The sequence below is a fragment of the Carassius auratus genome, unplaced genomic scaffold (genome assembly GCF_003368295.1).
Source record: "Carassius auratus strain Wakin unplaced genomic scaffold, ASM336829v1 scaf_tig00215414, whole genome shotgun sequence".
NCBI lineage: Eukaryota > Metazoa > Chordata > Actinopteri > Cypriniformes > Cyprinidae > Carassius > Carassius auratus.
In genome coordinates, this window is record NW_020528078.1 from 172,833 (window position 1) to 316,411 (window position 143,579).

The 143,579-nt window shown below is 36.8% G+C and overlaps 5 protein-coding genes and 22 non-coding genes across 34 annotated transcripts in view; 25 read left to right on the top strand and 2 right to left on the bottom strand.

Annotated features, from left to right (window-relative positions):
- LOC113094631 (solute carrier organic anion transporter family member 4A1-like) overlaps positions 1–2,416 on the top strand; it is a 26,306-nt gene extending 23,890 nt beyond the window's left edge. For all 3 annotated transcript variants that reach the window (XM_026260227.1, XM_026260226.1, XM_026260228.1), the window contains one exon: positions 339–2,416. In XM_026260227.1, coding sequence (XP_026116012.1) covers positions 339–482 — 144 coding nt within the window. In that variant the 3' untranslated portion in view covers positions 483–2,416. The remainder of the gene's footprint in view (positions 1–338) is intronic.
- Positions 2,417–25,064: 22,648 nt separating this feature from the next.
- On the top strand, positions 25,065–55,787 carry LOC113094632 (neurotensin receptor type 1-like). The gene is made up of 4 exons (XM_026260229.1): positions 25,065–25,830; positions 39,796–39,997; positions 50,564–50,648; positions 55,289–55,787. The coding sequence occupies exons 1-4, from the start codon at positions 25,159–25,161 to the stop codon at positions 55,536–55,538; spliced, it is 1,209 nt and encodes a 402-aa protein (XP_026116014.1). The 5' UTR covers positions 25,065–25,158; the 3' UTR covers positions 55,539–55,787.
- An 11,973-nt stretch (positions 55,788–67,760) lies between these two features.
- trnai-uau (transfer RNA isoleucine (anticodon UAU)) lies at positions 67,761–67,854 on the top strand. Its single transcript has 2 exons — positions 67,761–67,798; positions 67,819–67,854. It is a non-coding gene; the product is annotated as a tRNA-Ile (tRNA).
- An 820-nt stretch (positions 67,855–68,674) lies between these two features.
- trnai-uau (transfer RNA isoleucine (anticodon UAU)) lies at positions 68,675–68,768 on the top strand. The gene is made up of 2 exons: positions 68,675–68,712; positions 68,733–68,768. It is a non-coding gene; the product is annotated as a tRNA-Ile (tRNA).
- Positions 68,769–70,290: 1,522 nt separating this feature from the next.
- Positions 70,291–70,384, top strand: trnai-uau (transfer RNA isoleucine (anticodon UAU)). Its single transcript has 2 exons — positions 70,291–70,328; positions 70,349–70,384. It is a non-coding gene; the product is annotated as a tRNA-Ile (tRNA).
- An 830-nt stretch (positions 70,385–71,214) lies between these two features.
- On the top strand, positions 71,215–71,308 carry trnai-uau (transfer RNA isoleucine (anticodon UAU)). Its single transcript has 2 exons — positions 71,215–71,252; positions 71,273–71,308. It is a non-coding gene; the product is annotated as a tRNA-Ile (tRNA).
- A 608-nt stretch (positions 71,309–71,916) lies between these two features.
- On the top strand, positions 71,917–72,010 carry trnai-uau (transfer RNA isoleucine (anticodon UAU)). The gene is made up of 2 exons: positions 71,917–71,954; positions 71,975–72,010. It is a non-coding gene; the product is annotated as a tRNA-Ile (tRNA).
- Positions 72,011–72,840: 830 nt separating this feature from the next.
- Positions 72,841–72,935, top strand: trnai-uau (transfer RNA isoleucine (anticodon UAU)). The gene is made up of 2 exons: positions 72,841–72,879; positions 72,900–72,935. It is a non-coding gene; the product is annotated as a tRNA-Ile (tRNA).
- A 609-nt stretch (positions 72,936–73,544) lies between these two features.
- On the top strand, positions 73,545–73,638 carry trnai-uau (transfer RNA isoleucine (anticodon UAU)). The gene is made up of 2 exons: positions 73,545–73,582; positions 73,603–73,638. It is a non-coding gene; the product is annotated as a tRNA-Ile (tRNA).
- Positions 73,639–74,467: 829 nt separating this feature from the next.
- Positions 74,468–74,561, top strand: trnai-uau (transfer RNA isoleucine (anticodon UAU)). The gene is made up of 2 exons: positions 74,468–74,505; positions 74,526–74,561. It is a non-coding gene; the product is annotated as a tRNA-Ile (tRNA).
- A 2,223-nt stretch (positions 74,562–76,784) lies between these two features.
- trnai-uau (transfer RNA isoleucine (anticodon UAU)) lies at positions 76,785–76,878 on the top strand. Its single transcript has 2 exons — positions 76,785–76,822; positions 76,843–76,878. It is a non-coding gene; the product is annotated as a tRNA-Ile (tRNA).
- Positions 76,879–77,707: 829 nt separating this feature from the next.
- On the top strand, positions 77,708–77,801 carry trnai-uau (transfer RNA isoleucine (anticodon UAU)). The gene is made up of 2 exons: positions 77,708–77,745; positions 77,766–77,801. It is a non-coding gene; the product is annotated as a tRNA-Ile (tRNA).
- Positions 77,802–78,630: 829 nt separating this feature from the next.
- trnai-uau (transfer RNA isoleucine (anticodon UAU)) lies at positions 78,631–78,724 on the top strand. Its single transcript has 2 exons — positions 78,631–78,668; positions 78,689–78,724. It is a non-coding gene; the product is annotated as a tRNA-Ile (tRNA).
- Positions 78,725–80,265: 1,541 nt separating this feature from the next.
- Positions 80,266–80,359, top strand: trnai-uau (transfer RNA isoleucine (anticodon UAU)). Its single transcript has 2 exons — positions 80,266–80,303; positions 80,324–80,359. It is a non-coding gene; the product is annotated as a tRNA-Ile (tRNA).
- An 829-nt stretch (positions 80,360–81,188) lies between these two features.
- On the top strand, positions 81,189–81,282 carry trnai-uau (transfer RNA isoleucine (anticodon UAU)). The gene is made up of 2 exons: positions 81,189–81,226; positions 81,247–81,282. It is a non-coding gene; the product is annotated as a tRNA-Ile (tRNA).
- An 838-nt stretch (positions 81,283–82,120) lies between these two features.
- trnai-uau (transfer RNA isoleucine (anticodon UAU)) lies at positions 82,121–82,215 on the top strand. The gene is made up of 2 exons: positions 82,121–82,159; positions 82,180–82,215. It is a non-coding gene; the product is annotated as a tRNA-Ile (tRNA).
- Positions 82,216–83,053: 838 nt separating this feature from the next.
- trnai-uau (transfer RNA isoleucine (anticodon UAU)) lies at positions 83,054–83,147 on the top strand. The gene is made up of 2 exons: positions 83,054–83,091; positions 83,112–83,147. It is a non-coding gene; the product is annotated as a tRNA-Ile (tRNA).
- Positions 83,148–83,755: 608 nt separating this feature from the next.
- trnai-uau (transfer RNA isoleucine (anticodon UAU)) lies at positions 83,756–83,849 on the top strand. The gene is made up of 2 exons: positions 83,756–83,793; positions 83,814–83,849. It is a non-coding gene; the product is annotated as a tRNA-Ile (tRNA).
- An 838-nt stretch (positions 83,850–84,687) lies between these two features.
- Positions 84,688–84,781, top strand: trnai-uau (transfer RNA isoleucine (anticodon UAU)). Its single transcript has 2 exons — positions 84,688–84,725; positions 84,746–84,781. It is a non-coding gene; the product is annotated as a tRNA-Ile (tRNA).
- Positions 84,782–85,619: 838 nt separating this feature from the next.
- trnai-uau (transfer RNA isoleucine (anticodon UAU)) lies at positions 85,620–85,713 on the top strand. The gene is made up of 2 exons: positions 85,620–85,657; positions 85,678–85,713. It is a non-coding gene; the product is annotated as a tRNA-Ile (tRNA).
- Positions 85,714–87,004: 1,291 nt separating this feature from the next.
- trnai-uau (transfer RNA isoleucine (anticodon UAU)) lies at positions 87,005–87,098 on the top strand. Its single transcript has 2 exons — positions 87,005–87,042; positions 87,063–87,098. It is a non-coding gene; the product is annotated as a tRNA-Ile (tRNA).
- Positions 87,099–87,927: 829 nt separating this feature from the next.
- trnar-ucu (transfer RNA arginine (anticodon UCU)) lies at positions 87,928–88,021 on the top strand. The gene is made up of 2 exons: positions 87,928–87,965; positions 87,986–88,021. It is a non-coding gene; the product is annotated as a tRNA-Arg (tRNA).
- Positions 88,022–88,629: 608 nt separating this feature from the next.
- Positions 88,630–88,723, top strand: trnai-uau (transfer RNA isoleucine (anticodon UAU)). Its single transcript has 2 exons — positions 88,630–88,667; positions 88,688–88,723. It is a non-coding gene; the product is annotated as a tRNA-Ile (tRNA).
- Positions 88,724–89,552: 829 nt separating this feature from the next.
- trnai-uau (transfer RNA isoleucine (anticodon UAU)) lies at positions 89,553–89,646 on the top strand. Its single transcript has 2 exons — positions 89,553–89,590; positions 89,611–89,646. It is a non-coding gene; the product is annotated as a tRNA-Ile (tRNA).
- Positions 89,647–96,211: 6,565 nt separating this feature from the next.
- Positions 96,212–110,636, top strand: LOC113094629 (syntaphilin-like). Of its 5 annotated transcripts, none has more exons than XM_026260221.1 (7): positions 96,212–96,511; positions 100,868–101,005; positions 104,007–104,081; positions 106,051–106,167; positions 106,772–106,879; positions 106,992–107,141; positions 108,030–110,636. In XM_026260221.1, exons 2-7 carry the CDS (start codon positions 100,962–100,964, stop codon positions 109,666–109,668), a joined length of 2,133 nt encoding a protein of 710 aa, XP_026116006.1. In that variant the 5' UTR covers positions 96,212–96,511; positions 100,868–100,961; the 3' UTR covers positions 109,669–110,636. The 5 variants fall into 5 exon arrangements, with proteins under 5 accessions (XP_026116006.1, XP_026116007.1, XP_026116008.1 ...); XM_026260222.1 differs by having other exon boundaries at positions 100,905–101,005; XM_026260223.1 differs by having other exon boundaries at positions 96,212–96,443.
- A 2,650-nt stretch (positions 110,637–113,286) lies between these two features.
- On the bottom strand, positions 113,287–136,544 carry LOC113094634 (syntenin-1-like). The gene is made up of 9 exons (XM_026260231.1): positions 136,401–136,544; positions 121,309–121,360; positions 120,451–120,547; positions 119,457–119,557; positions 116,960–117,118; positions 116,568–116,743; positions 115,469–115,640; positions 115,259–115,350; positions 113,287–114,095 (listed from the first exon to the last, which is right to left on the bottom strand). The coding sequence occupies exons 2-9, from the start codon at positions 121,357–121,359 to the stop codon at positions 114,041–114,043; spliced, it is 903 nt and encodes a 300-aa protein (XP_026116016.1). The 5' UTR covers position 121,360; positions 136,401–136,544; the 3' UTR covers positions 113,287–114,040.
- Positions 136,545–137,115: 571 nt separating this feature from the next.
- On the bottom strand, positions 137,116–140,821 carry LOC113094628 (peptidyl-prolyl cis-trans isomerase FKBP1A-like). 2 transcript variants are annotated; one of them, XM_026260220.1, is made up of 4 exons: positions 140,635–140,821; positions 140,462–140,509; positions 139,133–139,233; positions 137,116–138,959 (listed from the first exon to the last, which is right to left on the bottom strand). In XM_026260220.1, the coding sequence occupies exons 1-4, from the start codon at positions 140,669–140,671 to the stop codon at positions 138,831–138,833; spliced, it is 315 nt and encodes a 104-aa protein (XP_026116005.1). In that variant the 5' UTR covers positions 140,672–140,821; the 3' UTR covers positions 137,116–138,830. The 2 variants fall into 2 exon arrangements, with proteins under 2 accessions (XP_026116005.1, XP_026116004.1); XM_026260219.1 differs by having other exon boundaries at positions 139,133–139,245; positions 140,635–140,814.
- Positions 140,822–143,579: the final 2,758 nt, after the last annotated feature.

The window sequence follows — 143,579 nt, forward strand, 5'->3', positions numbered from 1 at the left end:
ATTATCATGTATGCTGAAAATAGTTGTACTGCTATTTTTTTTTTTTTCTTTTTTAGAAATCATGATGCATATTTTTTCAGTATTCACTGTTGAATAGTAAGTTCAAAATAACAGTATTTCATTCAAAATAGAAACATTTTGTACAATTATAAATGATACTACTGACACGTAAATATTTAAATTCTTGATTCAAATGAGATTTTAATCCCAGATTTTTTGTATGGCCTCATTTATAGATAATTCACTTTAAGATCATGTTCACATCAACCATATGTTTTTTTTTTTTTCTTTCGACTTCAGTTTTGTTTTGACTTATTTAATTTCTCTGTTTTTCTCAGGTTCTAGGCACTATTTTCTTTTTGCTGGCTGCCATGCTCTACAAGCCGCCTCCCGAGTCTCCTCAGAGCAGCTGTGAGAGCAGAGACCTGCCAATCAAAGACCTCCCCGCTGAGATCATCTCCAACCCACACACCAAATTATGACTCTATCTACAAAAACACCTTAAAGTTTGCATGTACGCGCGTGTGTGTGTGTACCATATAAGGTCAACAACTTCACTGCTCACTGTGCCTCATCCCGCCAACTGTACTTTGTTCCCATTTGTGATATGTTCTCATTGGCCCACCAATTTGAAATGACACAGATATAAAGACTGAAAGAATTTGTCACAATAAATGACCAAAGGTCAAAATTGAAATGATAGCATATATATTACATAAACAGAAATGACCCAAAGCCAGCATAATCTTAATTTGACAATAGATAATTTTTTGGGCATAAACTGATATTTTTGTAGTTTAAATGTCAAATTTGAGCATTTTTGTAAGGAAAAAGCCATAGATGATACAGAAATAGAGCACATAATATAAATGAAATGGAAAGAGTAATATATAGTAAACTGTGCAGATGTACAGAACAAAGTGTTAAACTGTTATAAAATATAAAAATATAACTGCTGCTCAGTTATACATAAAAAATTTGACAATTAATTGCAAATTGTGCCTTAAGAGTTTTGCATAAGCCAGCACAGTTAGAAAGAATTATTACAGAAAAAGACAATGTCCATTGAAATGTTCAAGCCATGTGGTCATGTTCAAAATGCACTTTAAACTCACTTCACTGATTAAAATATACATCTGAACCATATACTGTAGTGAACTACTATATGTGCCATTTAAACCAAGTTTTATACTGCAATGCAATTTAACACCGTTCTAATCCACGATAACACTTTAGAATAATGGTCCATTAGTTAATATTAATTAACAAACAATGAACAATACATTTATTAATGTATTTATTAATCTTTGTTAATGTTAATGAAAATGCAGTTATTCATTGTTAGTTCTTGCTAATTCACAGTACATTACTGTTAACAATCACAACTTTTGATTTGAGTAATGCATTAGAAAATGTTGAAATTAACATCAACTAAATTTAATAAATGCTGTAGTAGGACTGTTCTTGCTTAGATCGTGTAAACTAATGTACCATTATTCTAAAGTGTTACCTAATCCACTTTTTGATGCCATGTAAAGCAAGTATGACTTGTGATTCTTGTATTTGATTTTCATCAGTTCTGAATATTTGTAACATTTATAAATGTGCTAAAACACTCAGGACTGAGCAGGACAGCGAGGCTTCAAGGTGTGATGAAAAGGAAGCAGGTTTTCAAAATGAATTTTTTGCAGCTGTATACCAGGTTGAAAAATAATACCCATGATGGGATATTCCTGAAAAGCACTTCACTTTGAGATTACATTGAAATTTATTCTTGCACTCATTTTCAGCTACAGGAAATTCAGAATGGCGTATTGTAAAACATAAAAGGACACTTTCTCGGTCGCTCATAAAATAAGCATACAGCATTTTTTCTTTTTTCTTTTTTTTTAAGCATACAGTAAAATATGCCAAGCTGCTTAAATCCAAATATAAGAAGAATAATAAATATCTGCCACATAAACCTACTTTACTTATATTGAGTGCAACTAAAAGCATTTGGCCAATGATACTTTATGTAAAGGTTTTTATTTATTATTAAATGCATTTGTTTCAGAAATCTTATTATTATTATTATTATTATTATTATTATTATTATGTTTTTCTTTCTCTGACGTGATGGACTTTGATGGATTACATCAACTTTCTGATGGCAAACCCTAAATGACGATGCACTCGGAAATTGAAGATTTGCAAATGAAACTGAACATGCAACATCAAAGAGTAACATGATGTTTGTATTTGACTGTGTTTGTTCATGTGTATTTTTTACTCCAATGACTAAGATAAATGTGTCTTGTGCCACAAAAAGAGTTTGTGAGTTGGCCTGTTATTGTCTTTATTGATATTTGTTTGTGTTTCTAATCACTTGTAATATAATCAATTTTGGAACTTTCTATGTCAAGTAGTTTTTTTAAGCAGATGTTTCAATAAAAATTAAATAACAACCCAAATACAAACAAACAAAATCAAGCTATCATATTTTATTCCTAACTATGTCTGTATATATATATATATATATATATATATATATATATATATATATACACACACACACAAACACACTGTCTATACAAAGACACATGAAGTTATATTAGTGACTTAAATCTAAATGCACAATTTATTTATTTTTCATTTCATGTTCTTTTCATACATTGTTTTTAAAATCCTAAAATGTATTCATTTTGAGTTTTAAATTATATTTGAATCCTACATTTTTAATACAGCATCAGACATTTGGGCCCTATGTTTTAAAGCACCAATGTTGTTTAGTCATTACACAACTTAATTAGAAATGTGGAATATATTATTTACACTTAATGTCTTATTTTCCATTTAGAATTAATTTATTTGAGCCGACATAATTTAGTTAGATTAGGTCAATTTAAATAATTAACTAAAGCCATTTATTCAGAATTTACATTTAGGTTTATTTTTCCTATTCAATTTCTTAAACAATACACAATTAATTACCACAGCTTCTATTCACTGAGTGAAGCAAGCAATATAGCCTACACTGTAATCTTTATGTAGCAGTTCAGAAAACAGCACAGTTCAGCACAACAGTAAACACAGAAATTCAAAAGACATAAAAGAACACATAACACTCCATAATAAAATAGCACTAACGAGTATAATCATTTACTCAGAAACATTTTACTCTGCCTATCCAGTCCATTGGAAAGCATGTGTTTGTAGCTTGTGCGGGCTAATGCCATCAAAAATGATTCGGTCCAAACACAGATATATCAACTTGTAAAACGAAAGGTTACATACAGTGTTTCTGCTTCAGCTCATCAAGTAAATAGAACAAACATAAAAATCAGTATTTAAGGCACTCTTCTTCGCGTTTTATTGACAGTTGGCCACCGGTTAATTGTACTGATTGATGATGCCACTAGATGTCGCTAGCGATACAGTGTTGTACATTTGTCCCGCCAACTGAAATAACAAGATGTCACTCTTAAAAAGATATTGTAAAAATAATAAGAGATTTATTTATATATATATATATATACATACATACATACATACATAAAGGTTAAATATCTTTAGAGGACAGCAACTGTTTCAGGTGATGTCGAAAGGAATGAAAAGACTTCTGTGGCAGTGGAGAAAAGACAGAAACAAATGAAAACCCTCAGAAGGGAATAACGATGCATGAATTGAGATTTACACTAATGAACGCATGGCATTATGTCAGGTCACGATGAAGCAGTGGGAGAAAATTAGAAGACAGGGAATCAGGACACAGCTGTCTGTCATGGATCATCATAGTGTAAAATAAGATTAGTTTACCTTGAGAATATATATATATATATATATATATATATATATATATATATATATATATATATATATATATATATATATATATATAAAACTGATTCTTAATGCAGCTAAATAATAATTAATGGTTGTCATTACAGCTCGGCACAAGATTAAATCCAAGTGGATTTCAATTTCCCTTAAAGTGACTCCACAGCCACAATATCCTCACAATTTCAGGAAACATTGTTGTAATCAGCTCTAAATAAGAGGTTTAACTGAAAGGCACGGGCACTGGCCAGCTCTATTACATTTCATCTATATGCTTAGCATTGCTGCTTAAGACAGGCATTTAATCAAGACCAATCCACACACAGTCAGTGAAACACCCATTATTAATGATGCATGTATACTCTGTATTTGCTAATTAATCTTCCCTTGGGGATTTACAATGCAGTGTTACTCTGAAAAAAAAAAAATGTCTGTTTTGATGACTTGCACTGAACGAGTACAGTCTGTTCTATTTAATCACTGACAATCAAGTTGCCAAATATTTTATATCTGAATGGGTCAAACTATTTTCTGTGCTTAACACCAGGATGCATGATGAGAATGAACCTGTCAAAGTAGTGAGCACAAGCTAGAGATCATGAGAGGTCAAACAGAAGGCCAAGATGTCAAACACAAACAGACTAAAGAGGTTACAGCTTGTCGCTATTTTTACTATTTCTATGGCAAAGAAGAAGGCTAAGACTATACATACCATGAATTATTTTCAATTATTCAATTCAATTGAACTGGTTCACAAAACCTGTCTGAATGATACATTCATGAATCATACAGATTCAGTTCTCAAGGTCTGCGTACTGACTCAGTGATCTCTTACGCTCACCAAGGCTGCATTTATTTGAAAATATATATATATATATATATATATATATATATATATATATATATATATATATATATATATATATATATATATACTGTAAACAGTAATAAACATTGTGAAATATTATTATATTTAAAATAACAGTTTTCTATTTTAATATATTTTAAAATCTAATTTATTTGTGTGATGTCAAAGATGAATTTCCAGTCTTTAGTGTCACATGACCGTTCAGAAATCATTATAAAATGCTGATTTGCTTATTTGCTGCTCATGAAAACACGATGAAAACAGTCGTGCTATATACAGTGTGTGATGTTGTGGAAACCATAATGCATTTATTTTTTCAGGATTCTTTGATGAATAGAAATTTTGAAAGAACAGCACATAATACCACAATGCAAAATTCTTGATTGTCACTTTTGATCTATTTAATGAGTCCTTAGTCTTAAAATTCCATATTCTTAAAGTTTAATTTCTTAAAAACTGTAGTATACGAAGTGTACTGTATTCATGACACAGGGAGATGCAAGAGTTCCTAAAAGTAGATGCAGAAGAAATGAGAATGTAAATGAACAGCAGTTTAAGGAAGGAACTGAAACATTTATCACTGGTGCCATGATGGAACTGAAACATTAACCTGGAGGGTCACATAAACAAACACACATTCACAAACAATCAGATAATATCCTTCTGTGTATGTTAGGGGATTTAGACAGTATGGTTTGACTGACATCTAAATTTCCTAACCTCTTGACCACCTCACAAAATGGAGTCTTTTTTTAATTTTTTATAACCATGTTTTTCCCACTGTGTAAACTGTCCCTGCTGTTGCTGGAGGAGAGCAGAGAGCAGGGGTGATTGAACAGAGATCAGCCCCTCTCCCTCAACATCATGAGGCTTTTTAGCCGGCACTTATAGAATGGAATATAGAGTAAACATCAAGCAGAGAAGCAGCAGACTATTTCCTGTACAGGCCAAAGGATTTTCCGTTTTCCTCGTAGAATTGTTTAAATCTGTCAACTGTTGTCAAGTTGTCACAGGTCAAATCAAGGCTTCCTTGAAAACCAAAACAAGGGGTACGAAATGACCCAAGTGCAAAATTTTAGAACAATCAGTGATTATGGCAAAACGTTCAGTTTCGCACAAACTTTACTTACACTTGTCTCTGCAGCTTGTGTTTCTGCAGTCCATTTCAAGTATACAGATAGATAGATATATGTCTCTCCCCACACAGAGAAAGATGTTCAGATGATGAAATTCAATACAGCTGAAGACACACATATACACAAATAAGCACCTATTTCATATGGTCACCGTCATGCAGCTTTTGTTAATGGCATTAAACATCTCTGGTGGTTGTGAAGCTGGCTTTGAAGGTCAGGTCTTTCATGTCAATCTCACACAGAAGAGTGATTCTCTCCATATGTCAATGAATGATCAAGATTAGAGGGCATCAAGAAGACAGTAAGTTCCCCTCTGACACCAGCTTTCAATACACACACACACACATGCACATGCACGTACGCACACAAGCACGCACACACCTACATCTTTCACACCTATATAAGCATAGGCAAACAAGGATAAACTAGGATAAACTAAATAAATCAAGGGTCTAGGTTTGGTTTTAACATAGGGACATTTAAAAATGAGCTGGATATAATCATACATGCAGACATCCATAATACTGAAATCAAAAAGCAAAACTTATTCATGTACCTTCTACTCCTGAATTATAGTCATAATGGAGTTTCTTAGAAATAATGATGGGTACCGTGCAAGATGTGATTTCAGCATGAGGGAGAGAGCTGAGGAGAGATGAGGTCTCATCTATTCTGTGTGACTAAAATCACCCTTTCATTTCATGGAAGAGTGTGTGAACTCACTTCCATCTCAGCAAGGCTGGCAATCACAGGAAGCAAAACAACTTAACAACAGGAAAAAGTGGGATCAGAAGAGGATGACGATTACTCTCAAAGCACTAAATGTCAAAGGACTAAGCTGAAAAATGTTTGAAGAGTAAAACCGGTGAAGGATGGATCATTTTTTGTGAATATTACAGTAAAGCCGAAAACTCTCTCTTTTGTGAAGTCAGTGACACTGTAGTATTGATTTCTCGCATAGCTTGATGTTTTCCAATGAAATCATAAAATCAAGTCATAATATATGTAAAAAAAAAAAAAAAAGTTTCACCGTTGTTGTTGTTGTTGTTTTTCAATCCAAAACCATGTAGCTGTCTGTATTTTGTAATGTTATTGTTATAATAATGTTATTGTTAATAATGTTATAATTATTTATTTATAAAGATGTAAAGCCCTAGGGTTACCTAAGTGTTATTTACGTTTGTAGATAAGTTTATATATATATAGTACTGTGCAAAAGTCTTAGGCCACTAGTATTTTCAAATCAGTTATGTTTTGCTGTAGTGTGTCAGTAGGAAATATCAGTTTACATTTCCAAACATTCCTTATGTAAAAGGTCCTTATGTGAGAAATAAAGAAACAGAACAAACTGAGACAGACTTAATTCAGAAAAACTGTGGCAATGTCTCCAAGTTTTAGGCACTTGTGTAAATGCTGTAAAGTGAGGATGGTGCTGTCAAAAATAATGCCATAAATATATTTCATTAATTAACTTCTATTAAATTAACTAAAATAAATCAACATTTAGTGTGACCACACTATGCGTTAAGAAAAGCTTTTTGTCCTAGGTGCACTTGCGCCTTGTACTTGTACTTGTACTTGTTTTTCAGGTAGCTTTGCAGGTAAGTTTCTTGAAGCATTTTGGAGACATTGCCACAGTTCTTCTGGATTGAGTCTGTCTCAGTTTTAAACAAAAATATTTAGCAACACCTAACTGTTTTGAACATTTTTAATCACAAATGTGTCTTGAGCATCCAATCAGCATATTACAATGATTTCAGAAGGATGTGAAAATTCAGGTTTGGCATCACAGCAATAACATTTGAAAATAGAAAACTGTTATTTTAAAGTGTGAGCCATGGTTGCCTTTCAAAAACATCTTACCGGCAGCAAACTTCTGAACAATTTACATTCTGTAATGAGAGATAGATGACACGAACAGCATTTACTGTGTGTGAAACTGACCTCGCAAGTTTAGGATACATCAAGTTTGAAACCATTCAAAACATTCTATATTATAATAATGCTTACTGCTACACAAACTCAGTTCAGCTTGTCTGTACCTTACCTTATAAAGCTGCTTTCTCTTTAAAACTCTCTTGTTCACAAAACATCTAAAGCTTAACAGAATAAATGCTCAACAGAATATATTTTCTTTCATTCTGACCGACAGGACACAGATAGTCTGTCATAAAGAGGGGATAAAAGGGAGTGATAGAGGGGAAGTAGAGGAATCTAATTACAACAAGCTGCAGATGGATGTCTGTGTTAACCCCTTTTGTTCATTTTGCTTTGAAACAAAGGCAAGCAAAGCAGTTTGAAAGGCACAAAGTGAGGTAGAAACACATGACATAACACTATTCATTCTGTTCAAAGCAGATGTGCTGTTGCTTCAAAAAGTAACCAGAATAATTATGCACTATGTTTTCTAAATATTAATATTATTGTGACAAATTCTTTTTTCAAGAATTTAATAAAACTGTCATTACTGGATCTTCCTATGTCATGACAGGCTTCTCTCTGGTGAGATTGCCCAGACTTGTCCAATCACCGGCACTTTCTCACAATCAACTTCATCCAATCAACAATCCACGCAACATGGAACCTCATAACAGAAGTTTAATAAAATATTTTCTATATCCTACTATGAGGTTCCATGTTGGGTAGGATGCTGCCTTAAAGAGCTATTGTTCAAAAGTAAATCTCAAGTTCAAAGACAATCTCTTATTGACTTAGATGGCTTGTAAAATTGGCTGAATTGTGAAGTTTTAGTTATTCATCACTTAGTTCATGTGTTTGGATTTTTTACCTAAACAATCCTTCTTTTGCATCCTGCGAAAGACAGGGTTTACCATTTATGGTCATGGCAGGAGTTACACAGACAATGTAAGTGGACCTTTCTATCTCACTGATCTCATGTTAATATGGATAATGTTTAATTCTTTAGGGCTATGCTTTTAAAACGATGTGTATTGGCTGGGCTAGATGTCACTGTTTATTTTGTTCTAATTTTTTCTATAGTTTATATATATCTATTTGTATAAATAAATCCAGGCTCAATGGATGCCTTTAGTGATGTTTCTGCAAATTATATTATATTGCATGTTCTGTGACACTTTCAAAATAAAATGTCCAGTGAGTGGTGCTAAAAGTATTTTCATTTTTATCCTAAACAGAAAAATTTTGCAATGTCATATTACGTTCACGTAATAGAAAGTTTGTTGAAACCAGATGGACATTTTGTGTCAGGATGTCCCAGTAGCCTGGGAATGTTGCATCATTTATGGGGTAAGTTGTCACAATGAAACCTGTCATAACAACCTTAAATAGGCTTTTCTGCCTGTAATATATAATAATTGACAGTGAATTGAAGAGCTGTCAATAGAGATTAATTTGTATCAAACTCTTAAAAGTAATCAGACAGTGAAAAGAAGAGGGAAAAAACTGTCAATAGGTTTTCTTTGAAGAACTCTTTATTTGCAATCTGATTTATTTGCAATCTGAGCTGAACTCCAAACAGACAAAAGCAGCAGGGGCTGTTTATGAGTTAAATAACTTCAGCAAATTTTTTCACCTCCAATAACAATAGAGATGCAAACTGCGACAGGCATGTAGATGAAGCTCAGCAAGGTCCAAAACAATTATAACTAGATGACTGGAAGATGGAGAGAGAGAGAGAGAGAGAGAGAGAGAGAGAAAGGAATGTGATGAGATGAATGTTTGTTTGTGCAGTAATGATTTTTTCAGTGCGTTCATATGTGAGATGTTTTAAAGACCTCAGGTAATGAATTGCTGGTAAAGAGATTGAATTCAGGGCAGAACTGGGCTCTGGTTACTAATGTTGTGAAGAGAACAGCCACAGAGAATTACCTTTAAGACCACTCACATCCTCAAATTTAAAGAAGCAGAGGTGACAACAAGTTTTGAATAGTAGAAGACAGCGGAAATTGATGTCCATTTCAAGACTCCACAGGTCAGATTTCCTTCTAAATTTTACCTCATGAAATCATCATGTGAATGACAGGGCTGCAGTGGGTATTTTGGGATATTTTAAGTAAACCAAATGTTTTGGAACATATTATATATTGAAAAAAATGTCATATCACTGGCATTATGTTTGTCTGTTAATGTTTTGTATTTGCATTTTTATTTATGAATTAAATTAACAGAATCACAGAGTCGCATGTCCTTGTGGGATGAAAGGGTTAATGAGTTTGGCCATACAAGAGGAAAAGATGAGAATAATTAATTAATAAAAAATTAAACAAACCATGAAAGATGGTGAGTTTAAATTTAATAAAGAGGGACTTAATGAATTACTGCAGTGTAACAAATCATTATTCCCATAAATGTAGATTTCTTTTTTTTTTCTGATTAGACAAATTTCTGTAAGTTCAAGACTGTCAAAACTACATACAATATATTTTAATTTAGCAAAATAAAACCACTAAATCTTCACTTAGATTGTTTTAAGATACCTTTATTAACATAAATATTTATACTGAATCTACTGATCTATTTAGTAAGTTAAATTACCTTATATTAATTTATTAATTTATTTTTGCTTCAGTCATTTGATTTCATAACAGAAATCTACTGGGATGTGTACTTGTAGTGCTGAATTTATTTATTTGAATTAAATTCCATTTTAACACTTCTTCCTTAAAATTTTAATTACATTTATTTGGTTTGCTACCTCCAAATTCAAGAATTTTCATTCTCATTCTGGACATTACATTTGATTTTCGGGTCTTTAGCTTGATGAAAAATGCCAAAGGCTCCATAAATGTAGTCTAGTGTAACAAGAGGAGCAGGGAGGCAAGGAAAAACAACTTGTGTGCAAGAGATGAGGAGAGTATGTCAAACAATTAAATATGCCCACTAAACCAGTGTATAATCACCTCTGCTTCATCTCCTCCCTCTGTAGCTGACATCTGAGGGTTCATGTCACGGCCCACTAAGTTCCTCTGATTTCATACGCCACAATTCATTTCGTTATCTTCCTGCTAGCAGATGTTACTGGAAAAAAAAATTATTTACATTTGCATAAACAATGTATATTTTTATTGTTGGTGTTTCATATTTTTTTTTTATTTCTGTCTTCCTCACACCTTTCTTCTCTCATTCATGTGGTTGTAATGACTTGAACGACCCAAGATGTTTGACTGCAGTCCATTTATTTCTTCACAGTTGCAAAGCAGGACAATAACGTGTAATTCCCAAATAGTTTTTTTTTTTTTTTTCAGACTCATTTGGGTTTGTGCCTGTGAGTCACAGATGCTATCATGTACAGTTGCATCTTTAAAAAATTGAATATCATGGAAAAGGTCTATATTTATTTATTTTTTATTAAAAAAAAACATGCTTTCTTATATTCTAGATTTATCGCACACTAACTGAAATATTTCAAGAGTTTTATTGTTTTAATTCTGATGGTTATGACTTACAGAAAATGTAAAGTTCAGTATCCTAAAAAAAATTGAATATTTAATTTGAGCTTGATTAGTTTGATTAATTTTGAGTATAATTACTGTGTACCTCTTGGGCTAGTTTAGAGCATGCAACCACAGTTATGGGGAAGACTACTGACTTGACAATTGTCCAGAAGACAATCATCAACACCCTCCACAAGGATGGTAAGCCACAGAAGGTCATTGCTGAAAGGGCTGGCTGTTCACAGAGTGCTGTATCAAAATATATTCATAGAAAGTTGACTGGAAGGAAAAAGTGTGGTAGGAAAAGGTGCACAAGAAACAAGGATGACCACCGCCTTGGGAAGATTTTCAGGAAAAGCCGATTCAAGAACTTGGGAGAGCTTCACAAGGAGTGGACTGAAAACTAGAGTCAGTGCATCAAGAGTTGCCACACTCAGACGTCTTCAGGAAAAGGGCTACAGCTGTCACATTCCTAGAACCAAGCCACTCCTGAACCAGAAAAAAATGTCAGGAGCATTTCACCTGGGTAAGGAAAAAAAGAACTGGACTGTTGCTCAGTGGTCCACAGTCCTCTTTTCAGATGAAAGTAAATTTAGCATTTCATTTGGAAATCAAGGTCTGTAGTCTGGAGGAAGATTGGAGATGCACAGAATCCAAGCTGCTTGAAGTCCAGTGTGAAGTGTCTGAAGTCAGAGATGATTTGTGGTGACGTCTGCTGGTGTTGCTCCATTGTGTTTTATCAGGTCCAAAGTCAATGTAGCCATCTACCAGGAGATTTTGGAGAACTTCATGCTTCCATGTGCTGACAAGCTTTATGGAGATGCAGATTTCATTTTCCAGCAGGACTTTTAGCACCTGACCACAACACCAAAACCACTTCCAAGTGGTTTTTTGACCATGATATTACTGTGCTTGATTGGCCAGCCAATTCACCTGACCTGAACCTCACAGAGAATCTATGAATCCTATCTATGAATACTCAGCAGTGCCACAGGCTGATCGCCTCCATGCCATGCAGCACTGAAGCAGTAATTCCTGCAAAACTAGCCCAACCAAGTATTGAGGGCATACTAAAACCTACTTTGGAGATCTTGAACATTTCTGTTTTGTATATCTTTTTTTGACTCATCTTTGATAAAATATTCAAATTTGTAATTTTCCTAAGCTGTAAGTCATAATCATCTGAATTGAAACAAAAAAACTGCGCAATGAATCCAGAATAAAAGAAAGTTTGCTTTTTTAAATTAAATTACAAAAAATAAAGAACTTTTCCATGATAGTATACCTGTAGTTTCTGCCAAATGCGGTGGAGTGTCTGACCAACACCAGTATGGAATTAAGATCTTTCTCATGCAAAACCTTATTTATGCCCCGGACCAACAAGCAAGCCAAAGCAAACAGCATATCTGATTCTGGCCTTTGCGAACCATGTGGCCCATTGATGAATAACCTGTCATTTGAAGGGACAGAAAAGCATCATGAGTCATGCTGCTGGAGGTACGTCATAATTTCACTGACAGCTCTGAGCATCACAGATTGATACTTCTGGAGCATTGTCTCTTTGTCACACTGTTTCTCTATGGCTGAAGAGCTGAGAGTCATGTAACCAGATCAAGTGGACAGATCAATTACTTTTATGTCAGTGCTACTAACAGAAACACTCACTATCAAAAGCATCATATTAAGTACCTCAAGCTGTCACTCCACTAGATTCCTATGGGAATTTTAGAGATGTGGTTCTGCTTGACAGTCCCATGGTGGTATATGTCTCTATGAATGAAATTCTTCATTATCACTGACTCTGTGCCATAAGAAGACGGCTTCTTAGATCACTGGATCTCTGCTAAGGGCAAGCCATGTGGAAAATCCAATAATAGTCCTTTGACTCTTAGAGAATGGATTCATACTCAGTCACACCATGCTTAAATCAGTCAAACTGACTCCAAATGAAAGAGAAAGAGAATAAACTATCAGAAAGAATGAAGAGAAATAGAAAGAGAAATTGGTTAAGGGCTCTGCAAGGTGACAGCTCTGTTCTGAAGTAAAAATAATATTTGACATTCAATTCTTAAAAAGAATACAAATAATTATATTCTAAATATTATGGTTCTCAAGTAAATTTTATTTTAGGATGTTTATATATTTTAATAGAAAACAAATGAAAAGAAAATGAACAACTCAACATTTTAATAATTTGAAGAAACTTTTTCCTATAGGGAACTTTTTGTGCATCCAAAGGTGGATGATAAAGCTTGTTCTTTGTCCATTCATGCCAATAAAGAACCTTTATTTTCAAGAGTCTTCCTCTTTTAAAAGCTCTACAAATACTGATCAAGCAGTCTCCCAGTTCTGATCAACCAATGAAGGCTCATTTTACAGCCATTATCATATTCAATTTCTAATGTTTTAATTAAATTGTAATGACATCCATTGCAAATTCAGTCCCTAAACATACTTTATTAGCATACATGACATGTCTGGTTCTCGCATAAAAAGACTGGTTTATGATGTTTGTAGTTAATAGATTTGGCTGCTTTTAGCCTTACCCTGGAGTTAGTTGACCCTCTGCCTATGGCCATTATATCACATGTTTGAAGCTCTCCAAGAAAACAGCACAATGATTTTCATTAGTTTTGTTGACTGTAATGAATTCTGTCATTAACTAATCAAACTCATGTCATTCCATGAGAGAAATAGAACATGCTGCTGGCTGCTGGACTGTTAGTATAATTTGCTGCACAAATCACATTTTCACTCATTAATCCTTTGGTCAGAGCTGTGGTGCAGCAGTAGAATACATACTTGTTGTGCACAATAGTGTGTTAAATCTGACAGATTTTTACAATCATCAAGCAACTAAGTGTCATTCATTTTCAAAGAGAATTGAGATTTGCAGCAAAAAAAAAAAAAAAAAAAAAAAACCTCTGACATGCATATAGATATTGCTAGCCATCCCTCATCTGATGAAACCCCTTCTATTGTTGACATTTTATTCAACATGAAATTGGTCTTTTACCTTTTCATAATTTATGCATTAAAAAAAACAGTACATGGGAAAAGGGAGTTAAGGCTTGAAAGGAAGAAGATATATTAGGATGAAAGTGAAAAACAGCTGAGAGTGTGGGGATGATAAAGAAACTCATAATGAGCTTTTCTTTATTTTCTCTTATTTCTTTCAGTGTCTCTCCCTTTTTCTCTCAGTGATTGCTCTCTTCTTATCAGCACTCGTTTACAAGGGCCATTCTCTTTTGACAATACCAATATCTTCTGTTCTGTGCTTCCAAAAAGAGACTCAAAATCAGAACAGGATTTATTATTCAAAAGCTTTTTTAAACTACCTCTTTCACCCAGGGTTAAGGATCTCTCTGTAAAACCTCAAAGTCACACAATTGCCACTTGAACACAGGACCCACTCATTCAACCCCCCTTTCATTATTCATAGTTCTTATGAGGGTGGGGAGTGAAGGAGATTTATTCAGACAGATTAATTCAACTTAAAGGTGAAGTGTTTCTGAGCCAAATGCAACACTAAACAAGTCATAGACAATGTTTTTATTAATATTTTATTAACATTTATATAATAATTACGAATTTTAAGAGATGTAAATATCGTTCTTCAAACCTTTTCTATTTCTTCAGCTGTCGTTTAAATGGACCACCACTATTGGGTGCTACTTGAAGGTGCAGTGCCTAATGCTTTGACTTTGTTTGGAACTATTTTTACTGATGGAAAAAAAAAAAAAAAACAGATATTGGCAATATTTTGTAATTTAGTTAGCTAAATGAATGAGTCATGAGTTGTTTCCCAAATAAAATACCATAGACTATGCACGTGCGGATCCATAAGCAAAGCTTTATCCTATACAGGTACATCACAATAAATTAGAATGTTGTGAAAAAAGTTCATTTATTTCAGTAATTCAACTCAAATTGTGAAACTTGTGTATTAAATAAATTCAATGCACAATGACTGAAGTAGTTTAAGTCTTTGGTTCTTTTAATTGTGATGATTTTTGCTCACATTTATCAATAACCCACCAATTCACTATTTCAACAAATTAGAACACTTCATAAGACCAATATAAAAAACACATTTTAGTGAACTGTTGGCCTTCTGGAAAGTATGTTCATCTACTGTACATGTACTCCATACTTGGTAGGAGCTCATTTTACTTTAATTACTGCCTTAATTCGGCGTGGCATCGAGGTGATGAGTTTGTGGCACTGCTGAGGTGGTATGGTGGTTTCTTTGACAGTGGCCTTCAGCTCATCTACATTGTTTGGTTTCTTGTTTCTCATTTTCCTCTTGACAATACTCCATAGATTCTCTCTGGGGTTTAGGTCTGGTGAGTTTGCTGGCCAGTCAAGCACACCAACACCATGGTCATTTAACCAACTTTTGGTGCTTTTGGCAGTGTGGGTAGGTGCAAAATACAGCTGAAAAATGAAATCAGCATCTTTAAAAAGCTGGTCAGCAGAAGGAAGTATGAAGTGCTCCAAAAACGGTTGCAGAGACAACGGTTCAAGCAACTTGGGCTATGAGCTTCTCCATAGAGCTGAAGATCTTTGCCCGAACCCGACGGGACCCGTCGGGACCCGACGGGTTCGGTCGGGTTCGGGCTTAATTTCTATCATTTTACGCGGGCTCGGGCCGGGCTCGGGCTTGCGCTCCGGTTTGCGAGGTAAACGAGCGGTCATGTGATGTGTTTCGATTAGCGCGAGAAAGATGCGAAAATAAATGCTGAGCAGGTGTAATGGAGGCTTGCCTCTGGTGATTACGTTTTGGTTGCACCAGCAACTAAAGCAAACTCTGAGGTGTGGAAAAGTTGTGACCATGCTTATAATGAGAATAATGAGTCAATAATGACGCACCATCAGTGAGCGCAGGAGCGCGCTGAAGACATCTACAGTGGATTCAATCATTTTCCTCCACATAAACATGTAGACCTAGCCTAATCTCTGTGAGTAAAGGTTTTTCAAATGATAACTAAATATTCATTGAGTCTTAAATGCATAATGTTGACAGAGTGTTTACGCTAATGTTGCCATTATTCTTTTATTAAATAAAGCAAATCCGGCGGAGCCTTTATCTTAATTTCGTTATTGCCAAATACCCAACTTAATTAAAAATTTATCTTAATTTTTTTTTTTTTTAAATTACTCGTTTTTATTGGTGCGTTGGTCTATTTATAGGTTAAATGAGCCTATGTCTAGAATGCTGAGATGTTACGATGTGACACAGGACTTATTATGTTATGAGTAAATTATGTTAAAACATGAATAAATTGCTCATTGTTGGCAAAAGGCAAAAGAGCTGTGTGCGTGCGCACATTTGAATAATGTCGTGCTGTAAACGGGTTCGGGCTTTAAAAAAGCTGTCAATCAAAATGTACTTGTCGGGCTCGGGCCGAAACCTGTCGGGCTCGGGTCCTGTCGGGCCTAACTTTTAAGGCCCGATTACAGCTCTACTTCTCCACCCTTCCTCCAGACTCTAGGACCTTGGTTTCCAAATAAAATATAAAACTTGCTCTCATCTGAAAAGAAGACTTTGGACCACTGGGCAACAGTCCATTTCTTCTTCTCCTTATCCCAGCTAAGACGCCTCTGATGTTGTCTGTGGTTCAGCAAATTCCTTGACATGTCTGTGTGTGGTGGCTCTTGATGCTTTGAGCCCAGCCTAAGTCCATTCCTTTTGAAGTTCACTCAAATTGTTGAATCGTTTTTGTTTGACAATCCTCATAAGTCTGAGGTTCTCTCGGTTGGTTGTGGATCTTTTCCTTCCACACTTTTTCCTTCCGCTCAATTTTCTGTTAACATGCTTGGATACAGCACTCTTTGAACAGCCAGCTCTTTGGCAACGAATGTTTGTGGCTGACCCTCCTTGTGAAGGGTGTCAATGATTGTCTTGTGGACAACTGTCAGATCAGTAGTCTTCCTCATGATTGTGTAGTAAACCAAACTGAGAGACCATTTTGAAGCCCCAGGAAACCTTTGCAGGTGTTTTGAGTTGATTAGCTGATTGGCATGACACCATATTCTAATTTGTTGAGATTTGTTAATTGGTGGGTTTTTGTTAAACGTGAGCCAAAATCATCACAATTAAAAGAACCAAAGACTTAAACTACTTTATTCTGTGTGCAGTGAATTTATTTAATACACAAGTTTCACATTTGGGTTGAATTACTGAAATAAATTAACTTTTTTATGACGTTCTAATTAATTGCGAAGCACCTGTATATGGATTTTTGAACGCATAAAAAGACTGACAGGAAAATAAAATATTCTGACATGCTAAACAGTTTTACAGTGGCCACTGTCACTTTTCATTTTTATGTTTACAGATATCACCAGGATCTCTCAGTACAGTTATTTGTGTGGTTTCCTTCTCAGAGTATGACCCCCCCTTAAATCGCTTTTAACTGGGTGAATGATGCTGCCACAAAATACTTCCTACACTAAAACAGATTAGCACTTCCTTCTAACAACAGCAGTAGGGCTACACATTTTGTGATCCATTTGTGCAAATGGGTTTTCTAATTCAATCAAATGATTTATGGCCACAATTTGCTTGCGTTTTATCAATATGGTTGTTTGGATTTTATCAGACCACACAAAAGCCAGTTCCAGATCTGATATTAGCATAATGTCATGCTCTGTAGCTGAACAGAAAGAGGCTGTTTGTTTCTGATTTATGAACAGGTGTGTAATGCCACACTATAGCAGAAGATGGAGGTTCTGTAGATGCAATTAGCTAAAGATGCTCTCATCCAGATCATCTAATGTTATATGTTTAGCACATTGGAGCAGCGGCCAGTTGCTTAAAATAAGCCTATATATTAAGACTATGTCTTAAGAACTAGTATGACTAACTAGCAGTTAACAAGGGGTAATAAGTCAAATTTATTATTTATACATTTTACTTTTATTATCAGTCTTAAAAAAAGAGTGTGTGTGTGTGTGTGTGAGAGAGAGAGAGAGAGAGAGAGAGAGAGAGAGAGACAGAAAACAGATATCTAACTTGTAAGACTAGTCTTAGCATTTTATGCAAGCACCAGCATCAGGTTTTATTCTGAGTAAAGTAATCACAAACCAAACCTGGACCAATCAGCTGTGAGCAATTGACATATAACTAGACATTTTAGAGACAAAACAGCCTAGTTTGTGCAGCTACATAATAATTATGTTTATTTTATATGAATTATAAACTGTATCCTTAATGCATTACACATTGTAACACCGTGACAAAGGGAACATATAACACACACAAGCAATATCTTCACAATTAATTTTCAACATTTACTTTAAAATAAACGCATAAAAATAAATACAAGATTGAAAACACATAAAGGTTAAAAATGTTGATGTTTTCTTTTAGGCTCTTTGTAAATTTACATAAATTATTAATTAAATAAATTCAGATGATTTTGTTCCATTAATATAGATAATTATTGAATCTGCCTTCTCACTTTCGTGACAGCCCCAGTGTTTTTTCTCTGCTTTGTAAATGTTTAAATTCATTATATTTTTCATATCATATCTCTTCAACAGATAAGTTTATTGTGTTAACTCTCTCAAGAGTGTACTGCACTCTCCATGTTTCCTGTGATTGGATATTTGCTGCAGATGTCATATTTTCAAGTCACATGCTCCAGTTAATCATAATCTCTGAGTTAATTATAATCTCTGGATCGAACCCTGAGTTAATAGACAATTCTTATAGTGAGGATGGTTAACTCATCGAACCCAATGTCAACCAGCTTGGATTTGCTTGGTTTTGTCAACTCCAAACCTACTCTTAAACTTATTGTTTAACTAGATTTATGTAATCCACCTGCACAGCCTCATCATTTTCATAAAAAAACACACACAAAATTAACTGAGGTTGGTGGTTTTATATGTTGCATCAGGGAAACACAGATGACCTTATCAGAAACTTTTATCTTTTTCTTTTTTTTTTTTTTCAAGTTTCCCTTTCAGGACAATCACAGCTGCCTTATTTTTATCCATCAAACAATGATGAAAACAAAGGAATGTTGGAGACAGACGTCAACACCAGCACCTGCGAACCTGGAGCATTTTTTCCTTTTGCTTCTCACCTGCAGAGTAATTGAAGGGAAGACCTACTGTTTCCAAAAGCGATGTGCCCTTTAAATGTCAAAAAAGATTAATAAGATGCTGCATGCAATCTAACGATCTATGTAATCAGCTATAGAAATGCTTAATAGAGGTGAGACATTTCACCAGATGAATGCATGTCAATAATACACAAAGTACTCATAGAGCAAGTATTCAGAATAAAGTGCTATCTATACCAGAAGGGTGGACTGTTTGCTTTTAACATCTGTCTTTCTAAACCCCCACATCTCTACCCTTATAATGGTCTTCTGTGGACACATTGACCTTAGGATACCTTTTATGACACAGAAAAGATACCTAATGTAATTTAACAGATAATAAAGTAGTGAATCTCACGGCTTAATGGTTAAGTTGTGTGGACAAATGAAGAAAAAAAAAATACACAATCCACCAAATGTAACCAAAATGAATTATTCATGCCGCCAGTAAACCATTCAGGGGGAGGAAATACGAAACGCCATTGTCCAGGTATTCAGACAAAGGGAGTCAAAGAGCAAAGACAAACCTCAGCTAATGTCTCTCTAAGGGAGATTTATTCATTCATTCAGAGGAAGGGACAGTGAACATCCAGGAAAGACAGACAAAAGTGTTTATATTTATAGTCCTTCATGTTATGGCATTTAGCACATGTGACCATGAAAACAGATGCTGCATCCAGTGTAATTAAAGGTGACAGTTTCTCATATTATGTATACAGTCATATAACTCATTGCAGTCACAGACACTGCTTGCTTGCTTATTTACTTACTTAGTTGTTTAAGATGACGATGATAAAAACAAATTCCTCACATCTGTATTACATTCCTATTGTTGTCTAAGCTTATTTTGAAGGATTCTTCAAAGTATAAATCTTATTAATATTAATTACCTTAGATAATAGATTAATTGAATATACATGAACACATTTGCAAGGTAGTTTAGAAAGCATTGCAATTGCATTTGCTAATTGCTATTAATGTGCTTTCTGTACCTTTTGCTTTGTGAGTGGTTGTGAGCAATAAATTGTTTTGTGAGGGGTTGCACTGGTTAAAAAGAAATGTAAATTAATTAATGTAAATGAGTGTGGGCATAACAGACTCAGTGATGAAACAATGGGAATTTTGTGGCAATGATTATTCTATAATCGAGAAAAATTGATAGTTCACAAATGGCAGATCATTCGACCCTCCCTGATAATGAATTTCTTGTTAATTTCCTGTTTAAAGAACGTGCTTACAAGAGTGCAAGGTATTTATAGCACATAATCATTGCCTTAAATATTTCTTATTTTATGGCAAGTACTTTTATAGCTATGGATGAATAGCTATAAAAGGAATAGGCTTGATTTTTATCTCAATGATCCTTGCTTTGTTGTATTTTTAAATTAGATTTTTTTTTTTTTCGCTGTACCAGAAGGTCAAGGCTGAATGCCCCAGTGAGTCCCTGCTGGCAAATGATCTAACTAGACCACTCTGGCATATTTTTTAAGCAACATATAAATCTCATATAAAACTTATTTGCTAATGTCTTATTAGTGCATTGCCCATTTCTGAATGGTTTCTGAAAGCATAAAATGTACTTTTATATTAAGACAAAGCCTCAAAGATGTCCTTCAAAAGTATCAGGTAAACAACGAAGAGATGCAGTGCATAAGAACAGTCATACACTGCATAAAACTCTTATTCAGAGATCAATAATAAGATCCAACATGCCTGCCACATCAGTCTCAAAAGAAAATTGCAATGGTGCATGCCACTTATTGAGGTGGCATGCAATAATATAACACACTGGCAACACATGTTCAAGCAATCAAATGTATTCAATACCTGAGTTATTTTGATGGGATTTGAATATTAATGATGGGAAACATTGTAAGAACACTTGACTTCAGCACTTAAACACACTAGCACATGCAAAGCGGCGAGTGAGGAAAGCAGCATTAACTTCAGCAGATTCACATTGTGCATTCACAACAATGGAGTTTCTGCTGTGTAAAAGATCTAGGGGCAATTTATAGAAAATAAAATGAGTGCTGGGTCATGCCACTTTTAATAATTGCCATAAATTATAAAATGGTCAAGAGTGGGGCACTGAGAATTATCTCAAACTTGATCACTGTGAAATCTAATTAACATGATAATTACCAGATGGTAATTAATCTTCATGGAACAGAGTCAAACCACAAAGTGTAGATATAGACTGCATAAAGCATCTAGATTCAGATTTAGTGAACTGCTATAGACATGATGAATTAAATGAATGGGACTTTAACTGACACATTGAAATGAATGTGGTATCTGTGTTGTTGTTTTTTTATTTAAGTTTTTTAATGATTTTTGGTTTGATTTGGTTTGTTTTTGTCTTCCTCCGTTCCTTTTCTGTTTGTGCATGATTTAGGATTGTGGGAAACAAAAGTTATTACCAAAACGGAGAGGGAATGGGAGGAGATAACTAACCTCAGAAGTCATGATTTTATGGAAAGCCATAACAAGGGCATGTAAGCGCAAGGAATAACACATTTAAGGATCTATAATGTGCCTATTAAGGATGTTTCTAACTCTGAATCTGGTTTTAACATTTTTAGTTGTATTTGCAGCCATACTCATTAACCATTCTATCAGTTAGTTAAGTTCTGTAGTTAATAATTAAAAATCTTTTTATTATTGTATTATTACATTTAATTACATCATGTAATATTTAGTCATATTCCACTTTATGCATGCATTCTTTTTACTGCATATATTTTGTTTTTGTTGACATTAGTATTAACTAAAAAATATTTGAACCATTTAATACAAAATATATATATAAATATATCTAAACTGTGAAGCTTGTTACACAGCAGTTACATCTGTAATGGAAACAGGTCAATTTAGCTCAAAGGGAATCATTTAAGATTTTAAAGGGAATTTAAACAGAATCACTGTTTCACGGCTGATCACTGAGACGCCCTGCGGTTCAGTGAACGAGCCGTTTAACATCAAATCTGCGCTGGATATTAATATCCAAAGTATAGTGAAAACACTATCAATTAGCACAGTAACAAGATCGGCAGTTTAAGACATTAACTTGTAAGCACAAAACACAAGATACTTCTCTTTTCCATATGAATAAGACTTTATTAGATAAATCTAAGACATATAAACTAATCTAACACATAAACGTACTCACTCACACATTCACACAAGTTGCAGGAAGATCGAAAGTTAGGAAAAGATGAGTTTAAGAGAATGGAAATATGGAATTCCGAGTTTACAGCAATACGTTAAATTGCATAGACATGAACCACCATCAATCACGTAATTAGCGCTCGCATTGAGTTCCTCAATGAGGTTAAAATTATATTAGATACATCAGTAAAGGTCACAGTCTGGAGGTTACTTGCGTCTGTGAAAAAGGGAATCCCGGTGAAAGGGGTATCCCGATGTCGCTGATTGGCTGGAAGTTCAGTAGTCGCTGAAGTGACGTCTTGGGAAGCCCGTGGTGGGGCGTTGGCTGAAAATGGAGTTGTGTGGCTGGTTGAAGTTGAACGGGCAGACGAGGTTGACGTTACAAAACTTAACTCAGAACACGAAACTCTCAAATGGAAAAAAAATAAATAAAGTTTGACGAGACTAGGTGGTGTTCCTTCTCATCGTGGCTAAGTAGCAGCAGGCAGGCATGCTGCAACCGCGCTCAAAGAATAGTGATGACAAACAGCATGGCTAAAAGCTAAAGCTAAGAAGCAAAGCTAAAAGCTAAAACTAAGAGCAGACATGACTAGTAGCAGAAGCAAAGCTAACAACTAAAAGCACAGACATGACTAATAGCAGAAGCACAGCTAGAGACTAAAAGCAAAGATTTTATGGTGTCCAAAGTATTTAAACTGGCCTGTTGGCCACACCTCAAATGTTGTCTTGACCAATCTGATATTGTCTTGGCTCGGGGGTATCATAAATCATAGGTTTATCTTACCAAGCATGTGGTCCGAATTTTCCCACTCTTGCAGGGTCTAATTTTGGACATGATTCCTATAACCAGGTTATGATATATTAGAAATACCGTAGTTATTAAAAAAAACATACACAATAAGTGATTATAACATGATAGTCAAATGTGTGGGTTACATATAAATGAATATGGAGTGAAGCGATTGACTGATTCATAAGTCTTTTTGAGTTCATTCTGGTCTGGTAGTTTTATTATATTCATAAGAGAAAGAAAGTCTGTACCGATTTTTCCCGGAAAAACACGACAGGCTGGAGGCGTGACGTCTGGTTCGAGTCATTTCAGTTACACATCAAACTACTATGGCATGATATAGCACTTTGTTAAATTGACATGTAAAAGCATGATTTGCATAATGTCATTACTAATGAAGATTACCACATAAGGAAGGGGCTCATCTTCATCCTCTTTATGACATCCAGAATTAGCGGCAGGTGGTTAAGAGATTTATTAGTCAAAGGACATTCAGAGACCATTATTCTTTAGACAAGAAATACTGTAGAGCTGATGAAAGACATCACAACAGTGAGGGCCAGTCTGATGCCTGCTCATTTCCATCCATCACCATCTATCCCACTCATTCCTGAGTCCTGACAGGCCTGACCCATAATAACATTAGATTTTCATTACACTGAGGGATTCACAGTTATTGTGTAGAATTAAATGTTACTTACCTTTGAACATTTTCACTGTTGTTTGGGTTATTAATTGCTGTAGCACAGTTGCTGAAATATGTCAACAAAAAAAGGCTTCATTATTTAAATCCCAAAACATTCAGATTATATCTAGACATAGCAAACACACCACTCATGGTGTCTGAGGAAAGGCCATAAAATAATAAAAGCAGCCATCCATAACACATTCTGTATGTACTACTACACTCTGACAGAGGCTTCTTGAAGATCCAGTCATGTAAACACCATAAAATTGACTAGGACAGTGGATACTGACTTGAAAAACTGCAGAAAATATAATTTTGCCTATTTGCAGTCTACTCAAGATGATACCTCAAGTTTGCTGCCTTTAAATCTAAGTGAAATCTAAGTGGTGCAAAAGTGGCAAACAACAGCGATGACTAGGTCTATTCCTAACGAACAGGGAACGTTCTCAGAATGTTGTGCCAAGGTTCTCTCAAAGTTATAAACAAAAATTCTTCCAGTAATGTTAATAAACTGTATGTTCAAAGTTATCTGCTCTTTAATAACATTATCAAAACGTTAGCACAAAACATTATTTAGGCAATGCATTGCTCATGGAACATTTCTTTCTGAAATAGTTTCCCTTCCTAGAAATTACTGTTACAAGTCAGAACGTGTGGAAACAAAGGTGATAGAAAATAATGAAGAGAACATTTTATATTGATAAATATCCTGTTAAGGTTAAGCAATATGTTGGACGTTGAATTTATATATATATATATATATATATATATATATATATATATATATATATATATATATATATATAAATTCAACGTCCAACATATTGCTTAACCTTAACAGGATATTTCAATAAAGTACTCAGAACTGAGACATTTTTTCATATATATTCAAGGTTATAGAGCAGTCTAACAGAAAATAAATGAATGGATGAATGAATGAATAAATACGCCAATCGTTGAATGGCACTGCGTCATTGCTCAAGGTCTGCGCTCAGACGCCTCCTCTGCGTATAGCCTCTGAGCATCTCGTTTTCACAGACCTGTATGAGTGAGTCTAGAGCAGGGGTCACTTGTTCACCACAGCTCTGCAAATGAACAAGTGTGAAAAAAACGCTGTTTAATTTTACTTGAGTCATGTGTTGGTGCTGAAAAACTAAAATGGAGGTTAATACTACGCTATCAGGACGCAACTTCATAGACCTGCGCATCCTAACGCAGAAACTTCTCTCCTCGGCGAACCAGTCGCAGCAGTTTCTAGACAATGAAACGGAGAGCGTCTCCGAGGAGGATTTGGACGTGAATACAGACATCTATTCTAAAGTTTTAGTTACTGTGATTTATCTCGTGTTGTTTGCAATCGGATGTTTGGGGAACTCGATCACCCTGTACACACTTCTCACGAAAAAATCTCTACAAAACCTTCAGAGTACGGTGCACTATCACCTGGCGAGTCTGGCCATATCCGATCTGCTCATCTTGATCCTCTGCATGCCCATTGAGTTGTACAACTTCATCTGGGTGCATCACCCGTGGGCTTTTGGGGAGGCTGTTTGTAAAGGGTACTACTTTCTGCGGGACGGCTGCTCGTATGCGACGGCGTTCAACATCGCCAGCCTGAGCGTGGAGCGCTTCATGGCCATCTGCCACCCGTTCAAGGCGAAGAGCATCATGTCGCGGAGCCGCACCAAGAAACTCATCAGCGCCATGTGGGTCGCGTCTTTTCTCCTGGCCACTCCGATGCTCTTCACCATGGGACAGCGACTGATGATCAAAGACGAATTTATATGCACCACTATTGTGTCCTCGATAGCTGCTAAAACCGTACTGCAGGTGAGCGAGCATTACACTTTACATTTTTGGGACGAGTGGAGAATTTGCCTGTATTTCTGTATCCTATAAAGCTTTGATTATATTTGAGTTGGGTTTTATCTTATACATGAATAGTAGAATTGTTTGTATCTAAAAGAAGTAACAACCTGTTGCGTAGCATTTCTAATTAATACCTGATCATTTTAAATATATATAGCCTATAATTGAGCACCATTGTGCAGCAGCAAGCATCACAACAACAAAAATGAACCTCAAGGTTGATCTAGATAAATGTGTGCAAATATATAGGGCCACATTCCGCCCTTGACTAAGCTACTACTGCTTCTACTAATAATGTTGATTTTACATTCTGACAGTTATCAATTAATTTTACTCCACAAAGCAGAAAAAAATACATCTACGCAAAACAGGCTATTAAACAATATGACAAAAATATACACTATACATAAAGACGCAACATAAAACCCAAGCCTGGGTAAACAGCATTGTTTAAAATGAGGGTAAGAATCATGTTTGCCACCCTCCAGATGGTTCAAATCAGTGTGAGATTACAACATTACACTAAAAACCAATGCTGACAAGTCCACTCACCAGTCCAAATAGAATAGGTATGAGTGGAAAATAAATTGTCCAAACAAGCAGTCTCTGCTGGAGTGATGAAACAAACTATGTTGACCCACAGCTCCAGTACGTAGAGTGGTTCAGTGCAACACCAGCCAGCCATGAACCATAGGTATCAGGGTAAAGACCAAAACCACTAGTACCTTTGGATCAAATAAAACAGTCAAACATAAACAAAACTTACCAAGTCCACCCTTAAAATATGTAATTTAACCCTAAGTAGCTATTTCTACATAAACAAGGATCTTGTCTTTGAAAAAATACTTTTGTTGATTTAACGTAATGCAGTTGGGTTGATTCAGTCACATTAATAATAATAATAAAGTTTGATTTGAAACCATAAAAGCGGTGGTTAAATGATTTAATATATTATGCCCCTATGATTATTTTGGACTTTCAAATGAATTGTTGATGTCTTAATTATTCAAACACATTAAAACGAAGACAAGCAGGGTCCTTATTGCTTCCATTGTGAGCCCTGATGGTCATGGAAGGCAAAATAAATCAGTCATTCTAATGAATTTAACTACTTTGTCTATTGAACTGTAAGTCTACTACAACTCATATCTGTTAGTTTAAGTAACAAGTGACAGAATTTGCTCAAAAATAATGATTTGCTATCTTACAAAAATGGAAAGCACTTACAGTGCCCTAAAGTAAATACTGATTGCTTGGAAATTGAGACATTATGCTTTGATTCTTGGAAAATTGTCCTTGCAGTCCTAAACCTTGCGCTTCTTTTATTGTTTTCTGTTACACCAGTTAATTTAATTTTGTTTGGAAAAAAATCAGTTTACAAGGACAGGAGGTCTCCTTCTTGTAAGACTCAGCTCTCTAACTTTCTATATTTAGAAAAAAAAAGAAAGAAAGAAAAGGTTGAAACTGAAAACAAGAACCTTTGGGGTTCTAGGCAAAAATACACGAAAATCATACTTAATTCTATATGAAATAACATTACAGCATTCCAAATAGATACTTGGAACTCATAGCACATTGGATACAGTTGGTGAGTCATGATCTGAAACAGGTTTATTCGCCAAGTGTGCGCACACACGCAATTATTTTGCTGTGTTTTTTTTAAGAGAATAGAGAATATGAATGCACACAAAAAAAGGCAAATATGCAGAAAAACGGAGAGATGCAAAAAGAGAGGTTCAAGAGTGACTGAATAAGGGATGAATTGATCAACAAAGTGATAGTTGGAAAGTCAGCTGTTTGCTACAGGACAAACAGCAAATCATGTTTCAATCTTGGCAAATTGGTCACCACAGAAAACCCCAAGATGTCCTCTTTTATATACAGAAGGTTTCACAATATGAAAAATGATCCAGTATTATATATTGCTATCAATACCTGAAATTCAAGTGCCCTGTGAGGCACAAAAATTTTGCACATGAATGGTCTTTTATTGCTTTTTGAGATGTGGTATAACCTCAGCACATAAAGTGTAATATGACATAAATATGTATGTTACTGAAGCTTTTTGTTCAGTAATAGTTTTTTTTTTTTTTTTTTTTTTTGAATATGAGCATATGTAGAGGTTTTCTGTACCTTTCACCCCCATCTGTTTGTTTTTGTAATCTTTCTTATGGCACAGTTTGCACCTGAAACTAATCTAGTACTGCACTTGAAAGTACATGGACACAAACATACAAATAAAATGAGACTGACATATATATAGCAGCAGGCAGTGCTGTATAGGTGGCTGATAGCTGATAGGCTACTGGCCTGGCACTGTGTTCTGGCAAATATTTAGAGTTCGTCTCACCATAAAAAGGGGGGAGAAGAAGGGATGAGTCAAAGTTAAAATCTTGCACAATCAATAACATTGGAAATGTGTGTGTACATTAAAACATAATAAGAAAAAAAGGGCCAGTACATTTAATACAGAAGGGACGTTCAATCTGGGGTTCTAGGGAGTGGAATGTATATAAAAGACTTATTTTCAAACCATGCTACATTACCATAAAAAAGTATGACTTTACTTACTTTTAAAAAGAAATAATACTTTTACATTTACATTTCAAATTAATGTTATTCCTTAAAAAACAATAATAATAATAATCAAATTTTCTACAAAAATATTAAGCAGAAAAAAAAAGATCACTATTGATAATAATAAGAAATGTTTCTTGAGAATCAAATCATATAATAATCATTTCTGAAAGATGTGACACTGCAGACTGGAGTAATGGCTGTTAAAAAGTTTTGCATCACAGAAATAAATTCTATATTTTTAATTCTATATTTCTATATAAGTTCCAAACTTTTTACAATAATGTATTTCTTTTAGGGCCTTCATAGTTGAAATGTTAACTTGAAATAAGAATTAAATATGTTTAATGTAATACTTTTAAAAACATTTACTGCATTTAAATATTACTATTTTATGTATTTTTAATAGCTTTTTTATTCATAGTTCTTGTTTTTAACAGTAAAAATTGTGTTATGCAATAGTACTATGATTTATATATGATTTGATTTATATATATTTTTTTCTTTCTTGCAGTGTACATGTATCTTTTGACAGGATTCCTTGCCACTGTTCCTTATATGTCTATTATTATCCATCAATTATGTATTAATAGTATGTATCTCTGTGTGTATCCATTCATTCATATTTTTATGTATTCATATATCTAATATTATTTATTCAAGACATATTCTAATGCAATTGTCTGAACAAAAATCATATCAAATCCAGGATAAACAGCCCACCTAAGAAATATGATATTTGCTCCTAAGCACACCTGGAAATAAATGTAAGACAACACATGTTAGTGAGTCCAGGAATCAGCAAATATAGAGCTGACGTGATGTGTCTATCCACAGTGAGCTAAGAGTGCACAGTGTACTGGCTGGTGTATCTGCTGCTGAGAGAGAGCAGCAGGAGGATGAACCCTAGTGCAAATGAAAGTGACTCAATACAGACTTTCTGTGAATCTGTGATATGTCAGTCAGTTACATTTTAAGTTAATTCTTAGTGGCCTTTAGTGGCAAGATATGTTATTACTTTTGTCCAAGATCCTGTCCATTGTATAAATTATTTAGTCAAAGTGCTTCAAAGCATTCACAGGTGCTCTCTTTACTCCAGACACCTTCAACCATCAGTGCACTGGCAGACAGAGAGATGTCTCACAGATAAAAGAAACCTCAGCCAAGAGTTCATCAAAGGAGAGAGACGAGAGGCCAAAGAAAGAGGGGAAAGGATACCTTTCAAAGTGATACCTTTCAGTCAGTAAACAAGATAGAATGAGACAGAGTGTCAACAAGGTGAATCTTTTTCCATCATGGGTTGATGCTAACCCTGAATGTTTTCAGTAAAAGCTCTGACTGATTTATCAGTCTTTTTCATGCTTCATCAATTTTGTCACACATCACCCAAAGCCCTACAACTGAACTGTAAATCAGATAAAGTGTTTATAATTAAATAAACTATTTTTGATAAAAGTAATAAAAATCTGGTAAATATTGTTAACTCTGCCCCAAAGTGATGCTTGTTTTAATTGCAGCACAGTGTTTTATTTAGATCAATGTACATGGAGTCATATTAAAAACAGTATTAACATAAACACATATACATATAGAATCATATCAACATTAATGGATTAGTTTATGGTGCCTTAATGACCTTTTTGGATCTTAATGTTTGTTTAGTTTTCATTTTTGAGTGAACTTTTACTTTAAGAGTAAAATAGAAAAATTCTCCAGACCCTGATCTGGATGGACCAAAGCTGCTTCATAATTGCTTTAGTGATGAGCAAAGACAAATAATAATCCTTACCTTCTGGGAATGCCTTCTTTTTGCAGTAAAACTTAGAAGCATGTCATGTTATCATGTTTTCAGTCATCTTAATTTTCATCACTACATTTTCTATTAGAAAGTGCACTGACAGACAGAGAGATGTCTCACAGATAAAAGAAACCTCAGCCAAGAGTTCATCAAAGAGAGGAGACGAGAGGCCAAAGAAAGAGGGGAAAGGATACCTTTCAAAGTGATACCTTTCAGTCAGTAAACAAGATAGAATGAAACAGAGTGTCAACAAGGTGAATCTTTTTCCATCATGGTTGATGCTAACCCTGAATGTTTTTAGTAAAGCTCTGACTGATTTATCAGTTGTCTTTTTCATGCTTCATCAATTTTGTCACACATCACCCAAAGCCTTCAACTGAACTGTAAATCAGATAAAGTGTTTATAATTAAATAAACTATTTTTGATAAAAGTAATACAAATCTGGTAAATATTGTTAACTCTTCCCCAAAGTGATGCTTGTTTTAATTGCGGCATAGTGTTTTATTTAGATCAAACATGGAGTCATATTAAAAACAGTATTAACATAAACACATATACATATAGGAATCATATCACACATTAATGGATTAGTTTTATGGTGCCTTAATGACCTTTTTGGATCATAATGTTTGTTTAGTTTTCATTTTTGAGTGAACTTTTACTTTAAGATTAAAATAGAAAAATTATCCAGACCCTGCATCTGGATGGACCAAAGCTTCTTCATAATTGCTTTAGTGATGAGCAAAGACAAATAATAATCCTTTTGTACCTTCTGAGAATGCAGTAAAACTAGAAGCATGTCATGTTTATCATGTTTTCAGTCATCTTAATTTTCATCACTACATTTTCTATTAGAAACAGAAATACCAGCTGTAAGATTTTGAAAAAAAAATATATAAAAAAAAACGCTTAGGAGACAATAAACAATACAAATAAACAAACACGTACTGTCAGTAACCATAGAAACCGCACTAATCCACCCTCTGCTTTAACACATGAGCTGTTATTTAAAGTGCACAAATATGAATTATAATGCTCATAACCCTTAAGGGCCTCACTTGCACACCACAGACCGGGATTTGGCTAATTACCTCATTAGTGCCTCTAAGGGTCATTACTTGGTTAAATCAAACTGTGCAATGCGCCTTGAACAAATGTGTATAAGGCACAAAAAATCTCAATTGAATAACTCCAACCCATTGCAGTGGTACAACTCTGTTTTATTAGCACACATGGCAATGCCTGTTGCTCCATTAGTCTGTTTATCCTTTGTTTCATAAGAACCTCTCCTCACTCTCTGTTGTATTCCCATTAGCTGTCAGTTTTTCATTTTGACGTAGTTGCCTGGTGGGATCAGTGGCTTTACTGAGTGAGGCAGTTTAGAAATCTACTGATGATTAGTCTAAAAGAAGAAGAAGAAAAAGGCAGCTAATCTGTTTAACACCTCAAATTGCATTTGCCCACATTTAAAGGTGCTGTGCTAAGTAAAGTGAACATTTTATCATGAGTTCTGCTCAGGTGGTCTCACATTGGACACAAATCTTACAATTATAATTGTGAAATTAGCATTAAACAAACAGGGAGAGATAAATGTTCCAGAAAAAGAGACAGTGCAGTACATAGTTGTTTTTAATTAATTAAAAATAATATAAACATAGCATAATTTAAATATAACATAAAACATCCCAGTGTTCATATCTGATAAGAAAGTAAGAAACAACATTATTATGTACATAAAATGTAATCAAATTAGATTTTTTTGATGTAATTCAATTTTCCATCTCTGGAAATGACTTTTACTGTTATAATGATGCAGGCACGGAAAGAGAAGAGAGGCAAGGATCTAATCAAAGCTTTTTAATAACAGAGATAAATAATAAGGACACAAGGAAACCAGAGAAACAGAGCACACATATAACAACTGACCAAGAACATAGGAAACACTAGTGCTTTATACAGTCATGTGAAACAGAAAGACACTCAGTTGAATTCCATGGTTTTCTGTATCAGGACATAATCTGGTTCTTGGCAGTCTTATAATTTGGAAAAATAAAAACTAAGTAACAATATTCTGTAGTGACTTTATCAGTCTTTCACATCATTATGGAGGACTTCTGGCACACTCTTTTTCACAACGTTACTCCAGATTATTGAGTTTTGTGGAATTAGTGTATACAAAGCTCTCGTCTCACTCAGGGGTGTACTCAACTTCAGTCAGGATGAGCTCTAGACTTTGACTGCTGCAACACTTTCGGTTATTTTTCAGTTGTTCTGTTGTAGATTTGCTGCTGTGCTTGAGTTTAAAATCTGATGTACTATTATTATATGAAGTTTAATTTACTCCCTCAGTATTACACTTGTGGCCCGAACATTAAAAAAAAAAAAATACATATATCTAAAAATAAATAAATAAAGAGAGAAGAAATGTATTCCATGTTAAACTGTTTTTTTTTTTCTTTTTTAAAAAAAAGTTGGTGTTTGAAATTAAGCTTTTTTTATTGATTGTAGTGCTAATAATTTTGATTATAGAGATATAATTCATTGTATGATAAACCTGTTTTTAAAGGCCCTTTAAAAACATATTCAATGATGAGCATGCTAATCTTTATTATCCTCGCACTTTATTATTGCTCAACTGAATTCACTGACTGAGCTCGAATGAAAATGACAGAAGTGTTTTCCGGCTTCACAGAATGAACCGGTTCCGTGCGTGGAACTGAAAGTCTTACAGTTACTTATGGACTGATGGATGGGCTTTTTTTTTTTTTTACACAGAATTATGCATTGCTGTTGGTTTTGTAACATTTTCTAACACACAGCTGCAAAATTACAGTCCAACTGAATGGGTGAACACCAAGGACTGTCTGGTGAACATGCACAAATTTAAACGGGCGACATGCTCGAAACAGACTGGTAAAAAAATTGGCTAACACTGGGGGTGCCTGTCATCAGTGTGGGCGGGCCTGTGCCTGTCGGGCCTGTCCGCTGCCTACACCCTTGATCTTATCCAAGTGCAAACACAGTTAAAAAACTTAATGACTGGCTTAATTGCTTCTTTATGTACAGCAGTGGTGCTATATAGCACCTTAATCACTCCAAAGAACCGCTGAAAAACCACTGAAGAACCATGCAGGGGCTTAACAGGTTTTTTATACAGTGCCATATAGCACCCCAACATCCCCAAGGAACCACTGAAGAACCATTTTTTTAGAGTGTGCTGCAGCACCTTCATTCTTTTCAGCCATTCTGTTGTAGATCTGCTGCTGTGCTTGGGATCACTAATGGCCAAGCTTTAGCTGTAGGACGGATGGCCTCTTATTTGACTCTAGAATATTCTGGTATACAGAGGAGTTCATGGTCGACTGTGGATACAGGTCCTGTGGCTACAAGACAAGCCCAAAATCATCAACCCTCCATCAGTATGTGTGACCTTTGGTATGAGGTGTTTGTGCTGATATATTCTTTTGGCTTTAACCAAATGTGGCACTGTGTATTATGGCCAAACATCTCCACTTTGGTCTTGTCTGTTCAAAGGACATTGCTCTAGAAATCTTATGGTTTGTTCAGATATAACTTTGCAAACCTATGCTATCCTGCAGTGTTAATTTTAGAGAGAAGAAGCTTCATCTAGTAACCCTTCCTAACATGCCTTATTTGTCTGGGCTTTTTCTAATTGACTTCATTGTTGTTCTTTTCTCATGTACAGTATATTAATAATGCAAGAACTTACTGTTCATTTAGTTAATTTGTCTGTTTTTTATTAAATTAATTAGATTCTTTCCTTCTACTATTTTCTAAATATTATCATGAAACCGTGTTATGTCATGAAAAATAGAGCCCTGGTGCTGCTTTTACTGTTTCTTCAGTGTACAGACTAAATAAAAACAGTGAAAATATTCAGTCAAAGTGTAGCTAATCCATGCAAGACTGCAGGAACCTGGGTCCTCGGAAAGCAGACACTTAAGTGGAATTTGATTTGCCACATGATTTGTTTGCTTATTCAAGTGTACATGTGCACTGTTGCCTAAGTGAGCATACCTGCTGGACAGCTTTGATGGAGAAATGATATGGGAATGCCATTTTTTCTGAAAATTCTTAGACAGACTGAATACATCGACAGTCACAGTGCAGACTGACCTCCGTCACTATTGAGGAAACATTTTTACTAGAAATTAAACATTAATCACAAACATCATATACTTTCTGTGAGAATCTTTTGCTCAGTACATAAAAAAGTCATTTACAAATATGTGGTCAAGGTCCCCCATTATACCAACACTATCATTCAGATCAATCTGAATTGTCTCAAAACACAATTGTCCATTTAATAAGGTAGCTGAACTCTTTTTTTTCCCATGGAGATGGGTTCTTTCCAGGTTAAAATCCCTATTGAATGGTCTCTCCTGTTCAACTGAACTCAAATGGGGAAACTCCTGTTTACTGTGACACAGCGTGAAGATATATCAAGAAGCAAGAAGCTCAAAGCCTGCTACTCCCTGTGGAAATGTAGTGCCATTTTTGTGACTCATTCAGGGCTCCCCTGCAAGCTTCAGATGGTCACAGGCGCTTGGGCCATGCCGACACTGAGGCTGCACTCACTGAGACAGACTGCTCTCACTGCAAGAGCAAAAGTTTCAACCCACTTCACTCATGGATCACCCTTCTTTAATGAAAACATATCAATGCCCTTCCCACTCTCTGGTTTCTTCCCTCCCAGCTGCACTTGGAAGAAGAAATTTGCCTTCCTCAACTCCCCTGTCTTCCCCAATGGGGTTATTCGCCCACTGTGGACGTATTTGCAAACTGCTTCACTGCAGAAGTCTTTACAGGTTATGCACCACTTCCTGTCTAAGTGCTCCTGGTGGGCAGCTGGTTCAGGTAGCCCAAAAGCTTTGGTGTTGGACCCTGAGCCACAGAAGCTGTCTCAATCTCTATGCAGAGAGGAAAAAGAGGAGGGCTAGGTCCCACCAAGGCTGGACCACCCAAAAATAAGTATCATGCTTTCTTTCTAGTTCCCCATTTAGTTCTGGGTGACCAAAGTGTTGATCATCGCTTGCTTACCCCCTCGCTTCAGAGATGCTTTTTGAATTTAGGTACAAGACAACAATTTGCATAATCTCCAATCCGAAGTGGAAAGTCTGCTTGCAGAAGGAGCCATCTCTACTTAAAAGCCTTGTGTTTCCCAGCCAGCCCCCTGGAAAATCCCTTGCCTGTTTCAGACATGCGTCTCACTGACTGATGTCCAGATAGAAGGTAGTCATGACAGACACCTCGAACTCGGTTTAGGGAGTACTGTACAAGGGCAGTTCGGCTTGTGGTCTAACCTGGAGCAACACCTGCACATCAACTGCCTAGAAATTATAGTGGTTTTTCTAGCCCTTAAAACCTTCCTAATAGCTTTAAGAGGGAACCACATTCTGGTCCACTAGGAAAACGTGACAGAATTAGCCTTTATACAATTGTTGTAAATATTTGACATACAGTTTGCAGTATGTATAAAATTTTATGGTAACACTTTACTTCGATAGTGTCACGATCATTAGCTGGAGTGCTCATGAACTTCAGTAGAGGGCACTCCACTCAGGACCATTCCACCCATCAACCACCAGATGTCACCATATCATCACTTGGACACTAGCACCTCTCATACTGTTGCACCACACCCAAACTACATCTCCTATGAGTCACTGCATCAAAATCACCTTGCCACACCTGCACCTCATTCATCAGCCAATTTCCTTGCCACACCTGCACCTCATTTACACACACATATAAGCACCACAATCACTTTCACTCACTGCGAAGTCTTGTTTAGCCTGTCTAGCATTTCAGAGCATTTTCCCTTGTGTTTGATAATCACGTGTCCAGTGGTGGACGAAGTACACAAATCAAGTACTTGAGTAAAAGTACAGATACATATGGTAAAATATTACTCCAGTAAAAGTAAAAGTACTCCTTTTTCAATTTTACTCAAGTGAAAGTACAAAAGTACTCAATTTTTTATGTACTTAAGTAAAAAAGTACTGCAAGATAGATGTTTGCAATTTTATATAGGCTACTTAATTTAATTTTATATTAGCACATTTTTTTTATAATCCTACTGCTCAAAATACCTTGGATTTTTTCCAAAATAACCACTATATGGAGGCAAGATATTTTTGTTGTTGATATAGACTACGCTGATTAGAGTAATGTTCACTGTGAAGCTTACACTGTGATGAACCTGAGAGAAAACAGAGATGACCATCTGATCTTCACCAGTAACAACAAAGTATTTTAAAGTTAGTTGTTTTACAGAACATCAAAGTTACAGTACAGACCAAAAGTTTGGACACACCTTCTCATTCAAAGAGTTTCCTTTATTTTCATGACTATGAAAATTGTAGAGTCACACTGAAGGCATCAAGGGCTATTTGTGCAAGAAGGAGAGTGATGGGGTGCTGCGCCAGATGACCTGGCCTCCACAGTCACCGGACCTGAACCCAATCGAGATGGTTTAGGGGTGAGCTGGACCGCAGACAGAAGGCAAAAGGGCCAACAAGTGCTAAGCATCTCTCGGGGAACTCCTTCAAGACTGTTGGAAGACCATTTCAGGTGACTACCTCTTGAAGCTCATCAAGAGAATGCCAAGAGTGTGCAAAGCAGTAATCAAAGCAAAAGGTGGCTACTTTGAAGAACCTACAATATGACATATTTTCAGCTTCACACTTTTTTGTTATGTATATAATTCCATATATAATTCCACATGTGTTAATTCATAGTTTTGATGCCTTCAGCGTGAATCTACTATTTTCATAGTCATGAAAATAAAGAAAACTCTTTGAATGAGAAGGTGTGTCCAAACTTTTGGTCTGTACTGTATATATGACATGATAATAAGGCCTGAAAATAGAAAGAACATTTTAAGTAAAAAAATAATAAAACAAATTTCATAATGATTTTTTCCTTCTCAAATCTTGTCTGTGGTTTAAAAACACCCCTGGCCAAACGGGGTGCATCTCTTCCCACTGATAATTACTGTAGTTACCATGTTCTGAACATCACATCCTTTCTTTTCTAACCAGATGTAATATATATATATATATATATATATATATATATATATATATATATATATATATATGTGTGTGTGTGTATGTGTGTGTGTGTGTGTGTGTGTGTGTGTGTGTGTGTGTGTGTGTGTGTGTGGCTGAATAAAACTATTTGGACATTATAAAAATTACATCAACTTAGCACTAACAAGCTTGTTAGCTAGACAGTTAGCATCAGCTAGCAATACTTACTTATTATGGGGTTTTTTTGATGTTGTTTTTTTTACCTAAAATTGATGTGCCTGCATCGTTTGCACTCGAGCATTTCAGTGGGCTTAAATAGATCACTCTTTACAACGGATTTAGTTCCCAAACAACTGACAGTTTTGACCTAAATATGATTTTCAGTTACAATAATTAATCCAAAATTTCGACATAACTTACTTTTAGCAACATCAGACGCACGCGCGCTCACAAGATCTCCCGGTTCTTACTTCTGGAGACTCGCACTAAACGGTTCATTTGAATCAGTGAGTGGTCGACTCCAGAACAGCTGCAATCGGATCATTCTAATTCGTAAACGAATCGTTTATTTTGAAAAGACTCAGTTCGTTCATGATGAATCAGACACCGCTTCTGCGTGTCGGAGCACGTGATATATTATAGGGAGTAACGATATGTTTTATGAAATGTAGTGAAGTAAAAAGTACGATTTTATGCTTTGGAATGTAGTGAAGTAAAAGTAAAAGTTGCTCAAAATAAAACTACTCCAGTAAAGTACAGATACTTGAAAAATGTACTTGAGTACAGTAACGAAGTAAAGCTACTCCGTTACTGTCCACCACTGCACGTGTCTGATCTTGGATTGTGTATTTCGACTCTGATTATCTGCTGCCTGCCCCGATCTCTGCTTGGTTCTGTTTTCGATTCTGGTTACACCTAACATACCTGACGCCATACCCGATTTCTGCCTGTCTGACCATTCTCTGAATAAAGTTCTGCACATGGATCCGGACACCTCTGACTCCTCGTTACAGACAGTCACTTTAGACATTCTTACCGTAAGTTACTTTTCAACTACATGCCAACTAGCAGTCATTAGTAAACTGTTTGTTTAATATCTTCTAACACTTTATTTTGATGGGTCCACAACATACAACATACTAACTATGAGAAACTTTGCAACATGCTGACATGTAGTTACAAAGTTACTTATAGTTAGTAGAATGTCTAAATTGGAATATCAAAATAAAATGTAACCAATGTTAATTATTTGACCAAAATAAGAGGGATCATACAAAATGTGTGTTATTTTTATTTGACAATTTTTTTATCTGACCTGAATGAGATATACATATACCTTTAGTCCACAAGAGAAAGTATTTGAATTTATAAAAATGACCCCCATTTGGTTTTCCAGCATCTTTTGTGTATTTCAGCCCTTTCCAACAATCTTTTCACACTGAGGACAACTGATGAACTCATAAACAACTATTACAAAAGGTCAAATGGTCACTGATGCTCCAGAAGGAAACACAATGCATTAAGAGCCTGGATATGAAAGTTTTTTGAATGTGAAGATCAGAGTCAATTAAACTTATTTTATCTTATGGGAAACATGTAGCATCTTCTGTAGCTATATATATATATAAAGAGCACTTTCTTCTAGAACATGTTTAGTTCTAACTTCTCCTCACCTTCCTGATTTAAAGACCTTTACTATTACTATTCCCATCCTCTTTCTCTTCAATGTTTTTTTTTTTTTTCTCAGTCTGGAAGGAACAGTGCTGGGCTCTTAAACTCCAGTCATCTGCTGAACAGCGATTTAACATGACTGCCTAAACCAACACAATGTTCTTCTAAATTAGTACTAAGGAGTATTTCAATAGTCTTGGCAAAGTCTCTGTTTTTACATGCAGTGCAGATGTCAGAACGCATGAGATTAATTTGCTTTGGCAACAGCACAAAAAAGAAAGGAACAAAAGACTGGAATGACAGACCCAGGAATGTGACCAGTTCAAGAAAACCTAGGAGACCCCCATGCCTTGCAGTTATAATTACTGTGTGTCCGTGTGTGTGCATAGATTTTGTGGTAGGTGAGGTTATCAAGGGGTGTCATATGTACCTTCTTTTTCAGGTGGAAGAATTATAAAAATGATAATTGCTGCATGTACACAACAGTTTACAAAAAAAGGAAGGTCCCAGGAAATACATGAAACTATAAAATGTAGTGCGTTTCTTTAGTTAAAAGTGTTTTCCAAATGCATGCATGTAATTATTTTTCACACACACAATTTTTCAATTTAATTAAAATTCAGTCCAACTGACTTCCTGGGGTTTTTTTTATCATACACACCCTTGCAAGTCCAACCAAATGGAGATATTATTAAACAGTTCTTTAGGGTCTGCACAGGTCTCAAAATAAACCTTAAACTGTTTTTCATAGAAAAATAAATAAATAAAAATGACAGTCAAAAAGTCCTAAATTCTTTCCTTTTCCTTGTTTCCTTTTGCTCAAGGTGAATGCCTTCCTGTCCTTTGTGGTTCCCATGGCATTGATCTCAGCATTAAATGGAGTCATAGCCAGTCAGCTCCTACGCATGTTTCGGGAGTCTGCTCAGGATAATCGCATCTGCATCATCGGAGGCAACGCTACAATGCTTAGTGTTGCCGTTGAACCCAACCGTGCCCAATCAATACGCCATGGAGTCATGGTGCTGCGTGAGTACCTTTATGTTTTTAAGTATATACAGTACAGACCAAAAGTTTGGACACACCTTCTCATTCAAAGAGTTTTCTTTATTTTCATGACTATGAAAATTGTAGATTCACACTGAAGGCATCAAAACTATGAATTAACACATGTGGAATTATATATGGAATTATATACATAACAAAAAAGTGTGAAACAACTGAAAATATGTCAAATTCTAGGTTCTTCAAAGTAGCCATCTTTTGCTTTGATTACCAGAGATGTATAAAGTACTAGAGACCCATACTTGAGTAAAAGTACAAGTGCTCTATCAAAAAAAGTGACTTGAGCAGAAGTTGAAGTGCTCTTTAAGCACCACACTTAAGTAGAAGTACTAAAGTATTCAACATTTTTTGTACTTAAGTATTGCAAGTAGTCTATTTTAAAATTTACTACTCAAGTACTGAAAGTAAAAGTAGAAGTATTGTGTTATGTAGCTATTAAAGAAAGTAGTCAAAAGTTTGAACATATTGTTTTTAATATTTTAAATGATTAACCTAAAGGACAATCACAATTCCTTTGACTGTAACTTCTTGTAAACAAAAAACGGTTACTAGGGTTAGTTAGCCCAATTTGCAAAATTATGTCATTAATAACTTACCCTCATGTTGTTTCAAACCCGTAAGACATCAGAGGGTCATTTAGAATTTTTTGAAGCATCGAAAATACATTTTGGTCCAAATATAGCAAAAACTACGTCTTTATTCAGCATTGTCTTCTCTTCCGTGTCTGTTGTAAGACAGTTAAAAACAAAGCAGTTTGTGATATCCAGTTCGCGAACGAATCATTCGATGTAACCGGATCTTTTTGAAACAGTTCACCAAATTGAACTGAATCGTTTTAAACGGTTCGCGTCTCCAATACGCTTTAATCCACAGATGAATTAAGCTGTTAACTTGTTTAATGTGTCTGACACTCCCTCTGAGTTAAAACAAACCAATATCCCGGGGTAATTCATTGACTCAAACAATACACTGACTGAACTGCTGTGAAGAGAGAACTGAAGATGAACACCGAGCCGAGCCAGATAATGACTCGTTCATGAGTCAAGAACCGTTTCTGTCAGACGCGTCCGATTCGTGAACCGAGGAGCTGATGATACTGCGCATGTGTGATTTAGCGTGAAGCAAACCGACACACAGAGCGTCTGAACCGAACTGATTCTTTTGGTGATTGATTCTGAACTGATTCTGTGTTAATGTTATGAGCCCAGGTGCAGTCAACGCCAATGACGCCATTGCGTCGAGCGCAAAAGAATCGGTGAACTGTTTTCTTCAACTGGTTTATTGAATCGAACTGTCAGAAAGAACTAACGTTACTGGTCATCCGAGAACTGATGCAACCGGTTCTTGACTCGTGAACGAGTCATTATCTGGCTCGGCTCGGTGTTCATTTCTCTCTTCACAGCAGTTCAGTCAGCATGTGCAGTCTTCTTAATCGCTTGATTCGCTCAATGATGTGCCAGCTTCATCAAACCTGCCATCTACAGTTCTGGCAGTGGTTTGTAATGGAATGATTCGTAACATTTTTATAATTGTAACAAGTAACGATGCAGCACATAAAAAAATATCGGAGTAAAAGTATTAAACTCAGCGAAAATATGTACTGAAGTAAAAGTGGAAGTAGGAGAAAAAAATAATACTCTAGTAAAGTACAGATACCGCCTTTTAGTACTTAAGTACAGCAGTGAAGTAGTTCTACTTCGTTACTATACATCTCTGTTGATTACTGCTTTGCACACTCTTGGCATTCTCTTGATGAGCTTCAAGAGGTAGTCACCTGAAATGACAGACAGATTTTCCTGTCATCGAATTAGTGGATTCAAATACGCCTGCGCCATGCTCTTAAGACCATGCACTTAGATCATTAAAACCCAAGGAGTAGCTAAAGGCTCAGACGACCAGGACGGAGGTGGGCCTCCGGAAGACCACGATGTAGCCAGAGCAACTGAGGATAGAGCCGGAAAAAAAGGAGGAGCCTGACAGAGCCAGAGGAACAGAGTGACGAGGCTAGGAGGAGCAAGGAGGAGCCAATGGGTTGGAGGGTCAAGGTGGGGTCCGGGTCTCAAAGGCTGGAGGCGGAGACAGGGGATCTTCTAACCCTGAGGTAGCTGGTGACAGGAAGTCCCGAAGCACAACCAACCCACCAGATATGGCGTGCTGAAGGTAAGCTGAAGGTCTTTCCTGAGGCAGCAGAGACTGGGCTGATGGACTGGCTGGCTGATACAGAGGAGGGAGTGGGAGCCTTGGTGGGAACACAGGAGGACATGAACTGGGCATAACCAGCAGAGACGCAGGAGTTTCAGGGCTGGGCAGAACCAGCGGAGACCCAGGAAATTTAGGGCTGGGTGGAACAAGAGGAGACACAGGAGATTTAGGGCTGGGAGGAGACGCTGGAGATCCAGGGGCACATGGTAATACTTCTCCATACCAGTCTATTGAGTCCATCTTAAAGATATCAATAAGTTCCTTAGAATACATCCCAGAAACCGGCTGCAGCTCACCCTTAGTGGTGGGAGTGAATTGACTCATTCACTAATCCCTATATAGTGTATGGCAGTTGAGTTCCCTATATTGGGAAGGAGTGAACAAATAATTGAACGGATTCGGACGGCGACGTATACACTGCACGTGAGACTTGGAGCTGTTGCAAAAACATTGCCATATGTACTTTTATATTACAAATACCTTATTTTAGAAAATAATATTAATAGCAATAATAATCCAAATGACTTTATATTGCAATTATACATACCTCTGTGTCAGCTTTGTGGTTTCATTGACGGTATATAATATTTTTTTTGTAATGTTTTTATGTTCATAATCATTAAATGCTATTAAAATACTGAGAACAAAAATAAACACATAAACATATGTTCATAATTATGTATTTATTATTTTTGGTATCTTGACACTCGCTCAAGCAACGTTTTGAGCTCAGATAAGATGGTTGTAGAGCTTCCTCTGGCGACCGTTAATTTTACATCAGAATGAATATTCACTAAATTATCATCATTTTTGTAAGGTATGCCAACGATGCCACCTCAGTAAATTAGTAAAATATAAAACTGAGTTATTGCCAACATAACATGTTTTAATATAATGTATGTAATAAACGTTCAAGCAGAAATAATAAAGATGTAAACATCATCTCTCATTTAAACTCGCTCGCTCCCACTCTTGCTTCCAGCTCGACGCTACTCCGTGTTGGATTGTGGGAAATAGTGCTTCAACGAGTGTACATCGGTTGTACAGTCGAAATCAGAATGAATTGTGGGTAAAAAGTAGTGGACAAACGTAGGGAATGAAGTCGTTCATTCAGAATTCGGACAGCACTACAAAATGTCTGACAGCCGATATAGTGCACTATATAGTGGATAGGGAGCGGTTTCAGACACAGCATATGCTGCCAAAAATCGTCCAGATGAAGGCATCTCAGTAGACACGAACTGAAGCTAAGATTGAATTTGGACGTGCCTTGATGCCTTCCTAACTTGCAATGCATCCTCCGAAGGCAGCATTTTACGGTTTCCGGATGCAGCCCTGGTCTGGACATTCTTGAGGCTCTGGCTCTATAAGAGCTATAGCTTCAAATCAAGGAGATTTTTTGTGTGTGTGTTTGTGTGTGCCTGTGTCTGTGACCTTATTATCGTGATAAGTGTTGTACAGTGTCCCACTGATTGTGTTGATCAATGAACAGAACGTTAATAACAGCATGGTGTTTTTTTTTTTTCATTTAACCCAATGCAATCTCTCTATCGACCAAGTTTGGTCCTAGAGAGCCACAGTAGTCAAGCAGTTCAGCTTCAGTCCTAATCAGACACACCTGAACAAGCTCATCAATCTCTTCAGGATTACTGAGGCTAAAGGCAGGTCAGGGTTTTCTTTTTCAAGGTTGGAGCTGAACTCTAGGATCGAACTTGCCTACCCCTGCTAGACAAAAACATAGCAATAAACTCTTGACAGTGAAACAGGATTATAAAATACAGGAGAAGGCTGAGTCACATGCATGTTTATCCCAAAAGATGTCTATTATGTACTGCCTTTAACGAATATCCCTATATTATAACAACCACAGATTATTTAATTTTACAGGCAAATAAAAACTGAATATTGCATGTGTGTATTGCAAATTATGTTTACTCTCCACATTCTAAATCATAATGTTTTGTAATGCTTCAATGAATTTGACTAACATACTAAAGAACATGTAAAGTACTTGATTACAATTTCAACTGTATTTTGTTATTTAATATTACATTTATATTTAAGAAATGGAACTTCAGCCCATTGTTACAAATATATTTATAAACATGACATTAAAGTTCCAATAAAAATTACATTTATATACATTTTAGTTTATCAAAATGATTGTCATTGCATTCAGTCAGTACATATTTCAAAGACAATAGAATAAATTATTAAATGATAAAGATGTAGTTCAGTTAAAATGTTAACTGTAATATGTTTTCATTTATTGCTATTAACAATTAAAATGCAATTAAACATCCAAAAATGTATATTCTTTTGTCTATAAGTACTCTTTTTAAAAGTATTTTGCCCACAAAATTCTATTCAAAATATTATATAATCCATGCAATCCACAACATTAAGTCACACATATCAGCTTACAGTGCCATGTCTATTCAAACCTATTTGTGTCTCCTCATATTTTTTGACAAAGTGGATTTCAAGTGAAACAGTGGACTGTCATTAATGCCCACTTAAATCAAAACAAAACAAAACAAAAAGGTGTTTGTGTCAGTACATTTCAGGATTGCCATTAGTACCAGTCCAAAAAAAAAGAAAAAAAAAGAAATGCTTGTCATTTCTGCACACGTTATTATATCAGTTTTAAAATGCAGTCTGTGGCTATAAGTATTAATGTATATAAAAGCTGGAATACACTACAAGACTTTGGATGAGTATATGCTAGTTGCTGAAAGTCAGAGCTAGTCTGCGGATTTGAGCTGACAGATTTTTTAGAAAATCTCAAAGTGTATGATTAGTCACAGACTCTGATTTTTTTTTTTTTTTAGCTCCAGACTTATTCCATCCAGTCAGGGGATATCAAACATGTTTGAGTTTTTCAGCTAATTTTAAAAAACACATTGTTTTCATTTGTCAAGCTTCTAGCAACAACTCAACATTTCTGCATGAGGTTGTTGTTGTAATCAGAATTAATTTAAAGTTGTGTACACTGGTAGTGTAGTGTATCCTTACTTGTTTAGTGTATGATGGCCACTTTTCCTCTGTGACTATTTACAAAGTCGGTAATTGTAGAATGCTTAGTGTATTAAAATCTGTTCAGATTTTAAAATAGTGTAGTGTATTCCAGCCTTAAGCATTTGTTTTTCCAAGTGAAATGTTTGTTCTCTCGCATTTGACCTTACTACAGTCAATTATTTCCACATCCCATTATAGGTTGTTCACCTTTTCTTCTCACCGTTTCCAATCATGCATTGTCTGAATAGATCCCGCAGAGCTTGCTTCGAATCAAGCAGTTTGCCCCTAAAACACTTCATCTGTCAGAGTCACAGCGTGAGTGGGTGAGGTGATCCATAGCTGATGTAAGAGCCACTTGCTGACTGAAAGACTCTGCTGAGGACACTTTTTTTTTTGCACGGCAGGTTCATACAGGGTCAGAGAGTGTTGGGAGTGCTCTTATCTATTTTTCTTAATTTATATAATGTTCACTTCTACATCTGCTGAATTTGAATTTACATGGAGTGCTGTTAAAGATCAGAATCAGAATTACTCACTTTCATTCTTTAACTGGATCCAAAGGCACTAAGCGATACATCTAGAGAAGTTCATAACAGTAAATCTGCAGTTCTGATGATATTCTGTATGCAAAGTTCTTAAATGAAAAATAATAAGAGAAAGACATCAGTTAATTTTTTTAATTTTAATTTTACTAAACTTTCACCCTTGATGGAATATCTCTTACCATTCCATCTTAGTGACTGTATATATATTTTTTAAATGTCTTAAGGATGTTATGTGACTACATGACAGCATTTAGGAGAGACAAAGTCAAAAAGCAAGTAGAAAGACATCATTACTTATGGACTCACATTTGAGAGAGAGTGAAATAGAGGAAGATCTATTCTCATTGGCTTGGAATGTAATTAGGTGCCCACGTTGACCCTGTGCAAGAACTGTGACAGGAAGTGTCTCTCTGACTGAGAAGAGGAATAACCATCTCTGCTCCTTTTCAGATGATAGTAATTGCTGCTCACAAGACAATACACACCATTTTGTATATCATTTGCACAAAAATGCCTGACACAAGCTCTTTAAGCATGAATAATTAAAGTCTTAATGTGCTATATGAGACTGACAATTAATGCAAGTGGGTTGGATGCAAAATTGAATGGACAGAATACTCAATAGCACAGACTAATTACCATATTCGCAACCTAAAATAATATAACTAATTGGGTTTTATCAAAGCACATCACCAGGCAAGATTTTTGTCATTTATGAATTTGTTAATGCATCTACTGATTTCAAAGGAAATCAGCACAGACTGGTACAAAAACACGAGATGGGCAAACTAGTTTTTTGTTTCACACAGCTCCTGATACACATTGAAATTACAGCATTTCGGTATTTTGTAGGCAGAGTGTGTTTGCATGCTGTACACATCATTTATTGTGTCCACAGCACTGTCTGAGGCAGTGTGTTTGTTGCTGTGCAAAGAGCATAATCCTCCCCTGTGTGATGCCACTGATCTATGTTTCTTTATAAATCCAAAGCAATTGGGAGGAGTGGAATCAGCCAGGCTTTGAGAATAAATATGTCTGACTGCCTTCTGAAACACACACACACATATATACATATATCACATGCATGTACCCAAATGCTTTCACTGAGCCTTTCATTTCAAAGTTAATCAGACAAAATTGTATTCATGATTGAATTTCTAGAATTTCATCCATTGCTGTTAGTCAACAGCATCATGAGGCATTAACATTCAGAGACAGAGCGACTTACTCGTTAACTGCTCCATTAGTGATAAGATAAGGAGATAGACTGGTGGAATGAAGAGAAAATGAAATTCATCAAAGAAAACAAGATCATTTAAAGTGTTAAAGATTTGAATTAACCGCAGTGAGTTGCAGCCAAATTGCCTGAAGCAGTCAGCCATTTTGCTGAAGTGTGCTGAAATGAGCAGAGCAACATTTACAAAAATGTTACATAACCATATGAACTTTTTTACTTTGATAATGTGAGTACTGGGGGCAGAGACTTCTGATAAGCAAATTTGGCTTTCGTAATTATTTTACTGCTCAATATTTGTATGCATCTTAATAAATTATCAAAAGAAATCCAGCTAACCTCAAAGCCTCAAAGCCTGTGCTTGCTGTGTCCATATGTCATCCATCTTCACACTGATCTTCAACAGATCCATGGAGCTCTGTGAAGTCACCCTCCTGCTTCAAATGTTCCACCATCATCCCTGTACCCAAGAAACCAAAAAATCTCATGACTTAATGACTACAGACCTGTTGCCTTAACATCTGTGGTCATGAAGTCATTTGAGATACTGGTGGACAACCTTCAGGATAACTTGACCCTGTCTCTGTACCCATCTCCACCTGTCAGTGGATCACCAGCTTCCTGACAGACAGGCAGCAGCTAGTGAGGCTGGGAAAAATCACATCTAACACCCGCACCAGCATCAGCACTGAAGTTCCTCAGGGCTGCGTTCTCTCCCCACTGCTGTTCTCCCTCTACAACAACAACTGTACCTCTAAAGACCCCTCTATCAAGCTCCTGAAGTTTGCAGATGACACCACAGTCATCGGTCTGCTTATAGACAGGAGGCTGTGCAGCTGGCTGTCTGGTGCAGTCAAAACAACCTGGAGCTGAACAAGTTCAAGTCCTGGTTTGGGCCAGCCAGCAAATTAGATTTAAGAAGCGGACTATTAGGACAGCTGACAGGATCAATGGTGTGCACCTGACCAGTCTTAAGGACTTGTACAACTCCAGAGTGAAAAAATGGGCAGGTAACATCATCAAAGACCCCTCTCACCCCGGACACAAACTGTTTGCACTTTTCCCCTCAGGCAGACGCTACAGATCTCTCTGCACTAGAACATCTAGGCATAAAAACATGCCATGCCATCTCCAGCTTAAACAGCTAGCACAGGAATTATTACCTATGTTCTGTAATTCATTTCTGAAATTCATTCAACATTTTGAATTATTCCTTCTCAGAGATTATGTAATAGTATCTCTTTATCTATACAGTTCTATATAGAGTAAAAAAAATGCATAAATCTGTAAATAAATCAATCTGCTGTTCCAGATTCATACACATTATTTATTGTTCTTACTATTTAAAGTTGTTTTTCTGTTCTCATGTCAGATGTGTATGTATGTCTGTATGTATGCATGCATGTATGTACTAGGAGCACCTTAAAAAATAAATACCTGTGCACACCTGGCAAATAAAGCTAATTCTGATTCTGATTCTTATAATGTGATTGCTGGTGGTGGAAACCCCTGATAACTGAGACAGATTGCCATTTCAAAAGAAACAAACTGAGGCCAATATTTATCTGTCTCCCGCTTCCTTCTCTTGGGCTTTATCTTTTAATTGCTTCTAGTCTCATATAAAGAAAAACAAATTCAATTTGGGTAACCAGAAGAATCCTGGACAAGATTTAATAGTTCAAGAAAAGCCGAACAAAACACAAGGACTGTTGTTCATATAATTCACAAAAGTTGATATTATATAAATCGGCATTTCTGCTGACATTTCGAAGGGAAGAGGAATCCCTCCATGAATCTTTTTCTTTCATAGACAAACGCACACAATTATACACACACAAACATTTAAAACACCATCTGTGTAACAAATGAGTGACTAGTTTGATCCAGAAATAATTTTTGTTATACTGGTTGAAAGTCTCTTCATATCCCAATAGCAATCATTAAGTTAAGTGGTTTAAATTTATTTATCTGTATTTATATATTCTGTGGAAGGCGAAGGACCAAGAAATGTACATTCAATCAAATCGCTCGGTATGAGCAGTTTAAATACCTTTCCTACCTGCCTGTCAACATATATCTGCATACCTCTGCACACCCTGTTCATGCAGACAGAATATGTCATTAGCGCATTCACGCACGCTGTGCAGACAGAGCTAGAATGGCAGACAAATATCAACAACCTGGTCTTCCTTCCTGGTATTGTAGTGCTTTTAAAGTTTTATCACTGGTTAATGACACAATGTAGCCCAGCGGTTCCCTCTTATAATGCTCACACACATATTTTGCATGTCTAACACGCGATTCAGATGACCAGCTCGAGCTACGTGAATGAATTGTGTTCTGATTGATATGATCCCTTCATGGACTAGAATTGGGAAGCGCTGATGTAGGCTATTGTAGTAATGTTATCTCTTCTGGTCTGTGAGCATAAATGCGTTCAGGGGGTGTGGCTTTGGACGGCGATTGCAGGGAGCGTGGACCATTCACTTCCAGTGCTATCAGGCTAATGTTAGCATTTTCCAAGATCTCCTCTTGCACCTTTAAACACCTATGTTTTTAGCAGTTCTCTGTTTTATATATCACTATATAAAAAATTATATATATTTTAAAATATTATATTATATAAAAAAGTTGACTATTAAATGATTATTAAATGTTTCTGAACATATTTGAACAAACAAAATACTGAATATGTCTTAGTGTGTACTAGAACAGAGACAGTATTCTGATATTTAATAGTCCATTTTTTGTAATGAAATTCCAATAAAATATAATTACTGCTAATTGTTTTTAACATGACCAAGGAGGTCAATAATACCTGGAATAAGTTAACATTCACATTCATCTCAATGGATGCCGCAAATTCGATCCAGCTGTACATGATTTATAATCTGCCATATTTGCATTAGGGTTTATTCATGAAACACAAGCAAAATAAATTGCTTTGTAAAGCCATCTGTGTTTAAATTATCATTTTCAACTAGTTTGACAATTTGCATACGAATGGCTGTTCACAGTGCTTACACAGAAATTAATTCTGCTTGTGGTTCTTGAATAAGGCATACTGTATAATGTTGAAGCTAACCAAAAAAAAAAAAAAAAAAAAAAAAATGATATGTGCATAAATTGTGAGGAAACAGATTTAGGAAGCAAATGTGTTGTGTGGCACCACTGCCTAACACTAAATGGGAGATCAATAGCCTTTCTCCTCTAGTCAAAAACCTCATACAAAGACACAACAGAGTTTAGTGAGTCAATCCCTGCTTGACTTGGATCTGACCTGGAGGGGCAGATAAATTGAAATGGGATCAGTAAAGGATCAGAGAAAAATAAATGGCTCATGTAAAATTTGCAGACACTAATCCATTTCTGTCAGGATAAAAAAAAATATGAGTAAAATGTGACTATTACATGCTGAAACCCCAGCAGAGCTCTTGAAATCTGTTCATTTACACATATTATTGCACAAAGGTGGAAACACTTCTTATTATCCCTATGTTTTACCTATTCTTTTTATTTTATTCTCCACAGGTGCTGTGGTTATTGCCTTTGTGGTGTGCTGGCTGCCATATCATGCCCGAAGACTAATGTACTGCTATGTCACTGATTGGACACCGTAAGTTTCAATTCAAAGACAACTGAAAAATCACAACATAAAATAAAACTGTAAAACTTTCTCTCAAATTTTCGATTTGCATTCTCTTACTGGACAAATGCACAAATGCTGAGCTTATAGATGAACAAGTGCAACTGCAATTCCTGACCAATATCAAATTCCTCTGTTTTTAAGAGAAAAGGTTGCTGAAGTCCAAGAGCTTCTCATAGATAACATACAAAGAAGCTTATAAAATAAAAGAATAGCTGTAGCTAGCTCTCCATGAACTATAGGTCTATATATCAATGCTTTGTTCTGGGCAGCACCACCAAAAGCAGTGCACATTAATCATGATGCATCTGGCTGTGGTAGTGATTTCTAGGAGTTTTCTTCAATAATTTAGGGCCAGATCTATATATCTCTGCCATGTTTTTATCATCGGTTGACTGCACACAGATTTATGCTGTGATGAGCTTCCTCAAGCATATGCTGATAAATTATGGTACATTTTTATGTTTCATTGCACATATCATCTCATTGGAAGACCAGTGTCCAGAAAAACATGGCATTTGAACCCCTGCTGAAAAGTGCATAAGTTTTGATAATTATTACAACCAGATTTAGAGTGGTGCTTGCCCATTCAAAACTAGTTTAGATTAGACAGCTCAGACCCCTTTCTTATATATATATATATATATATATATATATATATATATATATATATATATATATATTTTTTTTTTTTTTTTTTTTTTTTTTTTTTTTTTGTCATTCACAAGATAAAGAAACTTTTTGTTTCAGAAAGTAATACCCCTTTGCTTAGCAGGCCACACAATCAAAGATGTACGGCAGCTTATATGCCAAAAAGCAAATGGAACACATACAAATTGCTCAAATCCTTAACCCTAAATATAAACAGTAACAATAGTAATGCTTGTCCACAAAATGAAATACATGATTAAAGATAGGTATGAGATCTGTACATTTTGGGTGATGTATTGATTGCAAAGGCTATAAATGTTTTTATATATAGTGAAAGTCCATTAATATGTACCAGTGAGATGAGGTACTGCTTGATGTTTTAGTAAAGCAGAGAAAAAAACAAAAACAGTGAGGAGTGAGGAGTGAAAATATTAGAGGAATCGAAGATGTTATGGGAGGCAGCATTAAAAGGGTCATATGAGATGAGATTTCAGGTTTTCCTTTCTCTTTTGAGTTTTACAAGCTCTTGGTGCATAAAAAAAGATCCGTAAATTTCAAAAAATCCAAAGAGATATTCTTTATCAAAGTTAAGAGCCAACCAAGCCCTCCTAAAACGTCTTTTTCTAACATGCCCCCACATGTCTACGTCACGATGTGGGAAGATTTGCATAACACCACCCAAATGTTCACACAAAGAAAGAAGGTGTAACTTTTATGTTTCTATAAAGTTGGCCAGTTCCAACTTTGCAAGGACAGTCTGGTGCTTCTGACTAACAGCCAATATCCCGAGTTATTCAGTTACTTCTAACAGTACATTGACCTGAACTGCCAAAAGAGAAGCGATGATGGGATGTGCACAAGCAGAGTAGCTGGACTGAGTCTCATCATGCTAGGAGACGGCATCACAGTATGTTAAGGGGCATAAGAGGAAAAGCAATAATGTACATTATATGGGGGGAAAAAAATTTTTGTTTTGTTTTGTTTTTGTTTTTATTACCTTAATCCATATAAACACATTGCATTACACCAAATACACAAAATAATGTTATTTTTAGCAACATCATATGACCCCTTTAAGGTTTTCATAAAGAATATATATGATTACAAATGTGTCAAAATACAAATGTGGATGAATATGGATGAATATGAGCCTCCTATTGTCAGTCTACTAGTTTATTTGTATGTATTTAAGGTCTTTTAATTTATTAGAAAAGTATGAGAAGAGACTCATGAACATGTGAGTCTTACATGCATTTCAATATTACAAACTAAACTATGGTTGCTGTATAATATTCTCAACTTCTTATACAGCCACTGAATTAATTCATCATTCAATAAAATAATATAAAATAGAGAGATCTGTCCGTCAGATTTATAATTCTTCCCAGTCTAAGTGCTGTTTAGTTTTCATTCATTATCATTGTTGCCTTAGGAAAAACAATAATTATATAATTATCTTTAAAGATACATCACATATTATTATTCTCATTATTCATACTTTTAAGGACTTCATGTTGAACAAATAGTTTTCATATCTTAAATGCATGTTCAGTATGAAGTGTCTTGTGAAGACTGAATTTATGATAAAAGCATTATGTTTTAAATAAATACAAATAAGTGTAAAATGCATATACTGTATATAGAGAGCTAAAGGGCATCAGTCTCATGAGTCATCTGAGTGTTTTCTTTTCTTTTTTTCTTTTGTTTTTGTCCTCTGCAGGGTTTCAGAAATATAGCTATGCTTTTTATTAGCAGATGAATGGGCAGATATTACGTTTTTTTTTTTTTACTGGCTTAGATGGCATGACCACAGACTGTTTATAAAATGTCTGATGGACTCTGTTGCACACACAAATCGCAAGAGCTTTAAAAAAACATCAAGACCTAATTTGATTTGCTGGGGTACAGATTTTTATCAATCCCAAGGGAAAGTTGAAAGTTTTGTTTACAAGGTCCCAGACTGCTGCAATGAGGACTATCGAGGAAAAACTAGTTGTACAAGTTTTTAAGGATTTGTGACATTGAATCTTAATACTGTTGCTGAGCTGATAGAGATTCATAGTGTTTCTGTCTTCTGTGGATATGCTGCATATCATAATCCTAATATGATCAAATATCACAAGGATAATAGATTATGAATATGACATCTACAAAGTGTAGTCAAAACACAGTTTCATTGTTGGGCAGGTCAGACACAAGCTTCATTTGAAGCATTTCACATTAATATTACTCACATAAACTCAAATCATTATTCAACATCTTCTTTTTTTCCCTCTCAGTTATTCCTGGAAAAATATCTCTCTATTTTAGCACAGCAGTCAAAATAATCACATAGAGCACATTAAAGTCATCACAAACAAGCAGATTTACATGGGACATAGCATATAAAGAAACATTTTATATACAAAAATTTGGGGGTTAAAATTAGTCAGATATTTTGTTTCAGTGTATTTGAAAGAATGTCACATACAGTATACTCACAAAGAATGCATTTATGTGAAATATGTTTTTTTCTCACAATGTAAATGTCTTTATACTGTAACTTTTTAGCAATGTTATGCATCCTTGCTGAATAAAAGTATTAATAAAAAAATATTATATGGCATGACAAATAAGGATTTCTGAATGTTGTAGGGAAATTAAGACAGAGAGAAAAAGCATGTTTTAGGGGAAAGATAAAATACATATAAACTAACCAAGAGTCATACAGACATAAGCAAAAATTGCTCACGGCTGAATAAAAGTTTTTTATCTGCAACATGTAGTGCAATAATGGAGAGAGAAGTACAACAGAACACTGAGATTTGAAGATCATTGTCATCATGTTTGTTTATACAAGGACTGTCAGTAGATTAAAATTTGAAAATTCAATAAATTCAAAAGATTAATCGCACATGAAATCATGAAATTAAGCATAGATCATTTATCTTGTTTCAAATGTTCCTTTTGTCATTATTTGCTGTTTCCAGCAAAGTAAATTAAAAAATAAAAAATTCTCCAAGCTTTTTTCAAGATAAATTTGGATGTCTTTCCAAATAAGGACACTTAGAAACTCCAAAAGGACAGCAAAGAACCAAATGATGAGGAGCCCATAAGCACATATGAAAGAAAGAAAAAAGAATTAAAAAAAAATAATAATAATCCACATCGTATATAGTTTGTATAGTATAGGTACAGTGCAACAGCAAAGGGCTTTTTTACATTTAAGAGAAGTCAAGTTGCTATACCGAACAGGACCACTTGGAGATGCCAATAACTCCAAAAATCAACCGTCTGCTGATTGCAGATATCTACTACAGTACACGGATGGATTCAGAATAACTAAATACAGCAAAATACAGCATAAATAACTAAATACAGCATTATTCGGTACGTGTGGTAACAACATGAATTTACGGAAGTGCTTGTGCATAACTACAATTTGCGATCAGTGAGTCAAGAGCACTCATACACACATTAATATAACAGACACACGCATGCTTACTGTACGACTGTACGGACTCAGTCGTGCTTACTGTACGACTCCTGTATGCCACTGCAATCGTCTTTACCTTGATTGCTAGTCTTAATCCATCAAAACTACTAGCGACACACTGGTTATCCAGTCGCATCTCATCTGGCTATACAGCGGTGGGATGTGTTGACATTCGGCTCAGTCTGTACTTCACACAGCACATCATGTGAGGCCTTGCACTCTTCAGGTACAATCACAGAATCTCCTGTTTTAAAGCCAAACACTTAAACAATATTTTAAATTAAAAATTGTAACAGAATTTAAAAATTTTTATAAACCATTACCTTTACATTGTTTTACAATAATATTGATTTGGTAACATGTTTTATTCACAAAATTCTGATTCTGGTTCAGATTTTTTTAAAAGCTGAAAAAAAAAAAAGAATTATATGCATGATAATGCTGCACTAACACTAACAGTTTTTTTCTTCTTCTTCTTCCACAGTGCTCTCTTCGATTTCTACCACTATTTCTACATGTGCACCAATGTGCTCTTTTATGTCAGCTCGGCCATCAACCCCATCCTGTACAACCTTGTCTCAGCCAATTACCGGCTAATTTTTTTTTCCACACTTCGCTACTTAATCCTGCCATGCCGCCATAAGAAACAGAAGCGTGTTCTCACCAGACACTCTATCAGCATCTGCAGCAACCAGACCTTCTCCACCAATGTCATTAAAGAAACCATTTACTGAATGCTGTCAAGATTCAGCCATTCCATTCCTCTGTTTCACTCAGCCAAGGAGAGACCACTGAAGTGAAGACTGTTTTCATACTGAGTTATTATTACAAGAATTCATTATGTCCATGCAACTGAATCACCATATGGAGCTTATAAATGTTGCAGATCTGGCACCAGAGACAATTATTATGTTTATAGAAGGAATTGTACTACCAAATACACACACAAAAAACAATGTGCTGAAACAGTGCAAAAAAGAAAAGAAAAAGGATAATCTATATCCAGATTATTTCTAATTCAAAATATGAAATAGGTCTATCTTTGGCAGCTTAAAGAGTGAAAAGAGAAAAATATAATGAAGGGAACAGACTGCAAACAGTCACCATTGTATACACAGAGTCTTTATATCCATGTTATGTGTAAAAATGGCAGCACTGTTGTGTGCAAACTGGAGAAGAGTGCAGGATGATGGGCATAAATGACTCTCTAATTCTAACGTAGCTTCATTTAAACACTGCCTTGTTCTGCGATTTGCACAGAGAGAAGGGAGAGTCTTCAGATTGCAATGACAGAATGTGTAACAGGCTCACTGGAAAAAATTTACCTCTACCTAAACCAAGAGTTCACTTCAGTTTCCAGCTGAAATGAACACTAGCGGTAGTAAAACAACAACTCCGTTTTACACAAATTATGATTACCATGCTTTTGATAACTTTATCAGTTAGGTTTAGGGCTTAATAAAAGCTTTTTATCTGCAACAAGTAGTGCTGTAATGGAGAAAGAACTAAAGCTGAACAATGTTATTTCTTAGAGAGCTGAGCAGCAAACTGAATCTACAAATAATTAGAATTTACTCATACACACCATATAGATGTGTGTTTGTGTATTACTTTATTTAAAGGGGGGGAAAGCACTGGTTGAAAAAAGATTCTTTATACCCACAAAAAGTCGGCAAAAAAAAGATCTTAGATTATTGGGTATACGATTAACATTACATTACCTTAACATTGCTTTGCAATAATATATTTATAAAAAAAGGTTTCAAGTTAAGAATTTGAAAAAAAGGGATTATTTTCAAACATGATAGAGCATTAACCTTTTAGCAGGACCTTTAGAGGACATTTCACTATGATTATGCCACAAAAAGGTCAAGAGGTTACACAATATAATTTTGCATACACGGGCACAGATTTTCAATGAGCATTGGTTGAGAATATGTGTGGCTGAATGAAAATGGAAAATCAGCACACAATAAAAGTTCAGTTCATCTCTTATAAACTCTGTTCAGACTTGTGGACACTTTTGTTTTGAGCTTTATATAAACTCCCATAAAGGGAACCATTTAGAGAGAGATGAATAGACCAGAATGATAGAGGGCCATTGACAATGATAATAATAATATAATGAATAATAATGGATAATGGATACTGAAGTATAGTGAATGGAAAAAGAGTGCATAACTTGCGGGTGTGATGGCCAGGGCTGTAAGGGCACAGCAAGCAACATAAAAAGAAGGAAATGAGAAAGTGAATGGTATGAGAGACCACCTGCTTAGGCTGAAGAGAAAACAAGACCAACACAGAGAGAAAGGTTAAAATGTTTGCTTGATGGCTCTCTGAGGTATCCTGATAAATAACAGCCAATTTTGTTTGCATTATCTAGATCATCGTCGCTATGACTTTTATTGTTATTTTATTGTTGTTGCTTTCAAATCGATACCTTTTCAATGTGAGCCTGAAAAAGTCTGCACTGTAAATAATTTTTATGCTGTTAAACTAACTTTGCCATGTTTTAGATCAGTAGTGAACAGATTCACAATTTACATGCCTTTAGACTGTGCCTCAATGCTCATAGTGTCATTAATAAAATAAATGAATTTGAAACCCATCTGAATTAATGTTGATTTAATCAATGTACATCCCACAGTTAATGTTAATGTTGTGGTGTTGAAAGTAATGTGTTTTGGTGTTGAAGTGTATCATTATTATTACCTTAAGTCTAAAACTCAGATTTTTATGATGTATTCATTTTAGGTGAATAATTCTGAATACTAAACTGTTCAAAATGTTTTTCTTATTCATCACACTATAAAGATTTTCTTTTTATTTTCTTTTTTTTTTAGTTTCTGATGTTTAATAATGGATTTCTGCCAATCCATTATAATCCACTAAAATTATTTGAGTTTGTTTTAAAAACAATATAATAAAAATTAAACTGTGTTTCTCTTGTGACTCAGTTTGTTTTAGTCAGAACATTAAAAGAAGTAGACTATTTTCTCAGTGTATTATGATACATTTCTGTGTAAATACTGTAGTATTCCATTGACAACTAATTACAGAGTCATAGATACATTAAATGTGAGACATGCTAAGACTTTGCAAAGCATTTGAGCCTAATCACACAAGCATACACCAAATGGCTGACATGGTTGACCTTGTCAGCCTGTCCTAATGTAATGCCCAGTCTGGATGTTGTCTAAGGTCTGTGATGAATGTGATTGTTGAGGTGGTTTGATCCCAAAGGCTGGAGCAGTACTGAGAAGCAGTCAAACATAATTGTGCTGTTCAATCACTCCTGAGATCCTGCTCTGATCTGCTCTGGGATATGGGGCATCCTCATATCCCAGATAAAAAATAAACCTCGGACTTTCTAAACTGTTTTACGTTCACAATTGGAAGAATTCAAAATGCATTCAAAGATCAATTGATTAATTTGTATTTTATTTTCCATATGTGAACACTTTACAACAAGGTTAAATTTGTTAACATTGGTTAATGACCTAGCGTTCTTGAACAAACAATGAACAACACTTTCACAGCATTTAAACATCTTTTATAATTGATTTTTGCAGCAGTGGACAGTTTAAACTGTTTTACTTTTAGTTCGTTGGATATGAAAAAGATGTTGAATGGGAACACGGTTTCTAACATTCACAGATAAATCACATTTTTTTCTCTGTCAGTGTTTTTCAAATTACATCCACTTTAGCGATCTCCTTAAATTTCCATCTGTGCATCCAATGAAACCATATTATTGTTTACCTTACTACATTTACAGACCATTTCATTGCTATAATGATCCTCCCTGCAACTACTTAATTGACCATTCGGTAAGCCCCTTATCTCAAATGCAGATGAGTCAATGGCAGTCGAGTATCAGTTGCACGGGCAGCTGAACTTAGACGCCATAGAGAAACACTTGAAGAACCGAAGCTTTCATCGGTTTGATGGTGTTTATGCTACGAAAATGGAAAAATGCCTGTGGTACTGATTCCAGGTATCCTGAGAGGATGGGAAATATAATTTATTTTATTACATTTCCTGAACCCAAACAAAAATGAACAAAATGTCCCTAAGTATTCAGCCCCAAGACAAAAACGTTCATTTTCTGGTTCTCTCATTAAGTTACATTTTTTATCTCCTCAAGAATAACGTTATTGTCATCTTACATTTCAGCAAGGTATCTCTGGCTAAATACAGCTAAAACCTTTTTGCTACATATCAGCACTGAGCAAATTTTCCATAAGTTCTAGCAGATCTCATGTTTATTGTTTACTTTATTGTTTACAGTATTGTTTACTGATTTAATTCAATGATGCATAAAACTATGATGTGAAACATTGGCCTAATGCCCGCCTACAGTTCATTAAATGTCTAATTTCATCCTCTCTATAAGCAATTATATCATGTAAATATGACTACAAATTCCCATCTCTTGAAGCACTGAACTCTGTTATATTAATATAGTTTGTCTTAATTTACTCAATGGCGTATGTCACATGGCACCAGGACTGTAATAATCGTCATTGTCATTTGTATTGTAATCCAATAAATAAGTCACATCAGTCTTGTTTGTACACTTGTTATCAGTGAAGATGCATCTGTTTTGATCCATCCAGACAGTTCTATGACTCAAATAAGCAAGTCAACCAAAAGACCACTAGTCCTGAGTGACCACTGTTTTATTCCATGTTCTCATCATCCTCAGCAAACCCCAATGTCACTGAAAAAATTTGGAGTGACATTTAACCAGCCCCGCTGCACGAATCTGACATTTTCAATTATTAGAAGCAATGGATTTACTATTAAATCACAGGGGAGAAGGAAATCTCAAATATAAGTTTGACTTTGAGAGCCCTTAATGTCAATATCAAATCTAAATTTTCTCCTTTTGAGAATGTAAATTATTAGCCAAATAGTAATGTAGGCACCGTTTTAAGAAGCTCAATAAGAATTTGGCCTGGCTCTGTTCTATTAACACCCACTTTTCAACAGTGTTAATAAGACGAGGACAAAAAATATTTGTTTACTAACATTTTTTCAAGTGACTAAGACATGAAGTTGACTAGCTAAAACTAGTATCTAATGATAAAAACTATGAATTTATGCCGCATCTTTGTTAACATGACAAGACAGGACTATAATGTTATTTGAGGACTAAAGGAATATCTAGTCTTGGTATGGCAGCCACGGTTGATGGATAGACTAACAAAACATGAACAAACGATCTGAAACAATGATCTCAGCACCCGAAGGGGTAGGGATAAGGTGACCAGACATCCGTTATTTCCCTGGAGTCACAATTAGCTGGCGATTAGTTTAAAGTTAGTGAAGGCAGGATAGGTGAAATCATGCTGATAGAAGCTCTCTCGTCCACTCTCAACTCCTTCAGTTCTCATATGTAGCGCGCGATCAGTTCTCAGTGCTCAAATACACACAAAGCAATCCAGATGTCTAATGTTTAATTGAACATACAAGAGCTTAAACATTAACCCCCCGGAGCTTGGAAATACATGAAAATTAAGACACTTAATGTCTTTAAAAGCAAATAGTGGTAATCGTGTAGATTTGGCAGTGGGATTCATTCATTTAATGGATTATTAAGGCTGGTAAGCGATTACAATTTTTAATCTAATTAATTACATGATGTGGTGATTAACTAATCGCACGTCAAATTTGAAGAAATTACTCTGAAAAGATAATTTAAAGTCATTGTTGAGCAAAGCATCAAAAAGAGATTGCAAAAAGTAGGTTCAGCAAGAAATATTTTGTTACATATACTCTTTTGGATCATGTGAGTAAATAATTTTTAGTCATTTTTAGTTGGGTGAACTATAACTTTAATTATTTATTTTCTTAATTTTATTATTATTACTATGAAAATATTAAATTATTTCTTTAATGAAATGATACTCTAAATAATAAACTAAAACTGCCAGAAGGTGGTGGTAATTGTCTTATTGATTAAAGGGATCGTTCACCCAATAATCAAAATTATGTCATTAACGACTCACCCTCATGTCGTTCCTCCCTTCATCTTCGGAACACTGTTTAAGATATTTTAGATTTACAGTCGTGGCCAAAAGTTTTGAGAATTACATAAATATTGGAAATTGGAAAAGATGGTGCTTAAGTTTTTATAATAGTAATTTGCATATACTCCAGAATGTTATGAAGAGTGATCAGATGAATTGCATAGTCCTTCTTTGCCATGAAAATGAACTTAATCCCAAAAAAACGTCTCCACTGCATTTGATTGCTGTCATTAAAGGAACTGCTGAGACCATTTCAGTAATGGTCTTGTTAACTCAGGTGAGAATGTTGACGAGCACAATGCTGGAGATCATTATGTCAGGCTGATTGGGTTAGAAAGTGTTAAAAGGAGGGTGATGCTTGAAATCATTGTTCTTCCATTGTTAACCATGATGGTGTGCAGCCACCAGTGCAGAGCTTGCTCAGGAATGGCAGCAGGCAGGTGTGAGCGCATCTGCACACACAGTGAGGCCACGACTTTTGGAAGATGGCCTGGTGTCAAGAAGGGCAGCAAAGAAACCACTTCTCTCCAACAAAAACATCAGGGACAGATTGATCACAGAAAGTATAGTGAATGGACTGCTGAGGACTGGGGCAAAGTCATATTCTCTGATGAAGCCCCTTTCCGATTGTTTAGGGCATCTGGAAAAAGGCTTGTCCGGAGAAGAAAAGGTGAGCGCTACCATCAGTCCTGTGTCATGCCAACAGTAAAGCATCCTGACACCATTCATGTGTGGGGTTGCTTCTCATCCAAGGGAGTGGGCTCACTCACAATTCTGCCCAAAAACACAGCCATGAATAAAGAATGGTACCAAAACACCCTCCAACAGCAACTTCTTCCAACAATCCAACAACAGTTTGGTGAAGAACAAGGCATTTTCCAGCACGATGAAGCACCGTGCCATAAGGCAAAAGTGATAACTAAGTGCCTCGGGACGAAAATGCTGCAATTTTTGGTCCATGGCCTGGAAACTCCCTAGATCTTAATCCCATTGAGAACTTGTGGTCAATCCTCAAGAGGCAGGTGGACAAACAAAAACCCACTAATTCTGACAAATTCCAAGAAGTTATTATGAAAGAAGGGTTGCTATCAGTCAGGATTTGGCCCAGAAGTTGGTTGAGAGCATGCCCAGTCGAATTGCAGAGGTCCTGAAAAATAAGGGCCAACACTGCAAATACTGACATAAATGTCATGTTATTGTTGATAAAAGCCTTTGTATCGTATGAAGTGCTTGTAATTATATTTCAGTACATCACAGAAACAACTGAAATGAAGATCTAAAAGCATTTTATCAGCAAACTTTTTGAAAACTAATATTTATGTAGTTCTCAAAACTTTTGGCCACGACTGTAGTCAGAGAGCTCTTAGTCCCTCCAGTGAAGCTGTGTGTACAATATACAGTCCATGTCCAGAAAGGTAAGAAAAACATCATCAAAGTAGTCCATGTGACATCAGAGGGAAGGAATTTTTTGAAGCATTGAAAAAACATTTTGGTCCAAAAATAGCAAAAACTACGACTTTATTCCGCATTGTCTTCTCTTCCGTGTCTGTTGTGATAGAGTTACAGAGAAAACTCTGCAGTGTATTGATATCCGGTTCGCAAACGAATCATTCAATGTAACTGGATCTTTTTGAACCAGTTCACCAAATCTAACTGAATCATTTTAAATGGTTTGCTTCTCCAATACGCATTAATCCACAAATGACTTAAGCTGTTAACTTTTTTAATGTGGCTGACACTCCCTCTGAGTTAAAGTTGTTTCCCTGCTTCATATTAATCATTAATCGACTGTATGAAATGGCAGAGGATCCACATAGGTCTTTGGCAGGGCAAGTGCGTTAAATGCATTAATAAATTTCACACGCTATTTTTCTCCATAATTAATTAATCTAATTAACACATTAAATTACCAGCCCTAATAGTAAGATAGCCTTGTTTGAAATGGGTTTGGTTAAAAGAAAAAATTGTTTCGTCTATACTACTAGGTAGTATTGACTGAGTTAAATAAAATGGCATTTAAAGAGACTAAAATACAATTTAGACTAAATGTCATCAGTTTTCATCTACTAAATCTAGACTATAATATCATCAGTTATCGTTGACTAAAACTAGACGAAAATGTCATCAGTTTTCGTTGACTAAAATTAGACTAGACTAAAAAGAGTATGAACGTGACTACAACTAATAAAATATAAAATGACAGATTCACACAAAGACTAGACTAAAACTAAAATTGAAACAGGCCATCAAAAACAACAATACTGTATATGAACAATAGCCAGAGATGTCAACAAAAAAAAAAGCATTAGGTGATGTCGAGAGGATTTGTCATTTCCAATTAATTAATTTAATTATTACCATTGCTATTATCATTATTGTTATTATTATTAGATTTATAGGTTCACTACAATTAATTTGCCCTGCATCCAAACTCAAACTTACTCTCCATTCTCCGCACAAACATTTGAATATGTGCCTAATAGCACTCATTTATTGAATGTTTAACCTAACATTGTGATCTGCTTTAAGTGTTTTATATCTATAGATATTATTTCCAGCCAGTCATAATTACAGCATTGTAGGACATCGTCTCATATGATGCTCATTCCCTGTTTGAGAGTTTCTGCCCAATAAATGGATGACCTTAGCACACGTGTATTTCTGTTTACAATGTCTGGTTCACTTGCAAAAAGGGCAGTGTAAAAGCAAACCGCACTAAACAAAAAAATCAACACTGTATTTGTTCCGGACCAAAGCAAGTGAACTAATGGACATTCCTGATGTGAATACACCCTATATATAGTTTTATTTTCATCACCTCCAGACTCACAAGGACATCATTAAAGGCACTTTGCCACATTGCTGCTGCATGTTTGGCCTCTGCTCATTTGGTTTTGGTTACACCATGTCATCGAATCATGTTGCATAGAATAGCATTGTGTCATTACATCCTGTTTTTGGTTCGTTTAGAAGTATTTGGTCCATGTTGCGTTCATATATCATTCGAACTACAACAGAGTTTGTTTGGAAGCACTAAACAAGTGGACAAAGACAGCTGAAAATATTGGTCTCTGTCCGCTTGATTGGTGCTCACCAGGGTTCAGATGGCAGCATTCACACATGCTCAAACGAACCAAACTAACAGAGCAATCGCACCAGAGTTTGTTTTAATTGAACCAAACATGCCAAGTGCGAAAGCACCCTTATTTGATGTATTATTGAAGCAAAATGCTTAAGAATTTAAGAATACACACTGTTCACTGTGTTTCAAGCTCACCAAAGAGCGAAACTACTTTCAGTTTCCAGAGTTATTAGTAAAACCAGTGCATTTAAACTCTGTTAATAAATGTCCATTAAAAATTGCAGTCCACCATCTGAAAGAGTATCATGCTGAGGTCAGTGCCCTAATTTTATCTGAAGAACCCTTGTAAGTGCCTGAGCAAGCCAGAATCAATAATCTGAGTCTAAGATGGAAATAATTGTTAGTGGATTTGATGGGAATAATGCTAAAGAATGTGTGTGGGTCGAGAAGGTAAAGCAGGTAAAGCATATTTTGCTCGTTTTGCTCTCCATTTCTAGTGACTAATGTGGAACTGAGTCCAAATTAAATATTTAATATATCCCTCTTCATGCTGAACTTAGAACAAATAAATAATGCACTAAAATAGAAAACCAAATGTCACAGTTAAATTATCTGATCTTCACCGTGCCCTATCCTTGGCACAAAAATCTAATCTTATTGAAGAGCTGTTCAGCAGAAAGCGATATTTATATTGTCAAAATGATATTTCTATTGATTTATGTCCCAAAGACACCCTTGTATATCCCCAAAGAGATAATCAAAATGAATGTCATGTAAAATTATGTGTAAATGAGTGTGTTTTGTCATTTAAAAAATATACTAAAGTATCTTGATCTGTAATGTGAGAAGGGTTGCCACCATGTTTATTCACACTGCAGTTCAGGAAGTCCTTTACAGCACATTAATTCAAGTAATAAGTGGCCAAGAAATGGGCGAAAAATAGATTGAACTTTTAGTTACTTACACTATGTGTATTTGATATGAATAAAACACATCTGCAAATTATATTTGAATGGATTGTTACTGTTGCTTCTATAGACATCTCTGTGTATTTTACAAGCTCTAAATGTTTTGCTTTACTATTACTTATGAGCACTTAAACTAATCTAAAATCTAAAATCTACAATAAATATTATGTGGTTAAAAACACTGCATAGTTGTGATAATATGACACGAGCAGTGCATTTCTCTCTCTGATTCGGTGTCAGATAAAGCACAAAAGGTCAGTTTGAATTTAGGTGCTATGTGACGTCAATGAACATTCTAAATCACATATATGTGACTGTAGTCCCGGGGGTACAGAAATATTGGGTCAAAGGGTTAATTTAGACTATGGGTCAAAGGGTTTAGTTAGACTAGTATTTCACGACTTCCAGTGAACTTTCCTCTAACTCAGCGGTTCTCAATCCCAGTCCTTGTGGCCCCTGCTCTGCACATGTTGTATGTTATGCTTATCACTTCAGACATTTATTCTATTCCAACGTAAGTGCCCTGCGAAGTGGACATCACAGGATATCCAACCATGATTCTAGTTCGACGCGAACTTATATGTTCCATTCAAAGTGCAGTGGAGTATGAGAGAAGTTATTTTAAGTTGTATTTATTTACAGAGCTATATGATGTCACATTTGTCCATATGTGACAACATAGTGCAGTGCAGCTCTGTGAATGAATGTTCCAAAGTGAAGTAAACTTCAACAGATTTCCCCTGCACAGGGAGTGGGGAGCAATGAACACTACCAAAAAGCTGATTATCTGAAACAGTTGTTCAAATTTCCAAACACCATGCTCTTTAGTTAGACTTATCATTCAACTTGGGGCGCGAGGACTGGAATTGGGAACCGCTGTTCTAACTGATTACAGCAATCTGTTTATATTATCCCATGCACTCTGCAGCTACTTGCATTCTAAAGCCTTGCTCCAGGTGAGGCTCAAACTCATAACCTCAGCACTGCTCTGCTGCCTTACAAGTACCAGGCACTGACTGATCGCGCCACAACCACATTAACGAACGCTATGCTCTTTAGTTAGACTTATCATTCAAATTGTTCCAATGGTTTTCTTCTAGCTGATCTAAGCAATCTGGTTTCCAACAGATCTTTTTTATTATCCCATGCACTCTGTAGCTACTTAAATGCTGCTTGCTTTCTAAAACTTTGCTCCATGTGAGGCTCGAACTCACAACCTCGGCATTGCTCTGCTACGTACTGTCTTATAAGTACCGCGCGCTAACAAATTGCGCCACTGGAGATATTGAATCTTGAATAAAAGTCCAAACACCACCGTCTTTAGTTAGACCTATCATTCAACTTGTTCCATGATTTTTTTCTGATTACAGCAGTGATCCTCAAATCTGGCTCGGGAGATCCACTTTCCTGCAGAGTTTAGCTCCAACCCTAATCAAACAAAACTACCTGTGATTTTCTATTGATCCTGTTGACATTGATTTGCAAACTCAGATGTGTTTGATTAGGGTTAGAGCTAAACACTGCAGGAAAGTTGATCTGCAGCTGAATTTGAGGATCACTGGATTACAGCAATCTTGTTTACAACAGATCTTTTATATTATCCAATGAACTTTGCGGCTACTGAAATGCTTCATGCTTGTCACTTGACACACCGCGGCCACGATAACACTGTAACGCACATGGATCGCACAAAGTTCATGCACGAAGCTCACTACTAACAAGCTGATTATCTGAAACAGTTGTGTTAATAAAGAGAGACATGCAAAATACGCAAAGAAGGGGGGCTCGCGGACTGGATTTGGGAACCTCTGTTCTAACTGATTACAGCAATCTGTTTATATTATCCCATGCACTCAGTAGCTACTTAAATGCTGCTTGCTTTCTAAAACTATGCTCCAGGTGAGGCTCAAACTCACAACCTCAGCATTGCTCTGCTACGTACTGTCTTAAAAGTACCGCGCGCTAACCTATTGCGCCACTGGAGCTATTGAATCTTAAAAAAAAATTCAAAACACCACCGTGAGTTTGAGCCTCACCTGGAGCAAGGCTTTAGAATGCAAGTAGCTACAGAGTGCATGGGATAATAAAAAAGATCTGTTGGAAACCAGATTGCTTAGAACAGCTAGAAGAAAACCATTGGAACAATTTGAATGATAAGTCTAACTAAAGAGCATAGTTTTCGCTAACGTGGCTGTGGTGCGATCTGTCAGTGCCTGGTACTTGTAAGGCAGCAGAGCACTGCTGAGGTTTTGAGTTTGAGCCTCACCTGGAGCAAGGCTTTAGAATGCAAGTAGCTACAGAGTGCATGGGATAATGTAAACAGATTGCTGTAATCAGTTAGAACAGAGGTTCCCAATTCCAGTCCGCGAGCCCCCCATCTTTGCGTATTTTGCATGTCTCTCTTTATTAACACAACTGTTTCAGATAATCAGCTTGTTAGTAGTGAGCTTCGTGCATGAACTTTGTGTGATCAATGTGTCATACGATGTTATCGTGGCCGCGGTGTGTCAAGTGACAAGCATGAAGCATTTCAGTAGCCGCAAAGTTCATTGGATAATATAAAAGATCTGTTGTAAACAAGATTGCTGTAATCCAGTGATCCTCAAATTCAGCTGCAGATCAATTTTCCTGCAGTGTTTAGCTCTAACCCTAATCAAACACATCTGAGTTTGCTAATCAATGTCTTCAGGATCAATAGAAAATCACAGGTAGTTTTGTTTGATAAGGGTTGGAGCTAAACTCTGCAGGAAAGTGGATCTCCCGAGCCAGATTTTAGGATCACTGCTGTAATCAGAAAAAAATCATGGAACAAGTTGAATGATAGGTCTAACTAAAAACGGTGGTGTTTGGACTTTTTTTCAAAATTCAATAGCTCCAGTAGCGCAATCGGTTAGAGCGTGGTACTTATAAGACAGTACGTAGCAGAGCAATGCCGAGGTTGTGAGTTCGAGCCTCACCTGGAGCAAAGTTTTAGAAAGCAAGCAGCATTTAAGTAGCTACAGAGTGCATAGGATAATAAAAAAGATCTGTTGGAAACCAGATTGCTTAGATCAGCTAGAAGAAAACCATTGGAACACTTTGAATGATAAGTCTAACTAAAGAGCATAGTATTCGCTGATGTGGCGCGATCTGTCAGTGCCTGGTTCTTGTAAGGCAGCTGAGGTTTTTAGTTTGAGCCTCACCTGGATCAAGGCTTTAGAATGCTAGTAACTAAAGAGTGCATGGGGTAATATAAACAGATTGCTGTAATCAGTTAGAACAGAGGTTCCCAATTCCAGTCCGCGAGCCCCCAATCTTTGCGTATTTTGCATGTCTCTCTTTATTAACACAACTGTTTCAGATAATCAGCTTGTTAGTAGTGAGCTTCGTGCATGAACTTTGTGTGATCCATGTGTCATACGCTGTTATCGTGGCCGCGGTGTGTCAAGTGACAAGCATGAAGCATTTCAGTAGCCGCAAAGTTCATTGGATAATATAAAAGATCTGTTGTAAACAAGATTGCTGTAATCCAGTGATCCTCAAATTCAGCTGCAGATCAATTTTCCTGCAGTGTTTAGCTCTAACCCTATTCAAACACATCTGAGTTTGCTAATCAATGTCAACAGGATCAATAGAAAACAACAGGTAGCTTTTTGATTAGGGTTGGAGCTAAACTCTGCAGGAAAGTGGATCTCCCGAGCCAGATTTGAGGATCACTGCTGTAATCAGAAAAAAACCATGGAACAAGTTGAATGATAGGTCTAACTAAAGACGGTGGTGTTTGGACTTTTTTTCAAACTTCAATAGCTCCAGTGGCGCAATCGGTTAGCGCGCGGTACTTATAAGACAGTATGTAGCAGAGCAATGCCGAGGTTGTGAGTTCGAGCCTCACCTGGAGAAAAGTTTTAGAAAGCAAGCAGCATTTAAGTAGCTACAGAGTGCATGGGATAATAAAAAGATCTGTTGGAAACCAGATTGCTTAGATCAGGTAGAAGAAAACCATTGGAACAATTTGAATGATAAGTCTAACTAAAGAGCATAGCGTTCGTTAATGTGGTTGTGGCGCGATCAGTCAGTTCCTGGTACTTGTAAGGCAGCAGATCACTGCTGAGGTTATGAGTTTGAGCCTCACCTGGAGCAAGGCTTCAGAATGCAAGTAACTGTTGAGTGCATGGGATAATGTAAACAGATTGCTGTAATCAGTTAGAACAGCAGTTCCCAATTCCAGTCCGTGAGCCCCCCATATTTTGCATGTCTCTCTTTATTAACATAACTGTTTCAGATAATCATCTTGTTAGTAGTGAGCTTCGTGCATGAACTTTGTGCGATCCATATGTCATACGGTGTTATCGTGGCCGTGGTGTGTCAAGTGACAAGCATGAAGCATTTCCGTAGCCGCAAAGTTCATTTGATAATATAAAAGATCTGTTGTAAACAAGATTGCTGTAATCCAGTGATCCTCAAATTCAGCTGACGAGATCAACTTTCCTGCAGTGTGTAGCTCTAACCCTAATCAAACACATCTGAGTTTGCTAATCAATGTCTTCAGGATCAATAGAAAATCACAGGTAGTTTTGTTTGATTAGGGTTGGAGCTAAACTCTGCAGGAAAGTGGATCTCCCGAGCCAGATTTGAGGATCACTGCTGTAATCAGAAAAAAAACATGGAACAAGTTGAATGATAGGTCTAACTAAAGACGAAGGTGTTTGGACATTTTTTCAAGATTCAATAGCTCCAGTGGCGCAATCGGTTAGCGTGCAGTACTTATAAGACAGTACATAGCAGAGCAATGCTGAGGTTGTGAGTTTGAGCCTCACCTGGCTCAAGGCTTTAAAATGCAAGTAGCTACAGAGTGCATGGGATAATGTAAACAGATTGCTGTAATCAGTTAGAACAGCAGTTCTCAATTCCAGTCCGCGAGCCCCCCATCTTAGCGTATTTTGCATGTCTCTCTTTATTAACACAATTGTTTCAGATAATCAGCTTGTTAGTAGTGAGCTTCGTGCATGAACTTTGTGTGATCAATGTGTCATACGATGTTATCGTGGCCGTGGTGTGTCAAGTGACAAGCATGAAGCATTTCAGTAGCCGCAAAGTTCATTGGATAATATAAAAGATCTGTTGTAAACAAGATTGCTGTAATCCAGTGATCCTCAAATTCAGCTGCAGATCAATTTTCCTGGAGTGTTTAGCTCTAACCCTAATCAAACACATCTGAGTTTGCTAATCAATGTCAACAGGATCAATAGAAAATCACAGGTAGTTTTGTTTGATTAGGGTTGGAGCTAAACTCTGCAGGAAAGTGGATCTCCCGAGCCAGATTTGAGGATCACTGCTGTAATCAGAAAAAAACCATGGAACAAGTTGAATGATAGGTCTAACTAAAGACGGTGGTGTTTGGACTTTTTTTCAAAATTCAATAGCTCCAGTGGCGCAATCGGTTAGCGCGTGGTACTTATAAGACAGTACGTAGCAGAGCAATGCCGAGGTTGTGAGTTCGAGGCTCACCTGGAGCAAAGTTTTAGAAAGCAAGCAGCATTTAAGTAGCTACAGAGTGCATGGGATAATAAAAAGATCTGTTGGAAACCAGATTGCTTAGATCAGCTAGAAGAAAACCATTGGAACAATTTGAATGATAAGTCTAACTAAAGAGCATAGCGTTCGTTAATGTGGTTGGGGCGCGATCAGTCAGTGCCTGGTACTTGTAAGGCAGCAGAGCACTGCTGAGGTTATGAGTTTGAGCCTCACCTGGAGCAAGGCTTCAGAATGCAAGTAGCTACAGAGTGCATGGGATAATGTAAACAGATTGCTGTAATCAGTTAGAACAGCAGTTCCCAATTCCAGTCCGTGAGCCCCCCCATATTTTGCATGTCTCTCTTTATTAACATAACTGTTTCAGATAATCAGCTTGTTAGTAGTGAGCTTCGTGCATGAACTTTGTGTGATCCATGTGTCATACGATGTTATCGTGGCCGCGGTGTGTCAAGTGACAAGCATGAAGCATTTCAGTAGCCGCAAAGTTCATTGGATAATATAAAAGATCTGTTGTAAACAAGATTGCTGTAATCCAGTGATCCTCAAATTCAGCTGCAGATCAACTTTCCTGCAGTGTTTAGCTCTAACCCTAATCAAACACATCTGAGTTTGCTAATCAATGTCAACAGGATCAATAGAAAATCACAGGTAGTTTTGTTTGATTAGGGTTGGAGCTAAACTCTGCAGGAAAGTGGATCTCCCGAGCCAGATTTGAGGATCACTGCTGTAATCAGAAAAAAAACATGGAACAAGTTGAATGATAGGTCTAACTAAAGACGGTGGTGTTTGGACTTTTTTTCAAAATTCAATAGCTCCAGTGGCGCAATCGGTTAGCGCGCGGTACTTATAAGACAGTGCGTAGCAGAGCAATGCCGAGGTTGTGAGTTCGAGCCTCACCTGGAGCAAAGTTTTAGAAAGCAAGCAGCATTTAAGTAGCTACAGAGTGCATGGGACAATATAAACAGATTGCTGTAATCAGTTAGAACAGAGGTTCCCAATTCCAGTCCGCGAGCCCCCCATTTTTGCGCATTTTGCATGTCTCTCTTTATTAACATAACTGTTTCAGATAATCAGCTTGTTAGTAGTGAGCTTCGTGCATGAACTTTGTGTGATCCATGTGTCATACGATGTTATCGTGGCCGCGGTGTGTCAAGTGACAAGCATGAAGCATTTCAGTAGCCGCAAAGTTCATTGGATAATATAAAAGATCTGTTGTAAACAAGATTGCTGTAATCCAGTGATCCTCAAATTCAGCTGCAGATCAATTTTCCTGGAGTGTTTAGCTCTAACCCTAATCAAACACATCTGAGTTTGCTAATCAATGTCAACAGGATCAATAGAAAATCACAGGTAGTTTTGTTTGATTAGGGTTGGAGCTAAACTCTGCAGGAAAGTGGATCTCCCGAGCCAGATTTGAGGATCACTGCTGTAATCAGAAAAAAACCATGGAACAAGTTGAATGATAGGTCTAACTAAAGACGGTGGTGTTTGGACTTTTTTTCAAAATTCAATAGCTCCAGTGGCGCAATCGGTTAGCGCGTGGTACTTATAAGACAGTACGTAGCAGAGCAATGCCGAGGTTGTGAGTTCGAGGCTCACCTGGAGCAAAGTTTTAGAAAGCAAGCAGCATTTAAGTAGCTACAGAGTGCATGGGATAATAAAAAGATCTGTTGGAAACCAGATTGCTTAGATCAGCTAGAAGAAAACCATTGGAACAATTTGAATGATAAGTCTAACTAAAGAGCATAGCGTTCGTTAATGTGGTTGGGGCGCGATCAGTCAGTGCCTGGTACTTGTAAGGCAGCAGAGCACTGCTGAGGTTATGAGTTTGAGCCTCACCTGGAGCAAGGCTTCAGAATGCAAGTAGCTACAGAGTGCATGGGATAATGTAAACAGATTGCTGTAATCAGTTAGAACAGCAGTTCCCAATTCCAGTCCGTGAGCCCCCCCATATTTTGCATGTCTCTCTTTATTAACATAACTGTTTCACATAATCAGCTTGTTAGTAGTGAGCTTCGTGCATGAACTTTGTGTGATCCATGTGTCATACGATGTTATCGTGGCCGCGGTGTGTCAAGTGACAAGCATGAAGCATTTCAGTAGCCGCAAAGTTCATTGGATAATATAAAAGATCTGTTGTAAACAAGATTGCTGTAATCCAGTGATCCTCAAATTCAGCTGCAGATCAACTTTCCTGCAGTGTTTAGCTCTAACCCTAATCAAACACATCTGAGTTTGCTAATCAATGTCAACAGGATCAATAGAAAATCACAGGTAGTTTTGTTTGATTAGGGTTGGAGCTAAACTCTGCAGGAAAGTGGATCTCCCGAGCCAGATTTGAGGATCACTGCTGTAATCAGAAAAAAAACATGGAACAAGTTGAATGATAGGTCTAACTAAAGACGGTGGTGTTTGGACTTTTTTTCAAAATTCAATAGCTCTAGTGGCGCAATCGGTTAGGCGCGCGGTACTTATAAGACAGTGCGTAGCAGAGCAATGCCGAGGTTGTGAGTTCGAGCCTCACCTGGAGCAAAGTTTTAGAAAGGAAGCAGCATTTAAGTAGCTACAGAGTGCATGGGACAATATAAACAGATTGCTGTAATCAGTTAGAACAGAGGTTCCCAATTCCAGTCCGCGAGCCCCCCATTTTTGCGCATTTTGCATGTCTCTCTTTATTAACATAACTGTTTCAGATAATCAGCTTGTTAGTAGTGAGCTTCGTGCATGAACTTTGTGTGATCCATGTGTCATACGATGTTATCGTGGCCGCGGTGTGTCAAGTGACAAGCATGAAGCATTTCAGTAGCCGCAAAGTTCATTGGATAATATAAAAGATCTGTTGTAAACAAGATTGCTGTAATCCAGTGATCCTCAAATTCAGCTGCAGATCAACTTTCCTGCAGTGTTTAGCTCTAACCCTAATCAAACACATCTGAGTTTGCTAATCAATGTCAACAGGATCAATAGAAAATCACAGGTAGTTTTGTTTGATTAGGGTTGGAGCTAAACTCTGCAGGAAAGTGGATCTCCCGAGCCAGATTTGAGGATCACTGCTGTAATCAGAAAAAAAACATGGAACAAGTTGAATGATAGGTCTAACTAAAGACGGTGGTGTTTGGACTTTTTTTTCAAAATTCAATAGCTCCAGTGGCGCAATCGGTTAGTGCGCGGTACTTATAAAACAGTACGTAGCAGAGCAATGCCGAGGTTGTGAGTTCGAGCCTCACCTGGAGCAAAGTTTTAGAAAGCAAGCAGCATTTAAGTAGCTACAGAGTGCATGGGATAATAAAAAGATCTGTTGGAAACCAGATTGCTTAGATCAGCTAGAAGAAAACCATTGGAACAATTTGAATGATAAGTCTAACTAAAGAGCATAGCGTTCGTTAATGTGGTTGGGGCGCGATCAGTCAGTGTCTGGTACTTGTAAGGCAGCAGAGCACTGCTGAGGTTATGAGTTTGAGCCTCACCTGGAGCAAGGCTTCAGAATGCAAGTAGCTACAGAGTGCATGGGATAATGTAAACAGATTGCTGTAATCAGTTAGAACAGCAGTTCCCAATTCCAGTCTGTGAGCCCCCCATATTTTGCATGTCTCTCTTTATTAACATAACTGTTTCAGATAATCAGCTTGTTAGTAGTGAGCTTCGTGCATGAACTTTGTGTGATCCATGTGTCATACGATGTTATCGTGGCCGCGGTGTGTCAAGTGACAAGCATGAAGCATTTCAGTAGCCGCAAAGTTCATTGGATAATATAAAAGATCTGTTGTAAACAAGATTGCTGTAATCCAGTGATCCTCAAATTCAGCTGCAGATCAACTTTCCTGCAGTGTTTATCTCTAACCCTAATCAAACACATCTGAGTTTGCTAATCAATGTCAACAGGATCAATAGAAAATCACAGGTAGTTTTGTTTGATTAGGGTTGGAGCTAAACTCTGCAGGAAAGTGGATCTCCCGAGCCAGATTTGAGGATCACTGCTGTAATCAGAAAAAAACCATGGAACAAGTTGAATGATAGGTCTAACTAAAGACGGTGGTGTTTGGACTTTTTTTCAAAATTCAATAGCTCCAGTGGCGCAATCGGTTAGCGCGCGGTACTTATAAGACAGTACGTAGCAGAGCAATGCTGAGGTTGTGAGTTCGATCCTCACCTGGAGCAAAGTTTAGAAAGCAAGCAGCATTTAAGTAGCTACAGAGTGCATGGGATAATAAAAAAGATCTGTTGGAAACCAGATTGCTTAGATCAGCTAGAAGAAAACCATTGGAACAATTTGAATGATAAGTCTAACTAAAGAGCATAGCGTTCGTTAATGTGGTTGTGGCGCGGTCAGACAGTGCCTGGTACTTGTAAGGCAGCAGAGCACTGTTGAGGTTATGAGTTTGAGCCTCACCTGGAGCAAGGCTTTAGAATGCAAGTAGCTACAGAGTGCATGGGATAATGTAAACAGATTGCTGTAATCAGTTAGAACAGCAGTTCCCAATTCCAGTCCGCGAGCCCCCCATCTTAGCGTATTTTGCATGTTTCTCTTTATTAACACAACTGTTTCAGATAATCAGCTTGTTAGTAGTGAGCTTCGTGCATGAACTTTGTGTGATCAATGTGTCATACGATGTTATCGTGGCCGCGGTGTGTCAAGTGACAAGCATGAAGCATTTCAGTAGCCGCAAAGTTCATTGGATAATATAAAAGATCTGTTGTAAACAAGATTGCTGTAATCCAGTGATCCTCAAATTCAGCTGCAGATCAACTTTCCTGCAGTGTTTAGCTCTAACCCTAATCAAACACATCTGAGTTTGCTAATCAATGTCAACAGGATCAATAGAAAATCACAGGTAGTTTTGTTTGATTAGGGTTGGAGCTAAACTCTGCAGGAAAGTGGATCTCCCGAGCCAGATTTGAGGATCACTGCTGTAATCAGAAAAAAAACATGGAACAAGTTGAATGATAGGTCTAACTAAAGACGGTGGTGTTTGGACTTTTTTTCAAAATTCAATAGCTCCAGTGGCGCAATCGGTTAGCGCGCGAGGGTACTTATAAGACAGTACGTAGCAGAGCAATGCCGAGGTTGTGAGTTCGAGCCTCACCTGGAGCAAAGATTTAGAAAGCAAGCACCATTTAAGTAGCTACAGAGTGCATGGGATAATATAAACAGATTGCTGTAATCAGTTAGAACAGAGGTTCCCAATTCCAGTCCGCGAGCCCCGCATTTTGCATGTCTCTCTTTATTAACATAACTGTTTCAGATAATCAGCTTGTTAGTAGTGAGCTTCGTGCATGAACTTTGTGTGATCCATGTGTCATACGATGTTATCGTGGCCGCGGTGTGTCAAGTGACAAGCATGAAGCATTTCAGTAGCCGCAAAGTTCATTGGATAATATAAAAGATCTGTTGTAAACAAGATTGCTGTAATCCAGTGATCCTCAAATTCAGCTGCAGATCAATTTTCCTGCAGTGTTTAGCTCTAACCCTAATCAAACACATCTGAGTTTGCTAATCAATGTCTTCAGGATCAATAGAAAATCACAGGTAGTTTTGTTTGATTAGGGTTGGAGCTAAACTCTGCAGGAAAGTGGATCTCCCGAGCCAGATTTGAGGATCACTGCTGTAATCAGAAAAAAAACATGGAACAAGTTGAATGATAGGTCTAACTAAAGACGAAGGTGTTTGGACATTTTTTCAAGATTCAATAGCTCCAGTGGCGCAATCGGTTAGCGTGCAGTACTTATAAGACAGTACATAGCAGAGCAATGCTGAGGTTGTGAGTTTGAGCCTCACCTGGCTCAAGGCTTTAAAATGCAAGTAGCTACAGAGTGCATGGGATAATGTAAACAGATTGCTGTAATCAGTTAGAACAGCAGTTCTCAATTCCAGTCCGCGAGCCCCCCATCTTAGCGTATTTTGCATGTCTCTCTTTATTAACACAATTGTTTCAGATAATCAGCTTGTTAGTAGTGAGCTTCGTGCATGAACTTTGTGTGATCAATGTGTCATATGATGTTATCGTGGCCGTGGTGTGTCAAGTGACAAGCATGAAGCATTTCAGTAGCCGCAAAGTTCATTGGATAATATAAAAGATCTGTTGTAAACAAGATTGCTGTAATCCAGTGATCCTCAAATTCAGCTGCAGATCAATTTTCCTGGAGTGTTTAGCTCTAACCCTAATCAAACACATCTGAGTTTGCTAATCAATGTCAACAGGATCAATAGAAAATCACAGGTAGTTTTGTTTGATTAGGGTTGGAGCTAAACTCTGCAGGAAAGTGGATCTCCCGAGCCAGATTTGAGGATCACTGCTGTAATCAGAAAAAAACCATGGAACAAGTTGAATGATAGGTCTAACTAAAGACGGTGGTGTTTGGACTTTTTTTCAAAATTCAATAGCTCCAGTGGCGCAATCGGTTAGCGCGTGGTACTTATAAGACAGTACGTAGCAGAGCAATGCCGAGGTTGTGAGTTCGAGGCTCACCTGGAGCAAAGTTTTAGAAAGCAAGCAGCATTTAAGTAGCTACAGAGTGCATGGGATAATAAAAAGATCTGTTGGAAACCAGATTGCTTAGATCAGCTAGAAGAAAACCATTGGAACAATTTGAATGATAAGTCTAACTAAAGAGCATAGCGTTCGTTAATGTGGTTGGGGCGCGATCAGTCAGTGCCTGGTACTTGTAAGGCAGCAGAGCACTGCTGAGGTTATGAGTTTGAGCCTCACCTGGAGCAAGGCTTCAGAATGCAAGTAGCTACAGAGTGCATGGGATAATGTAAACAGATTGCTGTAATCAGTTAGAACAGCAGTTCCCAATTCCAGTCCGTGAGCCCCCCATATTTTGCATGTCTCTCTTTATTAACATAACTGTTTCAGATAATCAGCTTGTTAGTAGTGAGCTTCGTGCATGAACTTTGTGTGATCCATGTGTCATACGATGTTATCGTGGCCGCGGTGTGTCAAGTGACAAGCATGAAGCATTTCAGTAGCCGCAAAGTTCATTGGATAATATAAAAGATCTGTTGTAAACAAGATTGCTGTAATCCAGTGATCCTCAAATTCAGCTGCAGATCAACTTTCCTGCAGTGTTTAGCTCTAACCCTAATCAAACACATCTGAGTTTGCTAATCAATGTCAACAGGATCAATAGAAAATCACAGGTAGTTTTGTTTGATTAGGGTTGGAGCTAAACTCTGCAGGAAAGTGGATCTCCCGAGCCAGATTTGAGGATCACTGCTGTAATCAGAAAAAAAACATGGAACAAGTTGAATGATAGGTCTAACTAAAGACGGTGGTGTTTGGACTTTTTTTCAAAATTCAATAGCTCCAGTGGCGCAATCGGTTAGTGCGCGGTACTTATAAGACAGTACGTAGCAGAGCAATGCCGAGGTTGTGAGTTCGAGCCTCACCTGGAGCAAAGTTTTAGAAAGCAAGCAGCATTTAAGTAGCTACAGAGTGCATGGGATAATAAAAAGATCTGTTGGAAACCAGATTGCTTAGATCAGCTAGAAGAAAACCATTGGAACAATTTGAATGATAAGTCTAACTAAAGAGCATAGCGTTCGTTAATGTGGTTGGGGCGCGATCAGTCAGTGTCTGGTACTTGTAAGGCAGCAGAGCACTGCTGAGGTTATGAGTTTGAGCCTCACCTGGAGCAAGGCTTCAGAATGCAAGTAGCTACAGAGTGCATGGGATAATGTAAACAGATTGCTGTAATCAGTTAGAACAGCAGTTCCCAATTCCAGTCCGTGAGCCCCCCATATTTTGCATGTCTCTCTTTATTAACATAACTGTTTCAGATAATCAGCTTGTTAGTAGTGAGCTTCGTGCATGAACTTTGTGTGATCCATGTGTCATACGATGTTATCGTGGCCGCGGTGTGTCAAGTGACAAGCATGAAGCATTTCAGTAGCCGCAAAGTTCATTGGATAATATAAAAGATCTGTTGTAAACAAGATTGCTGTAATCCAGTGATCCTCAAATTCAGCTGCAGATCAACTTTCCTGCAGTGTTTATCTCTAACCCTAATCAAACACATCTGAGTTTGCTAATCAATGTCAACAGGATCAATAGAAAATCACAGGTAGTTTTGTTTGATTAGGGTTGGAGCTAAACTCTGCAGGAAAGTGGATCTCCCGAGCCAGATTTGAGGATCACTGCTGTAATCAGAAAAAAACCATGGAACAAGTTGAATGATAGGTCTAACTAAAGACGGTGGTGTTTGGACTTTTTTTCAAAATTCAATAGCTCCAGTGGCGCAATCGGTTAGCGCGCGGTACTTATAAGACAGTACGTAGCAGAGCAATGCCGAGGTTGTGAGTTCGATCCTCACCTGGAGCAAAGTTTTAGAAAGCAAGCAGCATTTAAGTAGCTACAGAGTGCATGGGATAATAAAAAAGATCTGTTGGAAACCAGATTGCTTAGATCAGCTAGAAGAAAACCATTGGAACAATTTGAATGATAAGTCTAACTAAAGAGCATAGCGTTCGTTAATGTGGTTGTGGCGCGGTCAGACAGTGCCTGGTACTTGTAAGGCAGCAGAGCACTGTTGAGGTTATGAGTTTGAGCCTCACCTGGAGCAAGGCTTTAGAATGCAAGTAGCTACAGAGTGCATGGGATAATGTAAACAGATTGCTGTAATCAGTTAGAACAGCAGTTCCCAATTCCAGTCCGCGAGCCCCCCATCTTAGCATATTTTGCATGTTTCTCTTTATTAACACAACTGTTTCAGATAATCAGCTTGTTAGTAGTGAGCTTCGTGCATGAACTTTGTGTGATCAATGTGTCATACGATGTTATCGTGGCCGCGGTGTGTCAAGTGACAAGCATGAAGCATTTCAGTAGCCGCAAAGTTCATTGGATAATATAAAAGATCTGTTGTAAACAAGATTGCTGTAATCCAGTGATCCTCAAATTCAGCTGCAGATCAACTTTCCTGCAGTGTTTAGCTCTAACCCTAATCAAACACATCTGAGTTTGCTAATCAATGTCAACAGGATCAATAGAAAATCACAGGTAGTTTTGTTTGATTAGGGTTGGAGCTAAACTCTGCAGGAAAGTGGATCTCCCGAGCCAGATTTGAGGATCACTGCTGTAATCAGAAAAAAAACATGGAACAAGTTGAATGATAGGTCTAACTAAAGACGGTGGTGTTTGGACTTTTTTTCAAAATTCAATAGCTCCAGTGGCGCAATCGGTTAGCGCGCGGGTACTTATAAGACAGTACGTAGCAGAGCAATGCCGAGGTTGTGAGATTGAGCCTCACCTGGAGCAAAGTTTTAGAAAGCAAGCAGCATTTAAGTAGCTACAGAGTGCATGGGATAATATAAACAGATTGCTGTAATCAGTTAGAACAGAGGTTCCCAATTCCAGTCCGCGAGCCCCCCATTTTTGCGCATTTTGCATGTCTCTCTTTATTAACATAACTGTTTCAGATAATCAGCTTGTTAGTAGTGAGCTTCGTGCATGAACTTTGTGTGATCAATGTGTCATACGATGTTATCGTGGCCGCGGTGTGTCAAGTGACAAGCATGAAGCATGTCAGTAGCCGCAAAGTTCATTGGATAATATAAAAGATCTGTTGTAAACAAGATTGCTGTAATCCAGTGATCCTCAAATTCAGCTGCAGATCAATTTTCCTGCAGTGTTTAGCTCTAACCCTAATCAAACACATCTGAGTTTGCTAATCAATGTCAACAGGATCAATAGAAAATCACAGGTAGTTTTGTTTGATTAGGGTTGGAGCTAAACTCTGCAGGAAAGTGGATCTCCCGAGCCAGATTTGAGGATCACTGCTGTAATCAGAAAAAAAACATGGAACAAGTTGAATGATAAGTCTAACTAAAGACGGTGGTGTTTGGACTTTTTTTCAAAATTCAATAGCTCCAGTGGCGCAATCGGTTAGTGCGCGGTACTTATAAGACAGTACGTAGCAGAGCAATGCCGAGGTTGTGAGTTCGAGCCTCACCTGGAGCAAAGTTTTAGAAAGCAAGCAGCATTTAAGTAGCTACAGAGTGCATGGGATAATAAAAAGATCTGTTGGAAACCAGATTGCTTAGATCAGCTAGAAGAAAACCATTGGAACAATTTGAATGATAAGTCTAACTAAAGAGCATAGCGTTCGTTAATGTGGTTGGGGCGCGATCAGTCAGTGTCTGGTACTTGTAAGGCAGCAGAGCACTGCTGAGGTTATGAGTTTGAGCCTCACCTGGAGCAAGGCTTCAGAATGCAAGTAGCTACAGAGTGCATGGGATAATGTAAACAGATTGCTGTAATCAGTTAGAACAGCAGTTCCCAATTCCAGTCCGTGAGCCCCCCATATTTTGCATGTCTCTCTTTATTAACATAACTGTTTCAGATAATCAGCTTGTTAGTAGTGAGCTTCGTGCATGAACTTTGTGTGATCCATGTGTCATACGATGTTATCGTGGCCGCGGTGTGTCAAGTGACAAGCATGAAGCATTTCAGTAGCCGCAAAGTTCATTGGATAATATAAAAGATCTGTTGTAAACAAGATTGCTGTAATCCAGTGATCCTCAAATTCAGCTGCAGATCAACTTTCCTGCAGTGTTTATCTCTAACCCTAATCAAACACATCTGAGTTTGCTAATCAATGTCAACAGGATCAATAGAAAATCACAGGTAGTTTTGTTTGATTAGGGTTGGAGCTAAACTCTGCAGGAAAGTGGATCTCCCGAGCCAGATTTGAGGATCACTGCTGTAATCAGAAAAAAACCATGGAACAAGTTGAATGATAGGTCTAACTAAAGACGGTGGTGTTTGGACTTTTTTTCAAAATTCAATAGCTCCAGTGGCGCAATCGGTTAGCGCGCGGTACTTATAAGACAGTACGTAGCAGAGCAATGCCGAGGTTGTGAGTTCGATCCTCACCTGGAGCAAAGTTTTAGAAAGCAAGCAGCATTTAAGTAGCTACAGAGTGCATGGGATAATAAAAAAGATCTGTTGGAAACCAGATTGCTTAGATCAGCTAGAAGAAAACCATTGGAACAATTTGAATGATAAGTCTAACTAAAGAGCATAGCGTTCGTTAATGTGGTTGTGGCGCGGTCAGACAGTGCCTGGTACTTGTAAGGCAGCAGAGCACTGTTGAGGTTATGAGTTTGAGCCTCACCTGGAGCAAGGCTTTAGAATGCAAGTAGCTACAGAGTGCATGGGATAATGTAAACAGATTGCTGTAATCAGTTAGAACAGCAGTTCCCAATTCCAGTCCGCGAGCCCCCCATCTTAGCGTATTTTGCATGTTTCTCTTTATTAACACAACTGTTTCAGATAATCAGCTTGTTAGTAGTGAGCTTCGTGCATGAACTTTGTGTGATCAATGTGTCATACGATGTTATCATGGCCACGGTGTGTCAAGTGACAAGCATGAAGCATTTCAGTAGCCGCAAAGTTCATTGGATAATATAAAAGATCTGTTGTAAACAAGATTGCTGTAATCCAGTGATCCTCAAATTCAGCTGCAGATCAACTTTCCTGCAGTGTTTAGCTCTAACCCTAATCAAACACATCTGAGTTTGCTAATCAATGTCAACAGGATCAATAGAAAATCACAGGTAGTTTTGTTTGATTAGGGTTGGAGCTAAACTCTGCAGGAAAGTGGATCTCCCGAGCCAGATTTGAGGATCACTGCTGTAATCAGAAAAAAAACATGGAACAAGTTGAATGATAGGTCTAACTAAAGACGGTGTTGTTTGGACTTTTTTTCAAAATTCAATAGCTCCAGTGGCGCAATCGGTTAGCGCGGCGGTACTTATAAGACAGTACGTAGCAGAGCAATGCCGAGGTTGTGAGTTCGAGCCTCACCTGGAGCAAAGTTTTAGAAAGCAAGCAGCATTTAAGTAGCTACAGAGTGCATGGGATAATAAAAAAGATTGGTTGGAAACCAGATTGCTTAGATCGGCTAGAAGAAAACCATTGGAACAATTTGAATGATAAGTCTAACTAAAGAGCATAGTATTCGTTAATGTGGTTGTGGCGCGGTCAGACAGTGCCTGGTACTTGTAAGGCAGCAGAGCACTGTTGAGGTTATGAGTTTGAGCCTCACCTGGAGCAAGGCTTTAGAATGCAAGTAGCTACAGAGTGCATGGGATAATGTAAACAGATTGCTGTAATCAGTTAGAACAGCAGTTCCCAATTCCAGTCCGCGAGCCCCCCATCTTAGCGTATTTTGCATGTTTCTCTTTATTAACACAACTGTTTCAGATAATCAGCTTGTTAGTAGTGAGCTTCGTGCATGAACTTTGTGTGATCAATGTGTCATACGATGTTATCATGGCCGCGGTGTGTCAAGTGACAAGCATGAAGCATTTCAGTAGCCGCAAAGTTCATTGGATAATATAAAAGATCTGTTGTAAACAAGATTGCTGTAATCCAGTGATCCTCAAATTCAGCTGCAGATCAACTTTCCTGCAGTGTTTAGCTCTAACCCTAATCAAACACATCTGAGTTTGCTAATCAATGTCAACAGGATCAATAGAAAATCACAGGTAGTTTTGTTTGATTAGGGTTGGAGCTAAACTCTGCAGGAAAGTGGATCTCCCGAGCCAGATTTGAGGATCACTGCTGTAATCAGAAAAAAAACATGGAACAAGTTGAATGATAGGTCTAACTAAAGACGGTGGTGTTTGGACTTTTTTTCAAAATTCAATAGCTCCAGTGGCGCAATCGGTTAGCGCTCGGTACTTATAAGACAGTACGTAGCAGAGCAATGCCGAGGTTGTGAGTTCGAGCCTCACCTGGAGCAAAGTTTTAGAAAGCAAGCAGCATTTAAGTAGCTACAGAGTGCATGGGATAATATAAACAGATTGCTGTAATCAGTTAGAACAGAGGTTCCCAATTCCAGTCCGCGAGCCCCCCATTTTTGCGCATTTTGCATGTCTCTCTTTATTAACATAACTGTTTCAGATAATCAGCTTGTTAGTAGTGAGCTTCGTGCATGAACTTTGTGTGATCCATGTGTCATACGATGTTATCGTGGCCGCGGTGTGTCAAGTGACAAGCATGAAGCATGTCAGTAGCCGCAAAGTTCATTGGATAATATAAAAGATCTGTTGTAAACAAGATTGCTGTAATCCAGTGATCCTCAAATTCAGCTGCAGATCAATTTTCCTGCAGTGTTTAGCTCTAACCCTAATCAAACACATCTGAGTTTGCTAATCAATGTCAACAGGATCAATAGAAAATCACAGGTAGTTTTGTTTGATTAGGGTTGGAGCTAAACTCTGAAGGAAAGTGGATCTCCCGAGCCAGATTTGAGGATCACTGCTGTAATCAGAAAAAAACCATGGAACAAGTTGAATGATAGGTCTAACTAAAGACCGTGGTGTTTGGACTTTTTTTCAAAATTCAATAGCTCCAGTGGCGCAATCGGTTAGCGCGCGGTACTTATAAGACAGTACGTAGCAGAGCAATGCCGAGGTTGTGAGTTCGATCCTCACCTGGAGCAAAGTTTTAGAAAGCAAGCAGCATTTAAGTAGCTAGAGAGTGCATGGGATAATAAAAAAGATCTGTTGGAAACCAGATTGCTTAGATCGGCTAGAAGAAAACCATTGGAACAATTTGAATGATAAGTCTAACTAAAGAGCATAGTATTCGTTAATGTGGTTGTGGCGCGATCAGTCAGTGCCTGGTACTTGTAAGGCAGCAGAGCACTGTTGAGGTTATGAGTTTGAGCCTCACCTGGAGCAAGGCTTTAGAATGCAAGTAGCTACAGAGTGCATGGGATAATGTAAACAGATTGCTGTAATCAGTTAGAACAGCAGTTCCCAATTCCAGTCCGCGAGCCCCCCATCTTAGCGTATTTTGCATGTCTCTCTTTATTAACACAACTGTTTCAGATAATCAGCTTGTTAGTAGTGAGCTTCGTGCATGAACTTTGTGTGATCAATGTGTCATACGATGTTATCGTGGCCGCGGTGTGTCAAGTGACAAGCATGAAGCATTTCAGTAGCCGCAAAGTTCATTGGATAATATAAAAGATCTGTTGTAAACAAGATTGCTGTAATACAGTGATCCTCAAATTCAGCTGCAGATCAACTTTCCTGCAGTGTTTAGCTCTAACCCTAATCAAACACATCTGAGTTTGCTAATCAATGTCAACAGGATCAATAGAAAATCACAGGTAGTTTTGTTTGATTAGGGTTGGAGCTAAACTCTGCAGGAAAGTGGATCTCCCGAGCCAGATTTGAGGATCACTGCTGTAATCAGAAAAAAACCATGGAACAAGTTGAATGATAGGTCTAACTAAAGACGGTGGTGTTTGGACTTTTTTTCAAAATTCAATAGCTCCAGTGGCGCACTCGGTTAGCGCGCGGTACTTATAAGACAGTACGTAGCAGAGCAATGCCGAGGTTGTGAGTTCGATCCTCACCTGGAGCAAAGTTTTAGAAAGCAAGCAGCATTTAAGTAGCTACAGAGTGCATGGGATAATAAAAAAGATCTGTTGGAAACCAGATTGCTTAGATCAGCTAGAAGAAAACCATTGGAACAATTTGAATGATAAGTCTAACTAAAGAGCATAGCGTTCGTTAATGTGGTTGTGGCGCGGTCAGACAGTGCCTGGTACTTGTAAGGCAGCAGAGCACTGTTGAGGTTATGAGTTTGAGCCTCACCTGGAGCAAGGCTTTAGAATGCAAGTAGCTACAGAGTGCATGGGATAATGTAAACAGATTGCTGTAATCAGTTAGAACAGCAGTTCCCAATTCCAGTCCGCGAGCCCCCCATCTTAGCGTATTTTGCATGTCTCTCTTTATTAACACAACTGTTTCAGATAATCAGCTTGTTAGTAGTGAGCTTCGTGCATGAACTTTGTGTGATCAATGTGTCATACGATGTTATCGTGGCCGCGGCGTGTCAAGTGACAAGCATGAAGCATTTCAGTAGCCGCAAAGTTCATTGGATAATATAAAAGATCTGTTGTAAACAAGATTGCTGTAATCCAGTGATCCTCAAATTCAGCTGCAGATCAACTTTCCTGCAGTGTTTAGCTCTAACCCTAATCAAACACATCTGTGTTTGCTAATCAATGTCAACAGGATCAATAGAAAATCACAGGTAGTTTTGTTTGATTAGGGTTGGAGCTAAACTCTGCAGGAAAGTGGATCTCCCGAGCCAGATTTGAGGATCACTGCTGTAATCAGAAAAAAAACATGGAACAAGTTGAATGATAGGTCTAACTAAAGACGGTGGTGTTTGGACTTTTTTTCTAAATTCAATAGCTCCAGTGGCGCAATCGGTTAGCGCGCGGTACTTATAAGACAGTACGTAGCAGAGCAATGTCGAGGTTGTGAGTTCGAGCCTCACCTGGAGCAAAGTTTTAGAAAGCAAGCAGCATTTAAGTAGCTACAGAGTGCATGGGATAATATAAACAGATTGCTGTAATCAGTTAGAACAGCAGTTCCCAATTCCAGTCCGCGAGCCCCCCATTTTTGCGCATTTATCATGTCTCTCTTTATTAACATAACTGTTTCAGATAATCAGCTTGTTAGTAGTGAGCTTCGTGCATGAACTTTGTGTGATCCATGTGTCATACGATGTTATCGTGGCCGCGGTGTGTCAAGTGACAAGCATGAAGCATTTCAGTAGCCGCAAAGTTCATTGGATATAAAAGATCTGTTGTAAACAAGGTTGCTGTAATCCAGTGATCCTCAAATTCAGCTGCAGATCAATTTTCCTGCAGTGTTTAGCTCTAACCCTAATCAAACACATCTGAGTTTGCTAATCAATGTCAACAGGATCAATAGAAAATCACAGGTAGTTTTGTTTGATTAGGGTTGGAGCTAAACTCTGCAGGAAAGTGGATCTCCCGAGCCAGATTTGAGGATCACTGCTGTAATCAGAAAAAAACCATGGAACAAGTTGAATGATAGGTCTAACTAAAGACGAAGGTGTTTGGACATTTTTTTCTAGATTCAATAGCTCCAGTGGCGCAATCGGTTAGCGCACGGTACTTATAAGACAGTACATAGCAGAGCAATGCTGAGCTTGTGAGTTTGAGCCTCACATGGATCAAGGCTTTAGAATGCAAGTAGCCACAGAGTGCATGGGATAATATAAACAGATTGCTGTAATCAGATAGAACAGAGGATTACCAATTCCAGTCCGTGAGCCCCCCATATTTTGCATGTCTCTCTTTATTAACGTAACTGTTTCAGATAATCAGCTTGTTAGTAGTGAGCTTCGTGCATGAACTTTGTGTGATCCATGTGTCATACGATGTTATCGTGGCCGCGGTGTGTCAAGTGACAAGCATGAAGCATTTCAGTAGCCGCAAAGTTCATTGGATAATATAAAAGATCTGTTGTAAACAAGATTGCTGTAATCCAGTGATCCTCAAATTCAGCTGCAGATCAACTTTCCTGCAGTGTTTAGCTCTAACCCTAATCAAACACATCTGAGTTTGCTAATCAATGTCAACAGGATCAATAGAAAATCACAGGTAGTTTTGTTTGATTAGGGTTGGAGCTAAACTCTGCAGGAAAGTGGATCTCCCGAGCCAGATTTGAGGATCACTGCTGTAATCAGAAAAAAAACATGTAACAAGTTGAATGATAGGTCTAACTAAAGACGGTGGTGTTTGGACTTTTTTTTCAAAATTCAACAGCTCCAGTGGCCCAATCGGTTAGCGCGCGGTACTTATAAGACAGTACGTAGCAGAGCAATGCCGAGGTTGTGAGTTCGAGCCTCACCTGGAGCAAAGTTTTAGAAAGCAAGCAGCATTTAAGTAGCTACAGAGTGCATGGGATAATAAAAAGATCTGTTGGAAACCAGATTGCTTAGATCAGCTAGAAGAAAACCATTGGAACAATTTGAATGATAAGTCTAACTAAAGAGCATAGCGTTCGTTAATGTGGTTGGGGCGCGATCAGTCAGTGCCTGGTACTTGTAAGGCAGCAGAGCACTGCTGAGGTTATGAGTTTGAGCCTCACCTGGAGCAAGGCTTCAGAATGCAAGTAGCTACAGAGTGCATGGGATAATGTAAACAGATTGCTGTAATCAGTTAGAACAGCAGTTCCCAATTCCAGTCCGTGAGCCCCCCATATTTTGCATGTCTCTCTTTATTAACATAACTGTTTCAGATAATCAGCTTGTTAGTAGTGAGCTTCGTGCATGAACTTTGTGTGATCCATGTGTCATACGATGTTATCGTGGCCGCGGTGTGTCAAGTGACAAGCATGAAGCATTTCAGTAGCCGCAAAGTTCATTGGATAATATAAAAGATCTGTTGTAAACAAGATTGCTGTAATCCAGTGATCCTCAAATTCAGCTGCAGATCAACTTTCCTGCAGTGTTTAGCTCTAACCCTAATCAAACACATCTGAGTTTGCTAATCAATGTCAACAGGATCAATAGAAAATCACAGGTAGTTTTGTTTGATTAGAGTTGGAGCTAAACTCTGCAGGAAAGTGGATCTCCCGAGCCAGATTTGAGGATCACTGCTGTAATCAGAAAAAAAACATGGAACAAGTTGAACGATAGGTCTAACTAAAGACGGTGGTGTTTGGACTTTTTTTCAAAATTCAATAGCTCCAGTGGCGCAATCGGTTAGCGCGCGGTACTTCTAAGACAGTATGTAGCAGAGCAATGCCGAGGTTGTGAGTTCGAGCCTCACCTGGAGCAAAGTTTTAGAAAGCAAGCAGCATTTAAGTAGCTACAGAGTGCATGGGATAATATAAACAGATTGCTGTAATCAGTTAGAACAGCAGTTCCCAATTCCAGTCCGCGAGCACCCCATCTTAGCATATTTTGCATGTCTCTCTTTATTAACACAACTGTTTCAGATAATCAGCTTGTTAGTAGTGAGCTTCGTGCATGAACTTTGTGTGATCAATGTGTCATACGATGTTATCGTGGCCGCGGTGTGTCAAGTGACAAGCATGAAGCATTTCAGTAGCCGCAAAGTTCATTGGATAATATAAAAGATCTGTTGTAAACAAGATTGCTGTAATCCAGTGATCCTCAAATTCAGCTGCAGATCAACTTTCCTGCAGTGTTTAGCTCTAACCCTAATCAAACACATCTGAGTTTGCTAATCAATGTCAACAGGATCAATAGAAAATCACAGGTAGTTTTGTTTGATTAGGGTTGGAGCTAAACTCTGCAGGAAAGTGGATCTCCCGAGCCAGATTTGAGGATCACTGCTGTAATCAGAAAAAAAACATGGAACAAGTTGAATGATAGGTCTAACTAAAGACGGTGGTGTTTGGACTTTTTTTCAAAATTCAATAGCTCCAGTGGCGCAATCGGTTAGCGCGCGGTACTTATAAGACAGTACGTAGCAGAGCAATGCCGAGGTTGTGAGTTCGAGCCTCACCTGGAGCAAAGTTTTAGAAAGCAAGCAGCATTTAAGTAGCTACAGAGTGCATGGGATAATAAAAAGATCTGTTGGAAACCAGATTGCTTAGATCAGCTAGAAGAAAACCATTGGAACAATTTGAATGATAAGTCTAACTAAAGAGCATAGCGTTCGTTAATGTGGTTGGGGCGCGATCAGTCAGTGCCTGGTACTTGTAAGGCAGCAGAGCACTGCTGAGGTTATGAGTTTGAGCCTCACCTGGAGCAAGGCTTCAGAATGCAAGTAGCTACAGAGTGCATGGGATAATGTAAACAGATTGCTGTAATCAGTTAGAACAGCAGTTCCCAATTCCAGTCTGTGAGCCCCCCATATTTTGCATGTCTCTCTTTATTAACATAACTGTTTCAGATAATCAGCTTGTTAGTAGTGAGCTTCGTGCATGAACTTTGTGTGATCCATGTGTCATACGATGTTATCGTGGCCGCGGTGTGTCAAGTGACAAGCATGAAGCACGTCAGTAGCCGCAAAGTTCATTGTATAATATAAAAGATCTGTTGTAAACAAGATTGCTGTAATCCAGTGATCCTCAAATTCAGCTGCAGATCAATTTTCCTGCAGTGTTTAGCTCTAACCCTAATCAAACACATCTGTGTTTGCTAATCAATGTCAACAGGATCAATAGAAAATCACAGGTAGTTTTGTTTGATTAGGGTTGGAGCTAAACTCTGCAGGAAAGTGGATCTCCCGAGCCAGATTTGAGGATCACTGCTGTAATCAGAAAAAAACCATGGAACAAGTTGAATGATAGGTCTAACTAAAGACGGTGGTGTTTGGACTTTTTTTCAAAATTCAATAGCTCCAGTGGCGCAATCGGTTAGCGCGCGGTACTTATAAGACAGTACGTAGCAGAGCAATGCCGAGGTTGTGAGTTCGAGCCTCACCTGGAGCAAAGATTTAGAAAGCAAGCAGCATTTAAGTAGCTACAGAGTGCATGGCATAATAAAAAAAGATCTGTTGGAAACCAGATTGCTTAGATCAGCTAGAAGAAAACCATTGGAACAATTTGAATGATAAGTTTAACTAAAGAGCATAGCGTTCGTTAATGTGGTTGTGACGCGATCAGTCAGTGCCTGGTACTTGTAAGGCAGCAGAGCACTGTTGAGGTTATGAGTTTGAGCCTCACCTGGAGCAAGGCTTTAGAATGCAAGTAGCTACAGAGTGCATGGGATAATGTAAACAGATTGCTGTAATCAGTTAGAACAGCAGTTCCCAATTCCAGTCCGTGAGCCCCCCATATTTTGCATGTCTCTCTTTATTAACATAACTGTTTCAGGAAAGTGGATCTCCCGAGCCAGATTTGAGGACCACTGACATATGAGATTGGAGGCAACAGGAGGAGTTCGGCTCCATGATTTAAAGATGACTGTTAAAATAGGATTCCAAGAATTCCATCTTATTCTCCTGAGATATCACTTATTATTGCATTGTCAGTAACAACACATGGGAACAAAAATACAGTACTTTTGAAGCTGTACAAGGGACAGACGTAAAAAAAAGTGAGAGTGGGGAGGGGAAACTAGTCTGAATTAATGTCACCAAACTACCACTAAAAGCTGTTAAATTGAATGCTAAATCTGGAATATGAAAACTTATTTTAACGTAGAAAGAAATACAAGGCACAAACTTGGACACAGATCTTAAAACACACAACTTGAATTCTAATAACAATCCATAAGCAATGGACATGTTGGCATAGTTCACTGCAGATTGCCACCTTCTTACCAGCACACATGTACAGAATGCTCAATAGCTCATCTAGCCTCTGGGTCATCTAAGGGCCACTTTCTCTGAAACTAAAGACGGCTGACCTCCTGCTGCATCAAACTCCTCTGAGAGAAATACCAATTACCAACCACATCAGCATCCATATCACAATGCTATCGAGACCCGAAGCTTTATGACATCAGTATGTTAACTCCAATTCTCCATTTCTTTCCACGATACCCCAGGCTACACAAGCACACACATAAAGCACACACTACCAAAGATGCCATGTTCATGATACTATTGTGACCTGGGGTCTCAATGGACCCTTCAAAAGCATCCATGTAAACGGCCGTGGGAGGGAAGGAATTAGAGCAGACAGCACAGAGGTACTTCATCCCCCAAGTTTCTAATTACACCAATATGAAAGGAGCCTCAAATAAGCGCTAATAATAATCAAAGTGCATCAACAGGATGTGCTGCATTTATTCACACTGCAAATTACCCTCAGAGATTATATATTTGAAAATAGGCCCTTTCAATGCCACTAGAAACAAAAGGGAGAGAAATGAAAGAGGGATATTTTCTGACGATGAGGCTATGTTGGTAGGAAGGGTCTGGGTTTGATTTATGATTGAATTATTATTATTTATTTATTTTTCATTTAGGGAAATATAAACTGAAAGTGTTCTATGTCAATGAAAATGTACTGCAAATTTGGGGAAATGTGTATTGCTGTTGTGCTCGTGGGGACTTGGGTTTGACTCCAACTGGGGTGCTTCCTGTCAGTGCTGCACTGTCCTATCTGATAAAGACCAAAAAAGAAGGAAAAAAAATCACACATCTAGTCCTTTTTTATTAAGTGAACACACCTACTTTTTGTGCAAATTGGTCTTATTACTGTATTTACTATACAATACAATGCAAATTTTATTTGTATAGAACATTTGAAACAACTGCTGTTAACCAGAGGGCATTACAACATCATAACATTCAGTCAAACAAACAAAAATTTAATTTAATCCTGATCACTGTAATCAATTTTAAAAGCTATACTAAAAAGATACAAATTCTGTCTAGACTTAAAAGCATCCACAGATGGGAAGGTTTAATGTGCATTGGAAGAGGGTACCATCTTGGAGCAGCAACTCAGAAAGCCCTATAATCCTTTGAATTTAATCTAGTTTTAGGAACATGAAGAATCATCTGAATATATATATATATATATATATATATATATATATATATATATATATATATATATATATATATATATATATATATATATATATATATATGTCTACATGTTATAATGGATAGCCATCACAGAATTAGGCTATCTATTTGCACGCACACGAACAGCACGAGCAGCTCCGTTTTATCTGTCTTTACGCTTGTCAAATTCCGCCATGTAGATAGCAAATCCATCTTGGCACGAGCGCAAATGGCTCTTAAAGGGAATGGAAGATGAGACTCTGATTGGTTTGAATCATGCGATGCATGTTACGCCCAAAAAACACCTGTTACGGGACACCTGTTACGGGACAACCAGTTTAGACCATGCGCCCGGGCGCCCCAACCATTTTCCCGTTGTTAAAATAGCAAACATGGATTTGGACACGCCCTGAGTGCACCTGTGCCATGTACTTTACACTTTGCATTTAGATCATTAAAATAGGGCCCTTAATCTCATTTTAGTTCCTGAATCTTTCTGTTGGCAGACAATGATCAACAACATTAGACAGCCACAATTAACCAGTAACACAAAGAGGATCGAAGTATTCCTACAATTTCCTGTCAGCTCTTGAGGCTGACAAAAGTGTTCAGTACATTGTCACCCACTCTCTGGCACTCCATGTTTGACCTGAAAAGCTTATGTGAAGCACATAAATGTACCTAGTACTTTCAAAATGTCACTGAGTGATTGCCTAACTATGTTATAGCCCTGTTCTTTCCTAGCACCACTTTTCCAACATTTCTGACTGTGATTCAGTGGGAATGCTTTTCAGCCCACCACTCAAGAGAACAATGCTATATTTTAGCCTATTTTTATTCATAGCCAAGTGTTTCTATGCTGGGGTTCTGCAGTGTATTCAATATCTGACCATGTGCAAACATTTGAAAAAGAAGTTTGAATGTCTGCATGTCACCACCTCGATCAGGCTTTGTGCTGGGAATCAGAAGAGCGATTTCATTCTGCTATTTCATATTAAACTAGCTAATCAGACATCAGAAGACTACAGAGAATGGTTCGGACTGCTGAAAGGATTATTGGTGCTCCCCTGCCCACCCCTTCAAGAACTGTATACATCCAGAGTCAGGAAAAGGGCTCCGAAAATCACTCTGGATCTCTCACATCCAAGTTAACCCATCTTTAAACTTTTGCCATCTGGATGGCGCTTCAGAGCCGCAAATACCAGGACAGTCAGGCATAAGAACAGTTTCTCCCCACAGGCAATCTACCTCATGAACAGTTAAATGTTCCCCACCTATGCAATAAAAATGTGCAATATCGTTATATTTATAGGTTACCCCTCCATCCTAGTACATCCCTGCATCTTACTTAATCCTATTCCATTTTCATTTATAACACAATTGTTTACACACTTATTTATTTACTTATTATTCCAGAGAGTTACAGAAGAGCACAGAACCAACTCAATAATAACACAGTAAAACTGTGTCATCTGTGCCTGTGGCAGGTTTAACTTTTTCAACTGATGAAGGAAGTACAACGTCTGCTGGGGCTTTTTCACAATGTAGTCAATGTGAATGTCCTACTTCAGGTCCTGAGAGATAGTTGTGCCCAGGAACCTGAATGACGCCACTACATTTTGTTTTTTTTAATCCACTTTTGGGAAAAAACAAACGCAATATTAAAAATATTAAAGAAAAAAAAATACAACAAGGTTCTAGTCGATGAATGTTTATTACTTAAACTTAAATTCCTCTAAATTATGCACAAGTTAGAAAGGTAAAGCATGTAAAGCTCTATTTATTGCCAGGTTTCTGAATCTTTAAAAGCTTGATGCAAATAGTCCAGTGAAATAATTTAAGAAAGTTACTAATAATGAATGACGTGATAGCTATTTGGTTTGGTTTTATTATTATATATTTTAAAAAAGAAAACTTGTGGGGAGATAAAAACAAATAAGCTGACAGATTAAACCATATTTCTTGTTTTTAAGAAAATCACATCACTGTTTTTCTGGCTTTCATTTTATTTAAGTAATGCATTCAATTATATAGATCTTATTCGCCAAATAAAACAGTAGAAATGCTGAATAATTTCAAATAAACTTTCAGCTCCAATGAACCACACTTTTACAACTAAGTGATAAATGCTTTTTGAATACACTGAATGAAATCCTTCAAATGTTGACCACCATCTGCTGGTTAAAGTAGTATATTACAAGAAAAGCTCACTTGCCAACCATCAAATCTTAAAATAGGGATAAGGACAAACAAACATAATAATGCAGAAATGATACATTAAGAATACAGTGTTACATAAATTATGCTATTTCAGAATAATTTGTTACTTAAAGCTGTGTTATTTAATTTCCCTATGTAACTGAATGTTGCATGATTTGTAGTTGAAAGCACTATGTTTAATTTTCTACCATTAATATATTGCAAAAATAATCTCATTGTCTTAATCTATTGCATAAAAAAAATTTGAGTAAATTTTATTCATAAAGCACATTTACAAATTCAGCATTACACTGACAAAAGTGCTGAACAAAACCAATAATAAAATACAGCAAATTCTAAAATATAGTAACATTTTAAATTACAACAATAATAATAATAAAATGTAATATCAACAACTACAACCGTTTCCATTCAATAAATACCAGGTGTCAGATGGCAAATGATTGCACAGATGTGGAGCTGACTCCTTTTTAATTTAAGTCCTTACTGAGGGACATGTAATAGAGCTTTATTAACGGATCTGTGAGACTTAAGCGTTAAATGCATATAAATGAGATCAGAAATATAAGATGGGGCTTGTCCATTAAGAGCTTTGAAAACAATAATTAAAATCTTAAACTGAATTCTAAAAAAAAGGACAAAAAGTCAATGAAGGGATGCTTAAACACAATATTTTCTTTTCTTTTTCTTTTCTTTTTTTCTTTTTTTTATGCCAGTTAACAATCTGCGTTCTGAACCATCTACATCCATGCCAATGAAGATTGTGGAAAACAATAATCCAGGTGTGATGTGATAAATGCATGAAAGATTTTTTTTCCAGATCTTGAAAGTGTTGATTTAAATTTGGAGATGATCCTCAGCTGATAATAACTATTTTTAACAACTGAGCTTATTTGTTTTTCAAGACAAAGCTCAGAGTCAAGGATAACACCTATATTTTTGACATGAGACTTAACATAGGGAGTCAGGTTTTCTAAGTTCTCAGCAACAGAATTTTTTGTTTTAGAGGGACCAAAAAAAATCACCTCAGTTTTATCATTGTTTAGTTGCAGGAAGTTAATTATAGATTTTAATTCATGCTGATTTAAAAACAAAAATCAATGCATCCATTCTGCTAATTAAAAATATGAATTTTTAATGCTTATAATTAGTTTGAATCTCTCTTTTATAGGTGTTCATGCTGCACAAGAAGAGCAGCCTAGACCAGATTTATATCTGTTTTGCACACAGTAAAAGATAAAATAACCATTTTAAAATAAATGTTCATTTTGAAGCATCTAATGTACCTAAGACTAATCGATATTTATTATATTATAGAAGCCATTTCATCAGGGCCGAATTATGTGCAGGGCCCTTAATAATAATAATAATTCCTTACATTTATATAGTATTTTTCTAGGCACTCAGAGCACTTTACATTGTCAGGGGGTATCTCCTCATCCAGCACCAGTGTGCAGCAACCATGTGGATGATGCGACGGGAGCCATATTGCACCAGAAGGCCCACCACACACCAGCTTACTGGTGGAGACCTTAAAATCATAGACAAGAACAGTTAAGAAATTTAAGAAATTAAATTTGGCAAAAATTCAACATATTGCTATATAATTTTAATAGACAAGAAAATAATAATTTAATTAATTAAAGTATAGCAGATCATCTATTTGTGGCAGATCATGAACAGAAAATTTAAAATAAATAAAAGAACAATAAAAGAACATTCTGTTCCAAGGGTTTTGTTGTTTTTGTTTGTTAGTTTGTCTTTTACTTATTTATTTATTTATTTATTATTTTTTATTTGTATTTAAATTGTTTTGCTTTGGTACTTTACAACAACAACAATAACAAACAAGCTTAATCGCCATCTGTCCTATTGGGAGTATACAACCATTGAGAGGAGATTGGACAGTGCTGTCCGTGGTGCTGAAAAGGCGACTCTCAGTTTTTCCTGTTACCCTAATGCCCATAAAGACATAAAGAAATCTAGAGTCTCATGGGAATGTAATGTAATGCCTGGAAAATCTGTGCTTATTATTTTTAGATTGGGTGGTTCTTTTAAGGGTTACATTGATTACAAACGTACTGTCAAAAATTATTTCAGCGTTTCAGTAAACACAAAACATATTCGAAATTATTGGAAGAAATAACAGACTGATTGTTGCTTGGGTGCTTTACGTTCAAAAACATAAAAAATATATATTTATTCTAGATTTTCGAAGATTCTACATTTTTTTTATATTTACAGTTTTGACAGTTTACGTTTCGGTGACTGGGCTTCAAAAGACAATTCGGTTGCGCGTCACATAATTAAACGGAACGTAACACCTCATGTCCTCGCAACTTAAAGTGGTCTAGTCCCCTTTAAGGAGATCGTCGTAATATTACGCATCTGCTTTCATATCAACCCTCGTCTTCCCTCACTAGGCTCTCAAACAAACCTAACGCTCCAGAATCCCTCTCATTGTCAGCAGCACCCGCCCCGTCGACTCGCCCTCCCGAGCAGCGGAGCACCGCTGTGGCGGAGTCCTTGACGGGGACGTGCACCCGGGTAATAACGACAAAAAAACTGCTGTTTACATGAATACAAGCTGATTCTCTCCGGTTTGCTGCAACCAGGTAAAAATATTTAGCATTGCAATATGACGTGCGAATCCTGATGTATCATTGTATAGAAGGACTTCTGCATTTCCCGTGTGCAGGACAAACCAAGGACCCTGACGCCCCAGGCACAGGGCTTATATTATATCTGAATGCACAGAGCAAAAAAGATATTTCACATTCGCAAGTCAAATGTTGTTTACTTGCACCGTGTGTATCGAACACATTTAGGGTTTCGGTGTTTCGACGTGCGCGCGCACAGCAGATCTTTCCCTGCAGCGAGCATGCGTGTGCTTCTGATTTTGTTTTGGTATTGCGCTTTCATACTATTCTAATCTAGCGCTGTGTTTTTACACAACTCATCATTTGTCATTCTCTACCCCTGAGAAATGCTTTATTTCTGATTCGGTTTCTGAGTCGTGACAGGTACAGTGCAGTTTTAGGGCCTAGGGTGCAGTATGACCTTGCATCCCTGTAAGGACTGAAGGACCGCGGAGAAAGTGTCCTAAAAAGTGGATTTGTGAAAGTCTAAAAAGACCATTGTGTGTAGTCTTTATCACAACTAAGCAAGTTTACATTATTTTGAACATATTAAAGCAGGTGAAACACTATTTACTCCCTCTGGTATTACAGTAATTATCCATGCTCCTTTGCACAGGATGCTATTTGTTGCACGTAGACTTGCCGTTGAGGCTGCTTGCCTTGTGGTTGTGTAATGTCGCCATGCCGTCCCGTCTGTCTATCTCACCACAAACACATGAGCTAGTAAAGCCAGTCACACCACTTGTGGAGCTCACATTCTAGAATAGTGGCTGAATGGCTGTCTCCATGACGACTGCTCTACATCTCAGCATGCAGGCTAATCTTCCAAAGCATTTTCTTACCACATTGGTGCTACAAAGAGCACACTCAATAATATATTTCACTCTGTAGGGTGAATGCAGGAAAAGTGACCCTTAAATGTATTCTTCTCTCAGTACCTGTCTTAAAAATTCTTACAATAGTAAGGAAATATTAATAATTTAATCAATAATTAAATAATTAACTGATCAGCCATCTAAGTAACTAGCAATAAACTGAAATAGGTTTCAGCTGAAGTACTAAAAACATTTTTAAATGAAAACTAAAACTGAAATAAAATAAACACACATTAAAATTTAAAGTTTATTTTATGAATAAAATAGCATTGATTTTTTCATTATTGAAAATCAGCGTTAACATCCCTTTTTTTAATTCAATCCACCACCAGAATGTTTGATAATTTTCACAAAAGTTATGGCACCCAGGATATTTTGTTGTATTAATATCTGAACATGCAATATGTTAAAACAAAGAACAGAGCCTCTGCTTTTAAGCCAAAAAAGAAACTTTTATTCAGGCAATCTTCTTTTTATCAACACTTCAATGTGGGTAAGCTTCATGAAAAAAAAATAGAAAATAGCGTTTTTGTAAAATACTACATCTGGATCAGATTCAGATCGATGATCAAAACATAGTTGGAATTGATTGCTTCCATCAACACATCCAAAGCTTGAACAGTTTGATTTATATAATGATTAATGTTTGATTCAAGCGTTATTTCTCACATGCATCTGCTTACTACGCGATAGCTTGTTTCTGCTTCTTCTTCTTCAAGGGATTCAGTACTCTTCCAGAAGATGCGTAATAGCGGCTCTTGGCATACATGTTGGCAACCAAACAGTTCACAATAACTGCAGACTTCTATAGTATGAAAACAAATACTGTCAACTGGAACTCGTGCAGGTTTGGAACAATTTGAGGGTGAATAAATGATGAAAGAGGTTTTTTATCTTTGGGTGAACAATGCCTTTTAGTTAATCCTAAACTGACATGGAATGACATTGATGTAGCCATCTGGATCTATATTGACATTAAACATGGTGTCAATAGATATTCCTATAAAATGTATTATAGATTTTTAATTGCTTGTGAAATAAATGTAAAATTGATTACTGCTTTTTATATATCTACTTAAGATGATTGCACCGATTACAACTACTGAGTTGTAGTTCACTTCAGATTCACTTCAGAGCATTCATTCTGTATTTATCCATCCACACTGGATGCATTTAGCTCCATACAATCCACTGACTGAGTGATCACTGCTCTGGAGCCATGAGGGATGTCCTGATAAATGACTTCATAAACACTTAGTTCTGATCACTTCCTAATCCATCTTAGTCTAGCTCAAAATAGATTTAGGCAAACATAAAATGGGCCCAATCATTTAATTGTGGTTTGTACCAGATTTATTAAAGGAATAGTTCTGTAAGCACTTAAATAATGTGAATTCAGTGTTAGTTTAAGGTTGTCTATAGACAATTTATAGCATGTATTCATATTATGAAACTTTTATTTTTATATTTTTAATGTTATTTTTATTATTATTTTTAGTAATTTTGATATTCGCTTTAGTATTTTTTAAATATAAAATTTATAATTTTATTTGATACCTAAATTCATTCTCTATATTGGCATTAAACATGGTGTCAGTGGATATTCCTTTAATACGTATTAAATGGTCACTGTACACTGCTGCTGTATGAAAATACTTGCATGAAGATCTAAACTGTCAAGCAGATCTTCTATTTGGCTACATTGCTCTTTGACGTTATCATTATCTTCTTTATATTCAAGTCATAAACTGTTTGAAAGCTGCAAGCCAGTGTGTGATATTTGGCTGTTTATGAGCAGGTGTTTTTGCACTGATATAGCTTGAAAGTGGCTTGTGAGAGAGAAGAGAAGTGCAAGGTCATAGCAATCACTTATCTGCAAAAGACAACAGTCAGAGGTCATCCAGTGCTGTAGCAGGAGCGTGAGACAGCAGAATTCCTCAAAATATATTATCTTTATTCTTCCTAATTTACTTCCTAATTTATTTCCTAAGCAATTAAGATTTTTAGATCTGTATTTGTGTATGTGGCAAGTCTAGCATCATGACATTTTATCCTTAAATATGCTTCCTTTCACATGTGTTTTGTAATGAGAAGAAGGCTCCTTTTTCAGACATTTCTGCGTAATTTATGAGCCACACACAATAGCCAAAAAAGCCATTACCCAAGATTTGTGCTCCAAATCATGCAGTCATTATATGTAAGTTATAAAAGTTTTTTTATTAATTAATTAATTTGTTTATTTATTTGATTGGATAGAGTTTGCAGATAATTAAAAATATGAGAGAGACTGAGAGTGTAGTCTTCTGCATCGGTGCAGAGTTCAAACAGATAGATCTCACAACTGCGCTCTACATTATGACTCACACTGCACCAGAGGGAGACCACACTGTCCCGATACTGACTCAGCAACTGCACATTTTCCCCCAAAAATGTATTATGTTGTTATTTATTAGTAATATAATTTTACAGTTCAATGAGTTTTTATCTTTTTTATTTTACATTTAGTTTTCTTTACTTTTACTTCAATTTAGTTTTTAAAATTATATTTATTTTTTTTACTTTTTAAGTTAACAAAAGCTACACTGGTCTGTTTTGGTCATGACCTTATGGTGAAGGACTGAGTTGCTTATTAGGAGGAGTATACTGCAGTGTATTGCTGCTTATACTAAGCTGTGCCAATTCCTTGTTAATTGATTAGATCATTAATCGTCTTTTCCATCCGCATGTGTCTCAGGATGCCCACTGTAGCAGAAATCACTGCTTTTTACCCTTCCCTGTCTCATTTTCTCATTTGTCTTTTCCTCTCATATTAAATATTCTAGCTGTATAAGGGTTAAACAAAATTTTAAAGCTTCGGGGAGGATTTTGATTTCACTGAGTAGTCTGATTGTGAAAGTTAAAACTATTATTTCCGTTGTCTAGCTTCACTTAAGTGCAGAGTCAGAGTCAGCCAGTCTATGTCAGCACAATGTTAAATATATTACAGCTCTGCAAGCAATGCTGCTGCCAGGTCTGCTGAGTGTGAAGAGATCAGATTGATTAGATGAAATGGACAGATTCTAATCTTTCCTTTTGACACTGATGATAAGAAACAAAAATGTAGGTAATGTCTAAAACTGAAGCCTTTTTTAAATCATTCATTATTTCTTCTCTTCTGTGGACCATGGAAGGGAAATGCATTTTCAAAACACATTTAGATTTTATTTCCCATAGACAAAAGAAATTAATTCAGTTTTGGAATGGATTGACATGGAGGGTGAGTAAATTATGACAGAAGTAAAAATTTTTGGGTGAACTATTCCTTTAATAGCTTTATAGTGTGGCAGCAAACTTGAAATATGAATTTTTTAGAATGTGCCTAGTTAGGAAACTGTTGTTATGTGAATGAGGCAAGGGTTGATAATATAGAAGTCAAACTGAAGACATTGTCTAAAGTATGTTCTTGTGTTTTATTCAGGCTGGCTGCAGCTGAGCTATTCATGCTGTGTTGACAGGGAGGAAGACAGATACAGCTGAAGAAGGAGAAAGAAGGAAAGAGGACTGCTGACTTCATGTCTTCGACTTCAAATAACAGATCTGGCTCTGGATCACGCAAGTATGGCATGTTTTGTCTCTCTTGAAATCCTCTTTCTAACAGACACTCTTTCAAAACTTGCAGCTGTGTTGGTGCTTTGCTGTAATATCTGACCCTTCTAGCGGCTGTTTAACTCTTTTAATCACAGTAAGATCTCTGCGGCAGTTTAATGACCTTTTGAGCTTCAAGTGCTTCAATAATCCTTTCTCTCTTCCGATGCTGTCATTAATACAGCAGCCGTTAAGCGATTTCAATTTCTCACTCTGCTGTCAAGACTTTTGCCAGCAGCCATATCACCCTGGAGCCCAAGACCGGTTTCCCACTGAAGCTAAGCAGGGCTGAGCCTGGTCAGTACCTGGATGGGAGACCACCTGAGAAAAAGCTAGGTTGCTGCTGGAAGAGGTGCTAGTGAGGCCAGCAGGGGGTGCTCACCCTGTGGTCTGTGTGGGTCCTAGCGCCCCAGGTGTAGTGATGGGGACACTGTACTGTCAACAAGCACCGTCCTTCGGATGAGACGTTAAACCGAGGTCCTGACTCTCTGTGGTCATTAAAAATCCCAGGATGTCTTTCGTAAAGAGTAGAGGTGTGACCTCGGCATCCTGGCTAAATTCACCCATTGGCCTCTGACCATCATGGTCTCCTAACAATCCCCATATCTGCTGATTGGCTTCATCACTCCGTCTCCTCTCCACCAGTAAGCTGGTGTGTGGTGGGCATTCTGGCGCACTATGGCTGCCGTCGCATCATCCACGTGGATGCTGCACACTGGTGGTGGATGAGGAGATACCCCCTGACATTGTAAAGCACTTTGAGTGTCTAGAAAAGCGCTATATAAATGTAAAGAATTATTATTATTATTATTATTATTACCCTACAACTGCTAGGTTGTATAAAAACTTTCTGAAGAGTCAGATTTAATTATTTATAAGCACGTTATTATACTAGGTTATTAAACAAATACAAATAAATGTAAACTATCATTCAAAAGTTTGGGGTTGGTAAGATATGTCTTTTATACAACGCTGCTTTTATTTAATTAAAATACTGTAAAACTGTAATATTGTGAGAAATATTTTTACAAAAAAAAAATTACGGTTTTAAATTGTAATGTATTTTAAAATTCCTGTGAAGGCAAAGCTGAATTTTCAGCATCATCACTCCAGTCTTCAGTGTCACATGCTCCTTCAGAAATCATAATATGCTGATTTGCTGCTCAAGAAACATTTCGTATTATTATCAGTGTTGAAACAGTTGTGCTGCTTAATGCTTTTTGGAATCTGTGATTTGAAATACTGAAGGTTTTTTTGTTGTTGTTGTTTTTTTGTAAAAATGTAAAATTATTTAAAGATCAATTTAATGCATTCTTGTTAAATTAAAGCATTCATTTCCTTTTTAAAAAGGGGCATATTATTAGGAAAGGCAGAAATGGCTTCAAAACATATAACAAGTTCCACCAAGTTATAGAAGAGACATTTGTAAATCAATTATTTAATAAGCACATGGATAAAGCAGTATTTTGCATAAGCATATTATATATCTTCCACTTTTTAAAATGAAAACATTGTAATGTTTTAAACCTGAGCAAGATTAGCATTAGCACTTAACCACTTTCCTTTATTGGCATTATTTTACATATTAATTGCAGTAAAAAAACATAAAATTGTATGCTTGTATGAATTATACATTGATAAATTAAATAGTAATATCTAAAATTCTGTTTCCACACTTCCTGTTTAAGCCATATCCACATCACTGATCTATAATAGAGAACTGGACTGCTCATGAAGACTGCTCAAAAGTGAAGTCGCTGCGCCGCCATATTGGTATTCCCCAGTTTTCCCATAAATTCTATTGAATTAATAGGAAATCGTACAGTTTTAATGAGAAAACATCCCCTAACTAGTCAGCGTTTTTATATCTGAAGTATCTCTTTACATTCGTACAACGCAAACGTCCTAAGCATGTAAATAGTTACTTGTTTAATGTCAGAATTTCCCCTTCATATTAAAAAGGTACTTGTCCTATACTTTAATATAGCGACAAATCCACAACATATGCATTTCAAATTACAAAGTGGTCATGAAATCTGAATAAAGTTTTATGCTCTGGATTTATAAGTTAATTTGCCCTGTAAGTTCATGGTCTATATAATTATGATCTTATTTATTCATACAGTAGGGTAACTGAAAATGTTTTTCCAACAATGATTTCGTTTACAGCATTCATTTTGAAGCAGTTAATGATTTAAACGTTGATTAAATTATTAATTAACTAAACATACACATTACTCCTGGAAACTGTAATGCTAAAATACCATATCATTTGCGCCATCTTAAGGAGTCTAAAAATAGATATTGCTTCCTCAGGACATACATGCATTGTTACTTATTCAGAGAAATAGCACTGAAGTGTGTATGCTATGATTTAAAGACATTAAGCTTTTTTCCAGGACGGTTTGAATTTCAATACAATATGGAGAATATAGAAGCAGGTATAGTAATATGTATTGTATATCCAAATCAATTTCAGATACTAAAACCAGATATTCATCTTTAATATTTCCTGCATGATTACGTATATAAAGAAACATATTTTATGTTGGATCAGTCATCTGTGTCGGAAGTGTGCAGTTTAAATGATTTCAATGTATCACTTGTCCTGCCAAAAAATACCATAAACATTGCAGATAACATCGGGGGTAAAATGTATTTAAATACACATCTTAAAAGCTAATCATGTGTTACTGAATGGGGTGATTTTAGGTCAGTGCTTTGGCTGCCAGTCAATGAAGCTCTCATCCCAGTAGGGAATAGTAAGATGGTAACTCGAACACTTCCAGTGGCTTCACCGCTGAATGGCAGTTTAGAACGCTATGAGCAATTCAGTCATATATATAGATCAGTGGTCCAAATACAGATAATGATGTCATTTCAAAATATATACCAGTAGTTGCAATAAGTTTTAATGGTAATTTTGCAGTAGAGCCCAGCTCTGTGCCTCTTTCTCATCTCTGTTTCCTCAGATTCAACCTGCTGAAGGCCCTACAGCCTAAGCACCGCTTGCAACAAATGCTGTCATCTCCCACTGCGTCCCCTGTGTGAGACTCTGATACAGTACCCTATAGTAGGGCAAGACTAGTAGACAACACTGCTGCACTGGGCATTCACACGCTAATTTAAAACCAGCCCATTACCTGCTACCACTGATGCTGATGTTGGGGATCTGAGAGGGCAGATTAATCTGAACTCTCTGGTCTTTGACAAAGGCTCAGGGAAAGTGCAAATTGATCGGTCAGTGATCTGTAAATCTGTTCCGTGAGAAGCCTGACTGAATTGATAAACTGTGAGACCGACAATGATTGTGATATTTTGACAATGATTCTAATGAGTGTGTGGCAATTCATTGCACATATTCCCTACACAGCTTTCCCTCAATTAGTCCATATCACTGAAAACATAATGGACGTATATGGTATGTCCAACTACCCTGGCTGCTTTTCTCTTTCTCCCTTCTGTGCCTTGTTATCAGTACTGATAACCGAGTCCTCTTCTTTTCTCTCTCTCACGCTTTTTCACTTTGCTTCTGTTTTCTCTGTTTTCACCTTAACTATGACCTTGGCTTGCTTTCATGGTTAGGTAGTTCAGCAAACCTCTTATAGCCCACCAATGGTGGTCCTGGTGGACAGTAGTTACAGGGGCTTGTCATTGAAAATGTACTGTTTTGATAGTTTTTTTTTCTTTTGTTGTTTTTTTTTTTTTTTTTGGGTTGAGCTGAGAACTATATTTGGACTAGTGTTATTTTAGTATGGTTTTTATACTATTATAATGTTTATTAATGCTTTAAATTTTACTATATATATATATATTATTTTAGGTTTTAAGTTTTTAGGTTTTATTTTAGGATTTAGGTTTATTAATTTGAATACTTCAACTTCGGTGTTTGACCGATATGAGGCTTTCAGTGGTTAATGCTGATACCAATATTTAATCAAAATTCACTCACAAAATTGAAATAAAAATGCCCAAATACCAGCTCATTAATATCAGACTATCAGTAGATTCAAAGTAATCCACCACAACTGTAAAAACAGCACTCTGCACCTCCTAAAAGAAGTGCTTTCATTCAGCGCTGCTAACCCTAGGTTTAATTTTTTTATTTTTCCAAAAGAGAATCATTATGCTCTAAATTACCCCATGATCAGTTGCTCCTATTTTGCCTGCGTTTTATGAATACGGTAGGCTACGTGAGGTCACCCTACAGCATGAAACTGCATGTTTAGAAGGTCTTGAAAACATTTATTTAATAATCTCATAAAATAGTTTACATAAGTTTACATAAAATAGACATTTAATGCCAGTAATGATGAAGCAAACAGTGAGTGTAATTCTTTAAAAAGTAATCTAGTAAGCACTTGTACAATATTTCCAGCATGTCTTTTATTCTTTTAATTGTGCAAAGTAGCTTTGATCCTACCCAGCTAATGTTTCTGACAACCAGAATTAATAAGAAGCTACTATTTATATTTCTCTCTGTCCTCCCGACTGCTGACATAATTAATTAGTCAGACAATCTGTCAAATAATCTGTCAGATCTGCAACCTTGTGTACAGAGTTTAATGGATGTAATAAAACAAGCTTCTTGTTATGTTCATTTCAATTGGATGTTTTAAATGGACTTTAGAATGATGTGAACCAAGAGGTTGCTTTAACCAAATATTTTGTCAATTTGAACCATTTAAATTTGTTAAAAACGGATATATCAAAAAGACAGAATCTGCATCTGGAATTTCAAGGACTGATGTATACATACTTTTTTGGAAAATAGGGGGAACAAAATGGATTTAAAAAAAGAGTTTAATTGAAAGCTTACAACACAGTTGGTAAAAGTGGCAGATGATTTCTTTTTGGGCGCAACCTCTGCTTCTACCTAAAATCTTGTATTTATTATCACAGTTGACAAGAAAATGTCCACAGAAACATTCATTTGAATTTCTATATAACACAGGTTAAGGGGAACTTGAGGTGTGTGCTTTCCTATATAATGATTCCTTTTTGTTTGTGGGTCAGTTTTGACTATTGCAGGTTCATAGAGCTAGACTACACACCCATGGAGTCAGGCATTATGGTCTCTATGAGACAGAGCAGAGGATTTCTGACACCAACATCCCCGGAACGCCACTGTCGGTCAGCGCTCCATCATCCCTTCTGTCTCATTCTTCTTTTTTATCGTCTTTTCTTTACTTTTCTTTGTTCTCTGTGTGGCATTGTGTCAGCATGGATTCAAACTCTTCAACCAAAGCACGATGTCCCTATAAAATCCAACCTTTTGAATTTACTGGGGGTTTAAAGCTTGAATTGCATATGTGTCACATTTGAAGATGATTTCATGTCTAGATGACACTGCTGTCAATTTCTGCTTGTTCAGTTGCCAGTTTGTTTCTCATTATTGATTCATGGTGGATATTTAGCATGATTTATCATCCTCAGCACATATTACAAATACAAATATTTGTATTACACTGCAATTTGTGCTTGCAGTTTTATGTGAGCTGGGTATCTTTTTCTCTTTACATCCATAGAAGGTGTTCTCTCTCCCTGGATGACTAGTTGACTGTATGTATAGTATGGAGGCATGTTAATCATTTTTGGTTTAGATTTTTCATGAAATTGTACTTTTTGTTTGTTCATGTAAGTCTGTGTTTGTGCATTTTGTTTATACCTCATCCTGTGTCCTCTTAAGTGGCCTTGAAAGGAGACACTCTGAAATTGTAATTCTGTTATGATACAGGCGGAGTCCAGCACCTGCCAGTAACCGTGATCCCTATGGAAATGCCTCTCTCAGCAGCAGTAGCAATTCAGGGTCATGCAAGGGCAGCGATGGAAGCCCGACCCATAGGTGAGACACGACTCAGCCACAGACCAATAATGCATTGTTCCTTTCTCTTCTTTCTCGTTTGCTTATACATGGTATTGTTTGTTCTATATACGACTTTTCTCATCCATATCAGGCATCACATAAAATACACCTCCTGTAATGATAACCATGGTATCCGGCCCCCTCCACCTGAGCAATACCTTACCCCACTGCAACAGAAAGAGGTGTGTATCAGACACCTCAGAGCACGGCTCAAAGAAACCATCGAAAGACTACAGGACAGGTGAGGCATGCATCATTCATAGTATGAGTGCCCATGCACTTATGATCACACCAGCCTTTGAAGAAATTAGTTTTATCTTTAGGCAGCTGCTTTGAGTGGCAGTTAATTAAAGTGATTCCTTTATTTAAAATTGGTACACAAATTTGCACTTGGTTGATGATTTCCAGACCATGTAACAATTACAAATACAGATTGACCTGTTAAATTGCGAACCAATATATGTTAGTATTTAGACTGTGTAATTTTTCATTTATATCTCTATATTCTAACGACTCTAATCTAATTATATACAGTATTATTTTTCTAAACTGTTTATTTTCAAGGCAGCCTTCATTTGTCCAATGCCAGTGCATTGTTATTGTGTTCTTAAAGCAGCTTTGTATAATTCTCAAAAGAGAGCTATTGGTCAGATTTTCCATTTATCGCAATGGCAGTAGTTCATCTGGTACATGTTTGCATATTGTGCTCAATTTTGGGCACACTACTTAATTCATATTTTATTACCTGACTAATTGTTGTAGAGCTTCAGAAAAATTACATGAAGACAATGCTGATTGGCTGGTGGAGCCACAAGAACATGCAGTTACAAACACTGAATAGCGTTCAGTGGATAAAGTTGCTTTTTTTCTAACTACACCATGCTAACCAAATAAAAACGGACTCCTTGTTTTTTTCAAATAGGTTTCATGGATTTTTATTAATTTTCAAGGAACGTAAACTATCAGTCACTGACAAAAAGTTGGCAAATCATATAATACTGGGAAAGGAAAAAGTATTTTAAAAGCAAAAACATTTGGCAGAGTAGTTGTAATTTTGGATGGTCCTTGCTTTTCTCTTTTGACGTGCTTGATTTCTCTGTCCTCTGTCTTGTTTGCTCTCTTTCCTTAGGGACACTGAGGTTGATGAGTTGCGTACTCAGCTGTCTCGTATGCAAGAAGACTGGATTGAAGAAGAATGCCACCGAGTGGAGGCCCAGCTGGCTCTAAAGGAGGCTCGCAGGGAGATCCAGCAGCTTAAGCAAGTCGTCGATGTTGTCAGATCCAGTCTGGGAGACACAGACACCGGAGTGCAAAAATGCTTCCAAGACATAAATCTCCAGAACCACAAACTGGAGTCTTTATTGCAGAGCATGGAGCTGGCACAGATCGGGCCCACCAAAACAGAAGAAACCCTGGCAGGTGGAGGGGTGGTGGGGTCAGGGCTGGAGGTCAGCGTGGGCCTGGTGGGGTCTTCCGAAGGCTCCCCAGCTCGCTCACTTACCCATAGCTCTACCTACACCAAGCTAAGTGACCAGCCTGGCCAGGAATGTGATGGTAATGAAAATGGATGTGATATTCCATGTTTGTCAGGCGACGGCACGCAGGACAGCGGGTTTGTTTGCTGTGGAGACAGTGGAAGAGGAGCAAGCAAGGCAGATCTGCTTCTGGAGGCTGAGTTTCTATCCCAAGACACAGCCTCATTGCTCAATGCGTATTCCCGCCTGCCTCACTCTTCCACCTACGATGCACTGTGCAACAGTGAGCCTAGAGTTGTGCCTCTCCGCTGCAGTGGAATCGGGACGGGGACCAATGTTAGTGTAAGTCATCCATGTCTGTCACATCATCACCTATATCTGCATCACCTGCGTGAGCAAGGCATTCAAACGGACTATGATCATGCCCCTGCTTCAGCCCCTGCCCATGGTCCCAGTACATCCTTTAATGCTGATCTAGACACTATTGCTGAGCGCACCTTCCGCTCTCAGGCCTGCAGTCCAACCTCCACCTGGATGTCTGATGAGGGAGATGATCTGGAGTCAGTAGCCACAGAATCAGCCATTACAGCAACAGTTGCCACAACTTCTGTCATCACAGACTTTTCCACTAAGTCTGCACCAGCTGTTGCAATAGAGCCTTGGGAACCAGCTGTATCTGTTCCAAAAGGACCTATGACTTTAGCTTTGATCCCCATAGAGTCTTCTGTCAAGGAGACAACTGCTTCAGAGCCCCTTACAGTCTTACCAATCACCACAACAGCTTTGACCACAGAGACCATTGGATCCCAAGAGCCCAACTCTGTTCAACCTCGACCTGTAACAGACCCTTTGCCAAACCCTGGCACCTCCCCTTGCTCCGTGCAGCCATTGGTTGAGACAGAATTGGAGCCCCTTCCACAGACCACTCAACCTCATAGTGTACTAACAGAGGCTGGGGTTGAAGGGGATCATGTCATAAATATAGTTGCAGACGATGAAGATGAGGATGATGAGAGTGCTACAAACACAGACTCCAGGTCATCTGGCTGTGGTTTACCAGCAAAGAACTACTGGAGCCGGCACTTCCTAGTGGATCTGCTTGCGGTGATCGTGCCAGTGGTCCCCACAGTGGCGTGGTTCTGTCGGGGTCCACACCGTGTTGGTCAGCCAATATACCACATTGGATCTCTATTGCGGGGTTGTTGCACTGTGGCTCTTCATTCTCTGCGTAGAGGAGGAGGGCTCCGACACTACCCCACAGGAGGAGTTGGTTCAGGGGGGATGAGTATATGAGACCAGCTCTTCTCTAAGGGGATGCGCTGAAGCCAGTGATATCACTGTTCTTCTGTCAGATGTGCAAATAGGGAGTGGTTAACACAGGTGAAATGAATTGAGGCAACCAGTGGAAGGATAGTACCTGAGCACAGCACCTTAAATGCTGTGGTTATCTATGGTCTATATCCAAGATAAGAAAAAGGAAGGGGAATCACTATTATGTATTTTCACCAGATGCTCATGAAGTTCAGGACTTCAAGCGAGCTTTCAACTTTTTCCACAACTACTTCCCTAAGAAAAGAGGAAGGATAAAGTGTTCTGAATGATGGACTGACACAATGACTTTTAACTTTGTGAGTGACACTAAAAGATCCCCTTTAATATGATTGTATTACCCTTATTTAGAGTGAAGAGTCACAGTCATTGATGGGAAGAAATTGTACTTTTGTTTGTCCCTCCTACTGTCACTGCAGAGGGTGTGTGTTGTATGTGTACGTATTTCTTTATCTGAGCGAGTGTTGTGTTAATGTACAGTGCAGCCAAAGTACCTGGATTACTAATGGCCATCATTGTTTTAGCCGTGAGTGCAGTAGTTAGCTGTCTCATTACTTGTGCCTGTGTGGATAAGAGCAGTCATATTTTCCCCTTAAGGAGCCAAGGCAAGCACCTGCTAAGCTATTTATATGCTTTGCATATACCACTAGTGTCCTAAATAAATGCGGTAACAAAATGATACTTAGTCCATCTGGAGCCTTTTAGACAATGTATTCTTTATTTTATGCTCAATTAAGTGGGGAAGTTTGATGGTTAGGAAATGTTCTGTATAGCTGAATGCTAAATTGTGCATTTAAGAAAAGGGTAATGTTTTTTAATAATATTATCAATAGTAAGAGGGATTCAGCATTTAGACAATGATCAGGGTTGATGACTTTAATAGGGTGATGGGAGCTTTTTCACCAGATGAATTGTATGATTGTTTCACTGTGTGACCATCAAAAAACTGTCATAGCCAAATCTATCATAGCAAAAATCTTTAGCAATAGTTCTAATTTTGATGTCCACTGTAAAGCCCCGTTCACACCAATAACGATCACTATAAAGATAACTATATAGATAACGATATTAGCGTCCACACCAGCGAACGATATCGTCTGTTTATTCTGAGCGCACGTGCGTCTGCCGCTTTAAATCCTCGAGCTTGTTATAGCAGGGTGGATTCTGATTGGATGTGAATGTTTGTATCGTTCATCAGTTGGAAAAAAATCGTTCTGAAAATAGATTCCAACGATACCGTTTCTCTGTGCCTTTATCGTTATAGTTCTAGTGTGGACTCTGCTATTATTTAATACTGAAAACGATTTTTAGAACTATATCTTTATCGTTATCTTTATAGTTATCGTGCTTGGTGTGAACGGGCCTTAAGACTATTATATCATTAATTACAACCGGTTGTGCTTGGCCTACATCTGAACTTAATTTAGCATTAAACCCTGCTAAACAAGTTGTTTCTAAGTTGTTGCTAAAATTATTAGCACAAATACTAATATGTTATTAAAGTTACTAATTTGTTGTTTCTGAAATACTATGTAATATAATTCCACTAAAAAGATCAAATAAAAGCAAAAATAAAATTGGAGTTAGATACCTGATTACTTGGTGGATATTACAAATTGATGAAATTAAAACAGTGAAAGTAATTTACACATTTACTGCATGCAGAAACAAATTTTGAATATTGAATATTGAAACATTCTCTGCTGTCGGCTTTTTCTAAACATTTGGCCATGACTTCAAGTCCCCCATGATATTCATAATGACCATTTATTTTACTGACACATAGGTGATGGGTGACATTTAATGACATCAATTGCACTGTAACTCACTTTATAAGCAATTACTTAAAGTATACTTGATTGTGAGTTTCTGTCTTTCTAAAGGCCAATGCATACATATGTATTTGTGGGTCAGGGTTAGATTTCACCAACACCACCATTTCCAAAATATCATAATTGGTTCATTAATTCACATGAATAATTATACTTTGTGTATTTTTTTTTCTGACAGCTGGATTGATTTGCCAGTCAACAATGTACCAGATAATGATCACTAATTGTAGTTATGTCTCTCTAAATCATGAATAGCCACTGCCTTTCTGTCTACCTCCACCCTCTGATATTGTGTTCAATATATTTATTGTGATATAGGCCTTATTTGTTGTCTATTTGCTAAGTTCTCATTTAAATTATTTACTGCTTTCTGATGTGTCGTCTGTAAGGTTTTTCAGCGCTTGATATTTATTCTTTTGAACCGCTTGACAATCTTAATTTGTGCTTTACGTGGTGGCAACTATAAGTCATTCATTTAAAGTCTAGTCAATGCACTTTTTCACCTCATTCCAACTAAGCACTTACTGAAGAACCTTAGAGCAGATTTAAATAAATGAAGGCATATATGTTCCTGACTTTTATGTTTTTGTTGTTTTCTTGTTTGTGTTGTCTTTATTGACTTGTGTTTGTTGAAACTATGAATGTGTGGCTTTCAGATAGTTTTGTCTTTTGACTCATGTATCTGAGCTAAAATGAGATTGTAATAAATCGTTACCCCAAGGTATAGGTTTCCTTCAAACCTCTATTGTCTGTCAATGAAATGTAGATAAATAACTATTGCATTAGTTATTTGGCCATGTAAAGGTTTTACATTAATATAAAGCTTTGTATACCTGGTGAAATGACACACAAGGTCTTGACAAGATTTTCTTGAATCTTTTGAAGCCATATTACAAGTAGAGGTGTATGTTGGCACTATATACAGGTAAATTTGAGTATATCATATATTGTCTTATCGCCTTTTTTCCATTTGTATTAGTGTGTGCAATTTAATGTGATAATTCATGTTGCAGTAACAGTTCATTTTTCTTTCCGCATTTGAATGGTAATTAATAATCACAGATTATTATTTCCTTAAGTTAACATGCTCTCCATGAAAGAAAAAAAACTGTGTCTTACCATTGTAACAAAGTGACATTTTTTCCTTATTTTTGGGGAGGATCAAGAATAAACATTTCCAAGTTTGATGTCAATGTCATCTGGCACAGTTTTAGTTTAGAATGTCCTTTTGTAACCACAAAATATATTGGAACAGATGCATCTCTTGTTGAATCATGGCAATAAATAATTTGCTTCTTTACTAATATATATATATATATATATATCACCTTCAAATATGATTTGAAGACAATAGTACCCAATTTATTCTTTAAATTGTTTGGTTCAGAGTGAACACTGAAACTAAATGATTGTTTTAGTCTCTGTTAAACAGGATTACACGACTGTACCTAGAAGACTAGATTTCACAGAGGTACCTCTGTTATAGTTTTTTTTTTTTTTTTTGTGATCATCATTCTGATTCATTTTCACCTTCTCGCACTTCAGTTTGTCTCTATATTGTCTACCAGCATTAGTAATGTAAGTGGAACCGGTCTTGTAAGTCTGCTAATGTTTCATAGTGTCTCAATATTTTTGTGAAGAATCATATTTTAATGGTGATATAAGAGTGTACACAACATATCGCTCTTGACCCTCATTGTTTATTAAAAAGAATCTATATTAAAAAGCATGGTGAACAATGCCTTCTCACTACTTTGTAAGTTTTTTAATCCTTGGTTTCAAATCTAGTTTTTAAATCATCTGAAAATGTGTAGAGCATCTCAAAAACATTTTGAAATGGAGCATTTATATTTTTTTGAGAGAGATCAGCATTGGCAGTACATTCCATTGGTATCACCAGGATGATCATTTATTTTTGTAATAATTTCAGTCTTGAGGTTACATTCGTATATAAATTTTTTAGAGACATTTACAGGCTAATGACAGAATGTTATCAAAGATAAAACCCCTAAAATGATTTGCTGCATTACAAATTCTGTCCATTAATTCCTTCTGGCAGAGTACAGCTATTGGCATATAGAAAAAAAAAAAAGAAATGAAACAAGTGTTTGTGCATAGTGGGAGGAACCGAAAAGTCAGGAGTGTTGAAGCTAATGCTTTACAAAACAGAAGCTCAGGTTCAGTTTTTAACCCCTTGCCCCCCCCTAGCAAAAATAAAACAATCAAATAATAATCCTCAGTGACAATGGATTATTATATAACATGTAATATGACAACAATTACATAATGGCAATAATGGCATTTAGGACAGAATCAAGAACTAGAAGGCAAAACGATAACAGCCAACAAGTGAAAGTGAAAAAAGGCAGTTTTTACATGTTATAAATGAATGTGATTGAGGAGGTTTGTCCGATCAGTGATGGACAACCCATGTGGTGGAAGGCTCTTATGGGAAGGCTAGAGATTGTAGGCAATGTGGAAGGGGTGTGTGTGGTCTTCTGTGTTCAGACCTCAGGCACAGAGTGATCCATGGATGACTTCAGCAGGCCGCCAGACATCCTGGAACAAACAGGTTAGGGCTGTCAAGAGCAGGAGATGACAACTCATTCTGACACTTAACCTTTTTTTTTTTTTTTTTTTTTTACACAAGCAGGTCTAAATGGCCTTTTAGTATCTTTGTAAAACTTACAACAGTGGGTCAGCAATAGGGCCCACAGGATAAAATGCACACAGCTAGATTTTGATAGCGGCTGGTTCTGAAATAGATCTGTCCTGACTGCAACAGTTACTCACAATCAGAGGATGTAAGCGGTGCAGACTGCGGAGTGGAGCGGTGGGATTTTGAATGGAGCAGATTTTTCAAAAGTTGGAGCGTCATGGGTTTCACTCCACCAGGAGCACAATTACGACCCATAATATAACTGCATATTCAGCTAGAATTCAAGTTAAACATTTTTAGCTAGCTTGATAGAGAAATTTCACTCAAATCAGAAAAAATGTGAAGGCTATGAAGGCCGGGAAGCTCTAGTTCAAGGAATTTGTTTCTACTAGATACTGAATATTTTCAACTGAAACCATGATTTAAAGACATACTATAACACAATTGCTCTCTCAATAAGGCATTCAAAAATGTAATCTTACAGTGCTACTTCATCTGTATCTGATTTCAAATGAGCAAAAATCTGTAAGTGCATCGATTCATAGTTAAAATAATGAGACTTAAGTCTCTGCAGAGCAAAAGTGGGCGTTTATGACTTTGTGGGTGTTTTCAAACTGTTGGGTGTTTCTAAGTCATGCATTCAAAATGACCAACCAGCAATTCTAGTTGTATTTTCCATCAGTTCATTTCTTAAATTATCCTTTGAATATGTTCTGGCCCGCCATCTAGTGGCAAACATTCGTCTAAAAATTGTTAATAACATTAATATTTCAACACTTACTGGACTGAAGCAACTTAATGTAACTTGATTATCCTTACATAATTTCCATTTTAGAAAAGTTTAAATGTACCAAGAGTTGATGCATCATGCTTTTTAGGATTGTTAAATTGTTATTGAGAAATATAGAGTGACAGCTGATATTTATATGCATTTTATAAAGTAAGGAGAGCTTATTGCTTTACATTATTTCTCTGCCTCTGAATAAATCCAAGGTCGAGTTTGAGCTCCATATTCTATGATAATTAAATCACTCATGAGTATAAAACCAAAGCTGGATCTCACTTCTTAATCATGTGCTCATAGATGAACTTCGGCATGATGGTGATGGTCATGGCAGTGGGAGATGTGGTCAGGATGTCCTTAATCTGAGTGTCCTGGAGACAGAAAACAAAATATTTTACACCACAAATCTAATGGTCATCTTATGGTCTTGTGTCTTAAAACGGCCGTCAAAAAGACATATCCGGGAAAAACTAGCACGACCACTCTCACCTTGAGTCCAATGACGTTCTGGCCGTTGATCTCACAGATGAAGTGATCGGTGAGCAGGCCGTTGCGGGCAGCAGAACCATCCTTCACTAGAGAGGTGATGCGTCCGGATTTAAAGATGAAGCCCACATGGCCAGAGCTGTCCTTATGCATGGTGACTGTGCGCTGGAATGGTCTGGAACACAAAATATATACATATGATATGATGCTTAATGGCATCATCTGTGCAATTATGTTAATGATTACCAAAGAATTTTTTTTGATTTGACACCTTTAATGCAGACAGTAAGGTCATTAAGTAATTCATGTCTCATGCCAACAATGTCCCATGGCTGTACTGTTAAAATAGCATTTAAATATTTACTGCTTGTAAGTGATTTACTGGAGGGGGGTTTTTTGTATGCGTTTTTTTTTTTTTCTTTTTTCCAGTGGTAACTGCCACAAATACAGCTGTTGATACAGCTTAACTCGGATCTAAAGCAGGAAGTTTGTTTTAACAAGTACTACAACTATGACAAATAACCACCAGGAGGCAGCAAAGACCTACACAAATATTGATATACACGTGTATTGCCCAATTTGTCACGACAATATTCAGAATTCTTTGATAATGTAGGCTTATAATAATGCAAATAAGAATTAGAAGTAATTTTAATTCAGGTGAAATTGATACAAAAGATTTTAAATTTCAAATTCTTAACTTTGTATTCATTAAACTATCCTCAAAAAAAATTGTCATGGTTTAAAAATATATATTAAGCAGCGCAACCGTTTTGAACACTAGTAGTACAAGGTTTCTTGAGCATCAAATCAGAATATCAAAGTGACTTCTGAAGCATCATGTGACACTGAAGACTGGAGTAATGATGCTTAAAATTAAGGAATAAAAATTATACTTTATATAATTATAAGTCACAGGAATAAAATTATACTTTTTAAATATTTCCAAACATAAAATTGTCCACTTAAAAATTGTATTTATATTTCACAATATAACAATTTAATCAGACTTGGCAAGCATGAGACAAAACAAATTCTTACCAACCCCAACCTTCTGAACAGAAGTGTCTGTTTATATACTGTACAGACAGAAATGACTGACCTGTCACGGACAATGAGCTCGATGCGCTGTTCGGCTGCTGCCTTCAGAGCTTTGTGGGCTTTATCTGAGCTCCAGCCAGCAACATTCTGCCCATTGATCTGCAGAATCTGATCTCCAAAACGCAGGCCACCCAACGCCGCAGGAGAGTTCGCCTGCACCAGCTGGACAAACACTCCCTATAGAAAGAGGAAATGACATACAATTAAAGATTGACAACTCAACTAAACATCACCTGCTGATAATGAGAACAATAACACATGCTTAGAATGAGGGTGTGCTGCCCTAAATCAAATTACCAATTAACCTACATTACCAATTACAGACTCCAAACAATGAAACACAACACCAGTCATGACTCTGAGGAAGTGTTTAGTGCAAAAAGCTTTACTCACATTATCAATATCTCGGAGTCGGAGTCCAACCTTTCCTTCCTGGTCTTTGCAGATGACGACCTCCCGAATACCTGGGCGAATCTCTGCCCTCCTGATTCCCATGTCAGCACCAGTCACAGGCCGCACCATGCCACCCACACAACTTGGCACTGCCACTTGCTGCCAGGCAAGAGAACATTTACATTCATTCTCATATGTGTGACTGTATTGTTCACATATTATACAACATGAAAAGTCAACTGTGCCCAATGCAAATGTTTTAATGCAGTACTTTACAACTAATGGGTACTCTGAAAAATTTAGGCCCGTTCACACAGCAGCAGAATATGGAGTCCTTAATACTAGGGGTGCACCATATAAATCGCAGATGATTAATCTGCATCTTGTCAGTAAAGCTGGTTATCTAATCAGTGGTGAATACCATCAGGTGCTGATTTCACATAGAGTAGCTGTTACTAGCTGTTAACTGAAGCTGTGCACATCCAAGCTGATATTGGACGTGGATTTGAGCAGCTTTTCAGTTAACAACGGCTCTGTGAAATCAGCACCTGATGGTATTCACCAATGATTAGATAACTGGCTTTACTGAAGAGATGCACATTAATCATCGGCGATTTATATCGTGCACCCCTACTTAATACAATTATGTTTAGGGATGTAATGATTAACCGTGAGCCGGTTGAAAATCAATTCAAATGTTACGATTAAAATCAGTTGAGATGCTAAACAAATAATGATTTATTTAGGAGTTTATATGAATGTAAATCTAAGGAGAACTTACTGTCTTTAGAAAAGTTTAGATGGTATTTTTCTATTCATCTTGCCTTTAATATGTATAATGCATATTAAAGTTCATAAGCGCTGCTTTGTTTACAGCAGAAACCAAGGAAATGCTTTAAGTCCCTACTGCTGGTAGAGAGTGAGTCTGTGTCTCGTTCAGCTCTTCTGCTGTTTATCTTGCATGCAGATCTTTTTAAGTGCAGACCATACTGTTTTTGCTTCAAAATTTCAAATTATACAATCTAATTTAGATTAAAAACTGCTCATGTTGCATGTATGCAGCACCTTTGTTGGGATCTTGATTAAAATGCAGTGGTTGGCTTTAATTTTAAATGGGTAGAGCACATACAAGGCCTTATTTTGTTTATATGACGATATCTATTTTTATTTGTGTTATTTATTTGATTTGGGGCTTGTTTAAAACAAAAATGTCAATTTAGTTTTATTACATTTATATATTTAAATTGTGTCATTTAGCAGACAATTTTATACAAAAGCAACCTTACAAATGAGGACAATAGAAGCAATCTAAACCAACAAAAAAGCAGTAATATTCAAGAATATTAGTAAATCATTATAGTTTTATATTTAAATTTCACGAAGAAACATGCAACATTTTGTCCAAGCAGTAATAAAAGGACACGTTTAATTTATAATTTGTCTTAAATCTCATTTTGAACAAATAAAAAATGTGTGAAATCGTGAATCAAATCGTGAAATCGAAATCATGAATCGAATCATGAGCTTGACTGAATTGTTCCATCCTTTAGTTATGTTCACACACAGTCTGGTTATCTTCAGGTGTGACAACCGCATTCTGCAAGTGAACTCAGAATCGAAAACGTTTGTACCCACAATTACATTCTCAGAAAACCCACACTCTGTGAACGGAACAGGACTGGATAACTGGTTGTCTCTCAGGTCATATATAGTGTGACAGAGCCACTCTGCTGCACAAACAGTCTGCTGAGTGTCTTCATGTCTGCTTTCACTAACTTACAGTGACAGAGAAATGAATTTAGCAGTTCTACACGCTAACATGCAGTTACAGTTGTGTGTTATACACACTATTAAAATGGTTTGCTCTTCACGCAAATATAAAAGCTGCTGTCAGATAATAGAGATTTGACGGATGAACTCGCGGTTCGATTTGGACTCTTGTCATTTCAGAAAGTGATAAGATTTTCAGTTTTATAGACATCGCCATCTTTGATATTACTTTGGTAATATCTACTGTTGGTCTAATGTTCAGTACTATGAACACTGAGTATCTTTTTAAGATGCTCTCTGAAAGCAGCCTACATTAGCATTACTCCAACACAGACTTTATGGTGCATGAGTCATTCTGAGCTCTGCTTCCAGGAATGATGCTGAAAAGAATAAGTCACCCTGTGGCCAGTTTGAACTATTCAGAGAAAAAAACTCCCAAACGCACAGATGCTAACACGCATACACAACCAGCTCCTCTTTTTCAAACCTTACACAATTACTCTCGTCTGCTTTAACAGAGAAAATACTATACAAGGTAATGGTGGCAGCGATGGAAAACAGGCTGTAGAGCAAACTAAACCAGGAAAGAGTAACAACACTGCTAGGGAAACATCTGAGACTCTGAAATGTCATTATTTGCATACATTAAATTATTATTTTGTAGGGGCGATACTTAACAGGAAGTGAACTCTAAAAACAAACATGTTGTTCAGTGTCAATCACTTACACTGTCAGCCACCGGGACCAGCGCAAGGTTTCTCTGAACCTCATCGCTGTTCAGACTGAGGCCCATATAGTCTCCCAGCTCCTGCAGATTGGGATACAGAGCTGGAGAGAGAGAAAGAGAAAGTTTTTCATACTAAAGTTTAGAATTCTCCTTATGACACAGACAACGCTAATAGCTAACACAGTAGCATAGTGATGTAGTCTATTTGACTGTGTTTTATGATAACATCAAGCACTGAAAAAAAAAAAAAAAATAGAACAGAGAAAAACAGAGAGCTGGGTGTCAACACTGGTTTCAGATTCTAGCGATGAAGGTTTCCATCCAGTAATTATTTGTGTGTGTGTGTGCGTGTGTGAAACATTCTAAAGAATATATATGATTGGGCTACACTAAACAATTAAAAAAAAAAAAAAAAAAAAAACTTACGTATACATATTTAATAAATATCTAGACAACATAACAGGAGAAAGTCGAGCACACTGTTATTAAGAATATCAGCGCACTATTGCACAATTATGATCAGACTGCTTTGAGGCTATCATAACTTGAGCTTTAGGGGCTATAACTACAACAAGTTACAGTACTGCGTGAACCCCCACCTTTAAAAAAAAAACCTTTTAACCTTCTTGTTATGAAATATCCTGCAAGTGTTTTGAGAGGCCGCACACAGGGACACAATAAGAGCACGTTGGAAAGGTGGAAAGCAGTGCTGTCTGGATAAGAGGGGCTCAACTTGATTTACACTGAGATTAAAAAAGGAAATAGGGAAGGTTGTTAAATTGCTCCCAGATTCCCTAAGGCATGTGTTAACTTCCTGTTTGACAATTGCAAAAAACTTTGGCAAGCTTTCATCTCTATAAAAACAGCTCTCACTCTACACTTTAGAAATGAAAGGGAGAATGGCATGATAAGGGAGATGGAAGCATGACAGAGGGCGTAGGAAGCTTTAAAGGAAGACAGACAGACAGATAGACAGACAGAAGCCGGGACTCACTTGAGCTTGGCATCCCCTGCGTGGCAGGCTGTGGCTGGTAAACCCCCTGAGTGATGGCTGGGGTGCTGGAGGTGGCACCGGCGAACTGGGATTGAGCCTAGAGGAGCAAACTGCATGTGAACATCCACTTTACTTCAATAACAGTTCTTTTAAAGCACCAACTTAACTTCAGTATTATTATCCTATATAAAACACATATTATTAAAAAATATATATTAGTTAATGAAATAAAACATAAATATTAGATGAGAAACTTAAACTAGAAATGCTTAAGTTAGCTTAAACTAACTGAAAGTTTAGGCAAGCAAGCTTAACCAACTTAAAACTAAACCTAAATTAAAACCATGTAGATTTTGTTTTAAAACAAAAGGTAAAAAAAAAAAACACACAGCAAAATCAGTACAAATTAAAGGAAATCAAAGTTAATAAATATTATGGGCTGCACGATTACTTGAATATTAATCGTGATCATGATTTCTGCTTCTGTTTATTATTTAAGCATAATCATGATATTTGCCATATATCCAAACACAAATCTTGACTATACTGTTTTTGTGATTGTGGTTGCTGAATAAATGCACTTACACAAACTCTGTTTTACAATACATGTCCTGTAGAGAAAATGTTTAAGTACATGATAAATATAATAAAACATGAAATTAGATCAGGTAAAACAAACCATCTGTACGAGTTGACATTTTCTTAATTTGTGCTTGTTTGAAATCTCACTAACTATATAAAAAATCCAAAATGAAAACATTTACGATAATGTTTTTAGCAAAATAATTGCAATTAGTTTCAACATTACCTTGCATTACCCTAATAACTAGAACAATATACAAGTAAAACACTGCTTACCTTGATGACCTTGTCCACTTTAAGGTCTTCTAGGGATGGATACAATGACATCCTGGAAAAAACAAAAGTCACAGCATGAAAATGGGGAAAACAAAGCAGCGTGCAGCTAAAAGTGTTGAAAAACAGGAAATAATATTTTTTAGTGAGCTCATATAGAGCCATATTGCTTTAGTTTGTATTTCAGCTGACTAGAAAGCACATTACTCAAAAGGGTATTGGAAACCTACACTAATTAGACGGGACAGATGAGGGAGTATATTAGAAGCATGGTCACCAAAACATGGTGACTTTATCAGGCTGCTCCATCATGACCAACATGTTCACAAACACCCCCATCACAAACACACATGGATGTGTCACAGTAGCTCTGTGGCGGTGTTGCTTTTGCGTTGTGAAGCTATCCGCCTGTGAGTCCATCTGTGTCTCCTGCACAGTCATCCTCGTTGATGTAACAAAAACATATCTATAAAACACCACAAATTATAATAACTCCTACAATAACTCTGACTGCTCTTGATTTCAGACAGAGATGTAACTATCACTTCACAACAAAGAAGCACATTGCCATCTTGGATATTACTTTGTTCACTATCGTTACATTTACTGGTAAGGAATAATTTTGGATAAAAGCGTGAGCTACATGAATAAGTCTAAGTAAAAACTGAGTATTCAACATAATTACAACAACAAACATACAACAATACATCACTACCATAGATCTACAGTATGCTTCATAAGCGGAATACAACATCTCCTTACATGTATTTTGTTCATTATAAAATGAAAAGCAGATAATGAGGACTAAAGTTCATGATTAACAACACAGAGCTCAGGGTAGGACATAAAAACCAAATTAATTTCACTAAGAACCTCCTACCAGAAAATCATTACTACTGAGCCAAAGCACTACTTCAAATCCAAACGAAATAAAACATTAAACACTGCCTGACTGTGCTCTTTATCTTACAGTGGAAGAGCAATGAGAACTTAAGTGCTTTACTGGGAACACATCCATTACTGGAAAGTGGAAGAGAAAGGGAAAGGGAGGGATAGAGAGAGACCGAGTAAGCCAGAGAAGTAGGCCTACAAAGAATTAAACCGCTTAAAGACAAAAAAGAAGGCCAGGAATGGAAAATATGAGGGACTTAATGTATAGGTTACTAGAGGAAAGGCCAACAAGAGATAAAGCACGTGAATGATTGATGCTGACATTAGTCACAATCATATGACTGTGATCACATGACCTATTGTGGAACTTAAGCGCTATAGATTTAACAACCCTATGACGCTTTTAGCGGTGACTCCTGATTAGCATGTATTAATGGGTTGTGTTTCATCACTATATAGAGAGGATTTTTTCTACAATATTCCCTCATCATGACATTTTAAAATAGGCAAAATAAATGAATACCGTCATATACCATGAAACTGGTATACTTTAGAAAAATACCGTGATATAAATTTTTGGTCATACTGCACACCACATGCTGTACTTTGTTTCTCCCCTATGCCCCACTTTTGTGAAACACATTTGTGAAACACATTCTATGAAATTTTTACATAGCTCATTGTTCTGAGAAGCAAGGTGTGGTCTGATTGGTCAGCTATCCAGTGCATTGTTATTGGCCGAATGTATCAATCATGTGACTGAAATGTTATGTTCCTTACCATACTGTGATGCCATGTCCCGGTGCGACGAGACAAAAACAATAAAAGCCATTACAAACAAGACATTTGTTGCATCCAGTGGGAACACAATTACTAATTATAATGACTTATACTGCCTTTTTACGCATTGCATCACACCGCATAAACATAAAACCATGTCTGCATTTATAATTGAAGAAATTAGAATCAACAAGCACTACACTGTAAAAAATAATTCAGTGGCTTAGTAAATTTCACAAAAATAAAGAGCTATATTAACTTAATAAAATCTTTTGAAATCATTTAAGTGATATTTTGAGTGGGTCAGATTAAAAAGAATAATTAAAAATCCAACAAATAATTTCTATAAAATTTACATATATTATTTAAGTTTATGTAATGAAAATAAATAAGTATTTAACTAACTAATTATATTTTTAATATACCTTCAATATTTCTGGTGAATTCTAATAGAAATATTTGATAAATATTTACTTGTACTGATCTGTTTTAGAAACTAAAATTATTAAGTATTTCCAACCAATTTTCCTAAATAAAGTTCCAGCTTAATAAATGACAGTTTAAATAAATTGAGTAAATTTCGCGGCTAAAGTGATCACGTGTGCAGCTCCGCAGGAAAAAAAATCTGCTTTCCTCAGCAGCGACGTCGACTGGCCATACACCTCACAGCTCCTGGTAAGTAAGGTTAGTCAGCTAATCCTACTTACGTTTGTAACACTTTATTAAAAAGTTAATAATTATTAAGCATTTTCTAACAATTGTCTTTGTATTTTACGTCATATTCAACAAGTTTCGTAGCTTAATCGAAGTCACCTGAAGGACGGCTTTCCTCAGCAACGGCAAGACCCGCACTCCTCTCATTTCGTGGTACGTTATGTAATTTAGCCAGCTAATACTAATTATGTTTGTAATGTTTAATTCAGAAGTTAATTATTAAGGATTTCCTAACAATTGTGTTTGTATTTTGCGTTATCTTAAGAAGTTTAACAAGTTTCGCGGCTCAAACAAGAAGCACCTGTCACTGAAGGACTGCTTTTCTCAGCAACGACGTGAACAGCATTACTCGAATTTCCTGTAAGTAACGTAGTCCTTTTATAACTATGTATATTTGCAAAAATGTTTTCAAAAGTTGATTAAACATTGACCGTGTGTACGTGTACATAACAGTGTAGTTTTCGAAGTTAGTTAGTGGGGCAGCCATATGTATGTTAGTTTTTTTTTTTTTTTTTTTTTTTTTGGAGTGGGTTAACGTTCGTACTATTTGGATCACCGTTTATTTCAACCGCCATTTGAAAGTATAACGATAAGTGTACTGTGGTCAAGCAACTATAACTATACATGCCCAATGGAAAACGATTTTGTACAGGTTCCCCTTTGGGGTCAGTGGCTTGTCAAAAGGGAACACTTCATTTATGAACTTTCAAATGACAAAAGCTGTCACGTTGTTGTAAAACATCATAATTACTACACGAACTCAAGTATGAGCTCTTAAATCACCACTACAAATACGCCATGCAAAAGTATTTAAAATGGCGTGGACATAACATAGACTGGTGCGTTTTAATCAGCTCCCACTATAGGGAGTCGGACAGTTTAAGACCTGCTCCATTGTAAAATCATTCTAGTGCACTGAAACCTAGATCACATACAATATCGGTCAAAAGTTTGAAAACCGTAAGCTTTTTAATGTAACAAATCCAGACCTGGTGGGTATTGAAGGACAGCGGAGGCTGGGGGAGGGGTACATTGTTTTAATTGAGTAAACTTACTAAATTTCTTAAGAGTGTGTTTAAATATATTCATTTTGATTTGAAATTATTTGTAATATTATTGTTCCCTGAAACAGATCAGTTTAATTTTCCATCCTTAAATAAATTGATAGAAATTTCACAAATATATTATGTGTATTATAAATAAACAATTTGTTAGTCTAATACTAAATTGTTTTAGTGGAAAAAATAAAATATAACTGTACATTTTAGATAAAATAAACTGTTGTATTTTTAGTCCGTTAATATGTTTACATTTATGCATTTGGCAGACACTTTTATCCAAAGTAACTTACATTGCATTTCAAGGTACACATTTACAATTTAATAAATTTTTGCTAGCGCTGACGCTCTACTGTTTGAGCTACAGAAAAACAATCTTTTGTATAATCAAGTGAACTATATTCAGAGATTTTATTAAGTTAATAAAGTTAAATATTACTGTAATATTTACTAAGCCACAGAATTATTTAGAGGGTTAAGGGTTGAGTGTGAGGATTAATGCAATGCATATTTTTTTCAAGTAGTGCAATTAAACAAGCTTTTTTGTTTCAAAACCATTAGTCATTTTACTTAAATATTAAACATGTTTATAAAGAAATTGGTTGAAATAATGCAGACCTCAATAAAAGCCTATAGCATTGATTTACAGCATAGAAGCTCGCAGTTTTTCTTTTAGGTTTATTGTTAAAAATAAATGTCCCTATGTAGAAAATTAACCTGTCCTCTTGTTAAGAAGAATGCTGTTAATTTTTGCAACTCCTCCCCCTAGTAAACTTTGTTTGAGATTTTACCTATCATATGGTCCAACAGAATGTTTGCTTCTTCAGGTGCTATTTGTTTTGTGTATTTGTCACTTTCTTGTAACATTCAGTTTTGAATGTTAGCTCTAACCAGTTATCTTTAAAATTTGCCTGTAGGGTTCAGCTGATCTACCCGTCTTCGTACAAGCAGAGTTGGCAGAGGAGGTCATAAAAATCTACATCCTTCGGAACAATAATGGGGCAGTCAGCGATTTAATCTTGGGAATCACAGCAGAGCCTGCTGCCATCTTTCAGGAGTCACATTGGATTTGAGATATCCCAAGACCCACAAATACAGGTCCTTCTCCAAAAATTAGCATATTGTGATAAAGTTCATTATTTTCCATAATGTACTGATAAAAATTAAACTTTCATATATTTTAGATTCATTGCACACCAACTGAAATATTTCAGGTCTTTTATTGTTTAAATACTGATGCTTTTGGCATACAGCTCATGAAAACCATAAATTCCTATCTCAAAAAAATAGCTTATTTCATCTGACCAATAAAAGTGTTTTTAATACAAAAAAGTCAACCTTCAAATAATTGTTCAGTTATGCACTCAATACTTGGTGGGGAATCCTTTTGCAGAAATGACTGCTTCAATGCGGCGTGGCATGGAGGCAATCAGCCTGTGGAGGCCCACGATGCTTCGATAGCGGCCTTAAGCTCATCCAGAGTGTTTTGTCTTGCATCTCTTAACTTTCTCTTCACAATATCCCACAGATTCTCTATGGGGTTCAGGTCAGGAGAGTTGGTAGGCCAATTGAGCACAGTAATACCATGGTCAGTAAACCATTTACCAGTGTGAGCAGGTGCCAGGTCGTGCTGAAAAGTGAAATCTTCATCTCCATAAAGCTTTTCAACAGATGGAAACATGAAGTGCTCCCAAATCTCCTGATAACTAGCTGCATTGACCCCTGCCCTTGATAAAACACAGTGGACCAACACCAGCATCACTGACTGTGGGTACTTGATACTGGACTTTAGGCATTTTGGCATTTCCTTCTCCCCAGTCTTCCTCCAGACTCTGGCACCTTGATTTCCAAATGACATGCAAAATTAGCTTTCATCCGAAAAAAGTACTTTGGACCACTGATCAACAGTCCAGTGCTGCTTCTCTGTAGCCCATTTCCTGCACACGCCTGTGCACGGTGGCTCTGGATGTTTCTACTCCAGACTCAGTCCACAATCTTCCTCGGGGTCCGGTCACCTCTTCTCGTTGTGAAGCGTTTTTTGCCACACTTTTTCCTTCCCACAGACTTCCCACTGAGGTGCCTTGATACAGTACTCTGGGAACAGCCTATTCGTTCAGAAATTTCTTTCTGTGTCTTACCCTCTCGCTTGAGGGTGTCAATGATGGCCTTCTGGACAGCAGTCAGGTCGGCAGTCTTACCCATGATTGTGGTTTTGAGTAATGAACCAGGCTGGGAGTTTTTAAAAGCCTCAGGAATCTTTTGCAGGTGTTTAGAGTTAATTAGTTGATTCAGATGATTAGGTTAATAGCTCGTTTAGAGAACCTTTCCATGATATGCTAATTTTTTGAGATAGGAATTTGGGGTTTTCATGAGCTGTATGCCAAAATCATCAGTATTAAAACAATAAAAACCTGAAATATTTCAGTTGGTGTGCAATGAATCTAGAATATATGAAAGTTAAATTTTTATCATTACATTACAGAAAATAATGAACTTCATCACAATATGCTAATATTTTGAGAAGGACCCTGTACTCACTTGAGTTGTTCCAAAAACTGTTTCTTGAGCTGGATCCTCCAAAACTCTGTTAATGTTCAGAGGTTAAAAAATTATCTTCTTGCATAGTAGTGGTTCATGGTCATCCCACAGAATGGGTATTCCTGATGGAAGTGTTTCTGTTATCTGATTAATTCTGTTGAAGACATAGTTCACCCCAAAAGATGATGTTGTCATAATTTACTCTCCCTCAATTTGTCCCAAACCTGTACGAGTTTCTTTCTTCTGTTGAACACAAAAGATATTTTAAGTGAAGTGACGTGACATTCAGCCAAGTATTAAAGAGTGTTGGTTAACGCAGTTAAAGGTTGCAATTGACTTTGCATAGTATACTTTTTTTTTTTTTTTTTTTCCTATTATGGAAGTCAATGGCAACTTTCAACTATCTGTTTACCAACATTCATTAAAATATATTTTGTGTTCAACAGAAGAAAGAAATTCGTACAGATTTGGGACAACCCGGGGGGGCGAGTACATTATGACAACATCTTCTTTTTGGGTGAACTATCCCTTTAATATTGATGTAAGTGTTGCTTTTATATTTTTTTATGGTTTAATGTTGAGTGTGACTGCAAATGGCTGGTATGCACCAGGAACAAAGATGTCATTTCTCTTACGGCTATCGTATTTTACATGTAATCTACTTGAATACTGAGATGGATGAAATGTTTCATAAGGTTTAATCATTTCCCTTATGGCTACTTTACAGTTTTTAATTTTTGCAATCTACTGGAATATTAAAATGGATACAATGTTTCAAAGGTTGATTTTAGACTTTGTCTTATGTTTAATTGACAAATAAATTTTCAATAAAAAATGTGTTTCTTTCTTTATTTGGTTTTATTATATTAATTATAAAGGGTAAATGGTGTAAAAAAAAGAAAAAAGTGAATGCAGCATTTTGATAATTTATAGTCCAATATTAAGTTAAATTCACTTTTACATGTAGTAAAAATAGCACATTTTTTTTGGTAAAATTTCATCCAATATTTCAATTATCTCTACTCAATATTTTTTGCTTATTTTACATAGAATTACAGTTGTGGTGTTTTATAATTTTGATTATATCCAATTAATTTTATTTCTCATATAAAGTAATTAAGTTACTCAGATTTACTTAATTTTTTTACTGACAGTTACTCAATTTAAACAGTATATTTCATTGATTTCACAGCTTTAAAATTTACTCAATTTTTTTGAGTGTAAAAATGTTTCACCAAAAAAATTGAGTAAATAATAGTTAAACTTTTTACAGTGTACTCTACACTGCTCAAAACTTGCGTTTGAATCATCTGTGGCAAATTATTTAAATATGAAAAAACAGTTACAGGCTGAAAGTCAGAATAGCCGTCATTGTAGATTCAGGAAACAGTCTTCCTCCATTAAATTAAAGTCCTTTTAAGACAAGTCACTCGGCGGCCATCTTTGAAACGCAGCTTGGACATGCAAGTGTAACTTCTATCTCTTTGAATGAGGAAAAATCTAATTTCCCAAAACTGTTCACTAAGCTTATGATTAAATTTCATATTTGAAATCACCAAAGAAATCTGACAACAACGGTCATAAATGTTGTTACTTTTGCTCAAAAAGCGTTATAAAAAGCTTATTTTTCAGGCTATATCAGCCAGTGCAGGCTCAGTTTCTATAGCATCCAGAACATTTAATGGCAGCTGCATTGACGCACTGACTTTACCGATTAGCAATTGGCTCATTCATTCAGAAGGCCTTTAACCATTAGTGTAACGAAACATGACGGCATCAAATACAAAAGACAAGACTGAAAACATATCCAAAGCCCTACAGGGGATCAAGAAGAGAAGTCTTCAAAATACTAATTTTTAGCCAGAAACATCAAGATACAGGAAAACAAACATAGGAAGACATGGTTACATGTTGAGAAATGCGAGAAATGGCACATTGCCTCACTTCCCTGAAGAGACAATGGAGAGATCACTGGGAAAGGAATTAAACTGAAATGAGAAACAGGAACTACTTAGTGAGAATCAGCCTTATTGGAGCACAGCCAGTGACTGAAACTGAACAAACAGTCTGGATACGTATTCAAGTCTCTAATGCATGTAAGAACATACAGGTTTACAACCAGATTAAAGCGAAGCTGTTCAAAAGATTCAGTTTCCTTAAACCCCACCTTTCCGTAGCATACTGTGTTCTGATTGGTCAACTAACATAGTCAGGTTTGATTGGTTGTTCCGCACACACCTCCACGGTAAACTATGCGTTAGCATCTGTTTGGGGTCAATTATGTCTTATTCCTCTCACCGCGAAGCAAACAGTAAAATAAAAAACTTGAACAACTCGCTGCTTTTTCTTCTGTGTGGGTGTATTCAAGCCACGCGCTTCAGTTTGAATCTGAATAGCGCGTTCAGCGTGGGGGCATGGCCATAACGAAGGGAGACATGAAAAACAGACATTGCGTTGTTTTCATATGGATTACTTTATCACAGAATATTTTCGGCAGCACTTGTTTAGTTTTATTGTAAACATGTCAAGCTTTCTATAGATATCTCTCTCTCATGTCTCTTCGTTGAGTATTCATGGAGTTACACTTCATTTTAATGACGTGTTTGTAAATGAAGATCAGCACAAACAAAGGCAGCAGACAGCACACATACTGATAAGACGCTCGGGAGAAAATAAACACATAACCTCATAATCATACTTCGCGTTGTGATTCGGAGATGCTTGTTGGTCTAAATAAAGTTGGTAATGAACACTCTTTTATGGCCAAACGCTTTGAAAATCCCGCTGTACTCACCGAGATTAGAAAAGCAGTCATCAGTGAAATGTTGTGAACACAACAAAAGGGATTTGTTGTACTGCTCTGGTATTGTGGTAAAAATGAATTATAGCCATTGGTTCTTCTGATCTTCATTCTTTGGCAGTGAAAATAAAACAAACTTGCCTTTACAATTAAAAACACACTCTCTCCTCGACATGATGCTCTCACATCAACCAGAGCGTCTGTGTGGGGGGTGGGGCAGCTCAGAGTTCCGTATCTCACAAGACGGTAGGCGGAGATTATTATGCAAAGTGTTCCTAGTGACGTACATAGAGATGGTCAAAAGATTTGAAATCTATAACGACTCGTTTCAGCGATTCAGAGTCGACTCCTTATTTTAGAAGCCAATAACTTTATAAAGCGTGTACTTTTTGGTTTAATTACTTTGCACATTGTTTACACTGATGGACAGCTACATCATACACTGTAATACAGGTAATTTTTGATTTCCCATCTGTGTGGCTCTTTAAAGAGACCCTGGTGCCGTTTAGTCTGTAACGGCAGATTCAAGACTCATGCTAAAGCACAATGTGCTCCTATACATTCACACAATGACACAAATCTGTGATACACTCACTGACAGACATGACCACAACAAAGGGAAAAAAAGAAAACTCTCGCCCACATCCTAATGAATAAACTCCTACACCAGTTCACACAGAACAGCTCATGCAAACCAACACTGCCTCTTGACGTCACGCGCAGACCCTGATATGTAAAGCAAACACATGCGCTGAAACACTTGCTGATGTTTCAACCACACAACATGATGTCAAAATTATATCTGACAGGCTCCTCCCATATAAACAATGTCTCTCATCGCATAAAAACTTCTCTGTGACACTAAAGGGCCATTATTTCCTCTCTAGAGCACTCAAATAAAGTAGAGTTGTCTCCAAATAGTGGACTAATGGTGACAGTGAGTAATCTTCTCGCAGACATGTGTGCCTCTATTGTATCGAGTTCAGCGACTAGCATGAAATGGCATGAATAGACTGGGCACAAAGTGTGTCATAAATCAAGCAGGAATACAGGATGACTAGGAATCTCATCACTGAGGCTGTAAGTAATCTGAGGTCAACACCTGTTATCAGTGTTATTTTCATTAAAATTACAAAGAACTAGCAACAGATTTTTTTTGTTTACATCCCAGCGAAACAAATTATCAAAATAGAATAAAATGTGGTGCTGAGTTGTTGATTAGTTAGAGAAAGATCTACTTGCAGTCAGATTTTATGTGGAGGAAATGACAGGAGGAGACGGACAGGTGTCACTAGAAGATCAAGTTATGATATTTTAATTAACCATCTGGTATTGTTCAGTCATTTTAGACCGGAAAAAAAAACTACTTCATCGGAATGGTATGAAACGCGATGACTTTTATGGCAGTCCCTATGTAACCGCAAACACTTGAAAACTTGAAAAGGTAAAATGGTCATTAAAAAAATACAATGAAAAATATTCACACTTGTGTTGTTCACAGTCAAATAGGACCACCATTGGAAATTAATGGGAAATACACAAATATACAGATAATTTTTGTGTGTACAATCTATAAATCATTCACGATGCAGACAAAACATGCACACAGACAGATTAACAGATATATGAACTAGAGTGACTGTTACACAAAGCATGTTTTTGCAAATGTGTGAAATATATAATTTAGCCACTATGCATTAAAAACACAGATATGAAGGAAGGAGTTACAGGTGCTGGTCGTAGAATTAAAATATATATTTTTTTCCATTCCATTCAAAAAGTGAAAATCGAATATTATATTCATTCATTACACACATACTGAATTTGGGATTTTCCTTAGTTGTCAGTTATAATCATAGAAATTAAAAGAAATAAACATTTGAAATATATCAGTCTGTGTGTAATGAATGAATATAATATACCAGTTTCATTTTTTGAATGGAATTAGTGAAATAAATTAAAATTTTAGATGATATTCTAATTATATGACCAGCACCTGTACACTAAATCTTCAAGAGTACACACACACAACACAATTATACACACACAAATGAATTGATATAGCTGTAACAATATGGCAAAATTGAGCAAGAAGACTCAAATAAAAGGTTGAAATCAGACTGATTAACCTCTGATAAAGCATTCCTGTCCATCTTTGTTGAATTTTGATGTTGTGTAACAAAATGTCGTACCATGTTCAGGTTTGACTGTAAAATTAAAGCCAAAACTGACATTTCAAACAAAAAAAAATCTAAACCTTTACAAAAAGTTGTCTTTGAGAATGTCTAAATATAGCCTACATACAAATCCACAACTTAATTAAAGTAATTATGTCTGAAAACAATGGAGTTATTTTTTTTTTTTAAAGTTACTTTTTATAGTTATATAGGAATCTGGTGGTTAAACCATGAAATTGCTGATCTTTTTTGCTACTCCCACTAGATCTGCTTTCAAAAATGTGATTTTAAAGACACTGTCTCCATTTTAACATGAAATACTATGAAGGTAAAATAGTAGCAAAACTCAAGAGTTGATCTGAATTTTAGAAAGTGTCATTAATATTCGCATTTGAAAGTTGAAATTTACACTCACAGCTTTGATGTGAAAAGCTGAGTGTTTTGATTTACACACAGAGACAACAATCAAAATAATATGGATGCACTATATTATATTACACTATATTATGCTATTGGAATTGGCCGATAATGGCTTTAATGTAATGTAAATAACGGCTTAGGTCCGATATGAAAAATCATGCCGATATGTCTTGCAAATAAGAGGAATACGTTAACTCACGTGATCAGTGTGTGCTAGTGATTAGATCACTTCGCAGTAGGGCTGCATGATAAACTACATGCGCGGTTCTTTGGTACCGAAATTGGTACCAAGAACCGTGGATTTTCACTGGTATCGGTACCGAATACTGAAATTTTGGTACCGTGACAACACTAATGATTACATTCAGTCTTTTGGATCACTGCATTTAAACCAAGAAAGCACAAACAGAATGATGCGTTCGTTGTATGATAGAGTAAACAGTAATAGCACATGCAGCAGTAGCAGAAATGGAAGCCTCCCCCGGATTCTAGTCTCAGCTTCAGACGTCACGCCCATGGACCATTGGCTAACTGTCTGATGCATATGGGAAATAAAAGTGGAAACACTTCAGGAAAGTCAAAGTGGTTATCGGATTGGTTGAATTCTACAGGATTTCCAGGAGACGTGCGTGTTGTGTTCTTTAACGTTCCGCTTGGAAACAAAGATGACGTGCTGCCAAACCCCCTCATGAAAGTAGAAAGCCGTTGTGTTTACAACTGTGATGACGAGCGCTATCAGGATCAACTAAATGCTGGATTTTCAAAAGTATGTGAAATATTTAAAGTTTGCGTCACAGAATCTTCAAAATACATCCGAGAGCTTTACACACTGTTATTGTGGCAATATTTCCACCCCTCGAAACGTGATGATGAACGAAACGAATTGTGATTGGTTGTTTGACATGTCAGTCAAACGGCCTCATGGGCGGGCCTTGGCCAATGAAAGCTGCCATGAATTCGCTACACGAGACTACCCATTTGGTAAAGAGCTTCAATCTGAAGGGGCGCTGCTGGCCCACTTCTAATTAAATTAAAATTAAAATAACCTACACAAATAACATTTAGACTGTTTCTGATTAAATAAATCAGTAATTTATTTTTTATAAAAAATGAGTACATTTTGATTTAAAGGTCAGAAGCTATATCTTACATGGAAAACCCATAAACATGACACTTGTAAATTTAAGTAATTTTATATTTACTAATTTATTCATCAATGTGTAATGCGTTTTATTTTTATTTTAAATCATAAGCTCTAAAAAAAAAGTATTTTGCTTTAGACCATCTACAAATGTTAAATCTTAAATGTTAGGGTTAAAACTGCATCTTCCTCCGGGAAAAGCTTCAAAGTACTGTCAAAAAAAAAGTTCTTGTTAAAAATTAACCAAAATTAAAAATACTTTGCCTATAATTTCTGCACAGGAGCGACTTTGTGTTGTTTCCAAACAAAAGGAAATATCAGTATTGGCCAAATAGAGTTAATAAATATCAGCATATCAGATAGTGGCAAAAATCCAACATCATGCATCCTTATTTTAAATTCAAAGTTGCAGATTAATAGTTACAAATGTGTAAAATGACATATTTACTTTTGCACTTTACTTCATTTTCAGTGTAAAACCAAAATAGTCAGCACTTACAACCGCTCAGATCTGGCATTACAATTTCAAATCCTAGCACTTTGACTTTTGCTACTCCTTTCCTGATATATTCCTGTAGGACTCACTTGTGCACTTGTACATGCAGATGTGCAAATCAAAACATTCAGCTTTTCACATCAGAGTATAAATTTCAACTTTCAAATACAAATATTAATATGAAAAGTCCTCACATTCAAACCAACAAGCTCTCGAGTTTTGCTACTATTTTACCTTCATAAAAACTCTCTCAAAATACATAATAAATAAGAAAAAAATATTATTGAACAAAAATATATCCTAGTAGACTGAAAATAAAAATACAATTTAAAAAAAGTTACATTTGAGGTGTTCGATCCCTTTTGAATAATTCATAATAAGATCAATACAGACATTTAGATATTAGATCTTAGATATTAGTCTGAACTTTATTCCATGCCAACTTTAACAGAAACTGAAACACAATTAAAAAATACAATTAAATAAATAATATAAACATAAATAACAGAAGAAACCAGAAACTATAATAAAGTGACCACAACTCAATTTAGTTTTAGATAAATAATAATAATAATAATAATAATAATAATAATAATAATAATAATAATCATCATCATCATCATCATAAAAAGGTATAAAAACTAAATTGTAAACTACAACAACTCGAACTTTATCCAAACCTTAGTGTAAATCTGAATAAATCACATGAAACACTGTGGAAACTCTACCACACAAAACTAATGCAAGATAATGGAGAAGCAGCAGAATGATTTCACACTGGCTGAATCGGTCTTAAAAGATATATTTGACTAAATGTTAACTGCCATCATTGAAATTGCAGGGAAAAAATCTTTAGTGCAAACTCAAGTTAGGGACACAGTCAGTGGATAACTGTCCAGAGAGTGGGTGAGGGGCCTCTGGTGTGGGGGGAAATAGGCAAAGCTAATTTCAGGCAGACTGAATGAGCGCTGCTGAGCATAATAAACGACTCTGCCATGACAACAGTCTGACTCCATTGAGTCCAGCAAAGGATCCATGCGCCAATATCCCATCCACAGCTTTTGGGAAAATATAACGCTGCTGTCATCAATAAATATGGCACATTTTATTAAGACTACAAGTCCTTTCTCAATCTCTCCTAGTGACATAAATGTCAACGATGAAATAATGAGATTATTCCCAGCTGACTGATGTCATCATGTGGGAAAGTCCCTTTAACAAAAAATCCAATGAGCAAAAAAATAGGTTATAAAACTTTACAGGTTATTCAGCATCACTCATTTAAGTTATTCCTCTGTTTGTTCTTATGTTTTCCGCTGTTCAGTCATCAATAATTTAGTTCCTTCTATTATTTATTGATAGAAAATACAGGTAAAATCGAAAGTAAAAACTTGTTTCTCAAGAAACAAACAGTACCAGGTTTCATAGCAGAAACACACATAATGGGATTAATAACATTTAATTCGTCAAATGCGACAACGACTGAAACAAAACGTCTTGCATGTTTTAGTTAACGTAAATATAACATCGACATCGTCATGTGACTCACTGCCGAACAACGCATATATGTCATGAACATTTAATTTTCCGCTCTAAATTACCCAGTAACTCTAATGCGAAATGTAAAGCGAATGTCAACTTAAAAAAAAAATACACGGAGGTTTTATCCACTATGTCAGCTTAAACTAAACTATATTATCACAATATAAAAGCAGATTGGCTTATCCAGAATGGATTTGTTGTATTTAGCTCTTGAGCTAGTCACGGCAACTCCGTTAGCAACCGCACAATCATGCTAATTACACGAACAAAGTTATATTTCTTTCGCCTTAAAATAATGACCGGGTAATATGATGCAAAATACACTGCAAAATTACAATAAATATAACTGAACTGAGCTCAGCGAAGTAACCACAAGCACGTCTTTGTTCTTCGTGTGTGTTTGTATGTGTGTGTGTTAGCAGAAGCCTGGTTAAGTTTAGCCTCGGTTAGCCAGCGAGTCCCACAAAACTGACTGAATAAAATAACTCTGAAGATCATTCAAATAAAAGCATTTACCTTAGAAAGTGTGGCGTCTTACCTTACTGTTTACAAAGGACTGGCTTCTTTAGAAATAGGATAAATGTGAGGGGAAGGAATGTAAACACGGCGATCACAGTAAACGGGACCCTTTTCCTCTTAAGGCTGGTGCAGAAGTGAACAGATGGGAGGTGATCGGAAAAAAGTACGTGCGCGTGTATTTAGTAAAACCGTTAACTTCCTGCTACCTCATTCATTTAGGATGCTGGGATAGTTTTATTTTTATTTCCCATTAACTTTAGAACTTTTCCTCTGAATGGCAAAAAACACCATGGTAACATCGACTCCAGAGACCAGTTATTGTAAATAGCCTACTGTAAAATCACTGGACTGGAATTTATTAATTTATTTTTCTTGATGGCAGTGATGGAATACCAAGTTATCAGTTCCACCAATATATCAAATTTAGTTCAGTAACAACGACATAAAATGACTAGTCATTTGAAGTATTGTAGCTATCTATACATGCTGGATTGATTCTGATTTATGTGTTATACAACAGCTTCCATAACAAAGCTGAACCATAGATCAGCTGTAAAATAATTGAATTGGATCTCATTGTAAATCTGCTTCCATAAAATGTTAAGGTAAATGTATCTAGCTTTTCAGATTTCATTTAATTATATTAGCAGTATCAATAAAATAACATAAGGGATTATTAGTGGACACACGTTCTCAGTGAAGGTACTACGCTGAAAGGACACAAACAAACAACATTTTCCAAAACATGTAAAAGCACTTTATAGCACAGTTTTTTTTTTATTGTCTTTTAAGACAATACATAAATATAGAGTGCATAACAGGAATATAAAGCCATATATTTGATGCTTGACTTTTAATCACAGAAATTGCCAGCATCTACTCAAGTGTTTAAGCATCTGCAGATATCCTTTAAATTCAAATGATTTCCATGTCAAAACAAAAGTACTATCACTGTATCTGCATCCAGTATAATCACAGCTATTGTCTAGGCAGCATGGTCAACATTAACAACCATCAATGGCTGCAAATAATCAAGCATCATTATGTAAATATGAATGGCAAGTAGTGCACTGTATGTCATATGTATGTCACAATGTACTAAGAAGCCACAACCCCTAATTTTGTTTTTCAGATCTTTGTCCATCACTGAAAACAAATGTTCCAATCTCCATGAGAACAGAAGGTGCCCATCAGTTATAGATATCAATGAACAGTGCAACATGATCACAAAATCCTTAAGCACTAAAGCATTTTTTTTACTTGATTTTCTTTTAACCGAATCAGAATAATGTCAAAACATGTTGTAATACTTTAATATATAATACTGTTGACGGAATGTCGATAGCTAAAATATTGTTGCCATGGCAAGGTGTTAAACTTAAATATTTTCTGTTGATTTTGAGGCAGTTAACATGCTTAAAATTTCTTAAACTCAATACAAATATCAGTATTAATAATAGTTGCATGCATCCAGTGCTGCGGTGCAAAATCCTACTCAACTACACAACTTAATCAGAAACAGAACAAAATAAACACATTTTAAAAAATTCCAAATAGTTGCATGTTAATAAAACAGAACAAACAATATACAAAAACTATATATAAAAAAATTTGCACAACAACATGACAGAAATAGCAGTGGTATCACTTCATACTTCATCATTTTATATTAAGCAGCCATGTCAACCACAAAGTTTGGTTTCAGGTATTATGATAGCACTTTTTCAGTTGATATGGTCACTTTGTAAACATACACAACTAGTGCTATTCTGGCAGGACAAGAACTGAATCAAAAATTTGCTTCTTTCTACTAATTAAAATCAGCAGACTTGTTCAAACTCAACAATTCTGATTGGAAATTACCAACTTTATATAATGGTTAATGTTAAAAGGTATTAAATGTAATGTATTAATTTATTCAATCTAAAATGTAACAATGCAATAAATATGCACATTTTTATATTCCAAACATAACATCTTTAAAGATAAATATATGTTCTCTTTTTCTGGAGTACTAATCAGGGATAAGGTCGCCGATTCTTTAACAAAATTGTACTTGATCTCCAGCCAACAACAATCACAGTGTAAGAAAAAGTCACAAGAGAAGTCTAAAGGGTTAGTCTAAAAGGTCGTATCAATTTGGTAAAATGATAGAAAAATAATAAATAAAAAAAATTCTGATGAAATGTGACCAAAGCAAAAGATGAAATATTGGAGAACTCTGGTAAAGTAAAGCACTGATCTTTACATAATTTGCCAAAAACTGTAGGGTGGGATGCTGAATAAAGATGATTCTGAGAAGAATGACTAACAATTTTTATATTAATATGGCCGGACAGAAAGAGACAATTGATTTAATCAGGATTCTAATGTTAAGACAAAAAATGTTGACACATGAAACATTAATAAAGTCATGAAAAATTAACAAAAGGCAGTGAAGCGCATTAAATCATTCCAGACTGAGAAGCTCCACATCGAAGATGAGCGTCGCATTTGGGGGAATAATGCCAGGATGGCCTTTATTACCGTAGGCATAATCAGGTGAACAGGTCAGCTTTGCACGTTGGCCCACACTCATCTAAAGTCAGACAAACATACATTATGTGAATTTTATTTATTATTTTTTCAATTGAAATATCAGTCCTAGGCTGTCTGGATTTGGTAGTGCTTCGTTAAAACACCATTTAACCTTAATTTAACTCAAAAAGTGTTACACATGATATTCTGAGTGGACAAAACACCATCACATACCTGTGCAATACCTTCCTCCCAGCCACGGATCACTTCCTGTTTACCAATCTTGAACTTAAATGGCTTCTCACGGTCACGGGAAGAGTCGAACTTCCGTCCATCTGTCAGAGAGCCTCAAGATTTAAGAAGGAAAGGGACGAGGCCAGAAAAACAGGAAATGAGGTTAGAGCATCAGATAAACAGGCCACTTTATTATTGTTCTGTTCTAACAGGGAGATTTTGTGTCTCTCTAACCCATGTTTGATAGCAGTAAATGATCAGGATATGAGACCGACCTCTTTCAAGAACGTGGCAAATGTAGAGTAATGTGTACATAAAGACAAGTCAAGCAGAAAAGAGTCACTGATCCACTCTTTAACACAAAGCAGGCATCAGTTAAATTTATTCAGTACATTTATACTCTAATTCTTTAACAACAATGGCTCTTTCTGACCTGTTTCTATGACTCCATGTGAATATAAATCAAGTTCACAGGCAGAATATCTAAAAAAAACTCCCACTCTTCTTCCCATGTAATAAAGAAATAATGAAACGGAAGTCCTGAAGCACAAGGTGGAAATTTAGTTTGGAGTGCTTTGCCTTCCTCAGTCCAGTTTCTTACTTATTTTCTCCCTGCTCTATATACTTTTTCATTCTTTTGTTATAATTTGGCTTTTATTATTTTAAGTTTATTTGCTTTAGTAAACGGACAAATTAAAAATAATTAAGAAATTGTTTTAAAAAAGTTGAAATGTGGGCTCTTTTGGCACAATGTTGAATATTATATCAATGCTGCATAAAGTAGGCTACAGTGTATGCAATATGGCAGGCAGTTTGTCAATATTAATTAACCGGTGTGATAAACTTTCCAAAATTCGATTAAGTTAATGATCAAATGGGTTGTTGGTTAGTTTGAACGATTAAAAAGCAATCACATCATCCCAGGGGGGTCGACTCACTCCAGACAGTGATAATCCGTCTATCAGACGCTGCCAGCCTCGCTGTCCAACACAGAGCGTCTGTTAAATCTGTTCATTCTCAGCTGTCAGGTCTAATGCGGACAAACGCTCGTGCGTGTAAACAATACACAACTAATAATGCATAATAGCCTTGTATCCCTTTGCATATTTTTTTGTATCTTTACAGCACTGTCACTCTTCAGATATAAGCAATTTTTAACACTCAACGTCGGATTGACCTGTCGGATTGCACGTCTGTTTGGAAAGATGCATTGACCCTTTTCTCTAAATTTAGTCAGTTATTATAAATTCCCCATGAACAAAAATCTACATACGGCCACAAAAACACAACATAAGTACACCACTAAAAAAAATCTGAAATTCAACTCACCAACGTAATGCACCACACATGTCTGTCCTTTTTTGGGGAAAGTCCTCCCTGTAAAAGCAGCGCGAGGAGGAGAAACGGGAGCAGGAGACAATAATATAATGCTGTTAAACGCACGCAGACTTACAAATAAAACTCTACTTTACGTAATAGAAGCTGCATTAGGGTGATTTTACCATCTCCGGGGGTTATGGTCTCGATCTCTACTCCCATGTCTCTGAAGAGCCCTCCTGCACACTGTCTCGCTCTCAGCTGTTTGTGTCCAGAGAGGAGCGATGCTGTCGGGTCACGTGACCGCAGCGGGAAAACTGGGAGAGGGTCCAGTAGCAGAGCACTAAAGCCCTATTCGGACGGGACTAGTTTTACAGGGGGTCGTTAGAGAAATCTGCGTTTCACAGACGTACTTGGTGATTTTAATCCTGTCCGAATCTGCCACGTCTGTGTTTTTCTCACACAACCTCTGTGATAATTCCAGAGCAAATTACCTACCGTTTTTCAGCAAACTCAATGATCCTCTGAGAAAACTAATCCCGTCCGAATGCGAATGTCTGTGATTGCCGGTGATATTTTATTTCACAACGCGTTTCCTTGTGTGTTTTGGCCAACGTGAATTACCGTAGATGCTCTTACCGCGCGGATGTTTGATATAATTGCTTAGCGGCAAATAAATAATAATAAAAAAATAATACAAATAATAAAATCAAGAGCAAGATCGCGTAAACTGTTAATACCGGCTATTGTAATATCAGCATCAGGTAAGATTACTCACGTTCATTTATGTACTCAGTTAGATAATGTTTTAATTACATTTAATAAAAAAAAAGGAAAACAAGTTAAACTAAAGGAACCACACATTAACATGGTTTTGCTATACTAGCGATTTAGTATTTATTGTGTAATAATACTAAGGCAATCATTCTGAATGAATGCAATGCACGCATACAGAGCGCGTGATCTCTGTGACGCCCATATGCACAAATCAGAGCCTCCCACCTCTGTAATAAACACGGAGATACTAGTCCCGTCCGAATTGGTACATGAAAATCACAGACGTCAGGTGGTAAGAATCGAAACTCAAACGTAGTTTAGAAAACTAGTCCCGTCCGAATAGTGCTTAAGAGGCAATTTGTTTTTTTACACGGAACTTTATTTAGATCCTTAAGTTCCAGCAGTGGAACCGCGGCTTAAAGGTGCTGTAGGGAACTTTTGTAAAAAAAATATTTTTTACATATTTATTAAACCTGTCGTTATATCCTGACAGTAGAATATGAGACAGATCTGTGAAAAAAATTCAAGCTCCTCTGGCTCCTCCCAGTGGTCCTATTGCCATTTGCAGAAAGTAATGCGCTCCCGGTAAAAAACAACCAATCAGAGCTGCGGTCCGTAACTTTGTTTGTGTTCAAAATGTAGAAAAAATGAAGATAATAAGCGAGTACACCATGAATCCATTTTCCAAACCGTGTTTTTAGCTTGTCCTGAATCACTAGGGTACACCTATAAAAAGTGTTTATATTCTGACTATATTGTTGACTATTTTTAGATTGCTTCGGGTGTACCGCGGCGGAGTAACCCAGTACCTTTGTGATTCTTCATAGACATAAACAGAGAGAAGTAGTTCCGGCTACGATGTTCTTCCGCAAGACGCAAGCAGTTCTGTTTATTAACCGCTAGAGCGTCAAATGTTCCCTACCGCAGCTTTAATTTAATATAAATCCATCTGATGACAAATGTGACCCGTTCAATTTGTTATGCACAAGTGAAAGAAAAATACAATTATTATTTTAAAAAGCAAATAGCAACGTTTAAAAAAAAAAAAAGGATGAATCCCGCAGTCTCCTGTTCATTGTGAACTACCTGTTACATAACATTCTCTCAACACTCATTTCATCTGTAGTGTTCTAATGTGGGTGACTGGAGTAACACATATCCACAAGCCCCTTCCGTGAACTAGAGACCTGCGTGGGATTTTTTTCAGTCCCACACCCGTAGAAATATATGTTATCTGGTCCCATTCCCACCAGCAACCTTCATGTTTTGTCCCACTACCTCCTGAAGTGAAGTGACATTCAGCCAAGTATGGTGACCCATACTCAGAATTTGTGCTCTGCATTTAACCTATCCGAAATGCACACACACAGAGCAGTGAACACATATACACACACACACACACACTGTGAGCACACACCCGGAGCAGTGGGCAGCCATTTATGCTGCGGCGCCCGGGGAGCAGTTGGGGGTTCGATGCCTTGCTCAAGGGCACCTAAGTCGTGGTATTGAAGGTGGAGAGAGAACTGTACATGCACTCCCCCAACCCACAATTCCGTCCGGCCCGAGACTAGAACTCACAACCCTTCGATTGGGAGTCCAACCCTCTAACCATTAGGCCACGACTTCCCCAATAATCGTCCCAATAATAAAAGTCCCATAAAAGTAGCATACTTTTTTTTTTCAGTGCATCCATGAAATATACATGAAATAGTAAGTTCTGAAACATCCCAGCATAAAGGCCCCTGATAAACCATTTGTTATTTAGGCTACAACATCATCAGCGGGCGATTCCAGAAAGCAGGTAATGTATGTAATAACCCAACACGTTTTTAATCGGACTATTGACCAGAAGGGGGCGCCGTGCCCAAAAAAAGACCATGCACATGCACATATTTGCACGTTGCTGTTTATTAATACACTTTTACATTATTATCGTCATTACCATTGTGGAATAAAAGTTCTGTTACAAACAAACTCTCCCAACTTGCACTCATTTTAAAATTGCTTCTAGTTTCTGAAACTATGGCTCCTTTTCTCTAAACTTTACACACAAAACATCTCAAAACTCAAAATGCAAAACATTACACATGTCTTGCAAAAGCAAACACTTCTTTCAAAACGAATATAACTTTTATATAAAAATAATAATAACTTTTGCATAGGAACTGAAATCACAAAAATAAAATGATATATAAATGCCTAACTACACATGGATATGACTAATGTAAAACACTACTATCTTGTATCTTTTGATTGTTCAGTGTGGAGTGGAGTGCACAGGAGTTTGTCTGAGCACTCACATTCACATGTATGTACAAAAATACACTGTATATACAGTGTGGATGCACAGATG

Excerpts from the sequence above, each read along its gene's own strand:
- LOC113094634 (XM_026260231.1), bottom strand. The coding sequence starts at position 121,359 with ATGTCATTGTATCCATCCCTAGAAGACCTTAAAGTGGACAAGGTCATC. Across the intron at positions 119,558-120,450 it reads GCAGGGGATGCCAAGCTCAA|CTCTGTATCCCAATCTGCAG; the intron begins GTGAGTCCCGGC and ends CTCTCTCTCCAG. Across the intron at positions 116,744-116,959 it reads GACTCCGAGATATTGATAAT|GGAGTGTTTGTCCAGCTGGT; the intron begins GTGAGTAAAGCT and ends CTCTTTCTATAG.
- LOC113094628 (XM_026260219.1), bottom strand. The coding sequence starts at position 140,671 with ATGGGAGTAGAGATCGAGACCATAACCCCCGGAGATG. Across the intron at positions 140,510-140,634 it reads GACCATAACCCCCGGAGATG|GGAGGACTTTCCCCAAAAAA; the intron begins GTAAAATCACCC and ends CTGCTTTTACAG. Across the intron at positions 138,960-139,132 it reads GGGAGGAAGGTATTGCACAG|ATGAGTGTGGGCCAACGTGC; the intron begins GTATGTGATGGT and ends GTCTGACTTTAG.
- LOC113094629 (XM_026260221.1), top strand. The coding sequence starts at position 100,962 with ATGTCTTCGACTTCAAATAACAGATCTGGCTCTGGATCACGCAA. Across the intron at positions 101,006-104,006 it reads TCTGGCTCTGGATCACGCAA|ATTCAACCTGCTGAAGGCCC; the intron begins GTATGGCATGTT and ends CTGTTTCCTCAG. Across the intron at positions 106,880-106,991 it reads GATGGAAGCCCGACCCATAG|GCATCACATAAAATACACCT; the intron begins GTGAGACACGAC and ends CATCCATATCAG.
- LOC113094632 (XM_026260229.1), top strand. The coding sequence starts at position 25,159 with ATGGAGGTTAATACTACGCTATCAGGACGCAACTTCATAGACCTGCGC. Across the intron at positions 25,831-39,795 it reads CTGCTAAAACCGTACTGCAG|GTGAATGCCTTCCTGTCCTT; the intron begins GTGAGCGAGCAT and ends CTTTTGCTCAAG. Across the intron at positions 50,649-55,288 it reads TATGTCACTGATTGGACACC|TGCTCTCTTCGATTTCTACC; the intron begins GTAAGTTTCAAT and ends CTTCTTCCACAG.